The 144,179-nt window shown below is 39.1% G+C and overlaps 1 protein-coding gene and 2 long non-coding RNA genes across 3 annotated transcripts; 1 reads left to right on the top strand and 2 right to left on the bottom strand.

Moving 5' to 3' along the window:
• The first annotated feature begins 29,613 nt into the window (after positions 1–29,613).
• LOC146505728 (contactin-associated protein-like 4) lies at positions 29,614–120,179 on the top strand. Its single transcript, XM_085182479.1, has 24 exons — positions 29,614–30,301; positions 48,114–48,224; positions 59,510–59,703; positions 67,414–67,561; positions 69,058–69,261; positions 78,435–78,610; positions 78,730–78,855; positions 80,588–80,852; positions 81,705–81,854; positions 82,083–82,254; positions 88,681–88,787; positions 91,036–91,155; positions 91,339–91,539; positions 92,122–92,284; positions 92,561–92,688; positions 92,819–92,989; positions 97,967–98,185; positions 100,001–100,240; positions 102,393–102,632; positions 110,282–110,415; positions 110,655–110,742; positions 112,285–112,503; positions 114,296–114,367; positions 116,533–120,179. The coding sequence occupies exons 1-24, from the start codon at positions 30,067–30,069 to the stop codon at positions 116,727–116,729; spliced, it is 4,080 nt and encodes a 1,359-aa protein (XP_085038605.1). The 5' UTR covers positions 29,614–30,066; the 3' UTR covers positions 116,730–120,179.
• On the bottom strand, positions 46,914–51,309 carry LOC146505730 (uncharacterized). The gene is made up of 3 exons (XR_014877551.1): positions 50,801–51,309; positions 47,916–48,208; positions 46,914–47,823 (listed from the first exon to the last, which is right to left on the bottom strand). It is a non-coding gene; the product is annotated as an uncharacterized LOC146505730 (long non-coding RNA).
• LOC146505729 (uncharacterized) lies at positions 86,001–86,648 on the bottom strand. Its single transcript, XR_014877550.1, has 3 exons — positions 86,450–86,648; positions 86,174–86,379; positions 86,001–86,102 (listed from the first exon to the last, which is right to left on the bottom strand). It is a non-coding gene; the product is annotated as an uncharacterized LOC146505729 (long non-coding RNA).
• Positions 120,180–144,179: the final 24,000 nt, after the last annotated feature.

The raw sequence follows: 144,179 nt of genomic DNA, 5'->3' as shown, positions 1-144,179 counted from the left end.
TTTAGGGGTTTTTCGTCGCTGTAAAAAGAAGTTTTCTTCCCACGCACAACGGACACTAATGTTTTTGTCACTTTTTATGGAATCAAACTCAAAATAAGGTCAGTACTTCCACGCTTTAAACGCTGCACGCTCATACTCTCTCTGCACTCGATATATGATCCATTGTTGATCTGCACACAGCTGTTGTCACGAACGTCGCACTCGCTTACGTCACTGTCATGAGACATTCTCGCAAAAAAAAATCACGGTTTTAGTAACGCAGCGTTCCTACGGGAAAGTAACGGTAATCTAATTACCGTTTTTGCAATAGTAATCCCTTACAAGTAACGCGTTACTGCCCATCTCTGGTCTCAGCAAGGTTCACCATAAGTAAGTGACATATCCTCTTCATTGCAATGATTATTTCTTTTATTCCTTCTCTTTCTTTGAATTTCAAAGAGGTTACAATAAATTTAATTCTTTTCTGTAAGTCTAAACATGTGAAAGTTTACATACAATGTGACAGATTCACACATTTTGATTCCATGTGTGGGTGCTACGGCGAGCTTTCTGTAAGAGCTCACTAACCATCAGTTACTGGCTGACTTTTGACATTATAAAAAACAAAGAACACAATGAACAAAAGTGGAGAGAAGATTGAAAACCTTTTCTTTGAAAGTAAAGATTCCATGCTCCCTTCTACTAATCTGTGTTTAAATGAAGTGTCTGCCAACACAACAAGCCAAGCAATCACAGCCTCCAGAATCAGTCTGGGAAATCACTGTCAGTCAACAGCACCAATCACAGGCAGGCCAAGTTTAATCAGGCCAGAAAAATCTATTTGCTCCATGTAAGGCATGTTAACGGCTTCAAGGATAGGCAGCTCTGCTAACGTGAAAGTCTTTCAGCGTGGATTACTTTAGGAGTGATTAGTTGGTTCTGCTTTACCACACTGCTGCTGCCATGCAGAAATCACCCAGCTGCTGGTGGTGATTTAAATGCGGTTTGGGTGTTTCAGGTGAAACTCGTTTTATTTTCCCAAGCCAAGGGTGAAGCTATGATTTTGGAAAAAAGAAGGGGAAAAGATGAGGTTTTAGAAATATATTGTCTTTCATTTTCCCTTCACTTCCCTTTTCACTTCCTGCTTTTAATTCCCAGTTATTCTTGACAAAACCCACTGGATTAAATAGGGAAACTGTGTCTTCCATCAACAGCAACAAAAGCAGAAGAAGATTTCTGATGTGTCGACACAAAGGACAAGAAGCTTAAATGAAACTTATTAGGTATTTGTAATCAAAGGCTGCAAAAGACAAACATAAATGCTGTGACGTGTCACCTGCTGTTTTGTAGATTACTGTTCTGAAGCCCCAAGTTAAACATTGTCGTCATCATATTTTTTTTATGACCCGCAAGTCACAAGAGGACACTACACGCTCAAGTAGTAAACATAAATCATCAACACTAAAGCAAATACTGATTAATTCAAACAGGAAGTTTTTTTTTTGCAGAAAATGAACTAATTTTTAAATGCACTCAATGAGGATGTAGGGGATGAGGGATGCATATACAATCTGAGCTGACCTCTGCTGTCTCCAAAATCTATTTATGTGCAGTTCATGCTTGGCACTAATATATATATACATATATATATATATATATATATATATATATATATATATATATATATATATATATTTTTTTTTTTTTTTTTTTTGAGTTCCAATGTCAGCATTCAGATTTACTCCATGACTCTACCTTCACTTAGCTCAGGAGTGTCCAACTCCAGTCCTCAAGGTTACTGTCCTGCAGCTTTTAGACACATCCTTGTTCTGACACCTTAATCAAATGAATCGCTTGTTATCAGGCCTTTGCCAAACTTGACGGCATGCTGATTCAGCCTTGTTGGAGTAGGGATGCATCTAAAAGCTGCAGGACAGTTAGTCTTGAGGACTGGAGTTGGAAACCCCTGAGTTTGATTTTTCATGTGAGGTCTTTAGAAAAGAGGTTTTTTTGAATCAGAGAAGATACTATATACAATGCAAATCTTTTTAAATCACCACTTACTTTGCAGCTACTGAAAAAGTGAAATCTGTGCTGGCTTTACCCACACATGGTTGCATCCAGAATTCTGATCTTTCTGTCTTGAGGATCCAGACAGTAAGAGCTCATTAAGAATTGGGGAAAAAATTTAATTACCCTCATGGATGTCAAATGGTGACGCTTAACAAGTTCTGATGCTTGGTCAGGGCATTCTCAATCTGAGTGAACAAAATACAGTTTTTTCAAAGCTTCTGGTGTCTCACTTACACACCACAGACGTCCTGTGGTGGCTGTGCCTGAAAATCCACCTCATGGGATTAGTATAACAGGCCTGTCTTTCCCAACCCATCATTTATCAGTGCAAAGAATTTAAAGGCCATGTTATCAGCCAATCTTTTTCTTTACCTAAGTGCTTTAAAGCTTTAAAGCAAGCACCCTTTAATGCTTAAAACTAAAAAGCAGGAAAAAGCTAAATTTAAAAAGGCAGTAAAAAAAATAAATAAATAAACAGAAGCCCCCTTTTGTGTGTGCATCTTTGCAGGTGGTGTCTTGATGCACCTGCAAAGATGCACACACAATTCCACTGATGAAAAACGGGCAACATCAGACCAAACAGCACCACGTGGCACCGCGTAAACGGTAGATTAACAATCCCCCTGACCACTAGAAAGTCCAATATCACAAAATTGCTTTGAGAGAGAGGGAGACAAAGAGTTTTAAACATGCAACAAACGTCTCAGTCTGGATTCAGTCCTTGGACTTTGTAGTTATTTAGCCATCAACATGCCCTTAGATGTTCTGTTTTATTTAAAAACACTAGTTTTGGAAAATGTGCCTACTTATATCCAGTGTTGGGAAGGTTACTTTTAAAATGTATTCCATTACAGAATACAGAATACATGCCCCGAAATGTATTCTGTAACGTATTCCGTTACGTTACTCGATGAGAGTAACGTATTCTGAATACTTTGGATTACTTAATATATTATCATGCTGTTTACAACTACATGAATGTACTATTGCTGTGATTTATTACTGTTACTGAAGGTCCGCGGCTCCGAACCGTAGTAAAGGGACCTCTGGCTAATACGTCGGTTCGTGTCAGGCTCGTAGCTGAAAAATAGCTTTACTTTGTTGTCTCGGTCAACTTTGCTAGCGAGAGACAGAGAGAGGCGTTGAACGAGAGAGAGCGTAACCCTGTAACCATGGCAACCGTAACGCCGCCGCCTGGAACCAGTGTTGCCAACTTAGCGACTTTGTCGCTATATTTAGCGAGTTTTCAGACCCCCTTAGCGACTCTTTTTCTAAAAAGCGACTAGCGACAAATCTGGCGACTTTTTCTGGTATTATTGGAGACTTATTTATGACGACTTTTTGACGTGAAAACGCGTATCGCTCTCACTCTCAACAAGCAGCGGTGCTGCCGTGGGCGCCTCACCCGTGCCAAAGCGCTCACGGGTGGAGGATAGTCCTCCCCCAGCTGCTATCAGGGCAGGAGACGTTCACACCTGTGCGTCCAAACTGCAAATGAATCGCGCATGAGTTCTTCTTTTACTGTTAGGCTGTTTTGTGGATCACAAGGTTTAAAACTACTTATAAACACACACTCTCACACACAAAGTAACTCCACCAGAGCGCCAATTTCGGGTCACTTTTGCCAGTCCAGGTCTGGATAAAGGAGCAGGGTTGGAATTGTGACATTAAAAAACAATAATTGCTAAAATAAATTTAATTTGTAGTTCTAAATAAATTCTAACTGCATTTAGGACGTTTTTTACTCACTTTATGTCTCTTCCACAACGTTATTTCTCTCTCCAACAACGTAGGTTACAATTACATTAGCATGACAAATTATGCAAATTAGGTGATGACGTCATTTGGCGACTTTTAGCGACTTTTAGGACAGCCAATAGCGATTTTCCTTACTAAGGAGTTGGCAACACTGCCTGGAACAACAGAACGTAGCTGTCAAACAAAACCCAAACAGGCCTGACCCGCCACAATATGAAACAGGAAGTACCGCCGTGTAATCCATTTATTTTAACAAAGTAACTGTATTCTAAATACCTCCTTTTTAAACGGTAACTGTAACGGAATACAGTTACTCATATTTTGTATTTTAAATACGTAACGGCGGTACATGTCTTCCGTTACTCCCCAACACTACTTATATCAATAACATTCGCTGATGACCAACATTGCAAACTCACCTCATGGTCCTCGTGATTGACTCCTCTTGACTAAATTATTACAAAATATAGCTTCTTCCTAAGGATTTAAACGGGGAGACATAATCTGTTCTAGGTAGCTTCCCATTCGGAGGATTCGGGCCTGTTGTGGAAGACAGAGTTGTTGGTTCGTGGCTTTTTTGAATGTAAGCAGCTCAGAAAAAAAAAAGGGAAAAAAAATCATAATTACCCGTGAAAGGTTTTCAATGACCCAAAGCACAATAACCTTTTATGGAGTTACTGTTCAAGCCGAGGGCAAGATGATTAGATAAAACCTGGCACTTCTGCAAAACACAGGGTGCTATAATGGAGAGCCTGTTAAAACTACAATTAGGGAAATAAATGGCAGCTAATGAAGCCACAGTGGTACTCAAATACTGAGTAATATACACAGAATTTTAAAGGTTATCCAACAGGAAATTATGGACTTACCAGGGCAGAACAAAGTGCTCTATTAAATTATGTACATTAAACAGCAAATGCTTCTACCAACCAATTTTTTAACATCATTTTCTGTAACTCAGATGGACAGGACTATTTGAAAGCTGCTGTGCTCCTGTTTCAGTTAAGTAACGTGGATTACAGACTCTAAGATTTAGATTCTGCTAATTAACTTCACTTGCTATAAAAAGCCAGTTGTTTTCAGTTGAGTTTCAGTTCAGTTCAGATTATAAGTATGAAAATAAATCAAAGAATCTTATCAATTGGAGGTTAATATAAACATTTTCAGCAGAATCTCTCTCATTTAATGTTTTTTCTACATAAAAAGTCAGAGCTGGGGCAGAGGTGGCTGGCAACGTGGCTTGTAGCTCTGCATCAGCTGCAGGCGGGCTCAAGAAGCGTAAATAGCTCTAGATTACTCGGATGCATTGAGGGAAATCGGCAGAGTTATCACCTTACATGAGGTCATATTGGCCTGGTCTTCTGGGATTATGGCAGAGCTTGACTCTGTGGCCTGTCTTAGCTGAAGAGTTTGGAAAAAAGGGAAGTAAAATCCTTGTAGTGACATGTTGAAAGTTTACTTCTTACACCAGTGGTTGGTTCTAACACGAGCTGCATCTCAGATTTGTCAAGCACAGCAGTTTCTGCAAAACTTTGTGGTCAGTTTACTTTCATCAGAAAGATGTGACAGTCTGTCACCTTCTGTGTATAAAATGAAAATATCAACATATGCTGCCTTGTGTGGATAATTTGTTTTTAACTTAATTTGCTTTCGTAGAACTTTAATGCAAGTTTATATTTATAGTGATTCTTTGACAGCAAGCAATGCCAAAATGTGCTCATGCAGTAAACAGCAGGCAAAGCGCTGTCACATGTTGGTGTTTCTGTAAACAAACTCAGCACTGTTCCATCCAGGTCTCTCCGTATCCAGGTATCTCTATAACTTTATGCACCGTTACCTTAATTAAATAATGAGATGATCTAGAAGAAATCAGTGCTTGTGCCAAAGCATCATTTTAATGAGGTATGGTACTCTTTATTTTACATATACAGCAGGTTTCTTAATTCCCTCCTGAGACTCAGAGATGGTGGCCCACCAGTGGAGTCTGTCTAAATAAAGATGACGTGATTCTTTGATTATATTGGAGTTTAGAAGCTGGACATCCAGTTTTTGCTGATGTTGTTAAATAAGCAATATATACCAACTCACTGTCAAGTGGTGTTTTACTGGCGCAATTATTGCAAACAAATAGGACTGTGTCTGGGCATAAATATACTCTATGTCATTATTCCCACCTAAAAAACAGAAGAATGGGACTTTAAAAGCACACTCTTGTCTTCTTATATATTTTTTGGTGATCGTTAAAATGTCTGAGAGCAAAAATAATTTTGAGAAGGAAAGTTTTTGTTTTCTAGCTAATAGGATGAGGAGATTCTTTGGACTAGCAACAAAACTATTTTGCAGTGTTGAGTGTTTTTCAGGCTTCTTCTTTTCTACCATTTTCTGAGAAACATTATTTTTGTCATTTCTTAAGCCACCTAAAACTGAATTATTAGTTATTCAAGTGTTAAAAAAGGCCCCTACCTCAAGGGATGAACCAGTGTCTATATGTAATAGACAACCTAGCTGAAGAAAATACAAAATGGGAAAGAAAAAAAAAAAACAGCAAACACCTGACACACGAGGAACACCTGACAGATTCATGTGGTCCTTTAGGTGATCAACTACTGTCAGAAATGGTATCTGTGGGAGGGTGGCTGGCATGAAGGAGGGGAAACATTACACAAGCACTGGAAGTCAGTGGCAGTTGGTTTAATGGAGAGTTTTTGGTTTAAATCATCATTAATTCGTATGGGGGGAGGTCCAGAGAAAGGAACAACGATGAGATCGGCACACATCTGTAAAACATGGTCCATGCTCTGTCGAAATTGATGGAATTCTCTAAACAGAAAAGTGTGACATGCTAAATAATCTGAAAAGTTGTCTGATTCAGTTTTCAACATTTAAATTATCTAAACCAGCGGTCCCCAACCCCTGGGCCTCGGACCGGTACCGGGCCGCGAGAGTTGAGGCTCAGGTGTGAAATGTATGGTTTTCAGGGTTTTTATCGGTTTTCAGTCTTATTTTGTTATCGTTTTTATCATTAACTCTGTTTTCCTGGGTCTTTTCACGTGTGTTATGAATAAATCTTCTTTTTTTCGGTACCGGTACTAGTTTTATTTTGTTGTATTTATCCGCGACACCTTATAGGCCGGTCCGTGAAAATATTGTCGGGCATAAACCGGTCCGTGGTGCAAAAAAGGTTGGGGACCGTTGATCTAAACCAGAAAGCCAATTTAGTAAAAGCATACCTGAACTTAAGTAACAGTGTTCCACACAATGGACTGGCCTCCTCGTAGCCTGAGACTTAACATTAGTGAAGTAGTGTTGTGATATTGTAACAGAAAACAGACAAACTTGAAATGTCAAGTATCATTGAGAGCTATTCCTAAAGACTTCTTTGAGAAATTCTAAGAAAGCTTTCCTAAGAGAATTCAGACTGTTAAATAATAAAGGTGGTCATATCAAATATTGATTATCAAGCTCATTAGAATTGTACAAACTCTGCTTTTGCCTTACATACTGTATTTCCATACATCTTCAACAAATCTAACCTGAAAATCTGGGCAAGCAACGATTGTGAAACATGTGGCACTTTCAGATTTCAAAGATCAGGAAAAAAAAAAGCATAAGCACAGGGGATGTTTTATTTCTAACAACAAAGAGACAGCCAAAGGATGAGCTTTCCTCCCAAACAGATGGCTCCTCTTCGCACTGCCAACCACAGAGAAAAAAGACACAGATGAGGGCAAAGTGGAGAGAATGCCAAGCCAAAAATGTCCAGCATCTAGACTGACACTTGCAATGAGGATATTTGTGGTTTTATGGTTTGTTTGTTTTTTACTTTATGGAAGTAATTCCACATGTGTCATCCTCTTATTCTCTGAAATATCAACTCAGAACCTGGTTCCCAGCTGACATAGATGGTGTGATGGAAACATGTACCAGTGAACCCTTTTCTGTGCATATATAATCAAACAGAATATGAAATATTGAACATAATGAGGAAGCCAAGCCAGAACTGAAGCAAGTGCCTCTCTATTGGCAGTCCAGTTAGTTCAAGCAGGCAGAGTACAACACTACACAATGCAAATTCAGGAATTTTAATAACTAATCATCCTAAGCTGGAGAGTTTTCTCTTTTTCTTTTGTTATTGTGCAGCTGCCACCTCTACATTTCTGGCATGCAAACATTTGCATACAGAATATGTTCTTGTTTTTGCCAAATAGTTTATTCTGAATAACCCTTGCTATGAAGTGCTTTTAAAGTGGTTTATACTGACATGATACATACCATAATGTACAGCTGTAACTAATGTAATGATTAGCATTGCAATTCACTGAGAATAGGTGTAATTCATGTCATGTACGATTAGGGCCTTAATTTGTTTGGCTTCTTCACAGTACAACAGAGTATTTTAAGGGGATGGAGATGATATGAAGTGCAGACTTTCAGCTTTAATTCTATGAGTATTTCATTGTTGAAACCTTGGCACACCAAAAGCAGCCTCACTGTGTCCTTCTCTGTCCAAGTTCCATCCCTTTCCTGATATAATCTAGTTTGGATTGTGGTTTGGTTTGGAATTTTTGTGCCTTGTTTGGAAATCCATCCATCAATCCATCAGTCAGTTGATCCATGATCAGTCATCCCCTTCAAATCCACTGGTAAAAACTGACGCCAACATACCACCAACATGCCGCTTTTTCTGAATGCAACCCAGACTGGAATAAAGATCACCTCCTCTCCAGGATTCACAGCATTGAGGTGAGCTTGACTATATCTAGCCTCACGCACTAGTTCAGGCTCCATCCTCACCAGACAGGTGACGTTCCATCCCCTGGTAGTTTGGGAAGTAATGAAAAGGACGGGTGCATTTAAAGTATTGATTCCTCAAAGTTCCTGTGTAGACACCGGCAATTTGGTTACAAGAAGTAATTTACAATAAATATGCTTCTAAGTATTTTTCTTTTAAATTTGTCATCGGTTTCATACAATTTGAGCCAAATCAAAGAAAGTAATAAAAACAAAAAGAGGTCGAGAGCTCCCAGGGCCTAACTAAAACAAAAATGCAAAACAAAAGGCCTACCTAGCTGCTCGACAAAAGGTCAGTGAAAACATCCAAAAGTGGCATCAACCGCATAACCTAGTGTGTCTAACAGTTTAACGCCTGCAACCAGTGTATAGGGTACCCCAGCTTACCTGTCCAGCCTCCCACCACACAATAATACAAAGAAGGCTGTTCGCAAATGTTTGTCATAGCAGAAGCCAGCAGCCACCAGCTGGCCAAGGAGCTGCTCATTTGTAGTAATCCTCGGCGTGTGATTGGCCGACTGCCCCAGACCAGCCAATAGACACATGCCAATCAACTTCGAACTGGCCAATAGGTGGAGGCTTGACTCCTGAAAGATAAATAGAACACAAAAGCAAAGCCACACCTCTTGGCACGTAACAGATTGTTTAATAATAAAAGAAGAAATTGAACTAATGAAAAAACTTTTGAACCTCAAGTCATACATGATCAGTTGCAGGAAACAAATAAAATGAAGCACTGGCTGTCAGATTTACCTGGTGGAAATGAATCTATTAATGAATAACCGACGTTAACAAGCAAATCTCAAGAAGGTCAACATTAATTTTTCAAGAAGGAAAAAAAAGCTTAAGCTGGCATGATGATCCCAGTTGGGATTTCTGTATTTCAACATCTGAAGTTGGGGAGTAAGTTGGGAACGACTGACTTAACAAATGGGCCCATTTACAGTTAAACTGTAAACAATAATACATACACATTTATTTATCACAGGTGTTCAGAAGATTTCATTGTAATTCAAGGTGTAAATATGGGTTAGGAATCAGCCTGTTAATTAAGCTTTAAAGTTATTCAGTTATGTCACAATTTTAACATTTATAAAGTTAGATTTGAACTGTGCACAGAATATATATTGTTACACTTATATATGCACTGTTATCACCTCCAATGGTGAAAAACACACATTCCTCCTTTTACTGTTACACACACTAGCACACAGATAAGGTCAGATAGTACAGATACAGCCCCACAGTTGGTAATCGTGTGTTACTCTCACTGTGCAGAGCTGTTTATTCATCCAAGTTGACTCCCAGATAGTATCACTGATGCACCGTTGACACTGTCCTGATACAAGTGGAACCACGGCTGTTTTTTAATGAGACAAAATAACACACTCTTCTCCCTGCATCCTTTTAGCTCTGACACCAAAGTGACTGCGAGGCTCTTCGCAGATTTCCTACAAAGTTTCATACCGCCTGCTGCTTGAGGCGTGTGTCTGTGAGTTTGTTAAAAACAGAGAGATAAGCCGGCTAGCAGGAGGTACACTGAATGAAACAGTGAGACAGATGGAAAACAAAGAAGGCAGGACAACGACAGAGAGGGTAAACACAAGAAGATGCAGAGCATATGGAGAAGCAGGTGGAAAGAAATCCCGCTTAGCCATGCTCCTCAGTGGTATTTCACGCCTTCATCCTTCTTAATGCATCGATAGTTATCAAATCATTAATTAAACTTCATCAGATCTCCATGGCTCAGTGTGGAAAGGGAGGCAGAAGATATAAAAAACAATCAACCACCTGCTCCCCACGCATAGTTAGCATGGTTTCAGAAGTGGAATGTGATGCACAAAACATCTAGGCAATAGTGGTTCTCTCAATTTACTAATCATTGCATGTCTTTAGTTTTGGTGTTATCTTGTAATTTGGGTTAGTAAAGCAATCTGTGAATTAATTAATCATTAAAGTCCATAATAACCAAATCAGCAGTCACCACAAGTCACTGGTGGAACTTATCCAGGTTTTGTGGCTAGGATGTTCTTGGAGGACCATGACCTTCTCAAAGGCAAGTCATAATGTCAATATAATATCACAGCAAGACAAAGACACTTGCCTGTGCAAGTGTGGGGATGAATGGCAACAAACTATCATATCTGACAGCAGGTGTGGTCCCTGAAAACCTTTGGTAAGTACAAGTATCATCCATTTACAATCAAGCTTGGTATTTAAGCTCAAACGTCTCCACTACTCATTTGCAGTTTGTTGACCTCATCTAATTGTATTGTGTTGCTCAGGTTATAATATCTGCTGGTGCCAAGTAATCTATGAAACATCCATGCTCCTTTCTTCTCCTTTGCTCAGGATCCTCTTTGGAAAACCCATCCCATTATCAATGTGCCTGTTTGCTATTCCCACTCTTTTCTGCGTGCAGGAAATACGCTGCTTTACAAGGGCCAAACACAGTCACTGGTATCCAGCAAGGAGAAGGGAGATTGGTCGTTACTGTGGAATTCATCTACCTTCTCAGGAAACAGATCGTAGGTTGCAGAGTCTTTTTGCATAACTAAACATTTCAGCACTTATTGGCATTCCTGCTTGCTCGTAAACCTGAGAATACTTGTCTAAGTTTTGGTTACTGATTTACTTATATTAAAGTATTAAACTTTTTAGCATTTCCTGGGCCTAAATCAATATAAGTAACATTGCTAAATCATGTCTCTTAAAAAAATGTTTCCGGTGATGCTTCCGGTGATGTGTGCACTTTCCTAACCAAGCAGACAAAACAAGTAAAGTTATTTAATTTATGCTTTTATCACAGATATTTTGTGGCTCCTATAATGTAACTTACATCGTTTACATAGTTAAACACAATGCATTTTTATTTCAGCCCTGAATGATAAGGCTGAAGTCCCCTGAAACCGACAGACTTTTATGTCTATTTTACATTTGAAAACGCTTTCAGTATAGATCTAAAGGATGATGAAAGTTCTGCAATATACACTTGGGGAAAATCCAGTTATTTATTCAGCAGCAAGGACTCAAACCTTAAAGTCAACCAGATTCAGCTGGAGGCCAGTAGAGGACAGCCAGTGCAACGAAGGCGTTTGCTGATCAGGAAGTCTGGGCTTATTTGGAAAGCATATCCACTGATCTAGTGTCCTAGACTGTGAATGTCTTGCAGTTGTGCTGCTGCATCTGCCCTTGACCTTTACACTCCCTGAAGGGGGACAAATATACAGATAACTTCCCCACAGAAAGAAATCAAAGCACATTATTATGATTAAAACTACTTCATGCAGCTTTCTGCCTTGCACCATTGAAAGCGTGACTCCCATTACACTTGACCTCAGTGGCTCACATCCCCTCATGTCACTCAACATGATGAGCTGTCTGCCTTGAAACGGCATCAGACTGAAGCTAAAATGACAAGTGTCTAGAGGAGCTGAAGAAAGCAGGCAGCAAACATGGACTCTGTAATTTCTTGCTGATGGTAAGACTACATCTGAACACCTCATGCCTGCAGTGAATGTATGCTTGTATATCATGCATATATTTGTTGGTACCGTGTAATTTATGACATTTTATTACCTTTAAAGTAAAACAGATTCTGGTGGGACTGGAGCTGGTTCACAAGATTTAGGATCACATTATTTAACCTTCTATACAGGAACAGGATGAAATTTCAGATGTGGCTCATCAGCGTCCTCGTAGAAATTAGGTAAAGTTAGTCTGACAGTAGTTGTGATTCTGCAGTCCAACCACAGTTGGCTTCTTTGGGCAACAGTTCACTGAGCCGGTGTCTCAACTTCCATTTCATTCTGTTAACGGAGCAATGCAGAGGCTGTTCCAACTGCTGATTACTCTAAGATTATATATGCATGAGGCGGTGATGACAGGTAAACCTCTCAATCTCAGGTTTATCTGGACAAACAAGAGAACCCAAATCACCGGCAGACCCCACTGCAGGTTTGACAGAAAACTGTAATGTTTGTTTTTAAGATGTAATCACAGCTTTCGGATTGGCTTTGATTGTGCAGAGCAGTGAAAATGACACAGTTTCTGATTCCACAGTCATAAACAGAATACTAAATGGCAGCGTTGGAGCAGCTGCACTCCTAAAAGTGAAAAGGCTTTGAAGAACATTTAGAGGATTTTTTTTTCCCCGACTGCAACGGAGAGGAAATCGCAGAAGCTTTCTTCAGAGGTTTCACTCTGACTGTAATGACATGATTATATATGAGTTCGCATCCATTTAAGCTCTGCTCCTTTTGAAAAAATGCATTGATCAGTCATGTTGTGGTATGTAAGCTTGCATCACTGCTGATATATTTCAAAAGGAGTCTTCACTGCACACATTCTGCTTTATATGTTTTCTACCTTTTTACAAATATTTTCACAAGGTGAGCAAGTCTACGGAGAAAAAATGGGACAAAAACTTAAAGAAGTTCAGTCTATATTTAGCTTCCTGACAAAGTAGCTTCCACTGATAAACCCTTTGGTGTTGGAGCTTCTTTGATTGCTCTAGAAAGTGAAAATGTAGCCATCAGTTGCTTGTATATTATTCAAAATCTTTGTATGATTTACAAAGGCTCAGCAGTAATGCAAATAATTCATGACATGCACTGGACCTTCAAAGAATCTCAGATAAAGTACATTTTTTAGAGCATGCAAGACCTTCTCAAATGAAGAACAACAAAAGGGGAAAATCATTTTTAAAAACTGGGAAAAGATCCAAGCCTCCTTTTTCCATTTCCCTTATCACTCCGTGCACACAACAGAATGAAATGCAAGAAATGACAAATTTACAAAGGGACAGGAATGCATTAAACAGGCTGTTCACTGTGTGTCCCAAAGTGAATACAGTCCTTTCATCTGGCTGGGTTTTGTCACCACTTCTTGATAATCATTTAATGCACATGAAGGACCCAATTTCAGCTGTTTGCTGCAATTTAATACGTTAATGTCGCCCCTGTTTGGAAGCAATTTTCAGTCATTTGAGTTTGTCTCTTCCTACATCTTTCAAGTACATGTTGACTTTTTGCAGAGACTAAATTTACTAAAAATCCTGCTGCCTAAAACAACACCGGTGAACATCCAAGGGAAAGACATTGAGATAGTGGACTCTTATAAGTACCTGAGTGTTCACCTCAACAATAAACTGGACTGGACTACAAATACAGACGTCCTGTATGAGAAGGGCCAGAGTCGACTCCACCTGCTGAGGAGACTGAGGTCCTTCGGAGTCTGCAGGACTCTGTTAAGGACATTCTATGACACTGTGGTAGCATCTGCCCTTTTCTATGTAGTGGCCTGCTGGGGGAGTGGATGCACGGACAGGGACAGGAGCAGGATTGACAAACTGGTGCGGAGGTCTAGCTCCGTGCTGGGATGTCCCCTGGAGTCTGTGGAGGTGGTTGGTGAGGGGAGGATGTTAGTAAAGCTGACATCCATCATGAACAACCCACATCACCAACTGCATGAGTATGTGAGTGGGCTGAGCAGCTCCTTTAGTCAGAGACTGAAACACCCTCGCTGCAGGAAGGAGCGCTTTCGCAGATCATTCATCCCAACAGCAGTTAGACTCTATAACTCCTCAATCATGATGTCATAAGTCACTGGACACTGTGAACATCCACGGTCACCACCTCATGCATAATGGACCTTCCATGACCTTCCAAGCTATATAGTTTGTCTTCCATATTTCCAACTATATCCATAATCACATACTGTGTATGCTACCATTGTATATAGCGTATTATCTTACTTTTTTTCATTGATTGTACTTATTTGTATTTTTGTATTTCCTTCATATATCTGTACCTGAGCTGAGGTGATGCAAAAATTTCCCCATTGTGGGATCAATAAAGTCTTATCTTATCTTATCTTAAAACAAGTACAAGAATATCACAACACCAAAAACCCACAGTGGACTGTATTTGCACTGAATTACATAATTTCCTGTACATTTAACCATAATTCCAGAGGTGGGAATTAACGAAGCACAAATACTTTGTTACTGTACTTAGATACAGTTTTCAGGTATCTATACTTTACTTTGGTAGTTTTTTTTCTGAATACTTTTTATTTTTACTGCTTACATTTTTAAACAAATATTTGTACTTTTACATTTCAAAAAAGGTTATAGTTACTTTTGCTTTAACGCAATTGGGAGGAGTTATTATTTCGTCATTTCAAGCCTTCGAACATCAAACCGATTTGAGCCCAAACAGAAACAAATGAATGACACTCATGTTCGTTTATTAATCACCAGAAGATGTCGCTTAAAAAGAGATGATGTGTGTCAAAGTCAGGGGTTATAGTGGGATGGTGTTTTATGTTTTGTTTTTGCCTGTTTTATGCCACAACTCAGCATCTAGTTAGCTCTATAAAAGAAGAGCAAACATAAAGGGAGTGACTTTTTAAAAGTGTCAGGTAATTTAAAATGCAACATTTCTATCAGCTCAACAAAGAGTTTGTCTCACAGTGTGTTGCTAGCTAAAGATCCAACTGCTGTATTTCACAGGGAGAGAAAAGAAAGAGACCGAACTTCACTTAGAGATGGAGAAATTTAGAAAGACAGGACAGGAGACGAAGAAGAGATGTTATACTTAAAGGTAAGAACTGCTCAGTGGTGTTTAATAAGCTGGAAATTTAAAGTAATCATGTTTTTAAATCAGATATTGGGTTTGAACATGTGACATTGTGTTTTTTCATAGTGTGAAACATGCAAAACAAACTGAAGTAGACTAACTGTTAATACTCTGTTCTTTACTTTAAGTCCATCACAGTAGACTAAACTAATCTAATCTGTTTATCCTGCACTAACCTGCAGTGTGCGACTGGTGCACTGGTTTCATGGTCGGAGGTAGATTACATCAAGTGTAGCAGAGATTCATATGCATTTTAGCTGATGATGCTTATATTTATCCACTGAATTTCACCTTTATACCATCTAGAAAAAAGACAGCATAAACAGTGTACTGTCAGTGCAGAGGATGGAAATCAGCCAGGACAGCTCATGAAACATCTGCTGACATCTGGTTAAATTCAGTTACATCCACAAAGAGCAGCAGGTCAGCTGATCACAGCCTGTGCACTAAGAAAATCTACTCGAGCTCTCAATAGAAATTCTTGTGAGTTGTGATTCTTTTCCTCAAACTGAGCAATTACAACCAATTTTAGGGTTCCCCCATCGGCTGAATCCCACTCACTGCTGTTCAGAGGCAATGCACCCTCTACAGTGTAAGCAACAGAAAATAGATATTTTTTCTTTTTCTTCTTTTTCTTCAGATTCAAGCTGATTATAAGCAGAATAGAAAAAGTTAGAATAAAGTTTGTATTCTTATCTACTGATATTTTCTTATTATAATGTTTTAATGGCAAAAGGTTGTGTTAGGTTTGCACAAAGATAGAAACATCCTCCAAAGAGCTACCCTTTAGTTTGTTACTTTGAGTATATTTCAGAGACTGTACATTTTTACTTTTACTTGAGTAAAGAAGTTAAATCAGTACTTTTACTGGAGTATTTACAAACAGTAGTGCTTGTACTTCTACTTAAAGTATAAAATGTCTATACTTTCACCAAGTGTGCATAATTCCCACCAATCCTAACCGTCCCACCATGATATCCTTTATCTATTGTACCACCCTCTGTTACACCATGAGTAATAACTGGACAATACACACACATGAACACCAGTATAAACGGTGTATGTAGTCACAGTTATGTTCTGTAGATTTATTCATAAACCATATGTGTAAAATGCACAGGCACACATTGACTCATTAGTGCTTTGTGGACCATTAGAATGCTCCAAAGGGCACCATCAGCAGGTTTAATGACTCAAAGTAGTGAATGAGGCCTAAAAGACTGGCTCCAGCTGCTTGTGTTAGAAGACAGTATCAGTGTGGTAATACTCTTTATTCAGTTATAGAGATTGATTTTTCTTTAGATCAGTTGTTATAATGGGCAAAACTATAAATAGAGGCCAAAACTATAACAGGCTGTCAGTTTTTTTTATAATAGTAATAATTTCTTATGCTATAAAGTTGGGCATTTTAGCTTGGGAGACAGTGGTGATTGATTGGAACCAGCCTTTAGTGTTTGCCACTTTGTTGGCTTCATTTTTCAGATATGGAGGTGCCTTGTGATACACAGACCGAACCGTGCAGGGAATGCAAGTTTAACAAGTCTCTCTTACACGTAAGCCCAGTTTGTTCTTGATGTTGTCACTCTCATGGACCGTGGCCAAAAGTGCTGGTGCACACCAGGCTTTGGGATCATTTTGGCTTTCATGAACTGCAGATTGCGACAGCTTGATAGGCGATGTTCTGGAACAGACGTTCAAGAGCAAACTGGGGGAAAAAAACCCAACTTGATATCTTTTCTTCCTGTTTCTACTTCTACTTCTATACCACTGCTAAACTGCCTTTTTTCTGGTGTTGTCGGAGCCAATATGACCATAAATTTATCTTCACTCTTGAAACCCTGTCTATGTATAATATTGCTCTCTGGCAGACAGCTGGTCTCTATTTAACATTCCATGCTATCATTGCTCAGGTAACATATTTTCAATTAACAGTATCCTTCGCTCCTAATGCTGGCCTCAAACCTGAAGCTCACTGTTCAGATTAATTTAACCTATTACCGATCCACTTTACTCCACTATTAATTTGCTTCCCGTCACTTCAAGTTGCCGAATTTCATTGATGTTCAGTGATCTCTGTTTATCATGTAGCTTCTTGTCTCTTCCGTGTGCACATCTCTCATCTCTCATGTGCTCAGCAGTTCATTAGCGTTTCAGATTAATCCTTTTCAAAGAAAATTTAAAAAGCGCCCACCTCAAAATGCCTTTATTCCATTTTTATAATGGTAAAATAGTTTTAAAAACATTTAACATTGGAGGTCTTAGTCTTAACTAACCCTAACTCTAAGTTTTTTTGGGGGGAAAAGCATTTATTTAGAATAAATAAAAAATGCTTTTTTTTCTTGTTTGTGTGTTTCCAAGATTTGGTAGAACAATTCTAAAAATAATAAAATAAAATGATATGTTCTGATAGCAGACTTTGTCATAGTTGTGAAACATTGCCTATGCTAAGACTGTCAAGCAAAGTGCTAACTCCAGAGCTATTAACAAAACAATCCAAGCTGCAAAAACGAAACAACAATTCAGCGTAACTGATGACACAGCACTAAAAAGAGTTACAGTCTTACTTCAGCAAAAATGAAGTTTTTTGTTTATTTATTTAATTTTTTTTATTATTACCACTGCAAGTGTCTTTGCCCCCACAGACAAAAGGAAAAGTTTAGTTATCTGATTTATCGTCCTCTTCCTCCAAACAGACAGAGAGAGACAGAGGTAGAGGCAGGCGGCTAAAATTAATTTTAGCTCGGGTGAAAAATTGCCCACATGACGACCTTCAGTGCAACAGTGAGCAGAAACACAACAAAAAGACAATGCAAAGTACAAATTGTGTTAGGATGCCTGGGTCGTTGACCCAGGGTTTTTGAGTTTATTATATTATTTGTTCCTCCAGTCTAACAGCTACTACAGTCTAATAGCGATATATTTATAATTAGAGCTATTTTGTTACATTTAGTAACTTTTGAATGTGTTGTATTGCTTAATATAGTTTAGTTACTGTCCCTAATTTCTTGGAGCAATGGTGAGCACATAATTTCTTCAGGGATTGAATAGTATTCTGATTCTGAGCCTCCCTGAAATGACATATAGGGGCATTTTCACTAGTGAGAATCAATAAAATCTGTCTTATATATGAAGCAAGGGAGCAAGAAGCAGGACACACACACAGCTTTTGGCCACTAGAAAGGTCTTTGAGTCTTTTCCATAGCAGTTCGTTCTTCTCAGTATAAATGATAGACAGGCTGCTGTGAATACCTGACTTTTCTTTGCTCCTCTGGATACACACCACACGAACTCAACATTGTGCACTTTGTAAAGAGCATGGATACACTTGACCTATCAGGAAGGTTTAGCAAAGTCTCCTTTGGACGGTTCACAGCTCTCTAGGTCTGTTCTGTGTGCCATGCACAGGCTGCAAAGTCACCTGCTCTCCGAGTCATTCTGTCCCACCTTTCTTCCTGGAGCTGAACTAGAAACCAAACCTCTGTCTCTTACAACTGCTTTTTGCTTTTGTTTTCAGTCAAAGTACGACATTAAAAAATGTCAGAAAGCTTTATCCTCTGCATTTTCAAGGTTTCAGGTTTCACCCCGTCTAAAGGGGCTAGATTCATTTTCTGAAGTAGAATAGTCACCCCCAACCCACTTCCTGTGACACTAAACATGTAGGTAAACAAATATAAAGACAGAAGGTCTGGCGGTCACCACCTTGCATCATCCTGCCAGACCACAGAGTATGTTCAGTTTGAAAGTAGTGTGGAGCATTTGGTTTTGTTTCCATGAAGGTCATCACACGATTTCCCTCATCTAGTTTAATATTCCACACAACCAGATCCTTAACCTTCTGCTTTGGGTTTATATTGCAATTGATCAACGGCAATGAGTAGTTGACTGCAATTAAAACCAAACATCAGTGTCATCAAACGTTAACTATACTTATGAGAAGTGAGAACAGAAACAGTATCCAGATAATGCTTCCGTCTCGTTTCCTCTGTTTTCCCTTCTTAGTTCTGCATTTCTTCACCCTCCTATTGTCTCCTACATGCTTCATCCTGTCCTCCTCACATCTCTCTATAGCACATTACATGTCATCACTGTCTTAGACAAGTAATACCCCATTAGCCTGGTGAACCTGGAACCACTGATGCACAAAAAAGCTCCATTACCATCCTGTAATGCCGTTAGGCTCTCCATTAATTCGTCACCTCCATACACTGCTGGTTTACCACAATAAACTGCCAGCAGCAGGCAGTTCAATCAGCCAAGTGATTAAATGTGCACAGATTCAGTGACTGATATGGATTTGAGATGAAAATGTATTCATAACACTTCGTAAAGCTATGTAAATTTTAGAAGATGAAGCTGCAGAGTTACCTACTGAGATTATGTCATTTGTTGGCTGACAGGAAGAAGCTCAAGGTTCATATAATTAAAAGAAGAGCTACTTTAGGAAGCTGTGTATGCAATAAGACAGTTACATTTGGCTTACTGCTTAAGAATAACTTATGAGCAGCTTTCATTTAATGACATGACTGTAGCAAAATGCATGATTAATTACAAACTTTCACTGAGGAAAAGGAATATAAATCACAAATTAGTATCTCTCCTAGATTCATATTGTTATTTTCTATATGATTTGATCAATCATTCCTTTTTGGCAAATGATGTTGAAAACAACAGCTGAATGTAATTTAGAATGTATGAAAATATAAAGTAGGATGGACTAATAGGATCTTTGCAGGTAATATAAAAAAGTAAAATAAGAGAAACCGCAATAGGAATTCATGGTGCACTGCACAAACAATTGCAAATCAAGACATGTGGAAAGGCAATGAATTCAAAGTTTCATTCTTCAAATGACAAAAACATCCTATCCTAAATATGAGATCACTGAAGGTCCTTCTAAATTAAAAAATGTATTTTTATTCTCAAGTTTGAATGAAAAATTAAGGATTTCACTTGTCTTTAATGACACTGAAATAATGTAAACAGCAAAAATAAAACCCAGAACTTAACCATCCACAGTGTTGGGGAGTAACGGAATACATGTACCGCCGTTACGTATTTAAAATACAAAATATGAGTAACTGTATTCCGTTACAGTTACCGTTTAAAAAGGTGGTATTTAGAATACAGTTACTTTGTTGAAATAAATGGATTACACGGCGGTACTTCCCTGTTTCATATTGTCGCAGGTCAGGACTGTTTGGGTTTTGCTTGACAGCTACGTTCTGTTGTTCCAGGCGGCAGCGTTACGGTTGCCATGGTTACAGGGTGACGCTCTCTCTCTTTCTGTGTTTCCTGGGTGAGAGAGCGCTTTTTTGTTGTTGTTGTGCTAAGCTAATAAGCAGAATGCTACAGGTATAGCTCTAAAGAATGTAGCATCATGGGCGGTGTAGTCCGTGCTGCAGGGAGAATGGACTGCCATACACGTTATGTGTCTGTGAGCGAGGGAGGGAGAAAAAGGAAAAGTACGAGCTGTCATCGAGCAAAAGGAGCTGGAAGCATGTAAATATAATAATAACCACTGCAGCCAAGAAGAGCGCCTGACGAGCCCAGTTGTAAGTAAGCTATTAAGACTCCACTGTACACCGTGTTCGTGTTTTCGTCCAAAACAATAAGTTCTGTTGGAGCAGCCTTTCAACGCCTCTCTCTGTCTCTTGCAAGCAAAGTTGACCCAGACAACAAAGTAAAGCTATTTTTCGGCTACGAGCCCGACACAGAACCCACCGTATTAGTCAGAGGTCCCTTTACTACGGTTCGGAGCCGCGAACCTTCAGTAACAGTAAACAACATTCACGTAGTTGTAAACAGCATGATAATATATTAAGTAATCCAAAGTATTCAGAATATGTTACTCTCATTGAGTAACGTAACGGAATACGTTACAGAATACATTTTGGGGCATGTATTCTGTATTCTGTAATGGAATACATTTTAAAAGTAACCTTCCCAACACTGACCATCCAGTCATCCAAGTATAGAAATATTGTGTCGTCATATCTTGACTTGAAAAGTAATGTAGCTAACCCAAGTAATGGAGCTATTTCCTCAAGTAAAAATTAGGAGATTATCACTATGAGCACGACTGAACCTGAACAGAGAAACCCTGTTGAAATGGTTGGTTTTAGAAGAAAGAAATGAATAAACATATGTTACTTTACACTTCAGAGTTACTTGCAACTTGCAGAGTTACAAAAATAACAAAAAGGAAGCCATACTGTACTTTACCTCCTGTAAGCGTGAAAATCAGTTTACTCAGATTAACACAGCTCTTGTCAGCAGGAGATTGTCTGTGAGGAAATTGGTGTTGGCAGTGACAGACAAAAAGGACGTCAGAGACACAAATGAAGAGACGACAAAGAGCCGAGGTAGACGGAGAGAGAATTGTTAGCTTGGATGTGGATGGTGAGTGGGTAGGAAACCAGAGGTTATCGTTGTCCTTGGTCTCTTGATCACTGCATCATAAGCCAGGATTGAGAAATCTGCCGAGCCGTTTCAGAGAGATTTTTGTCGCCTACATAAATTTAATGGAGCACTCGCTGAGAAATGAAATGGCAGCCTCATATGTGGGATATTTACTCTATAGTGCTGCTGTGCCTAACGGTGGGGGAAGAAAGAATTCAACTTTATGAACAGATTATACACTAAACAAACCCACTATAAGGGTCAGAGGTCACCACAATGACAGATTCACTGACTGAATGCTCTTAACAGCAATGTAGGTCAGAGAGTGAGAAATCCTTAAACCAATTTTGCTGGTTATTGGTGAGATTTATCCACATCTCTTCCAGTATATTTTTGCCTTGCTGGAAACTTCCTTTTATAAACGATGAAGGCAAAGCTAAGGCTGATGTGCATTTTCTCCCCAGAGTTGCACATTGAACTGAGGTCTTTCCTATCATCAAACCCTCTGACTCAACTCCATATCATCTCAGCACCAGTTCTGGCTGCAAGATCCTCATCTCGCTGGATAATGACAGAGTAAATAAAGGGTGAATGTAGCCTCAGCAGGTACAGGCAGATCTTATTTGCAAGAAATGTGCTTGTTTTGAAGTGGTTTGCATACAAAAAAGCTGAATTGATTTAAATTCATGTTATAATAAGTGTTGCATGGTTTAGTACGTCCTCTCTGTCCCAAGCAAATTTACCCTCTGGCACTTATCCTGTTCTCTAGCTAGTAAAAGTCACACCCCCAAAGTGGTGTTTTCTTCCAGCCGAGTGGCTCCTGTCAGTCACTGCAGATGGGTAAGCATTGCTCCGAAATCGTTAAGGTTCTGAGGCATCTTGGCTCAAAGACTTGCAGCTAATATCACGCTTCAATAACCGGTCAATACCCAGCAGCTCCGTGAAAAAGCCCAGCCTGAGCCTAAAGGCCCCCAGAACACTATAGGACATGCTTTCATTCACCCCACTGCTCACTGAGGTCGGAGCCACCAAGAACAAATCAGCTGTCATATGTCTGGGAAGTGTAAGAGCAGTCACTCAATCAGCAAGACAGCGAGACATTAAATATGAAAGTCAGTTTTTCAGCTAAAGATCGCAGCTCGGGTGGTCGACTGCAGATTTTTGTTTGTTTGTTTGAGGTCACAAGCTTTAAAATCATTAATCAGTAGTGACTGGCTGATTCTGCTTTTAATCTTATCCAATTGAAAGTTAACATATTAACATAATAGGGACTTTTTTGCAAAAAGCCCAGCTTAGACATTTGTGCCAAATGAACACGCAGGGACACACTAGTGAGATTTATAGAAAAAAGTTGTGTGTGGCCTGAAGCATGCGAAGTAAAGATTATTTTAATGCTTTTGAACCTTCATTCACTAAGGACAGAAATCAGCAATTGTGGGAGACAATCAATCCATTTTCTTCTGCTTATCCAACTAAAGGACACAGGAGCCTATCCCAGCTGTTTTAGGACACACTCTGAACAGGTGCCCAGCCTGTCATGGGATTAACGCTGACAACCATGCAAAAGCACATACACACATGTGCACAGGGACAAACAAACACACACAAAGCCACTCTAAAATCATCAGTTGTCTTTGGATCGTGGGACGATTTGGACTGTGGGTAACAGAAACGCACCCCGTAAACCGAAACAAAGTGGTGGAAAAATATTGTTTCAAATCTCATAAAAACTTAAATGTGTCTAAAAATTTAATATAAAGTGAAGAAGGCAAAAAATGCTAACGGGAGGTGAAATGGTCTGCTTCCAGGTGTTTGCAGCAGTTTTTCTTCTGAATGTATTAAATCTCTGCAGAATCAGTGTGAGCATCTCTGAAGTAAGAGAGCTGCGCTGATTTATGCGTATGTCTCTGCAGAGACACAGCTTGGGTTTTATCCACAGCTGTCTAACATTGTGACAGGTGAGCTGTCAAACATGGAGGTTTCAAATAGCTTTTTGTTGTTACACAGTGACCGTCCTCAGGATGAGCCCCGGGTTTCATCACAGGCATTTTATCTTCTATCTGAATATTTTTTATCATGCCAAATTATTTGTTTGTTTTTTTTATTATCCAGTCTCACAGTGGGCTGTGTGCTTGTAGCAGTAATTACATTATTATGCATACTTTGACATTAAAGTGTACACCAAAATATGGCCATATGTAGACTAGTAACAAGGAGTGCACAATGCTGATTGGATAAATTTCTATAACATAGAGAGTGTCCAGAATTTTCATCAGCTTCACAGACAGATGTGCTGTTTATTTGGACTGATATGGAACTATCCTCTTTCTTATGCATGCTCCATTGTGGTCTCATAATCAGTTTTTGACTTGTGTTTGGTGCCGTGGCAGTCATTAAATTAATCTGCTGTCATGAGTGATTGCTGGGGCATTAATATATGGAAATTTAGAGTGGCTGATATTTTGGTAGGTTGAGCAGTGCAGTAGCTCTGTCATGCAAGTGAATGGGGGGAAGGGATTGCCTTGAAAAAGTCAGAGCCCGAGGCCCTGTTGTACTTTAATTTGCCCTTGTATTGCAACCTCTGTTTTCTCCACACTCTTAGGGTTGACTGAAAGCTAAGCTACCAAATCTTACATTATGCATGTACACAGTTTTCATGGATGACATTGATTTTTCAAAACAAGAAACACAAGCGCTGTATGAATCAGTCTCTTTCATCAATGTTTATTAAAATTATTCATGCATTAGCTGTTTTGAAGGTCAGCTGAAATACAAAGAAACCAAGCATTTCTCATGGCCAGTAATGAAAGTGGAAAAAGTGAAGTCAATAGTGGAAACAGCCACTTCTGTGAAATTAGCCATAGCAGGCAGTTGCATTCCATGTAGAGGAATTCTACCTAAAGCGCTCTTAGTCATATTATTTAAGAATTAGCTGCACATTCAATTGAAACAAATAATCAGCTAGGCAAACACTGCTGCTACCAAAGTGTAGATGCACTTTTCTGCAAGAAAGTGCTCCAGGCTGCCAAATAAACAATGCATGCCAGTGGTTTGCAGATACCCCTCATAAATAAGTCAGTTTCTGTGTTACAGGATAAATTTTCATTAATATTCAAGGTGACCAAAGACTGAACATTAACAACCAACACTATTCCCCTTTTTAAGGTGTTAACAAAGAAATCTGTGAATTTCTTTTTATTTCCAATGCAGTGAATGAAGAGAAAAAGAGCAACATCACCGGTTTAAATGCTTACCATTTCATGGATATCACTAGACCTTGACTAAAAGATCATGCTTTCATTTATGTTTAAATAACATTTTCTGCTCAGGTAAAAAATCTAACTCCAAGCAAATCCAAAAACCAGCTCTGCATTTGCTAAATACTTCAAAACTAGCAGCATTTTTCTCAGTGGAAGTTACACTTAACATCTCTTCCTAATATTTATGATAAACACTTATAATTGTAATTAGGAAAACAACCCATACATCTCTGTTACCCTGTAACCACTCATACCCACTTCATAATGAACCCCAAAAAAGCAAAAAGCAAAATAAAAACAGTGACAACCATTAAAAACTGTCCTTGGTCTTCATTACACGGGGTAAAATCAGCAGTAATTCCTGGATCAGATTGTTCTGCAGTGGTCATGGGTATTTATTGGCTCCAGCTTTTGTTGTCAGTGATGGAAATGTGGTGGACATACAATTTTTCCCCTTTTTTTATTTCATGTCCAAGTACTTAAACCAATAACGGTGCATATGAGAGAAATGTTAAGAAATGCCTGACAACAACATGATAATAGTGTCAATAACCCATACGATTGTACCATTAACAGGATACATTTGTAACCTCACAAAATTCATATTTAATTTAGACTGTGAGAAAAGTCTTAGATTTCCCTTTTCTGACATTTGGCAATTTAATAATAAATATAAAAAAACAGGATGAATTTTAGCTTTCCCCAAAGACAAAATCTTTACACAGACAGTGTAGTGAAGCAGAGTGCGAGTACATCAGTCATTGGTGGGCTTCATTTGGTATGCAACAATAAAAACGATTTCAATAAATGATCCCTGACACGTGGCTTCAGAGGGCCTCAAATACAGCTGCAAAGCAGAGGGACAAAGTCAAGGCGAAATAAGCACTAATGCACCAAAAACACAATGTCAAAGTAATCTCAGTTATTTTCACTTTGATACAATTCATAGGAATTCATTAGCTGTTTGAGTTGCCACCAGGCAGATTTGGAAATGGCATGGTTTGGATGAAAAATATTTTTCACATTATAACCCAGATGGTAGATCTGTTGATTCAAAAATGAAAAAATAATTCTGCATCCAGGATGAAACAGCAGGAAACAGAAACTAGCATAGATCTACTTAAAGGAACACTATTAATATGTGACTTAAGTAAATTGGGTTGGAAAAGGCTGTACTCAGTTGTACCACAAGAAATCGAATGGATGATACGTTTGTTGCATACTGTATTTGTTAGTTTTGATCAAAAAAGATTCTCAGCTCTCAATCTGAATAAAAAATATAAATTAATTAAGTGAATTTATTAACCAGATGTTTTAGTTGCTTCATAGGTGCAGCATATTTAGACAAACTGCTCTCAGTAAAGGGAACTAAATATTGGAATAGCATACGAATGGCAATGAAAGAAACTCCTACACATCCTTCTTCTAAGGCATATCGCAAACAATGCATGATGGCAAACCAGATCTGTGGTCACCTTTAGCTCATCTTTGTAAGATACTGAATTTGCTTTTGTTTTTGTTGTGTATCTTGGTTATTGTAAAGTTTCATTTGCCCAGGGACCACATATGCCTTTGTGCATGGCATTTGCCTGTTCTACCTGTGCCTGCATGGGTCCTCTCTGGGTTATCCAGCTTCCTTCCACAGTACAAAGGCCCTCAGATGTCTGCTGAGCCCAGGACCTTCTTGCTGTGAGATGATTGCATCACTGTGTAGCCTAAAAAAGATGAAAATCATCATATTTTTCAAAGATCCACTGAAATGATGGATGATCACTAGATTGTTTTTACATCAGTATTTACACAGTGAGTCTGCTGATGACACACAGAAATATTTGAAAATGCTGAGTAAATGTTATCCATGGAAATATTTACAGTCAGCTTGGTCATTACCCTACAGGGCACTGAGAGTCATCATGTCACTTTATAAAGTCTATGCAGAGTAGAAACTTTTTGGAAATGTCATGCTTTTTAGAAATGAAGCAATGATAAGCTTAATGCATGGTAATTATTGCTTGCACACCTCCGGGATACTGAGATAAGAAAGCGTGCTCTCCCACCCATCCCCCTGGAGATTGCAGTTAGGGTTCATCAGGACAGATTCCTCATGGCACATGAGCACTTTCCCTCCTCATGCAGTTGGACTTCTTAACATACCCTACACCCCACTCGCAACCCTACCATTGGTCAAGGACATAGCTGATGTGTTACAATAACACACTTATTTGCTCAGGCTGTAACATTTTACACACTGGTTTCATTAGAAACTCTGCAGATCATGCTTTCACTTGCATTTTGCACATCTCCCTGCCTGCTGTCAAAAACATGCATCCAGGCTTGAAAACGTCCTTAAATCGTATCCTTATCTGTCCCTTTGCAAGTTGTACCTCAATCAGATGTTTTTAGTGTTTTAATGTAAAATGTATAAATATTTGCCAGATGTTTTAGTCAGTAAGCTTCTGTCATAATAAAGGCTGGAGATTTAATCACTCTTCTTAGCAAAATTGGTAGAATTTATTTAAGATGGTTTGTTAGATTATAGATCATGATGCTACCATCACCATGCTTGACATGAAGGTTACCATTATTAACAGCAAGTTGTTAAGATTATGAAGCTTCACCCTTACTCCTGTGTCTTGTCTTCTTGTCAATCTTCTTCCCGTCTCACCATTAAACTTTTCTCCATACTTGGGAAGCTTAGTTTCCACCCTCTTAGTCCATCTACAACTTTCTTCATTGTGGACAGTGATGCTCGTGTTACAACAATTTCCAGTGCATGGCAGGCTTGAGACTTTGGATTATTCCTGATCAGCCTAACCAATTTCCTAACTTTCCTTATCCCTTAACTTATCCTCTCAGTTTTATCCCAACTTAAATCTCTTCTGTCTCTGTCTGTTCACCGAGTTTGCTGGACTTTCTCCGTTCTGATTGTATTGGTCAATCAGAACAAATGCTTTTGGGTTTTTTCTGGCAAAGAGAAACTATCAGTTTTACTTTATCATAATCACTAGTGTGACGTCAATAGGCCTTGGTCTTGTGAAGTTAAAAGATACTTTGGACTCTTCAGTACCATTTATTCAAATATTTTAATGAGTGTATGCATATATTTGAGGCTATATGTAGAGTTTTAAGCCTGTGTGGATTAGAGAAAATCCAAACTAAATTCAAACTTGTTAACCTAATTCTTTTCTTTAAAAGTCATTTTAAAGTCATTAAAGGTGCATGCTTTACAATCATTCTACCCTGAAAGAACAGAAATCATCAAAACCCCCAAATTACTATGACATTCATGTTCAAGATGGTTTTATGTAAACATCTGACCACATCTGGATATTCCATTTCTGTACCACTCTTTGCACGGCACCAAGCCAACGTCTCTTTGTGTAAAAGCTTGTCAATAAATGTAATTTGACTCTGAATGACCTTTTTGCTGACGTATAAATACTCAGAATACACAATGCATGTTGTTTGTGCACAATAGGATGAGAGTGGGTTTCAGCTTCTCACTTTCAGAAACGTTTAAAACTAAAATTACACTTCAATAAGATGCAGGCAGCTTCAGCCCGTATCTCTAGTTTCTCTGTCACAGTGCTTACTCATTCATATGCAGCTTGCCTCCCTGCTCCTGAAAAGCCTCTCTCACATTCCTGAGTGGCTGCATGGTAAGTCATCATGGCAGATAAAACAAGCACAGCGGCGTGATCCAGGAATAGTTATATTAACTGTGATAATGCCACAAAGACCGCCGTATTATCTACTTCTTCATTCAGAAGAAGTGAGATATTTACACAGTATTCACATCAACGTGTGAAAACCCAATTTAGACAGAGAAATTACTTCTCTCACCTCATTATGTGTTGGTTTCAAATGACAGATGACTGCGCAGCAATGTCGGACTTTTCAAGTGGACAATAAAGAGTATTTTTTAGACAGGTGGTGTTTTATCAGGCCTGTTTTTCTTGTCTTTTTGTTTGAGTACAAAGACTGGAGGTGGCGAGAAGGAAAAAAAACAATACCTGAGGCTTTCTGTCACAATCCAAGATCATTGTTTCGATTTGGCTTTTTTTTTTTATTAGTGTTTTAAAGGTGTTGCCATATTGCCATATACATTTTAGAAGCAATAAATATTTATATCTGTTTCTAATTGGTTGGAGTTTAGATGTTCCCATGCTTGGACTCAAATGTATCAAATGAATATAGAGATGAAGAAAATCTGAAGCCTAGATTTTGATTTCTAGCTTCCGTGAGCAGAGAATAAATTGTTCTGGATGTTGGAGGAGTTCGGACTAGTGTATATAAATACTTGCAAATTACAACTTCAGACCTAATTAAAAGGACTTATGTTTTCATGCTATGAAGCACTCATTGCCAGCGGGCATTTATGCTGTCAAACCAAAGCCAGTGTAGTGCTAAAATCTTTAGATGTGATTACAAGAGGGCGTAAACTCATTATAATTATAATTCTTCATTGATTAAAGCTGATTGACTAAAATACTTGGAAGATGGTGATTAGCTTGTATGTTCAAAGTGGTTATAGATTTGTGCATTGACCTTATTTTAACCAGTTTATGGTGCATATGTTGCATTTATTGCCATAAAAATATTTTCATGCATTTTTGGGACAGTTTCTGGATCTAGATCTTGCTCAGAGTAAAGATTAAAGTAACAGCGCTGAGAATCAGACCTTTAATTTGAAGTCATCCTTTAAATTCCTGTATCATCCCTCACTGTGCTGCTTTGCTGATTTGCAGCGACCGAGTAACTGTGCTGGGGATCCCGTCACTGACCACTGGACCTGAACTGTTGGATTACACGATGACAAACAGACCGTGAGCAGGAGCCCCGAGCCTAATGGGACCTAAGATGACACTTTTTCTCAAATGTTGCTGGAACACAATAGCCCAGCCTGCAGTGGGTTTTCCATAGTTTTTAACCAAAGGATTCGAGCACACTAGAATTTCTTTAAGTCCTCTTAATGACTAAAGTAGCTTGCTTTGGCGCTGTGACATAATGAAAGCTTTCTCACTCCTCTCTCTCTCTCTCTCTTTCGCTCTCTCTCTGTGACTGTGTGCCTCTCTCCCTCACTTACTTCTTTCCCCTCACTCTGCAGAGTGCAGCCAAACAGAGAGCAGCCTTGCTTGTGGTGCTATCTCTTTGGAGCCAGGCGGATGTTGGTAAGCACGTTGGACGCAGAAGCAAAAAAATTTATCAGGGATCTGGGGAGTGAGAGAGTCTGGAGGACTGAAGTAAAGAGGAGTGGAGAGGCAGACTGTCTCCCACCTTCCCCGTGCTTTTCTTCAGCATCGTTTCACTTCGTCATGGATCTCTGGAGTAAAACAGTCCTGGGAATTAATGCACATGTCGCCCTTATATTATTCAGCTTGTATGGGGCAGTGAAAGCTGGTGAGTAGAATGAGATGTCATGTAAAGTTGTTTTTTCAGTTTGCATTAATACAAGTAGCTCATTTGCCTTGGAGTCGGAGTTTTTGAGCTCTCGGATATTTTGCATTCTGTGTGTCATCCATGAAAACTAACTTTGCTGTTTCACATGCTTTTTACAAAAACAATATCTGGATTTGGGAAAATGCACTCAAATCTTTTCATTGAGTTTGTTTCGGTTAAAAGGAGGCACTGGGAACCAGTGCATGAAGCATGGGGGTGGGAAAAGCGAACAAGAAACAATTTCTTCTCCCAAACCTTATTAAGCAGCTGCCCTTGAGCAAGGCACCTGCTCCAGTGAAGCTGCATACTTTAGAAGCATGAACATTGTGAACCAGGGAAAAAAGATAAAATAAGTTGTTGTTTTTTACTTTAATAATTCTTCATTTATTTCCTCTTAGTAGCATGTAGATATCAAAATGCTCAGAGTGTGAGAAAAAAAGGCCTGTTTGTTTCTGAAAACTTAAACTTCAGACTAAATTCATTAAGTTTTACTATTTTCATCTTTTTCTCCCTGTTTGTGTTTTGCAAATTATTTTGCAGTAACACATTTCTTTTGATTTATTTCTCCCTTTTTTGTTTTAAATCACTTGCAACGTGTTTCTTCTGATTTGGAACTTTTGAAGCATAATTGCTGATGATTTAGCAAAGCATAAAAGATCAACTGTAGGCATGAATCAAAGTATCCTGCCCTCACAAAGTGAAATATATCCCAAAATGCTTGTGTCACATAATCCCACTACACCACTGGGATCCAGATCACACACTGTTTTGATGGAAATGTTAACAGAGGGATCACTTTACATCTGAGTTGTTTGCATGTGCCACACACTGGTGTATCAGTGACAAAGCTGCTAACACAGTGGAATGAAGTGGGCAAATTTCTCCTCTCCTAGAGGTGATGCCGTATTAAACTGTATTTTGAGTCAACATGCCTGAACAAATACGATTTATTAAGCTTTTCAGAAAGCACCGCAGGCTTCATTCGGTGGAGGCAGCGTTGGACAGGCAGATAAATGGTAGATATTACTACGTCAGGCTTATATTCCCCTTGACAGACAACAGCCGCTGGACACGGAGATGTGCTGATATTATGGGCTTTGAAAGAGTGAAAAAAAGAGATAAAGAGATTTCTCTGCCTTGGAGGAAATGGTTTGGGCTGAACAAAGTGCCTATCAGAAACTATAACTAAAACAAAAGAAAATGCAGCGGTCTCTCTCAAATCAATAAGGCGCACTTGTAACCCATTTCTGCACTCTCAGAAAGCAAACATACAGTACATCATCCACTTAATAATCTCCAGTGTCCAGACCTCTCTCCACATTTTATTTGACTTTGTGTTAGTGCTGAGCCAGTGCCATAGGCAAGGTCTGACTCAAGCTATTTGTCAGAGCGAACAAAGGAGGTAAAACCGTCACAAGAGGGCAGATGCTTCTGTTTCTGCATCTGGTCACAGTGACCCTGCCGTCCACCCGCTGCTTCTCCCGAAAGTACTGAAGCAGCAATGTTCTTTTGGGAGAAGCAGCAGGTGGATGGCCGGACAAGCATTTCTGTGGCATGACAATTCAGGCTTCAGACAGGTCTGTGATGGGCAGCCTGTTTGCCCTATGAAGACTTCTAACGAATGAAAAGGCTCAACATCAACAACAGCAGGTGTTCTGATTAGAGGGTGCCAGCAAAGATTTCAAGAGAATACATGAATTATCTCAGGTTATAATCAGCTCATTAACGTTGTAGGAAGTACTTTGATATTAGCCATATCCCATCTTATGAATTCCAAATGATACCAGTAAAAAAAAAAGTGGGTATTAAAGTGTACCCACATGGGAAGTGTTGTGTGAACTGGCGTGATGACCAAACACGGATGAAAATCAGTGACATTCTATGCCCAACTCTGAGGTAAGCGATTAAAGTAACTAAATTAAGAGCACAAGATACGAGTGATTGACACATGACAGAAGAGCATTAGAGGGTTACCTAGGCAACTGGAACCTGGAATGTGCGTTAGTAACCAATCGTCAGCTTCATAGTGATGTGAAAAAAATTGAATCGCTGCCTGTTTGGAAGCGACTTTGTGATGGTCTGCACACATGGAAGCTTTGCTTCAAGCAGTCATGTCCTACAGAATAATTTGAAAGATGCTAACAATGGACATACGTGCACTGGTAATTTAATGTATTTAGAATTAGCACAAGTGTCCAGTTTTAACATTCTTAGGGTTTTAGGGCTGTGTACACTGATGCACATTGATTGAGGAATAGTTTACAATTTAAAGTCATCCCTCTGGACCAAAGAACCACAAAGAACAACTTTTTTTCCCCTCCAGTGTGTTTCAATCAATTTGTGTTCACAATCTGTTTGTAATTTTCTCCTGATGAACTAAAACAGCTGCTCATTTGGTGCCCTTGACTGTTTGTACAGTTATTTTCTGCAGATCATAGAAAGCGCAGATGCAATTTAGTGGTGGGATTTGTCCAGGATCACCAAGCTCCCTAATGAAGTTGTGGCTGTAGGAACAGCAAAGTAAAGACAGCTGATAACGAAAGCTTTGAGGAAGAAGGAAAGATGAAGCTGATATAGCTGATATCTCACTAACACTGCACCTAACTGTTAACATCTTATCAGAATCATTCACAGCCCAGCGTGACTAGATATCCTGTTCCAAGTCTCCCCAGTCTCACCTGAAGAAAGACAACAGTGGTTGATTTTTGACTACAGATAAAACGACATGTTGTTTGGATGATAAAAGGCCACTCACCTAAACACATTTTCCGTGTCTCCACAGGCCATTGTACAATAAAAATGACTCTCTTCTCATTAATTATGAGGCATTCATTAAATTCACATCCAACTTTCAATAACCGTTTGTTTCTCATTTCAAACCAACAGTCAAAGTGGTTCTTTTTACTCACAAGTTACAAGTCTGCCATAACCAACGAGAGTGAATTTTTTAATAATGACAGCAAAAAACTTTAGAAAGCCAACCCATGATCCTTCCCTACAGTATATATAAGAAAAATTTTAAGCAAAACTTTCCCATTATATTGCTGCATAATGATGTGGTTATTACTATAGCTATGATCGTACCACGAGTATGCTATTTATTTATTTCTCTGTCATCCATAAAATTAAAAGCTTAGGTTCTTTTTCAACCACAGCCTTCCTCTGTAACACCGTGCTTCAAAGACACGTTTTTCCACTCCAAAATGGTCCCGCATAGGTTGTGTGAACCTGGCACATCCAGCTGAATGCACAGAATGCACTTATCTCCTCCAATTATCTACACAACGTTCCTCCAAATACACATGCTGACAAACACACACCGCTAATGACGAGACAAAGCACGCGTCCAGACTGCTGTGTCTGTTCACACAAGACTCTACACGTAAAAGAGGTGCGAGGGATGTTTTTCTCTCTCTCTCTCTTCTTCTACTTGTCTCTAAAGTCCAACGTGGGTTCATTATCTCTTCACTCAGCTAATTTTGGACTCTGTAAAATGTGTGTTTCACCCGGGGCCTAATGACAGATAATACCACTTCTCTTCTAACCTGTGTGTCTGTGCGTAGGAGCATGCATGCGCTGATGTGTGAAACGTGTGCATCCTCTGACAAGAGGATGTGTGAACATGATGAAAGCAGAGCAAAGGAATGCTAATAAGAGATGTGCCTGTGAATGCACACATGATGTCTAAAAAATGTTTACATAATGCATGAATCAACAGTCTTTTACACATACTAATAACCCAGAAGAGAGGTTTCCAAACTGAAACATATATACGGTACTTACGTGGCAGTAGGTGCTGCATCTCGTAAAAACAAAAAAGCACAAGGAAGTGTTGTCTTCTTTAAGTTCAGTTTCCTTTTGTAGTTGATGTCGTGCAGGCACTTGTGGAGATTCTGGGGAAAACACAATAGAACAAGAAAAGTTTCCAGTGACCTTAAATAGATCACCTTATTTTCAGACAGGGTAAAAACAAAAATCTGAGGATATTTCAGCCTAATAAACGTAAACATGATCAAAGGCACGGAGGCTAAAGCTTATAGAAGACTGACATTAATCTCAAGCACGGATATTTATGCCAGTAGAAGAAATTAGGAAAATATATGTACATAATTTAAAAAAACAAATGCAAAATGAACTTAAATTGCAGGAACTGAAACAGTCGTATTAACGTGAAACTGCTATGTGAACCTTCCATGAAGAGTAGAAGTATTTCAACCACCTTCTACTTTAACACAACAAATTAGCCGCCATACAGGTTACGAGGTTCCTGCAGCACTTGTGTCACAAATGACACATTTAATGACACAAATTTGCAAGAAACATCTTAAATCGAGGATTTAACATATTTCTTGTTTACTGTGAATCACTTGCTTTGTGTAATCCTTAGGGATGGGGGGTGGGGGGGATTGATACAGCATAGTATTGAGATATTTTTGCTTGGCAATATTGTATCGATACAGGAAAATCAAATATTGCTTTTCTAGTAAATAAATTAAAATAACCTGGGAATAATATGAACAAGAGGATTCATCTCATGGATCACCATCTAATCTGCAATCATTCTCAGAGTGAGCTCAGCCAATCAGGAAGCTCTGTGAAGGTATGCCATTTCCTTGTTACCTGGAAGCAGGAGGTGAAAGTTTACCATCAATTCTGGAGCTAAGCTACCGGTGCTAAAGCAGCTGGTCATGAATGAATAAACTTTTGAGTACTCTCTGCGGGGTTTTAAAAATGATGAAATCTTTATATCACTAGCTGAATCGCTTGTTCTTATTATCAGCATAGCAGCAATGTATTCATGTTTAATATACATTATTAGCTCACTGATACAGTCACTACCCGATTTACATAATTTATGGAGTTTCCTGATTTTCTAATGGCTAACTCGAAATTTTGAGTTATTTTCTCAAAATGTTGCCTTGTTTCAAGTTGCACTAATAGTTAGTGTATGAGGATTGACTCAGTTTTGGAGCCAGCCTCAAGTGGCCACAAGTGGAAGTACAGTTTGGTCAAGCCGACATTCTTTTTGTCACAAACAGACTGAAGATGCATTTTCTGACACAGCACATTTATGTGCTCATAACATAGTCTAATGTTCAAATATGTAAAACTGATGTTAACAGAAAACCTTCGAGCACTATAGAGTGTGTGTCTGTTTTTTAAACACATTTTGGAAAATAAAATCTATTCAGTACTCTCAAGATGATTAAATTTGGTTGAAAATTGCATGAGCTGGGTAAATTAGCACCTGCCACAAGCCAAATTCCAGTAAAATATTTAAGTGGTTAGTATATTCCATTCATAAAATGAAAATCAGAAGTAATTATTTTGTCACTGCATGTTACATTTTCACATTTTATGATGTTAATTTCCCACCCACAAAGAGATTTACACTAGACAAAGTGGGTAATTAATGAAATGCTGGATATGTGATTTTCCTTCAAGATTTGATTTGATTCCCGACTGTTCATTTCACATAGAATATCCTGATTAAATTTTTACTTTTCACTATTTTGATATAAACATAAACCTGCAAATTTCATTAGTGAGGAAAGTGTTGTGCATTTCTTTACGCCTTTGATGTGATGGTGATGAATGATTCATGAGACACTGGTTTGTGACAGCAGAGATGAGAAAAGTGAGAGGAAGCTAAGGAGAACCCCTTGTCATATTTCTTCTTTAGTGTCATTTAGGAAAATGTGTGTTCAGAGAAGGCGAGTCATGAATGTGAGTTGATGAAGTCAAGGCCACGTTACGGCGGCGGCACCCATCAGAGTAAACTTGGAGCTGTCAGTCAAGAATCAGGATTTATTAACCCAGAGACAAGTAGTTAAGTGATAAAACTGACAGTGCTGTGCGGTCCATCCATCTGAGTTTGTGACACACTGATATTTGCTCAAGGCCAATGCCCCTGAATCTCTGGCTCCCTAAACACACGCTCATTTATCACAGGGTCCTGTCATCACTGTAGATCATGTGTAGCTGGTCCAAGAATCTGTCAAACTCTGCTAAGATCATTGTGTTCGGTCACTGCATTGTTGTGGGTCCTAGTTTGTATAAGAAGAGAACTTGAATTTACTGGTTGAAGATTTAAACCTTGCTGTAAAGAATCACTTGAGCAAAGTGTGAGAATCCCAACATACTAGAAGAATAAAGTGATGTTAAACCTAACTCAGGGCCAGATGCATTCTTTTCAGATTTCTAAAACTCTCAAGGATCTCAAAAGTTTGATTAGCCAGATTTAAAATCCCATCATTAGCTATGAGCGGAGTGGCTCCATAGTGTCATGGTTGATACATTCAGCTTATAAGCAAATATTCTTGTGAGCACTCCCAGTGGGGGAGGGATGTGTGTCAGGAAGGCCATCTTGCATGAAATTTGCATGAAATCAAATATGCAGACTCATCATGTGACATTTAGAACAAGAAAAGAAATTTCAGTGCATTCTTATTTAATTTGGACGTAAAATCAATCTTTGCACAAAAGGTTATTAGCAGTGTTGGTCAAGTTACTTGAAAAAAGTAATCAGTAACTAATTACTGATTACTTCCCCAAAAAAGTAATCCCATTACTTTACTGATTACTTATTTTCAAAAGTAATTAATTACTTAGTTACTTAGTTACTTTTTAACAACACGATTTACAACCTGAATAGGTGATAAAGTGATAGATCTTTCAGCCCAATTCTACTTTTTCTGCATAATCCATCATACAAAATGTAATCAAATGGAAAAGTCTCCTTTTTTAAAACTTGTTTTATCAGTTTTAATCTTTTAACTTTATGCATCAAGCAAAAATTTAATTATATGCACCATTCTCTGACTGGAGGAAATTTGTTTAACATTTAAACCTATTTTCTGCACATTCCAGCACATGAAATAAAATATTTTTTGTGTTTACACTCAGTCTTTCAAATAGATGCAAGTAAAACACAGCAGAAAATAAATAAAGTCAAAGACTAGCGGTCCTGTTGCTCTATTTTCACCTGTAAAGCAGGAGTGCAGTAGGCGGAGGTTTACGCTGGTGCAGGTGTGCCGCAGCGGTCAGTTGAAGAATCCGCGAGTTTCTCTGTGAGTTTCCCATTACGTCGTAGCGCACTCTGTGCTTGCTCAGAAGTTTAGGGGGTTTTTTCGCTGTAAAAAGAAGTTTTCTTCCCACGCACAACAGACGCTAATGTTTTTGTTACTTTTTATGGAATCAAACTCAAAGTAAGGTCAGTACTTCCACACTTTAAACGCTGCACGCTCATACTCTCTCCCGCACTCGATATATGATCCATTGTTGATCTGCACACAGCTGTTGTCACCAACGTCGCACTCGCTTACGTCACTGTCATGAGACATTCTCGCAAAAAAATCACGGTTTTAGTAACGCAGTAACGCAGCGTTCCTACAGGAAAGTAACAGTAATCTAATTACCGTTTTTGCAATAGTAATCCCTTACTTTACTCGTTACGTGAGAAAAGTAATCGGATTACAATTACCTGGTTATTAGACATGGTAATGAAGACAGTAGAAAACAGAAAAGTTCTCATAAGAAGATTGGAAGATTGTTCGTGAGTAAAAATCCTTTCTCCAAGGACACTGGCTTTGTTTGTTGGACCTTGATAGTTTTGCAATGATTTTATATTATGAAGCCTCACTGAAAACATCGTTGAAGGGTAAATATGTAGGCCTCCACATTATATTTAAAAAACAAGCAAACAAAAAGAAGCCTCTCTTTTTGTTTTACCTTGCTCTTTGTTAAGCTTGTGGTTAGGATTAGGAAAAAAGAAATTGACACTGACACTGCCAAGTCACACAAAAACAAGATTTTTCACAGTTTTTGTAAAAATACTACCCTTGTACCAACGCAGCTGTGACATTCTGCTCCAAGTCTGAGCTCATGCACTGTATCTCTCTCATTAGCTGATAGACATGTTGTACCTACATGCATTTCTTCACAAAAATTTGAATGTGGAACTCCTCAGTTACATAAAAGCCTTTCTACAGTACTTCTGGGTCATAGTTTATTATTTATAATGTACTGTTATAATACTTCTACTTGTCTAATTAGTAAGCATGCAGTATTACTTCTGTGTTGTACGTATTTATTCTGCACGTACCGTACATTGTTTACCTGTCATTTATTACACCTGCCCTGACTGTAATGCATTAACTTTAGGTTGATTTAATGGATGTCGCTGACAGCTGAATGTCATCTCTAACATGCATATTTTACAAAGAACAGGGACAACGTAATGTATTCATAATTCAGAAATAATTTAGCTTGCCACATGTATGCTTTGTCATCCTCACATTCCTTTGGACTGCAAATCATCTTCTGCAACCTACCACACTCAGAGCTGCCACTGTAATTAGATTAGATGCAGCATCGTGGCAAATGTGAGAGCGGTTGAAATGCCAAGACATAATCTGATATTGAGCACCTCGGGATAAAGCTGAGTCAAAGCTAAAACTTTGAGATGTAAGAGACATATATATCTGACAAGCAATTTAACGATTCAGTAAATGAGGCTGAAGAAATAGCAGAGAAAGATGAGTGTGCACCATCAGAGTGCTGAAACTTTCAGTTCATTTTATGTTACTTCACTATATAATCAGTTTGAGAATAGCATCCCAGCAGCTGGCAAAGATTCAAAGACAAAAATCTACACCAAACAGCTGAGAAAACTCCTACTGTAACTACTGTGACCCCAAATTATGAATAGGCTAAAACTTATGCATTTTACATAATAATAATTAGCTGGTGACATAAATATTTCTCACTGATTAAAATCTAGCATCATCTCATTTGAATTGTTTTCATCCTTCCCTCTCATGCATACTAATCCCTCTTCCAGAAGCAAGCAGAGAATTGTTTGTAATAATCATAAAATCTGTCAGAGGCGCAGGCAGCCACGGTTATAAATGCATCTGTCTGAGATGAGATAATGAGTAGCAAACATTGTTTCATTTAGGAAAAATCATATAAGAATATGATCAGTAACCTAATTCAGTTCAAGTTTAATGTGTAGAAAATAAGATTTCGCAGCAACACTTAAATAATTACAAATACATGCAAAATTAATTTTTTCTTCATAAATAAAAGAAGATATAACAGTTATTGTTGCATTAATGTTGCATCCTGTCATGTTGTTGGCTTTTTGGTGTATTTGTTGGCTTCTGGTTTCCATGTTTACCTTTTCCTAGTTCTAGGGTCACTGCTTGTTACAGCCCATTTAATTTTAATGATATAGGTACACTAACCGGTCCCTTTGTCTGGTACCCCTGTTCAGCTGCTGGTGAACATCCAAACCGAGCATCAAGATGGTTGGAGAAATATGATTTAAGTGACTTTGAATGTGAAATTGTTGCTGATGCCAGACAGACTTGGTTTGAATATTACAGAAATTGCTAATGACGCTCCAGAAATGAAAAAATATCCAATGAGCAGCAGTTCTCTGAGCCAAAATGCCATGCTGATGCCAAAGATCAGAGCAGAATAGCCAGACTGACAAGCTGATAGGAGGCCAACAGCAACTCAAATAACCACTGTTACAAAGGTGTGCAGAAGATTATCTGTAAACGCACAACATGTCGAACCTTGAAGGGCTACAGCAGCCGCAGAAGAAAAGGAAACTAAGGCTATAATGTGCACAGGCTCACTAAATTTGTCAATATGATCCAAACTCTCAGAGTAATGTATCCAATACCTTGTTAAATCAATACCATGAAAAGATAAAGTAGTTCTGAAGGCAAAGTGGGGTCCAAACTGGTACTAGCAGTGATTGGTGAGTGTATATTCCAAAGATTTTCCTTGCGCTTGTTCCTGTTGTTGTTGTACTTCTTTTGTCTATCCACATGTTTACATTGTGTTCACATGCTCAAAAAATTAAGTGAACCTTCAGACATTGAATCTTATTGAATGGAATTTTAAAGTTTTAAATCTCTACTAACATATATTGTGCACTTTGTTAAGAAAACCAGGAAAAGGTCAGTGGAAACCAAAATAAGCATTAACCCTTTGAGGATTGGTTTAAAAAGGGGGATATACTTAATTTATCCCAAATTTAGGAAATTACTAATCAAGTTTTGAAGTATGTCCTCCCAACAGGAAGTCTTATATCCTCTCCTGCGTCAACAGACCTTACTAAAAATGTGTTTGTGTGTAACGATGAATCCCTGCCAACTATAAAAGTGCTGATCAATAGTATATGGACTAATCTACTTGTGCATTACTAGTTCAGGAACCAATACAACGAGACACAAGAAAGAAAGGCAGATGAACGCTGTAAAATAAAATCTTTTGTTGATAGTTCTATGAACTCCTCGGGGTAGAGGCAGTAGCATGAAGCCATAATGAAGTATGGAGTTAAATATGGAGGTTAATGCAGTTGGTGTAACTGTCATATAAGTTATGCACTCAATCTGTCTTTAACGCACAAATGTACAAAGATGAAATGGCTTCAGGTGTATAGCAACAGCTTAAGAGAAGTCCATGCTGTGCTGTCTTTGCACTGTTGTAAATTTAGTGTAAAATCCAGTTTTTGGAATTTGCCTCTTGGTTATTTTCTCAGATGGGAAATACTAAAAACTTGCAAAACAATAATAAAAATGTCATGCTGTGACAAGAAAAGGCTTCCCGTTCACGCATATATCATTAACTAGTAGCTCCCAGTTATTCCAACAAATGATAGACTTAATGTGATGAGCTGAATATTCAGTATTTCAAAAATGCAAAACAGGAACCATCAACAAGCTTTGCCAGCAATGCACTAATGAATTGTTTTTGTTCTTTTAGTATGTTCCTTTTGATTTCTATGCTGCACTACGTGAGTAGTTGGGAGTCCAATATTTCACCGGTAATTGAAGTCTGTGACGTTTTGCATTGTTTTGCCATATTCTGTAACCTTTCCAGCACTGAAGAACCAGGTTTCAGTTTTCTGTCACGGCAGATGGGATGAAAGTTAAACGTGTATGCAGAGGATTGCTCCTCTGGTACTCAAAGGATTACAGTCACCCGCACATCTCAAGTAAAGGTCTGTTTCTCACTTGAAAACATTTTCGTAATGTAGACAGCTCTCTTGATATGCTGCCAAAATCTTATTGAATCTAAATTTGGTTAGAAAATATGCTTCACCGAGCTGCTACTTTTTTATTTGCCCTTGGCCTAAATTATATGCGAATGTGACAAGGATTGTACCTAGGACATGCATGAGCGAACACAAGGTTTTGCAGCAGCATGAAAGACTTCTACCTGTCTTGTTCCCTAAATATTCCTGCAATGAGCACAAAGATACTTCGATATTGTTAGAATTCTGCACCATACACAGGGGTCGGGCCCTCCCACCAGGGGAGGAAGCCACAGTTTCTGCTCAGTGCAGGAGCCCAGTGGAGATTTAATGCGTAGCGCATTTCTAGAGAGGACATGAACTACATATTTCTTTTCCTTTTTCTTCTTTGAGTTCTCTCTGGTCTCTGTTTTATTTTATTTGCAACCAGGAATTTCCAGAATCTCATATTTGCATACTAAAGAAAAACATTGTCTCTGTGAACTTATTTTTATCTGTTACTCTTAAAGAATGAACTGCGAAAATTCCTCAGTGATTGTGGTTCATATTTTTTTTTAGAATTGAAGACGTGTCTAGGATGAGTGGTGAAACATCTTCCCTAACTCAAAGAACTCCGGTTGGCTTTATTGTACACGTCAACATGTACAAGTTATTATGTCCATATTGACATGACACATCCCACAGCTGCCACAGATTTGTCAGCGGCACAACTATAATGCAATTATCGCAATCCAGCATATTCTAAAATTGCTCTACTGGACTGAAATCTGGTGACAGTGAAAACCATTTCTGTACGGTGAACACTCTCATGCTCAAGAAGACAGTTTAAGAGAGATTAAATGTTTTCCTGCTGGAAGCAGCCATCAGAAGATGGGTATATGGTCATAAAGGGATGGACATGGTTAAGCAACAGTACTCATTAAAATGATACCCAACTGGTACTAAAGTATACCAAGAAAATATTCCCCCCACCGTTTTACCACTACGGTGATACATGGACCCATGTTGTTTACACTAAATTCTGTGTGTAGCCTCGGTTTCCCATCAGGCATGCAACCCAGTGTGGTCTTCTGCTGCTGTAGACCATCTGCTTCAGTGTTTGATGTGTTTTACATTCAAACATGCTTTTTTTCATACCTTGGATATAACAATCGATTTCATTTGATTCTCTGTTGGATTTCTGTCAGTTTGAAGCAGTCTGGGCTTTCTCCTCTCACACAACAAGTCATTTTCATCTAGAGTAAGGCCTCTGACGGGATTCTTTGTAAACTCAAGAGATGGTTGTGTAGGAAAATCACAGCAGTTTCTGAAATACTCAGAGCACATCTGTCACCAATAACCACGCCATATTCCAAGTCACAAAAACCACCTTTCTTTCCTATTCAGATGCTCGGTTTGAACTTCAGTAGGTGGTCTTGAACATGTCTACATGCCTACATGCTTTGAGCCATATGACTGGCTAAACTGAAATTTGTGTCAGCGAGCAGTGATTGTATTTCTGAAGGTGTTACACGATCAACAGCAACAGCAATGTAACACAGTCTAACGCAATATCCAGCCTCAAATATAACTCTACTTAATCAGCATTAAGACATTATGTGTCATTGTTAGGTATTTGAAAATAAATCTACTCATGTTGCCTCCTCAAAAAAAAAAAAAGAAGATGTAATACGCTTCCATTAACGTTTTGCAAGATATGACTTGCACTGGATACTGTGTTTGACAGTGAACTGAGCTACTGACTGGCAGTTTTTGAGTGGATAAGCATCTGTTTCAAACAATACCAGCATGCCAGAGGTGTTTATAACAAGGCAGGACTGGAAACATTTTTTTTTAGCATTCAGTCGCAGCTCAGGAGCTATTCAATAGGCAGGCTCCTGTGTCAAGCCAGAGATACATGCTGGAATGAAGGCAGGTAAGTCAGAGCAGAAGAGAGATCTCCCCGATGAAATGCCCCATTCTGCTACCTATATACTAGCAAAAACGTGACATTACGAAGCTTATTTTAAATTAAAAGACAACTGAAGATGCACATACTTAATTGGGTCTGTGTATGCGCACCATCATGAAAAAATGCAGTCCTGAGATCCCAACTGTAGTGGGAAGTACCACAACGATGGATTTAAGTACTTCAACAGGTGTTTAGAAGTCGGTCTCTCTCTCTTTGGACAGATTTGTCAATACAAGTAGTCCCTAGGTGCTCCCAAATAGAAATATAAACATCGTAATGGGCATTGCTGCCGGTGTGATGTCACTGCAAAATGGTCTCTGGTGCACATAATTCACAGTGATCCACTCCACTATTATCTGTATAATAATTTATCATCTAGTAAGTTTTTCAACATCTGCCCCTAAGCAATGCAAGACAGCCTGGCATTGCAAAATCCGAAATAAATAATGTGCCAAATGATTAAATGTTATCCCTAGAAATATTTTGCTTTTTCTTTGTATACGTTTGGTATCCTGTGATTAAAGAAAATGTAAAGGTGAGTGGACAGCTCTTTCTCTGGATGTCTGTATGTTACACCAAAACCTTAATAACTCCAATGGCAGTAAAAAAGCACAGGTGTTATTGTTTATGGTCATGCTACGGAACTCTTACCCTGCTAATGGAAACAACTTCCTGGTGTGTATTACTGAAACATAAACTATTGTATTTGCAATAAGTGCTTACAATTTTTGTTGGAGGATTTAGTTAAAAACCTATTTTTTGCCTTTTTACAGCTTTATTTGAAAGGGTACAGTGAAGAGTGACAGGAAAGCAGAGGGAATGACATGTGGCAAAGGGCCACAGCTCGGACTCGAACCCGCCTGCTCATCTCAGTGAGCTTAACTGGCACCTTCTTGTTGGAGGATTGAGGAATATTTGAGTTTGAGGCTCTAATATTTTTTGCTGGGCATTACTGGCTAGAAAATAAAGTCAGTTAGACATTAAGCACCACTGTATTGAGAGTCCAGTATCATTAAGGAGCTCCATACCAATAAATCTGACAGCTCTTGTTCATTTAGATGAAGCCACTCATGAATGCTTCTGCTATTTCACTGACAGAGTAAAGTTGACTCCATTTGGTGAGACAACACGATGGCAGGATGCATGAGAGAATGTGTGTAAAGTTCATTCTTTTGGATATATATTTATTTCATACATGCCATGGGCGTGCAGAGCACTGGGAGGGGTTCTCTTTTTATAGCACTCTCAAAGTCACAGGAGGTTTGAATACAAGAGCTGTCAGGGCTAATGATTCACAATATCACTATTTAGGTTGAGGGCTGTCAAGCTAGCACTCCATTACTAGCCCTAACACCCATTCCTCTGAGAGCCTACACTGTCTGCTTCTACATGGTCTTAAAAATATGGGCTGGAAACAAATAACCAAAAAAGCAACATGGAGCAAACAGAATGAGTACCAGAGAATTTAATTGTACTGTGTGGTCTCTGTTTTATGTCTTAACTCTTCCACGAGAAACTGAACTCCAGTTGAGTAAGCAGTAAGTGTTCAGAGCCAACTTAATTTATTATGCACAATTCTGTGATTGTGTATGCAGCTTCACAGCTAACAACACCAGCTACTGGACCTATAAAATGTTGTGATTGAGTGAGTGCAGACCTAATAGTTAAAGTTAGTTAAACTTAAGTTTTCTTAAGAGAAGCCCTTAAAAGGTATTAAAACCATTAGAATCCAATTTGGAAAAATTTCCACCTTTATCAATCCACAGGTTTAGCTTCATATACATGAGTGTGAAACAAGCAGAAGAAGGAGTTCTATTGGGCTTAGTTAAGTTGTGACACTCTGGAGGCAGCTGACAGGTACAAAAAGGACAGTTGGAGCGAGGTCCTTGCAGTATGTGAAGCAAAAACTTGGATGCAGGAGGAGTTTGGCTAGGCCATCGAGCAAGACTTTCAGCCAACATCAAGGCACTTCTAAGAAACAGTCAGGTAACTGCAGAATGGCAAGCAACCTCCTTTTCAACGTGTATACAGTGGGGACAGAGTGTTGCTGACCTTAACTGAGGTTATAGTCAGTTGTTGCAAAGAATACTTTAAAGAGTGTGAGAGGAATTGAGGAGATCCTCAAAGTGGAAGCAGAGCAGGGGACGATGGGGATGACTCGCTTATCAGGGTGGCCGAGGTCACTGAAGCAGTCAAAAAGTGACAAAGCTTTGCTTTGGGTTTCTTAAAGTTGACTGACACACCTCTGCAGCGTCAGATCGACGTTAGGGATAGTGCCTCTGTATTGACGCCGGACAGTGGTCACCCTTTTCAAGAAGTGGAACCAGGAAACGTGGTCCAGTTTCAGAAGCATCGCACTCCTCAGCGTATGGCTTTATCCTGTGCTTTCTGTTGCTAAATGTACATAGGTGAACTCAGTGAAGGTCTTTAATTTCAACACACAAAAAGCTGCATTTCAAATATATAATGAATGAATAACTGGACACTGAACAAAATAAATAAGAACAAGGTCTCGAAGTTCTCTTTAAATGGACACGAGAAATTTCAAATATATTTTAAATCAATAAAATGTTGACATTCAAGAATGCCTGAAATATCTTGTATTATAATGTTTCATAGGAGTTCGAACAATATATTCAAAGATACTGTTTATTATTATTGCAGTTTTGAATTAATATATCTTTATCACATATGTTTGCTGGAAATACAACCAACGCCTAGTCATCCTGCATCATCACATTCTGCCTATTTGTGAAATACCTGTCTCACTATGTCGAAGGTCACCTTTGCTTTTAGTCCTTGATGCACTTAATGCAGCAATATTTTTCCTGAGAAATTAAAACAGTTGTGTTTTAAGGCACAAAGTCTAGATTTGGAAGTTAGCAGGGTGTTGTGGTTAATGTCCTGTTTGGACGTTTGTGTTGCAAGTTTCTTTTTTTACTTAAAACTAGCTAAAACTACGTGGTCTGGTTTAACTTAAATAAATGTTTGAAGAAGATCAGGAAAGCATGACATATGAGCAGCTATATGTAACTAGTTGGAAGTCAGCTATCCATCTCACTACTGTCGCTACACACTGCCGCTAAAGGACACCTTGTATTCAAAATTAGCTTTGACAGCAACACAGAAATGGGAACCGACTACGTTATAACTTCTCTGCTTAAAGAATCAAATGATCTCTTACTCATGAAAACTTTATTTCTTATTTTTGCATAATTTTAGACACACAAAGCCACAAACAGTACACATTATACCTCTCTTTTATATTAACTTCCAACCTTGGCATTCTTGGAAATCTATATAGGTATTTTGTTTTGTGTAGGCAATGGCACAAACACCATGGTATACCTAAACATATATACGGTTTAAATCTTCAGTGTTTCACCGAAAGAAGATCTGTTTACACCTTAATTTTCAAGTCCAGACTCTAAGTGTCTTTTTCATATACATTGAAAGGGGATGAAAAATGCAGCTGTCAGCTTCACCTCTCTCAGTTGATAATTGAAAAGATAGACTAGATGGCACTTTCATTCAGGAAGGGGTGGGGTGAAAAACTAAAAATATATTGCAAAACATCAATTGTCATAGGAACAGGAACCGATCATTTATTGTTCAAAATCAGCCATCCAACTTCAAAAGATTCATTTTTATACACCTGACTGTAGACAATTGTGGATATCCATTCAAGTATCAAGGAGACATTAGTAGATTTTTATAATTATGCATTATCTTTAAGTTGCTCCCCTTTATCAGCTGCCAGAAACAGGTGCTTTTGTTTGGAGATGAAGTGCACAGATGTAGATCTTAAAAATTTTATGCAAATAATCGTTAAACTGTGTAAACACACAAATGCCTATTACGCTTTATCAAAAAGTTCAATTGTATTTAGCTTCTGGTCATTTTTATCCTTTGCATGCCAGTACTTTTGTTTATAATCCAGAGTAATTTTGTACTTGATTTTTAATGCTTTACTTTCTACATTGCAAAATTCTCTGTACCGTGTTGTTTAATCTCAATTAAAATGATCAAAGTGAAAGCAAAGTCAAACTTTCTGTGCAACTTCCCAGAACAGGCAGAAATCCAATATCAAAGCAGGAAGGCCAAGTCTGATTAAATCTTGACTAAACAAAGCTTAAGATGCTTCATTTATATAATCTCACCAAGAGATATCTCTCTCCAAGCTCTCGAAGATATTTGGCTCCCGGCCACAAAGATCATCTAGCAGAAGGAGGATTTAGCTGAAGTCCAATCCTCAAGTCACTTCAGCGGATTACTGAACATTTTAGTTTGTTAAATAACTGTTTATCAGACATGAATGCACACAAATCTGCATATTTCTTTTCATTATTGCTTATAACTGACAAAATGTTGCCTTGAACTTATGCTTGCAGTGGTTTTTTTTAAATGAACGTAAAAATGTAATTATGTATATTCATGTAATCATGGAGTCGCTGGTAAAGCTCAAAGATGCTGCCGAGTCTGTAAATTGAAAGAAAGGCTAAATGTATCGTACTACACTCAGCATCAATTTAATATAGTCAATAAGAATTAGACAGTATGAGTAGCCTCACCTGACATGACTGATCCACTCCACTGTTGGCCATTATGTTAAATGAATGTGTTTTGTCAGATGGCGAGAACACTACACAGCTTAAAGCCCAATAGTTATGAACATTAATCTCTATTGTGTTTAACATTTGCAACAATGACGAGGTGTATGCTCACCTATTGTTTTAAATTATGTGTTTTCTGTGTCCTGTGATTCTCAGAGGTGTGTCACAGTCCGCTAGTATCCAACCTGCCACCATCATCGTTCAGGAGCTCATCACAGTTATCCGGCAGCCATGGACCCGGCTTTGCCAAGCTGAACCGGAGAGAAGGTGAGTAACAGTAATTACTGCATTTGTCTTGGCTGAGATGTTTTTGATCAATAAATCAAACTCCATTAGCTTTCCACATGGATTTCCCTAAGTGTTGTACTTAGGGCAGAAGGTAGGCATTACTTTTCATATTAATACTTAATCAAACGAAAGTGTGAAACTGTGTGATATGAACGATTCTGCAGACTTTAGCAACTCCATCCACTGCTGTGTTTCGGCAACCCATGTACAACTGTCAATATGAAATTGGAGGGCGTAACTCTAAAAGGAGCTGTTGTTAAGAAGCTAGATAAACTAAAGTTTAGTTTTTTCTATATAGCACAGATTCACACACACTTATATTATGGTAAAAAGCCCCTTAACACCTACAATATTAGACAGTTAATGCCAATGATTTAACAGTCCTTTTTGCACAAGGACAGCATGATGCTTGGGAGCAAGATAGCTCTGAAAGAACCAAGGCTCAAGGAGCAGCAGTCATCTTCCTCCCACACACTGGAGGCTTAGGGGTAAAGAAAGGAAAGAAAAGCAATACCTCTGTACAGGACAGAGTAGACAAAAGGTAATGACATGCAGTTGTTGCAGAGATTGCATGCAGAGTTAAAAAAAAAAATTGAGTCATTGAGAGTCCCTCTGAAGTTTCAGTCTATCACAGCCTGACCCAGCCCTAACTATAAACTCAATCAAGAAGTTTTAAGCCTAATTTCCTGAACTCAAACTACTAATAGTTTTCACAGCAGAGTAGACCAATAGTTAAAAGTTCAGCCTCCCATTTTATTTTTGGAAACTCCTGCAAGTAAGCCTGCAGTTTGAGAATGAAGTGTTCTATTATAATGTACTATGACTAAATATTATGGGCTGATCATTCAAGAGTTTGAATCCCTTCTACTCACAAATTAAATCTGGCAGTGACATTTAGGAGAAATATGATCTCTCTCCCTCATCCCTGTTAGTGCTCTCAGTGTGGTTTTTAAAACTCAACTGAATAACTTCACTGGGAGCTTTGAGAATAAGCTAATAACAAGAAATTATTATGTATAGGCTAGAAGTTAGAAAAGCATGGACTAGAACAGGGGTGGGCAACTCCAGGCCTCAAGGGCCGGTGTCCCTGCAGGTTTTAGATGTGTCCTTGGACCAACACAGCTGATTTAAATGGCTAAATTAGCTCCTCAACGGTCGTGTCCAAATTCATGGGCTGCATCCTCCTGAGGCCGCATTTGTAGACCGATTACGTCACAGCGACGCGCCGAAGGCTGTCCAAATTCGTAGACTCCTCCGAATGCAGCCGACAAATGCGTCCTCCTTTTCCCTGATTTTGAAGGATGGGTCGGGTGTGTCCTTTTTGGCCCACCATATCCCAGAATTCATAGCGCGGCCCAGCCAAGCTCCAGTTTCCGGCAATGGCGGCCGCTACTAAGTTTTAAAATTACTCTTATTAAACTTTCTGGGCCACAAAATAAACTTTAAACATATTTTCAGGCGAGAATGTGGGTTAGCTCGTTGATAATTACTAATGAACACAAAAAACGGAGAAAGATTTCGGGGTCCATTTTCGATTTTCGTGCCGTGGCGCTGACAACCGGAAATACTCTGAATTAAGGGCGGGAGTAGATTGAGAAGGCTAGACCGTCCAATTCCATAGCCGTTTACTTCCGGCCTACCCGACCTCCTGAGGACCCGGCCCACGTAGACCGCGAAGGCCGGGTCCTCAGGAGGATGAAGCCCATGAATTTGGACACGACCAACATGTCCCAAAGTTCTCCAGAGGCCTGGTAACGAACTAATCATGTGATTCAGGTGTGTTGACCCAAGGTGAGATATAAAACCTGCAGGACACTGGCCCTCGAGGCCTGGAATTGCCCACCCCTGGCCTAGAATATAACCAATGTTGTAAGAGGTGGAAAAGGGACAAAAATTAAGAGGTTTCAAGGCAAAACTTAATAAAAAAGTTGGTTAGTTGGATTATAGAAGTCCATCACAAATCCAAAAAACAAATATAAACAGCAGAATCAAAAGTCACCCAGCACACATGAGGGACAACAACCAAGCAAGGAACACAAAAAAACTAACAGAGGTCAGAGGAAATATATGGCTATTTATACACTAAGTTAATTAAGACAGAGTGGAAACACCAGGGGAACAAGACACAGCTGAACCAAGTCTGAAAATGAGACATGGGGGTGTCCAAATTCATGGGCTGCATCCTCCTGAGGCCGCATTTGTAGGCCGAGTACGTCACAGCGACGCGACGAAGGCTGTCCAAATTCGTAGACTCGAATGCAGCCGACAAATGCGTCCTCATTTTCCCCGAATTTGAAGGATGGGTCGGTGTGTCCTTCGTGGCCCACCATATCCCAGAATTCATAGCGCTGCTCAGCCAATTCCATTTTTCAATAATGTCGGCCGCTACTGTCACGGGTTGCCGGCGCAAACCGTGTGTGAATTATTTAGGACCCAAGATGCGGCAGCTCTGGTGCAAGTGAGTTTATTTAGCAAAAGTAGATACAAACAGAGATGGCGAGGGTGAGCTTAAAACTAAGAAAGCCTAAACTGGGAACAACTAAGGAAAAACAAACCTGAAATCTTGAGACAAGAAACTGAGATGCAGGGAGATGACGAGAACATAGAGAAAAAACCACAAAGGACGACAGAGGGAGAAACGCAAACAAACCAGCAACTAACAGAAGCAGACACAAGGTTTAAATACACAGAAGGATAACGAGCGAATGAGACACAAAAGGAGGGCACAGCTGGGAGTAATCCGACCTGACGAGACAGGGGAAAAGTAAACTGTACACACTGAGATCATACACGGATCTTCAAAGTAAAACAGGAAACACATACACGTAATGACATAACCCACAACCTTAACACAGGGACACAGAACATAGGAACATGAACCATGAAACAGAAGAGTACAAACACCCAAGGTAACCAAAACCACAGAATAATAATAAACTAAAACATAAACACGGAGTCACAGACTCCGGATCATGACAGGTACTAAGTTTTAAAATTACTCTTATTACTCTTTCTGGGTCACAAAATAAACTTTTAACATATTTTCAGGCGAGAATGTAGCTGTGTAAACTTCAAATATGCTCAGTTTATCAAGATATCACATGTTTGCAAAACGTCTTCGGAGACGTCTGTTATCCACCAGCTCGATAGCTAGCCAGAAGCTCGAGGGTCACTGAAGCCGCCGAGAACGACAAACTAATTTATAAGTCACTTAGACAACCTAAAAATGTTATTGTTTGGCTTTTTTCAGTGTTTTATTTGTTCGTGAGTAAATTGGTTTGGTTGAGATTAAAGTTATTAGATTAGATTAGATTAAAAAAAAACTTTTTTAATCACCCGGGTGGTTTTCACACAGCTGAATAAACATCAAACAGAAAACCGATTAAACAGAAGTGAGAGATGGTCGAGAATTTACACCAGTGTCCTGTTATATTTTAGATAGGAAGGAGCAGACAGCTGAGTTTATTAAACTCCACCGAGACGGCGGTGACGCAAATCTGAAGGCTAGACCGTCCAATTTCACAGCCGTTTACTTCCGGCCTACCTGACCTTCTGAGGACCCGGCCCATGTAGATCGCGAAGGCCGGGTCCTCAGGAAGATGCAGCCCACGAATTTGGACACGACTATGGGCAAGTAAAAGTAAGGAGCAGAACACAAATGACTATCAAAATAAGACAGGAAGTAACATAAGATATAAACATGTAACATAGAGACAACCAATTGATAAGATACAAACATATATGAGCTTGGAATGAACTAAAGCACAAAGGCTTAAATATAACTGAACACTAACAGAAAATAAAATACAAAAGTAGTGAGAACTAAAAACTACAAATCCTAAAGACTAAACACAGAATGATGATGGACTTGATGCAAAATAAAAGGAATTCAAAAACCCAAGAATACTAAAGAAAACCTACAAAACAAAGAAAAACAATAAAATAAACTGGATATAAAACTATATGAGACAGAGTTACAGAGGTATAGGAAACTTCATATATAAGGAATTTAGTATAAATATATATTTGAAGAAGTATTTTTAAGTGACATTTTTCAATGCTCATATTTCAGTCTGTGCTTTCGCCGGTGCCTTCTAGTATAAAAGGAATCCTGGGCTTGCAAGACTTTTAAAATAGAAGGTGCGATCCTCCAAAATAGATTCATAGAGCGTTCTCCTACTGTGTCAAAGATATTATATATTTCTTAAAGCTAATAAAAATCAAATAATGGATTTGAATGCTTCTGAAACCTTTTCATATTTCTGTGACTCACCACTGAATCCTATGATGAAAAATAGAGTGGATGCAATAATTTATTTATTTATCTGCTTATTCAAATCAATAACTTTTCCAGCTTATTAAATACTGTTATTTGACCAGAATTGGGACATGGATGCAAAATGTAACCAGCTATGGGAATCCTTTCAACTCTGATCAAGTCATAACTTTTTAAAATGTATCCTCTTCACGCAGATGTATCGATTTTATTGTAGATAAACATTCTCGTTTTGTGCTTCTTTAATTCCACTGGTGGGTTGAGCGAATTTCCTGAACACGCCTCAGAGGTAGCTGTCTTTAAACCAGATGTATGCACTTCAGAACCCCAGGATCCTGACATCTCATTGGCACTTACCATTTTATTTTGTTGTTTTAGATTAAAATCTTTCATGACATCTACTTGTCATCTCAGGAAACAGGCTCAAAGTTAACAGGCAAGGTTGGTGATGTAGTTAAGACAAAGAGTGTTACAATAGTTTAACTATTCTATCCCTCCCTCTGCTATACTCACAAGTATTCACATATAAAATTTAGAAGTTTAACATTAATAAATTATTGCTGCATCATTGTCATTTTTTTCACTCTCCAGTGTTTTCCTTGAGCAGATGTAGGGGGAAGCTGTCCTTTGTTTCTGCTCTGATGGTGCAGCAGCGCGTCTGATGGTGCAGCAGCGCGTCTGATGGTGCAGCATGCAACATTAAAGACACATTTCAGCTGGATTCACATCAACTGACACCTTGTGATTTGACGAATCGGCAAAGAGAATATTTTGCAAACACATTAGAAGATAGAGGTCAACAACTGAATGTGTGGCTACGTGGTCACTGGGAAAAAAATTTGGTGCATCAGTCACCATCATTTGGCTGCTTTGCACTCAAACCAGAGACATAAATGAAAAAGGAAGTGTGATGTCTTTGTCTTTGACACAACTCGGGATGTGAATGATTTTCACCACCTAAAAGACAGCAGGAAGCGCAGCCTGCAGGTTGCTGTTTCCTCGGTGTGTTTGATGGCAAAAGCTGTGAGCAAACACACCCACTGTGTTTCTCCACTTCTGTCAACCTGTTCCGTTTGTTTACGGATCCGAGTTTGATCTGCATAACAGAAGATGTGTTGCTTCTGAAGGAAGATTAAGTACATCTGAACAACATCAGTTAGTTTTTCTTTTTCTTTTTTTCCACACGGCTAAAAAAATATCACCAAGGAGATGAAGATAGAATAAATTTGGAATAAAAACGAAACTGAAGCTAATGATGTGCGTCAGAATTTGTGCAAACAAGAAACTACCATTTCTAAATCTCATTTTGCCTGCACATGTGTACTGTGTAACTCTATGGTACTTAATATGGCTCCACATATTTGTTTTGGCAGATTTTTACACTGGATATCCTTCGTGATGCAACCCGCAAGTTAGCGAACTTTCACTTGTTAGGGAAATACGTTACCCACCATAGGGCCTTACTCATATTGATTGGTATATACACATGCACAGCAAGATACAGCTGATTTGCATGCAAGGTGTACAATATGTTTTAAACATGAGACAGTATGGAGCCTCTGAGCTGAGAGGTTTAACTGTTTGCTAAAACAGAATCTCGCAGGCTCTACTGTTTAGTATCAGTGAGGATTTAAGTTACTGCTAATAATAAGAAATGCTTCATTTTGCTTCATTCATTCATTCTCTTGCACTAACAGCTGGGATCATTAAGGTTGCAAAGTCTTATTAGTTTTCTGTTTTAGCTTTTATGTGGGTAAGAATCTAAAGCTGAATTACTATGGATTCCTTAACAGATTGCATTTTGTTTTGAAAGTATTAACACAAAAACTAGAAAGAATCCAAAATTTCCCCATGTTAACAGATTAATTAACCAGAGCTGCTTTTATTTTAAAGTCCCAACTGTTCTCCAAAGAAATCAGTGAATAAATCAGCAGCTTCTGTTCATTTACGTCTCCTCCAGCTGCTGCTAACACTCCTCATACTCTATAGTTATTCTCCAAGGAGCCACCTTATTCAGAGTTAATTTACCAGCACATTTAGCAGACTCGTATGAAACAACACAGATGTTTAAGAGAAATGGATTGCTAATTTTGCTTCAAATTACTGCGCATCAGTCTTGTTGCACTGTTAACCCCAGCATTAGCCTGTGAGCAACCATGATTAGGTATGCAAATGTTGCCTAAACCTCTAACTGGCTTTCTTCATATCCTAAATGAGTTATTGTTTCCTTATTTTATTGTATTTTTTTTATTATTATTTTTTTGCAAATTTAATTTAAATATTTGGGAACAAATTATTGGGAAAATAAAATGGAGATACCATGTGTTTGTTATTTCTATGATTTCTAAAAAATAAATAAATAAAAATGAGCTGAAGGAAACAAACTGTTTAAACATTAACTGATTTCCCACCAAAATCAAATCAGAAAAACATTTTAGAAACGTATTCAGCCATGTAATTCTTTGTGAACTGCAGGCTAATCAGGAGTACTTAAATTAGATGAGAGTAAATGCAGGGGTGCACTGAAAACAGATCTCATCCAAGAAGAAGAAAAGTCTATCATACTGTAGCTTCCCATGTCATCATATACTGTGAAATCTCAGAAGTAATGAAATAATGATTACTATTGTTTTTACTGTAATGGTAACAATAGTCATAAGAATGCTAATCTTGTCATATCACCTACCTTCATGATATCATTTTTTTTCTCCAGTGTCCAGCATGGACACCAGCAAACGCTGCAACCAGTGAAACTGTCACAAATATTAAACCAAACTTTCACAGTCCCGGGTTCTTGTTTACTTTTTTATTAAGTTTTGGTTCGTGTTTAGATTTTACTGTTTGTTTTTATATTTGTCAAAATTCTTATTGTTTCATTCTCCCCTTTATCATTTCCCAAGTAGCATATCCTCTATTCCTGCCTTTGTTCCTCCCATTAGAGATGGGATCAGAGGAGGCGAGGAAAAGATGCAAAGGGAGAGGAGTCAAAGCAAACAAAATGTAACAAAATGAGACCTGTTTGACTTGGATCAAATATTTTAAAGTGATGTCAATTAATTATGATGTTTGATGCGATCGGATCATAAATAATTTTTTTCATCGCCCAACTACATCTCTACTTTATGACATATAATAGTATTAATGATATTTTTTACATTTATGACTACTTTTAATTCATTTCACAACATGTGATAAGATATTATACCTTCTTTTGAATATACACGGAAACAATGAAGGACTGTCAAAGTCAAAAAGAGCACTCGTGGTTTGTTTACAGCGCTCCAGTCTTTGGGTTTGTCTGTCCTGACTTAATTTTTTCCACCTGCCCCATGTACGTCCCCATGTATGTCCTCCATGTATGTCCTCCATGTGTGCATGCATTCTCTTTGTCAGATCATGTTGGACTTTAGTAGAGCCAAAAACTCAACAATTCACTTTTCTTTTTAAAACCTGCTTATGTGTCCTGTGTTTGGGTCCTCTCTCTCTCACTCAATACATTAATTCTGATTGGTTCAACCTGAAAGCTTCAATTGCTACACACAGAAATTGCTGCAACATTCAAGTACAGACAAGATAACTTGCCATTTTTTGGATAGGTTTGGTGAGCTGCGGTATACAAGATTTGGACAGATGAGCACATCTTGGAAAAAAAAAAATCAATCAAGCAGCTGATCAGACAGCCCAATTTTTTTCTTTTTTTTCCATTTCTATTAACTTATGATCGATCAAATGTCCACAAAGAACAGTACTTTTTAATCTTTAATTAGATCTGTCTAGTTTTCTCAGCCTGACATAATTTATGCAGTGAGACTGACATGCTTGATGTCTTTTGTCCGTTCCTTGCTTTTCCCCATTTCAATCTTTTCCCTTTTTTCCTCACATAGCAGAAATAATGGGAAAACAGACTTTTGTTAGCTACATGCGGCTAATTGTGAAGCTGTCACTATTGAGGCGATATGGCCACGGCATTGAACACATCTGAACTACCAGATGAGGGTATTCAATCATCTGTCTCTTTGGACAAACATACAGGGTCCAACTTTGAGGTCAGCTTCAAAATCCTAATGTGCAATTGCACTGTAATTAAGTAGAAAAGCTGGAAATCAAAATGATAATATCTCTTTTGGAGGGAAATTGATTCCTCGAACTATCAGACTCTGGTTCCAAAAGGGTTGGCTGTGTGAAAGTAATATCACTGGCTATGCAAAAACATTTAACTTTTTCTACATTAAATTGGATTTGGGAGGCCTTTAATGTTCTCGGAGAAAGTTCTGGAACTTCCTACTCCTTGAGAAGATACAAAGGATTAAGTGAGCAGAGCAGAAGTGATTTTTCTTTAATTTTTGCTCAAAGTCTCAAACTCAAACTTTTAATTCTACTGATACCAAGTGACTCAGCGGGCTTTAATCACAGACTCAAAAGTTTTTCACAAAAAAGCAGACATTGCATTCATATATTTCTATTATCATTGTCTTTCATTATAAAAAGAATTGTGCTGGGAAGATAATGATACTGATGATATTTGGTGACATCTGTATGCATTCTCCTAAATCCACATTTAAACCTTTCAATTCTGTGTATCACAGTACATTACAACTGATCACAGGTGATTCTTCGTCAGCCATGAAAAATGTGATAACCATGTATGTCCGATGTTTATTTAGGAGGCTCTATACTGCAAAGACTGCCTGCTTACCCCTGCTTTCTGACTCAATTTAAACACAGCACTTACAATATCAGATCACATAACACTTTAACATTAGCTGTACCACTTATTCAAACCGAGCTTGGAAAAACTGGATTTAAATACTTTGCTGCCTATAAATAGAATGAGCTACAAAAAAAACCCAAAACAAAACACAACAAAAAAACAGAGAACTATGGCGTAGCATTCTCTAATCTCTCTAACAACAACAACAAAAACAACAACAACAATAACAATAACGAACAAAAGATTTGTCAGTCAAAAACACACAAATAATTGAGCACAAGCTGCTTTAACATCAGAATGAATTATAGCTGTTTTTGGTATAATCAAACTGTCTTTATAAGGACCATTTCCTTTAACCTTCACAAAGTTGTTTAGTGTGTTGAATAATATTTTTTATGCTTTGATTATAATTTCAGCTTGGCCTGGGATATAAAAAGTGACTGATGCTGCACAATTGACTGAGAGAGTTACAGAACCCCTGACGTCCAAAAAGACATTTTAAAAAAATATATTATGTGTCCAAATTGTTAAGATAGTTATGAGAACAAATCATCTTATTCAAACTGGGGTTGCTGATTCATCAAATAGGAAGTTGCTAAATATTGTTTTTTTCTTACTAACAAAATATGTTTGAACACTTGTGTACTGTTTATATCCATAGTTACATTAGATATTGTTTTGTTTTTTACCTTGATGACAGATTTGACTTTTTTATATTATTTTATTTATATATTATTTAATTGCTTTACCCATTATCCTTAGTGTACAAGGACAGTTTTTGGCTACAGAAGACATTAGTGCAAAATATATAAATAGACATCTGTGAACAGATCCTCTCATAGGTTGTCCTATTTGTCCACATATGGTCTAAAGATCAGTCATTACTGGGCAGACTAAAACAGCTGTCTATAAAGGACATGATCATTACATGGTTTTACTGCTGTTCTGACATTTCGTTTCTACTAAGCTTTCAGTGGAAACAACTGTTATTCACAGTGACAGTCACATCTATTAGTGCGGCAGATATATATAACAAGGTGTCTGCGAACATGGGAAACAACTCTAGTGTTGTTGTCTCTTGTGTCTAATTGTGTTAGGTTTTAAATATCTCTGTGTTTATCTAGCGTTCTGTTAAAGACTCTAGATTACCTTTATTCTGAATAGTGCAATACAAATAAGTTTGACTTGACTTGCCTATGATTATACTTACACTATATGGTCAAAAGTACTGGGCCAGGACTTAGTCCTTAAATTATCCTGTAGTCAAAACCTCCATGATATATTAGAGATAAAGTGTTAATGACTAATTTGCAAACAAATTAAAAGAAAAATAGGAAAAAGAGTTATGAACTCTATAAGAAAGGCAGTTAAGTTATGAGCCTAAACAGTCAGATCTCCTAATGAGGGAGAAGCAGGATTAACAAAAGCATTTGTTTATAGTTTGTATACAGAAAACCTTTTTTTTTGGTAACATCTATTGTTATTATCTAATTTCAGTTGAACGTGACCCAGTACTGCAAACATAAAAATCACCTTTTGGTATTTTAATTATTCGCCTGTCAAGCTGTTTGTTTTTGTTTTTGCTTGTTTGTCAAGGAAAATGTGCAAACATGTCTTTTGTTTTTCCAAAGGAAACATAATGAGGTAGAGGCCAAATAGAAAAATGCTGGTGCAGTGCCTTATAGCTTTCTTTAACATTTCTGACAGGGAGAAATCATCCTGGGAGGAAGAATTCTTTGATTTTATCTTGTCTTCACCGTATTATGAGCCCATGAGCTGGCCGCGTAATTATTGTGTACTTGAATTGAAATGTCTTCGTTGCAGCTTTTATTATGCACAGAAAATATTTTAAGCCAGAGATTAAACTCTTTACTCCAAATTAAACACTAAAGAAAGAAGCTGATAAAGCATTTGCTTTTAAGGTGCTTGTACTACAAAAAAAAGTTTATTTGGTGAAAGTAGTTTAGGAAGAACTTGCTCAAATTTGCCTGAATGCTTTTTTGTTCTTCTTAATTATGAAATTGTATTTAAAGCATTCAGCAGATATTTTTGTATAGCTTAGTGCTTCTTGATACTATTTAATTGATTGTATTCCCCTTTGGTGTTCTTTTAGTCTTAACTTTCTTGAGAAAAGTTTAAAGGTATTGTACTGTCGAGGTTTAACCTTTTTTTTAAGCTCCAAAAATATATAATGAGATAGAGAAGTCAACTCTCAATTCCTCTGGTTATTAAGGGTGTTTTTCTTTCCCTCCCCTCTCTCTTTTTCCCTCTGCCCAGGAGCTGGAGGTTGGTCTCCTCTGAGTTCAGACAGATATCAGTGGTTGGAAGTCGACCTGGGTGGGCGGACACGAATCACTGCTGTTGCAACACAAGGCCGCTATGGCAGCTCTGACTGGCAGACAGCCTACCTGCTGATGTTCAGCGACACAGGGCACAACTGGAAACAGTATCGACAGGAAGACAGTATAGGGGTGAGTTTGTTGTAATAGCTCAGAGTCATCAGAGTTGGAGGAAAGTGAGACTGAAGCGTGACTAAAGAAAACAGAATTTTCTGAAAAATCAAGGAAAGGTGGAAATGTATTAAGGTTTCCATCATCTACAATTATGTGAACATTTCGAGCTGTGGAAATAGAGAAAAAATCCAAGTCTTCAGGTGTTTGCTATTAATTTACTGCAGAGGGAGAGCATCAAGAGAGATTTAAAATGTGGAAGTCAAACCTCTAGTGTTAAAAAAAGGAAAAAAACAATAAAAAATCAGGATGGTGTTTCATTTATTTAGTGTATTGGTTAAGTCAGGTTTTTTCTAATGCTAATCAGGAGACGTTGTTTCATCCATCCACTGATTATATGACGTGAGAACAGCAGGCTAAGCAGGTCATTCCAGACATCCTGCTTTCTAGGAATGCTTTCCAGTTCCTCCTGAGGGATCCCAAGGTGTTCCTCAGCCAGATATATAATCTCTAGAGCAGGTTCTGGGTCTACCTCAGGGTCTGATGGAGCCCTAGGTAAATATCCACAGAAAGACCCTCAAACTACTATAGTGTTCATGACCATTATGTTGTTATTATTTACTGGTTATGAAGTGTTAATACTGTAACTATGAGCTTTCTGATCTTTCGCCCTGCTAGCTATACTAACAAGTTGACTGCTAGTGTCACAACTCTAACTCCACATGTTCAACTCAGCAGTGAATCCGAATGCAGGACGCAGTGCGCAGGATCTATTGATTAATATTTGATTATTATTGGCTCCACTCACCACAGTCTTACTTTTTTTCCCTCTTCTTCTTTTTCTGTCAGTCACAGAAGGATAAGTCCTCTTTGTTGTCATTACATTTGCTTAAACAGAATCATGTACACAACTTCGACGGCAGTGAGTGTAGTCAGATGGAGCCCCTTGAGGGAGGTGTTAGGATGCCAGAGTTTTGAGTTTATTATGTTACTTATCATTTCTAGTCTTTGGTTTCTTTGTTGGAGTTCTGTCTTATGGTTTATGTCTCTGTGTTCTCTAGTTGCTGTCTCTCTGTGTCCAGTCAGAGTCTGTGTCTATAGTTCAGTCTGTGTTATGTTTCCTGTCTTACTTTGAAAATCCGTGTCTCATGTAAATGTGTCTGGTTTTGCTTCCTTTGTCTCGTTAGGCCTGATTTGCCCCAGCTGTGTTTCCCTGCTGTTACCCATTCCCTGATTGCTCCCTCTGTGTATTTAAGCCCTGTGTTTCAGTTTGTCCGTGTTGCGATCTACCCTTATCTAGCTGTGTGTTTTGTCTGCCCGTGTAAGTTATTTGGAGTCTTACTTTTGTTCTGTTTGAGTTCAGCATTAAAGCTGTTTGAGTTTACGTTTGTCTCTGGAGTCTGCACTTTGGGTCCTTTTCCTGCCTGCACACAGCCGTCACATAACAGAAGGTCAAGTTTCTTGTACACGGCCACTGTTGTAGTTTAAAGTTTGTCAGCCCTTGGGGGTCTCCCCACTGACCTGGGGCCCTAACAGTTTCTAGTTTTAACTAGTGGCAAATGGCACCTCCGCGCACATAAGATAAGATAAGATAACTCTTTATTGTCATTGCACAGTCATACATAGTACAATGAAATTGGAAAACTGTCCTACGTCGGCACTACATATAACACAACACGACACGATATGACACATCACAACGCAACACAAACAACACAACACAGTATAATAACTTAGTAATAAAAAAGAAGAATAAGTGTATTTTTATTGCACACTGTTATTATTGCACATTAATTATTATTGCACCTTGTTATAAATATAAATATTATTATTGTTATTGTTCTTTTAAACATTGTTACCTCCCCCCTAAAAAAAGTCCAGGGAGGTAGCCAATCAGGTCAGCTATTTGCATTGATCAGGGCTATTGCTCTGTTGTAAAAGCTGTCCTTAAGTCTATTTGTCCGGGACCTCAGCAGCCTGAACCTCCTGCCGGACGGCAGCAGCTTAAACACCCGGTGTCCTGGGTGTGTACCGTCCCGTAGGATGCTGCGGGCCCTCTTGAGACAGCGAGTGCTGTACAGGTCCTTCAGGGAGGGAAGAGGATGTCCAATGATTTTTTGGGCCATATTGATGACCCTCTGGAGTGCCTTTCTGTGTGCTGTGGTGCAGCTGGAGAACCACACACCGATGCAATACGTCAGCACACTTTCAATGGAGCAGCGGTAGAAGACGGTCAGCAGCTCCTTCTTCAGGTCCATTTTTCTGAGGATTCTCAGAAAGTGGAGACGCTGTTGGGCCTTCTTTAAGACCGCAGAGGTGTTAGAGCTCCATTGGAGGTCTGTGTCTATGTGCACTCCCAGAAACTTGAAACTGGAGACCCTTTCCACGCACTCCCCATTGATGCTGACAGGCTGCAGCTCAGACTTCTTCCTTCTGAAGTCAACTACCAGTTCTTTTGTCTTGGTGGTATTGAGGTCCAGGTTGTTATCTACACACTAATCTGACAGCCTCTGAACTTCAGCTCTGTACGCCGTCTCATCTCCCCCAGAGATGAGCCCCACCACGGTGGTATCATCTGCAAACTTGATGACTGTGTTGTCTGGGTGGGAACTAACACAGTCATGTGTGTACAGAGTGTACAGTAGGGGACTCAGTACACAGCCTTGTGGAGAGCCGGTGTTGAGGCTGAGGGCTGAGGAAAGATGAGGCCCCACTCTAACTCTCTGTACACGGTCTGAGAGGAAGTCTCTGATCCAGCGGCAGGTGGTAGAAGGAAGTCCGATTTCCAGCAGTTTAACTATTAGTTTGTCCGGGAGTATCGTGTTGAAAGCAGAGCTAAAGTCAACAAAGAGCAGCCTGGCGTAACGGCCCTGCACTTCCAGGTGAGAGATGGTGGTGTGGAGCATTGTAGCAATGGCATCTTCAGTTGATCTGTTAGCTCTGTATGCAAACTGGAGCGGGTCGAGTGTGGGTGGCAGCCAGGACATGATGTGACGTCGGACCAGTTTCTCAAAGCACTTCATTATAACAGGTGTTAGAGCAACTGGTCGGTAGTCGTTGAGGCTGCTAATGTTAGTACACTTTGGCAGTGGGACAATTGTGGCTGACTTTAGGCACGGCGGGATGCAGGACTGGGACAGTGAAGAGTTGAAGATCTTAGTGAAGACCCCAGCCAGCTGGTCTGCACACTCTTTTAGGACCCTTGCGGTTACCCCATCTGGTCCAGCGGCCTTCCTGGGGTTCACTGCCCTCAGTGTGCACCTCACCTCATATTCCTGCACTATGAGGCTTGGGCTGCTGCTGCTGTCCGATGTTTTTGCTGCTGCTGCCTCTGGTCCCTTCACCTCAAAGCGTGCGAAGAAGTGGTTCAGCTCCTCCGCAAGCTCCGCGTTACCCTCAGTCAACGTGGTATTGCAAGGTTTGTAGTTGGTTAAGTGCTGAACTCCCTGCCATACCTGTCGTGAGTTGTTGGTGCTGAAGTGGTCTTCGATCCTTCTCTTGTACGCTGCCTTGGCCTCTCTGATGCCTCTTTTCAACTCAGATCTGGCTGCACTGTACTGCATACCATCACCGGATCTAAAAGCGGCGTCACGTTGCTTCAGCAGGACCTGGACCTCTTTAGTCATCCAGGGTTTCTGGTTGGAATACACCCGGAGACGTTTGTCCACAGTGACACTGTTGACACAGAAATTAATATATGAGAGCACTGATGTTGTGTGCTCTTCAAGGTCCTGATGTTCGAACACGCTCCAGTCCGTGTTTTCAAAACAGTCCTGCAGCTGATGTGATGCACCTTCTGGCCAGGTTTTCACAGTTTTTGTGACTGGGGGGGGCTCTTCTCCTAATGGGAGTGTATGCAGGGATCAGCAGCATGGACATGTGGTCTGACAAACCTAGATGTGGTAGAGGGGTTGCTCTGTAGCCTTTTTGGATGTTGCTGTAGGCTTTATCCAGTGTGTTTTTCCCCCTCGTTGCACATGTAATATGCTGAATATGAGACACCCTAATTAAATGCCTGAACCATCTCAGCTGGCTTCTTTTGACCTCTGACTTATCTGCACTGGAGATGTTGCCCTGAAGCGGGACAAAAATAGCATCAATTTGCTGCCCTGTGGGTTAACCACACGCCAAGGCAGGCACTAAGGTCAGGTGCAATGTGAGTGGGGTGCAGTGGCAGGGGCCTGGGGAGACTGACCCGCTGAATTGCAGACTGATTTTGGGGGATTTCGATGTGAAGGGAGTTACTGTTGAAAGTATAAAACATAAATTATTCATTTTATTGTAAAATAGGCTTTTTAATTTTGTATTATTTAAATATGTGTATTTAGTAAGGTGCCAAGCTTGCATTGCCTCTTCTGACCTGACCAAATTTAGGGGAACCAATTCTAAAAAATCCCCTGCAGTGTTAATTTAGGTGACGCTGCTTTCTCGTCATTGGTGGCAAAGATCTAATGTTGTTTTATCTGCTAATATAACATCAGTCTTCAATACTAATTGGTAGATTTAAAGGTTGGGTGGCATTTAAAAGTTTTATATATATATATATATATAAATTTTTCCCTTGAGAATGTTCCATGTTATTTTGTAGAATTGATAAACCAATTTTTCCAGTTGTGGCAAGGACAGAAAAAAATACAAAGATTTTTATATTTCCAGTTTTTCTTTTAAAGGTTTAAAAAAAATACTGAAATTAAAAAAGGAGTCTAGAACCACGTGGAAAGAAACAGTACAATGTCATGGCAGTGAAACTGAAGGAGCTAAATGAAATTCAGCTATTGTTACTTTCTTTCTTAAACCTCTGTGTTTTTTCTCCTCGGTGTTCTGATGTCTTCTTTGGTGGAAGCAAGACTGAAAATATTATGTTATTATAACAGCATTAATAATTTAGAAACTGTTAAAAATATATGACCGAGAGTGTGTTCTTAGGTGATGTGGGGCTTCCATCCAAATGCATTGTCTTGACTAAAATGCTGGATCTGAAACAGAAATCTGTAGAAAGTAAGCAGCAAAAATATAAAATATCAGAAGTCAGTAAAGCAGATAGCTTTTCAGTCAACTAAATAAAAGGATCACCTTTCCAGGAGTCTGCATTTCATTACTAGTGATCATTTTGCTTGGCCAGAAGCTGAATATTAACAACTACCTTCCAGTTTATTCAAATGTACAAAATCCAAAATAATTAGCATCGCATTTTCTGATCACTTTCTAAGATCTAACAACTTATTGCTTAAACCACACCTAGCGGGTAATGAATCCCAGTCAGGCTGATGCTGTGGCAAATAGCTTTATTTTAAAGATTAGGAGAGTTAAGACTTTCACAGCAAGAGTAAAACTAATGTCAGCTTAATACTCCTTCTGAGGAAGAACAAAAAAGACTTCTCACAGCTTAAGAGCTTGTTGATTTCACACACAGCATAAGTCGGTATAAATCATTGGCATGTCTCAGAAGTCCTTCCAAAGCTCTGCATATTAGTCAGCCTAGTTTATCACGGCTCTCAGGGTACAGAGTCGACTGCTGAGCAGCTTCATCAGTCACAATTCCTCCAGGACCTCTTTTTCCTTTAAGCTTAGAGGACAGAGTTTGTGAGGCTGAGTGAAGCGCTCATTCTCTAATTTTCGCTCTCATCGTCTCCCCTTTCATGCTTCACATCAGCTGTTATGGTATAAAAGAGCAGATTGTGTTGGGGATATATATACTGTTCTAATTAAGAAATACAAATTCTTTAATTGTCAATAGGGGTAAATTTACTAGATTTGCATAACACATTTTCATTTCCTTCTGATGCTGCATGAATAGATTCTGAAATAAAGGCTGTAGTGGAGCAGATTTGTCCTGGTCTATGTTATGGCTCCTGGATGTTCATTGACTTTGTAGGTTTAGTAGTGGTTAAAGTGTTCTGAAGCAGCCTTCTGGCACCTTCAGTTCACAAGCAATTAAACCGTATACACAGAATAATACATATCATGAGTTAATTGGTTAGTTTTTTGTGTGCTGCAGATTGACAGCATGGAGATTTCTTGCCCAGTAATAAGAAAATAATTACATCCCACAGCCCACTTACACCTTCAACACATCCCTTCTGTTTTCTTTTCCCTTGAATTTGTTCATAGTCAAAATGTAAATAAAGTCTTGGCCACAATTTAAATGAAAAAACGTTTCTTTTTTAAGAGGCCGGTCATTTCAAATGCAATTATTCAAGCAGCTCACATATCATCATATGTAAACGTGCATGCATTTAGCATTTCTGTGCAGTTTGTCACAAAATGTGTCCTCTATCAAATTCACATTTGTCCTACATATTTGACACTTTGAGTGTCATCATAATGTTTAAAAAAATGGAAACTTAAACTATGCATATATTGTCTTGTTCATTTTAAACTACTGTTTGTAAAGCAAGTGTTATCTAAACGTGTGTTGCTGAATTATGTTTGGTGCACAGAGGCTGTGGCATTCATGGTCAAATGTTAGGATGTAGATCAAGGGTATTAGATATGAGTCTATATTTAAGGTGATGATGCTCGTTAGAGTCAAATTCTGCCTTTTATACCAACTTTATAGTGTCAAGGAGTAAAAACTCCTTTGGTTTCATTGAATTCAGTTGGCTGGACCTAAAAAAACAGTGAATATGAGCTGATCACAACCAGCTGAAAAACCTACTGCAGCTCACAAAACAAGTTATTATGAAAGAAGTATTTGCTCCCTTTGGATCATCATACATATGTTAATGTAAGATAAAGATAACCTGAGTAATAATTTACTATTATTATTATCTAACCAAACCTACCTGGCACTTCAAACAAGGTCAAGAAGTCCAATGCAGTGATTTGAATTAGCGGCTAACCTCATGCTCCACACCCTCCTGTCAGAGCCTCGAGCTAGTGGGGACTGAATGGTTTGTTTAAGGGCTTTCCAGCTGGGCAGATGTCCTCCATGTGAAGGACGTTGCTCACTGAGCCATCCTTTATTTCCTCGCAGAGCTACAATTCTGCTGTTTAGGTTGAGTTTACAGTATTTGCATATTAATTAAAAATAATGATCTGAATAGGTACACAAAGTAACCTTTCAAGTGAAACATTTTAATTGAAAAGCACCAAGAGAGGAAATATTAAGAAAAAGCATAAGCGCTTGTATTTTAGGAAAAACAGACTAGGTTCTGCAATTTATAATGGAAGTCATTTACTTATTAAAAGTCTTTTACTTATGTCCCTGTTGGGTTCTGGGAGGGAGAAGAAAAGAAAAACAGTCAGCTAAAGGTTTAAAACGTACATAGAAGAATTTTAATGCATCACGTTAAGTCCAAGTTGAAGCTGAAAAGCTAAAACAAAATGCAGACAGGCAGAAGTTAATAAATGTTATTCTCCACGGACCACATGTTTACCAAAGCATTTAACGCACATAAAACTACAACTACTGCTTCACAAATCTAATTTTCTACCTGATTGAGAAACCGTTCACCAGAAACGTGGCCCTATCTCAACAATATTCCCTCCATTAGGAGAAAAATCAAACACATCACTTCTCACAGATACCTTGGGGATACTAGTTCAGCTTCAATGGAGAGATGAAATGTTCATTTTCTGTAAGAATCCTACTACAATAAATGTCCACAGGAGGAAATTTTAGTTATCTTTGTAGTGTCTCACAACCAAAAGATGAGTCGACTGATGCATGAATGCAAAGCCACAAAACCAGCTAACTGTGATTTTATGTGTTTGTTTGTTTTCTTTAAGGCATTTGCAGGTAACAGTAATGCAGACAGTGTGGTTCAGCATAAGCTACAGCACCAAGTGATCGCTCGCTACGTCCGCCTGATTCCTCTCAACTGGAATCCAAATGGTCGGATTGGACTCAGACTGGAAACCTATGGATGTCCTTACAGTCAGTTTTTGTTTTTCAGTACTTGTTTCTCTACACTTACAGACATTAACTGAAAGCATGACAGTAGATTAGACACTTAATTTTGTTTTTTCGTCTTGAAAAAATTATATAACACTTTGTATTTACTGTATATTCCCATTTGTGTGACTTTGAAGCATATTTTGGGGGTAAAATACCAAAATGTGTTTTTTTTCAGTGTCTCTTTTCATTTTTTATTTTTTTTTGTTATGCTTAGCATCTAATAGAGACAGGTTTGCATCGTCTAGCCTTGTGAAAGGGTTGGACATCAATGCATTTGCCAACCAATTCTTAGAATTAAACAATAAATTTCATTGCTTTTACCTTTGGAACCTTACCAAAAATTTCTTTCCTCAAAAGGCGTAAATAAAACAATGTGTACATAAAACAGGGTATGTAAATGTACCTTGGGGGTTGGTGAAGAGGCGGCAGATCAATGCTGATTACAGTAGAAATGAGCCACAGGTGAAACAGACAGTAGGAGCTCACCAAACACCTGCTGAGAGGAAGTGTGGATGGAGAGGGTTAGCGCGGAGCTATGGCCATGCCTGGTTCAGCACGGTGTGAAAATATAACCTTGCAGCTTTAATGGTGTTAATGCTAATGGGTTTAATTAGACTTTGACATGTTGCTGGCAGCGCACAAACGTTTTGTGACTTTTCCGCACTATGTACCTCACAACTCTGTAACTCTGTAACTGTATGTGATCTCCCACTTTGTAAATAAAAAAACGAAAGTCTTTCAGATTTCAAGCCCCAAAGATTTACCCCACATAAGGGCATCTTATATGAGTTAATTTTATTTACTTATTAAAATCTTATATGATTAAGGAATTTAAATTTTTCACTTGATTTTTTTGCCTGCACTAACTTGAGGGTACACACTTTGGTAGAAAAGAAGATTTATGTAAAGCATATAATATACCAGCCCTAGCAGAAAAACTTTTGAACAATTTCAAGGCATTTTTTTTCTGGTGCTTTCAGCCTTTCTGTCACTTGTAGAAGTTCACATGCACTGGATCCAATAACTGATGTGTCTGAGTTGGCGTTTCTAATTTGACGCTTCAATAGAGACACTGTAGGCTAGAGATTTGTGTTCTTAAGCAACACTTTCACCATTAGTGTATAATTTTCTTCAGAGTGACACGAAAGCTGCACAGTGGTCATTAATCTGCTTTCTATAGTCAGACATCATTTGAATATTAGCTTCTCTTCTTCTTTTATTGATGCTTAAATATTAATTTGCCTTTGGGAAGCGTTTACTGTAATATTTTATATGTATATGAACACTGCAGGTAGAAGATGAAGAATCCAGAATGTATGTTTTGCACCAGAAAATTGCAAAATGTGCAGCATATCAGATGGGATTTCTGGAAAGCAGGGTTGCATAATTAAATATTTAATGAGTGTAATGAATTATAACAATAACAAGCATCTGAAACCAGGGTAATGATTTTGTGTGTGTGTGTCTTTTTAAAGATTCTGACGTGTTGAGTTTCAATGGCCAAAGCAGCCTCACCTACAGGTTGACTCCCAGGCCGAGGCAGATGTCCAGTGAGAGCATCAGCCTGAAGTTTAAAACCCTGAAGAACTCTGGGATACTGCTTCACGCAGAGGGACAGAACGGGCACAGCCTCACCTTGGAGTTAGAAAAAGGAAAACTTGAATTGCTCATCAGAAAAGGTACAACTCTTAGTTTTTATTCATGCAGTGTGGAAACTGCCTGTGCTGCTGTTTTTATTGAACAAACTAAAAGAACTAACAAACATTTTGTTGGTGAATTACTAGTAGCTATAAAATGAAAGTTGTGTTAACATTGCAGCATTTTCTGGTGGATGTATTTCTTGAAGGTTGCTTGGTCATCATTGTTATTAGACAGGGGGGGTTGTGTATATGCATAATCTTACACCTGTTAACTCTTAGATGCAAAGAGCAAAGACTTCCCAATAATAATAATAATATAAAAACATAAAAACAAATTTCACCATAAGGGAAACCTCACTTTCAAGGTCAGGGCTTATCATTCAAGGTCTAGAATTTTGGCCCACTTAACTTTACAGCACTCCTTGAAGGTTGTGGATTTTCATTTATGCATAGCTCTCTTAAGTTCTCACCACAGCATTTCAGTTGGATTGATGTCTGACTTTGACTAGACCATTGCAACACCTTGATTCATTTTCTGGGAGATCCCTTTCTTCTGCAGAAGTGAGTGGGCCTTAACGCCCACTCACTTCCTGGGCCAATTGATCTTAGTAAATCACATGATAGGGTAGTTGATAGGCTAGGCTAGTTTTCACAGTGAGTTCACCCAAAACTAGGGATGGGTATCGTTTAGGTTTTATCCGACACCGGTGCCAAACCGGTACTTTTGAAACGGTGCTCGAACCGGTGCTTAAAGAATGGAAAACACAAACTTTGTCCAAAAACCTCTCATGTTCAGCTGTTTTCCACTTTTTCTTTGGTCATTTTAGCCTTTTTGGCCAGGGTGAAGGGAGTATGTGCCATCAAACAAGAAGACAGCTGCATGTAACTACGGCGGTGTTTCCTAGTTCACCTTACATGCATTAATGTAATAACGTGGTTAGCCTACTCAACGTAAATTACACACGAACAACATTAAGCCACTCACCCAGAGAAGAACGGCTACTGCTACCATCATCATCCGTCATCATTTCTGCTCCACACTGGCAGGGCTAGGGGCCAGGACTCTCCTCTTCGGGTTCTTGGGGGATGTTGCTAACTCCGGGTCCGATAACAGGCAACCCACAAGCAGTAGATGTGCTGCTAAGTTTGAGGTCTTGCAGCAAGCTATCAAATACGGCGCATTTCTCGGCTTTTAAAAAAACGCTATGTGTTGCCGGGTGTTTCATCAGATTTGAGGTGTTACCTCCTTTGACAGTATCAGCTTAAAGCACTTGTTGCAGGCTGCTGAGTTTGCATCTTTTGCTGTGAAGTACAGCCAGGCTTTTGACCGCTTCGCCTTGAGCATTTTTAATCTGTAGCTCTGCTCTAAAAGAACGTACGTACCTGGGCCCGCCTACTATCCTTGGAAAGGTAAAATGATTGTCTTGAATCCAAAGTGTATCACAGCTCAGGGGGAAAAAAAGCACCGAAATAAAGCACTGAAATGTGCGCTGCTTTTCAGTCTGGTTACTACAGTTTATGTCAGAACACCGGATACCGGTACCCATCCCTACCCGAGACCTTGGCTGATTGTGACCCACACCCGTTTTCACACCTTGGCTCATGTGATTAGGTAGAGGATCAACAAGGGGTCCATGACCCATTCTGTTATAGATTTGCTAATGTGCTTGTTCTATTGTCCTGTTTCATTACCCAGTATCATTCAAGCTTTGTCTGGCAAATAAGAGATGGAATCATGTTTGAGTCTAGAGTACTTTGATACTCAGAAGAGTTCATGGTCGACTCAATGACGGAAAGAAGCCCAGTTGGTATAAGGTGCTGATATGCTGTGTTTGGTTTTCACCAAACCATACTTGTTCAGTCTTTTTCTAATTGCAGTGTTATGATAACTTTAGAGTCTGAGATGTAGTTTGTCTTGCAGTTTATCTGAAGCATTGCATTTTCTGACTTTGAGGTGAATTTGCTAGGACATCCACTCCTGGGAAGATTTTGGCTTTGTGTAGTAACACACACCTGAATGCCAAAACCTCAGCTTTTATGGAGGAGATCACATTTGATGATGATCACTTAGGTGGACTAGATTAGTAGCACCTGGCTGCTACCTACCCTCCTGATTCCTCTGGAAGCAATAAGGTTGTTTTTTCCATTATTGCACAAAGTCATGAGAAAACTTTCTTTTTCACAATATTTTATTCCATCACACTGCTATTTCAAAGAAGTTTGCTATGTTAGATAATATTAAAAGAACTGTAAAATATATATATATATATATATATATATATATATATATATATATATATATATATATATATATATAGTTTTTAAAGAAAAAATCAAGTAAGAACCAGCTGCCACAAGATAACCTTTCAATGGTTTATTTTATTGGTTTTTCATTTGGTTGGCAAACTTGCCAGCTTTATTAATGTTATCCCAGAGATTTTATGGAGGAGAAGAACACATTTATCTATGGTTTATGCTTCTTCAGTTCATCACTACAGGATATGCTGAATTTACATTTACCACGTGTAGTACAGTAATATTTCATAAAAGATCTTCCTCCAAGTAATTCTCTGGTTTTAATTAAACGTCTAACCTTTATACTTCCGCTGCGCTTCGTTTAATTTATTTCACTAAACAGGATATTCATTTTGCTTTGATGTGGATAAAATGAAAATATCCTAGATCCTATCTGGGTTCAGTATGTCATCATAGGGACTTATTATTATTATTGTCACTCCGCAATCTCGGTTATGCCTCAATTAAAAACAAAAATCCACTCTGTCCATATTTGATTGGTTAGCTGACTTTTTGGGCATGTTTTCCCTCTGGTATTTTACTTTTTGTCATTCCACTCCCTATTTCATTGGCTGCTGTGGTTGGGTTTATCTCTGCTCCTCTGCCCTCTGCACTCAGTCTCTTCTTCTGCCTTAACAGTTCTGCATTAGTAATTTATCACCATCCTTTGAATATGTCATTCCAGTTCTCTGCTTGCCTTTCTTTTTATGTTTTGTTTTGAAATTGAGTCATTTACCTTCCATTAACTGTGGGACTGTGCTTATTTGTCCTATTCTCTCTCATTATTTTCCCACCTACTTGCCCCCTTCTTCCTATATATGTGCAACCTGAAAGTATTGCTTTCAGGTTGCAACTAACAACTTAAAAATATACATTTCTGTGAAATTCGTAGAAAAGTTCCAAAACATAGTGTGTGCAGAGGCAACACATTCTTCCACTTGAATTACACTGGTTTCAAAGTTATGCTGACCCATGAGACCTGACTGAAATGTCTAATTTGCAACTGTAGTTCCTGATTGTACTGCAGCGAAAACAAATTCCTCAGCTTGAACATTATCAACACAGATTGCTTAAATTTGTTGAAGGTTTTTAAAGAACTGTGTGAAAATAGATTTATGTTTTTTCACTTTTTGGACATGCAAGCTTGAATGAGTTCATTCCAAAATATTTTTGGCCATGACAAAAATGTCAGTGTTGGAATAGCGACAGTAAGGTTAATTGTGTAACACGATCTTTTCCCTTTTTTCCTTTTAGCTGCTACACAGATATGAGACTTTGTCGTGAGTTTCTGGTGGAAGTTGTTGTCTGAAGCAGCTCTCTGTGATTTGTGTTTGAATTTTGGCCTAAAGCAAATTTAATTGCTGAATGTGTTTTTCTTTAAAGAGCATATGAATAAACATCAGTTCATCCAGAATCCATCCTTGATCTGTGGGTTTGTTCCAAGATGCTGAAAAGAATAAAGGCATGCAGCCCACTGAGATAATCACTATGAAAACATTCAAAAATCAGGTTGAAGTTGACTGAGATGACAGAGCTTTTTGAACGCTGACCTCTTGATCATGAAAGCCTTTGAAAAGCAGTTTTTTTACACCAGCCAAAGATCAACCTTGGATCAAACCTTGAGTTAATGTAAAAAAACTGACAGGAGATTCTTCAAAACACTTCACAGGTAAAAAGAAAGGACAGTGTAGCTTAACTTTCACACATGGCTGAAACATGCATTTTTGGATGTCCCTCTTTTTCTGCACACATTCACAGAACTGCATGGAGAGAACTGGTCGTGCTATGTCTGATAAGTTTTGTTGGCTCAGTGAATCACTCTGTGATAATTCAGCCCTTTGTCATTCTGTGCACTTCTTTAAAAGTTTAACTTTCCAAATTACAGCAAAGGTAATAACTGACTGATTTGCACCTGTACCAGCATTAGATTGAGAGTTTTATTTGCCCACGTTCACAACGCAGCCTTCAGCAGTATTTAACAGACGATGCTTAGCTCTCGAGCCCAGTTTGAATAAATACGCTGGCTCATTAAAATTCATGTGTTCTTTCCAGAAGCAACCCATTTCATGGTTACTATACATTCATCAAATTCTTGGATTATAGTTCTCAGGGTCAAACCTAAGCTTGTAATTAAGCTGAGTTCTCTTTTATTTTGGCTTTTGATTATTTAGTGAAAGCAAATCTGCCAGCAGACATTGTTCACTGATCTTTTGCCCTCTGGTCAAGTCTTTTTGTTAGGTGAAGAATAAAGACAGTGCTGCTTCAAAAATGTAGCACTTTTCTCTTGTAAAATAAAGAAGCTGCCTACCAGGTATAAGATATAAATATATACATATATATCATGGAAATATTGGAGGTTTTCTACATGTAAAAATAATCCCTTAGGAGACAGGTATAAAATATAAATGCCTTTTTTTGCAGAAATATGTAATATCAAGAAAATGACAGATGAGCAGACAACATCCCCAGATAGCTCCTACAAATGCACTGTAGATATTTGCAGTAATAACAAGGAAAGCTGTACTTAAGGCCCTTTTTTCAGGCACCACAGGAGAGGGGGAAAAACTCCAAAAGGGACTCCTTCAGGCTCCCCCAAAATAGTGAGGTTCCACTAAACAGAGGGGTCATGTCCCAAGGCCAGTAACTGTACACAACAGTATGCGTTTAGAGTTGTTGATAAAGTGTGTCTCTTTTACGCACGCTCATTTGCACAAACAGAGTGCAGTTCATTTACTGTCCATGTAGGCACACATGACAAATCAAAATGACAAACTGAGGAGTCTTAGGCGGCACATCAGAATGCCGAACATGTCAAAAGTGACTGGTCGTATTTTACTCCCAACAGGCAGCTGGGAATCGCCTGCATTATTATGAGCACTCGGAGCTTTTTATAGCACATGATGAATTATTACAGGTGTAAAATATTTAAATATTTCCTGTCATTTAGTGGCTGTTCTTCTCGACCCTGCTGTCGGATGCAGGTGATGACTCATTCTGCCAGCTCAGCTGTCACAGTGAATGGTGGGCTGCATGTCATGTTCAATACCGTCTTACAATATTGACTTACCTTGTTATTCTGCTCTGCCTGTATTGACTGATGCGAAGGCGTTGCAGGCTTACTCAGTCTTACGGGGTTGTAAATAAGCTGCTTAGCTTTCATCCAAGAAGCAACATGCTCATGTCAGAAGGAGCCGACTGTGTTTAATTTTACAGCCCACAGCTGAATCATTTCAGTGACACAGAGGCTATGTTTGACTCACAACTGTAAACTGATTAGCTGTAAGCCCTGTGAGACTTGGATGGTCTTGAGTTTGGAGCAGGCCCAAATGTTTTTGGATTTGCCAAAGGAGCCAATTCTTTAACAATGTAACAACTTGGGTACATGTCCACTTGCTTTACTTTTTGATGCATCTCAGAAACAATCCAGCAGTAGAGTAGTTGTACTGTAAATTCTTCATATCGTCTTGATTTGCTATGTTTCTTGCTTCCATTTTGTTTTTAACTGTAATTCCTTCTTTTTTGTTTACTTTTTTTGCTTGCTTGAGAAACTTTTGCTCCCGGAGCAAGCAGCTTGTGTTGTGAGCCACATTTAGAGGTTGTTCATTATGCTTGTGTTGACTGATTGTGCACACCGTCTCAATCATTTACTCTAAATAGAATAAAATGAAAATACTGAAGCAATTATATCAGTCTGTCATCTATCAGTGCCTTCTAACAAAATTAGATTTAGAGCTGCAGCGAAGTGCTGAAATGCCGAAGTAGACAGCAGATTATGAGGCGGTATTGCCCTGGGTAGCTGTCTGAAATGATTTAAAACAAGGACCTATGTGAAAATTAAAACAGCTTTGAGGAACTTTTCAAAGTAAAAATAACATTGGAAAAAAAATCTTTTTTATTCTGAGGGCATACTCTAAATTAAGATGATGTCATACTGGGAAATTTCCAAAAGTCCATCAGATACTTATACAACAAATATTCCAGAGAAGGATCTTCTGGACAGGAAAAAGCTTTTACGGTGGGATAAAAAATTCAAGAGTTTCACATTGTTTTGCTTATCTTCATGGCCTGTTTTCGAATAATTTAAAGATGTCATGTGAACTTTTCTGGTAAATAAAAATTATGTATACATTCAACAAATGTGCCGAATGCATTTCCTTCCTCATAAAACATTTCTAAAGTTGACTTCTTGCACAATTTGAACTTGTATTGAATTGTTTACCTCCATGTTCTTTTTTTCCCCAAACCATCTGCCTCTCTCTTGCTTTCGGTGCCATATTGATGTAATAATTATAATAAATGTATTTGTCTCTTTGGCACCTGTTGCCAGCTGTTTAACACTGGAATATTGTGAAACCATTGGTATAAAGGTGTATTGCATCACTGGTATGTGTGTGCATGAGAGAAGAATAATGTGGACTCAGCTGGCACGAGAGATGGTGTTTTTTTTAATTAATATTTCCAGTCATCTGTTGTCAGGTTTTGGTGAGCACGCGTGGATTGTAGCCTCAGTTTTATGTTCTAAACTAGAGTGGCATCCAGTGTGGTCTTTTTCTGCTGAAGCCAATCTGCTCCAAGGATTTATGTGTTGTGTGTTCAGAGATGCTCTTCTGCATTCCCTGGTTTTAGAATAATCCTTTAATTGTCCCACAAGGGGAAATTTGGATGTAACAGCAGCAAGAAAGACACATATACACCCAAGCAGTACACAAGACACAGAACGGAAACATACACAATTTTACATATTTACATCAAGGAGAATGGTTACCAAAAACAGAGTACTGTACCGTTATTAAATCAAATAAAATTAAATACAGATAAGAGGCAAACCCTGGTTATAGTGTGAACCGGTTGATAAAATAGTGCAAGTTACAGCGCTGATGTAAACATCTTTGTTTTCTGGGAGCAGTTTTGATTGTACAGTCTGACAGCTGCAGGGAGGAAGGACCTGTGGAAACTCTCCTTCATGCATCGAGGATGCAGCAGTCTGTCACTGAAGGAGCTCTGCAGTTCAGCAACATTTACATGCACGGGGTGGGAGACTGACCATCAGAGATGTTATTTTGGCCAGAGTCCTTCTGTCTCCCACCACCTGCACTGGGTCCAGGGTGCATCCCAGAACAGAGCTGGCCTTCCTGATGAGTTTATCCAACCTCTTCCTCTCAGCTGCCGATAAACTGCTGCTCCAACATGCAACACTGTAAAAATGACAGATGCCACCACAGAGTCATAGAATATCTTTAAAAGTGCTCCCTGGACTCCAAATGACCTCAGCCTCCTCAGCAGGTAGAGTCTGCTCTGACCCTTCCTGTAATGAGCATCAGTGTTGTGGCTCCAGTCTACCTTATTATTCAGGTGAACACCCAGGTGTTAGAGTCCACTATCTCAGTGTCCACTCCCTGGATGTTCACCGGTGTCAGTGTGGTGGGTCTGCGTCTCCGGAAATCCACCACCAGCTCCTTGGTTTTCCCGGCATTGATCAGCAGGTGGTTCTGCTGCCACCAGTCCTCAAAGTCCAGAGTCCACTGTCTGTACTCTGAGTCATCCTCACCTGTGATGAGGCCGACGATGGCAGAGTCGTCAGAGAACTTCTGTAGGTGGCAGCGTGGGGAGTTGATGGAGAAGTCTGCAGTGTAGAGGGTGAAGAGGAATGCTGTCCCTCTGATGTTGTCCTGTTTTGGTTATTTGAGCTGCCTTCCTATGAGTTCGAAGCGGTTTAGCCATTGTCCTGTGACCTCTGGCATCAACAAGGCATTTGTTGTTGATTCTTTGTAAACCCTAGAGATGGTTCTGCAGACAAATCCCAGTAGATCAGCAGTTTCTGAAATACTCAAACCAGCCTGCGTGGGATAGTGTGACAATACCACATTCAAACTCACCTAAATCATCTTCCCCACTGTGATGCTCATTGTGAGCTTGACCAGGTTGTTTTCTACATGATTACATGCATAGAGTTACTGCCATGTGATTTGGTATGTGAGTGAATATTTTACCCAAAACATAGAAGTTATTAGTATAGTAAAAAAACAAAACAGTTGTCAGTAGACTACACCTTTGCTCAGTTTCCCTGTTTCTCTTCATCCTTGTGCGGCGCAGACATCAGTCTGCTGATCAGTGATGACTACTCCCATCTCTTTCTCAGGTCCCTCCCTCTTTTGTGCCAACTATCTGTTTGACAGATCAATTATGATTGATGACAGAACACAGTGAACTTGGCCCCAGTCTGTCTCCTTTTCTCATTCACTCATTCGTTCTTTCCCCACACAGACAAAGTAGTCTCCTTTCAAACAATATCTAATTCATATTTAATGACAGAATGCATTTAGCTCCCCCATCACTCAGTGAAAGTGCTTCACTCTGCTGACACTTTGGGGAGTAGAAAGAATCAGAAGCATTTCACTGGTCATTTTTGTTATACCCATCTACCTCTCTTTCTCTTTTTCTCTACCCCGTTTAGTGTTAATTACTGAATGTTTCGCCATCTGCGTTTTCTGGTTCCTTCTGAAATGTAGACCTAGCCTTGGTTTTGTTTCCAAGATATAAACCCCGGCAGAAAACTGTGACACCGTGGCACCACTTCAGAGACCTAGAAAACAGCGGGGAGTTCAAGATGATGAGAAATTTGAAACTTCATTTCCAGAGAGGAGGAGGAGGAGGAGAAGCGATAGCTCCTGCTGTGCAGTTAGAAATAAATATGTCAGAGTCAAATTCTTTCACTGCAGAAATCATTTGGAGGAAAACTGAAATAAAATAAACAGTTTCTACATGGAAAAGATCCTGACAGCCTGCAGAAAGAAAAGTCAGTGATGTAATACTTATCGCCATCGGTAAAGAAAAATGTTTTAAGATTCGAGCGTTCTCTCTTTTAACCACTGTTACTACATGATCGTGTCATTCTTCGTCTTCCTCCCACGCGCCAGGAAAAAGTTTGTCTCCTGACAGCCGGTATCTTGTGACTCTGGGCAGCCTGCTAGACGACCAGCACTGGCATCACGTTGCAGTGGAGCATCACAGCAATCACCTCAAGCTCACAGTGGACAAAAGCACAGAGTGGGTGCACATCTCACCAACATTTGCACATTGGGACCATGATCAGGTATGTATTTGAGGATAGGATGATAACTCATGAAAAGACAGATGGCAGAAAGAAACAAATCTCGCAGCTGCAGACATTTTATTGTATCTGCTTGTTTGTGCACTCTGTCTCCTGTACAGATGATACTGGGAGCACAGCAGGGCTTCAGCTATACTTCATTTCATGGCTGTCTGGAAAACCCAGTTTACAATGGCCTGCACCTGGTAGACCTCGCTAAACAAAAAGACCAGCGGGTTACAGTGAAGGTAAACTTGCTCATAGTGTGCTGCTGAAAAAGCTATTTTGTGTATCTTTCACAATGTGTAGACAGGAGTCAAAGTAGAACTACCTAGTTATAAGTAAAAGTACTTGATTTAAACAATAAACAGATAAATAATTCTTAAAGGGGCAGATGTAAAAATAATGTCACAATATTCATGTATTTAAATGCATGTAAAAATGTGATTAGGAATTAATTTAGTTTTAAAAAGTTCAATATAGTTCAATGTATCTCTCTGCATATTAAATATTTTCTGTCAGGCCTCTATTATAATAAAAATGGCACCTCAGACCAACATCTAGTCCAGGGGTGTCGAACTCCAGGTAAGTTCTGTCCTCTTGATGTCTGCCTGGAGGTCTCTGTCCAGGTGTTTCTTGACTGTCCTTTCTTTCTCTTTCCTTCATTGCATGTTAGAGCTTCTCTGGTGATGCTTGGTGATGGTTTTATGATGACCTCACCTGACCAGCTGCTTTTGACTCTCACACCGTGAGATTAAAACTTCCAGATGTTGATACACTGATAGCTTTTGAGTCTCTCTCCTTCTGTGAGGGGAGTATCATCTTCCAACTTGCCAGTCCTGTTTGGCTGGATGGCATCCACCTCCTAGACTCATTACTAGCAGAGTGATCTTACATTTATGTCTATGCTTTATACATATTGACAGCATGGGCACATAGTGTATCTCATTTTTCTTGTCCTGTTTTTTAGAGGAAAGTTTGACTTTCTTCTTTTTTCTCATTAATTCTGGAGGCCCTTCTGCTATCTACACAAATCTCTAACTATTCATAATGTGGAATATTTGTTTATAACGAGCATGGATGCTGAAACTGACTACAAACACACTTTGTAGAGACAATTTTAATGGATGTTGAAATGATGAAGTCGGGTAAAAAACAAATATTTTAGTAAAAACGGTGAAAAACTACAAATGCAACACATAAGAGAACACACTGGCATTTATATAGTGCCGTTCAAGTCTTTAGTGACCACTCAAAGTACTTATACCTGCAGGTCACAAAGTGCCTCATCACATATATTTATGCAGCACTTTACTTGTTTTATTTACCTTGCGTCCACATCTGCAGTCAATTTAAATTCACCAATTAATCTTGTTTGCTTGTGTGTGTGTGTGTTTGTGCACATGAAAGTGTATGCGTGGCTTTTAGATCTCGTCCAGCTGCAGCAATATGTACAAGAAAACTGACCATCTTTAGCTTTCACCTCTTCAGTCTGCATTGCTCTATATTGCTTCGACTACCCCACAAAGAGCTTTTAGATTTGATCAAGTGTCAGTGTGCTCTGTGCTGAACTGAAAATAGAAACCCAGTATTCCCATTGGAGGACACGGAATGGAACGTGTCACTGTTGCTGCCCCAGCGGTGGATTTACTGCAATTACCACTTCTCGAAACTATAAGCCTGCTTCTCACTCTCTCGCTATCTGTTTTTGCCTCTCCAAACTTCTGCTCCCTGGTGTGACCTTAGAAATCGTTTGGCTGACATTGGTGTTCACTAAGATCTGCCTGTGCTTATATTAAGCCTGACTATAATCATCACGGTAATGCTCCTATGCTTTTTAAAGGAGAATTGCTGATGACATCTTTGTGTGTTTGGGTAGCACCAGACAGCCTTGGAACTAATTTATATTCAGACATGATTATTTTCTATACTCATTTCATATCTTTTCCTATCTCCTCTTCTCTTCTCCATCTGTCTCAGGGCAATGTGACCTTTTCATGTTCTGAACCCGTTTTTGTTGCCATGACGTTCACCGGCCCCCAGAGTTTCCTTCGGTTACCAAGGATAGATCAATCCTCACTGGGTATCTCAGTGAGGCTTCAGTTTCGGACATGGAACAAGGCCGGGCTGCTCCTGACCTTTGAACTCCCAAATCGAGAAGGCAGAGTCTGGCTTTACCTGAGCAAAGCCAGAACACATTTACAGATCCACAAGTCTGGCAGGGCACCCCTGGAGCTCAACGCAGGTCAGTCTGCCCGCCTCCATCCTGCCTCCACTTACTAACTGGACTAATTTAAAGCCGTGATGTAAAAAAGGAGCTTAATGTTCTGTTTTGAGCCCAAAACACTGGAAGGCAGCAAGCTGATATCATCCAAACATCCAAATTTACTGATCAAGATACAAAATCCTGACCAGCTTCAGAAAGACATTTTTGTAGTTAAAACTGACTCCCGAACATCAGATGTCCAAACTAAACCATAATTAGTCTGTAATCACCTGGCTCATGTCTGTCCAGCCCAATTTTACTTTTTAAGTGTGTGTGTGTGTGTGTGTGTGTGTGTGTGTGTGTGGGGGGGGGTGTATGTATCCATGATTGTTTATGTTAATGAGAGTGTGGGGAGTGAGTTGGAGGGCGGGGTGGGGTGGGCTGCTTTTAATCATGTAAAGCACTTTGTGCTACATTGCTGTATGAAAAGTGCTTTATAAATAAAGATTGATTGATTGATTGATAGTATGAAGTCTGTTTGATGGCTGAGTGTTCAAATGTGAGAATAACACAGGTATTTTTTAGGTATTCTTCTTTTTGTATGCTTGCATGATTTTTCCAAGTGTCACCATTTCCTAATAGAAACTACTTCCAGCAGTGAGAATAGAACTGAATGAAATTATGTCCTGTTATAGGCTGTGTGGCATTTGAGAAAGTGCAAAATTATTCTTCTAGCATTGTTGGGAGTTCTTATGTTAAAATAGTTGTAATATCATGCACTTAGAGATTCCTGAGCAAGAACAATCTTCTATTTTTTCCATTTTCATCTAATTAGAATTGAAACGTGATATCAAAATAAAAACACTTAGACATATATGTGTGGCTCTTCAGGTTCAGCTCTGAATGATGGTCAGTGGCACTCTGTGGACTTGATATCAGGAGGAGGACGTCTGACCATCACAGTGGATGGTGATGAAGGAGCCAGTGCTCACGCGAGCCCCTCGTTTTTAATTACCACAGGAGGTCATATATTCTTTGGTGGTAAGCGAGAAATGAACGATAAAACACATGCATCATCATTCATCTTTGTCTATATAATCGAATCTTGCATCGCAATGCATTCAGTTTAGTTTTATTTATATAGCGCCAAATCACAACAACAGCTTTATATTGCAAGTTAGAGACCCTACAATAATGGTGGTATGGTAGAATGATGGCTTGATTTCTCCTGTGTTTCATTTACTGATTGATGTTTTCTCTTCTGTCCAGGTTGTCCTGCTGAAGAAAATAGCCAGGAGTGTTTGAACCCCTTCAAAGCTTTCCATGGATGCATGCGTCTACTGACTGTGGACAACCGGCCATTGGACCTGATCAAGGTGCAGCAGAGGCTGATCGGAAACTACAGTCACCTGCAAATCGATATGTGCGGCATTATTGACAGGTAAGACCTAAAGGGGCCGTTTGCGACACTGATTTACGTAAATGTCGTGTATTGGGTATTGCTTATGTCCGTCTCTCCATTTGTCCAGGAAAAGAAACGCATTATTCTATGTAATGCGTTTGTTGTATTAACGAGGATTGTCAGAAAAGAGGATTCACTGGCGTTAAAATGTTTGATTTTGTTTTCACGCTTGCTTTGTAAACCTTCTTAATCTCCCTCTGAAGCCTTTTTGTGAAATGGGGTCGCATGTGGATTATTAGGCAACAGTGAATCTGATACAAACGCAATATGCGTCAGTGTTTCCCGAAATGTGTTCTGGCTAAGAAAACGTCATAATTTTTTCATGTAGCTTGTCTCTGTTTCAACTGGTATGAGGAAAATAAACCTGGAGGCGTTCACACACACACACACCGAAGCAATTAGTGTTCAGCAGCGTGCTGATTAAACTTTTTTTCAAGTTTCCTGATTGCTGCCTCTTCATTCCTGCTCTTCCAGTGGTTATCTGCGTGGCTGTGCTCTGCATCTGGTGCTGTGCTTTGTATTGACAGTATAACATTTTATAAGGACACCAGCACCATGTATGCATACATGCTGGGGACTAAAACACTGTAGCTGAAAAATCCTTTTTTACCGTCTGACAGAATCGATATTTCTGGGATTTCCATATCATAAAATAGTCGAGCAACTGCAGCCACTAATATGTCTATTTTCTCTTTCCATACTGCCGAAAATGTCAAGTTAAGCTCCACTGTGTGAGTTTAACGTTGTGCTGTGTGCGAGCAATAACACATTGCTCTCAGAACATGACATTAGACCTTTTTCCAAATCATTAGAGCCCACTGGTGAATGGCACACATATTACCCACAGAGCAGCTTTTGTTTCAATAAAATGTCAACTTGAAAAATTGATTTACACTTCTCCAACCCCTCACCTCCAACCCACAGCACGCTTTTGTTGAAATAAGTGGTGCTTGATTGATCATATGCATACCAAATGTATCAGTGGACTCTCAGGCTTGATTGAAAAATGTATAAAAAAAGAATGATAAATGCAAATATTTAAAGTGGTGGAGGAAATACGGAGTGCTGCAACTGGCTTCATGCCAACTTACTTTGAGAAGAAAAGAAGCAAAGAAATTGGGTGTTAAAAAAAACTAACTTTACCATCTGACAGAGCTGCTGAGTAAGTCTTTTTCTAACAGCAAATTTCCCCCTGACTAAAAGATTAAAAATACATGCTGCTCTCCCTCCCCTTCTTTTTCACTCTCCGCAGTCACAATTTGCTGACCTCATTTCCCCTTCCAAATATATTTACGTACTCATTCACCGCTCTATTCATCCAACCTTCGTTCCCTTTGTTGCTCATTCCTCTTTTTCAGCACACCCCAAACTTTATTTCCCCTTTCCTTTCTCTCCGTGTTCTTCTTTTCCTCTCGCTGTTTCTGCTGTTCCGCTTCTTTTCCTCCAGCCATCCGCTTTGCTGTTTTCCATGTTTTACACAGGAAGACTGAGGAGGAAAAAGTTAACAGCAGCACAGTTTCCTCAGACTTGTTCTATGGTGTGTAATTTTGACACGAATTGCTGTGAAAATGCAGGTACTTTTGTCCAGTGATGTATTATTCTCACACATACAACTGTGTGCTGTAAATCTGCAAGTTTCCTTTCAATTTTATAATTCTATATTTTCCACTTAGGTCAGGCTTGACTCTCATGCTTGAAGCTGCCTATGCCTCATCCAAGTAAAATCACAATGCATTAGGTGCAATTACTTTATTTAACACACACTCACATTAAAAGGCGTGAAATATTTTAGCAACTTGAGGTGGCATTTGCTCGGCATACTGATGGTTCTGTTTGCATCCATAAATAGGAGGTTTTGTGATGGCTGTGCTGAATTTAAACATCACTTCTTGTGGATGATTAATCTGGTTTTGCAGTATTTAATATGTGAGGTCCATACAGCACAAGCAGGGCCTGTGGTGATTTATTCTGTATGAGGGTGTCTTACTCGCCCTCTGGCCTTAAGTGCCACCCTCCTGCGCAGCTGATTTTACTCAGCAATTAGGCCACAGTATTAAAGACCGGGGGGGCGCTCCAGCCCTGAGAGCCTTTGTAGCGTTTGCTTGTGAGCTGTGTTTGGCACCGCTTCATCCCACTCAGTGGAGAGTAGGGTGCTTGAGTCATTTTGTCTTTGACTTACTGTTTTGTTTGGCAACAAACTTACAGTTTTATTGTCTTCTTGTCACGGTCCTGAGTCTGACGACTCAGTGCTCTGTGTTTCTTTATAATATTCTGTGTTCTTGTTTATTCTGTTATGTCTTTGGGTTCGGTTTGCCATTCGTTAGGGTTTTGTTACTTATGGTACGGTGCGTACTATAAGTACGAGAAGTGCGGAAGTGAGAGGCTTGTGAAATGGGACGGTATATGCTTCGTTGCGCTGTTCAGGTTGCCTAGCAACCATGATACTAACCGCGAGACACGTTACATACAGCTTTGTGTGACAGAAATGAAGGAGAAAATTGTTTTGTTGGTTATTCATTTTTGTTCTGACATCACTTTGAGTAGTTGAGTATCTGAGGCTGAGACCACAGGACTGTAAAACATGATTGTTGGGCTTCATTTCTTTACTGAACAGTCATTTAAGATTAGCTAGTAAATAATAATTAGTTAATGTTGGTCACGAGACTAAAATCATCTCACTATGGTAATGTAAATATAATATGGCCAATATTATAGTATTGTCAGATTATTATGATATATACATATATCACTGACTTTCAGCTTGTTGTGTTTGTGGATATATGACTGACTTTAATTATCCATAAAATCATCAGATTCTCTGTAAGATTAAGGTCGACTATATGTATATTTAGAAGTAGAGGTTTAAAACCAAGTTAACGCTGAAAGTACGAACATCACTAATGTCACATAACTTTGCTGACATGTGACCAACAGCAATGTTTTAATGTTCTTCGTTATTAAACATTCGCACATGAATAAGTGACGTCATATTCAGTACTTACCTTTGACAGTTTGGCCGCTCCCTTCTGCCGTATTTTGCGGCAAAATTATCCACACCCACCGCCGCGCTATGAATTGTGGGATATATGGGACCACGAAGCGTGCACCGGACCACGCTTGATATTTGGGGAAATCGACGGCGCATTTGGAGTATGCATTTGAAGTACACTTCGAATTGGGACAGCCGTCGTTGCGTGGCGGTGACGTAATCACACTTAAAATGCGTACTTCAAGCGTGCGGACCCTGAATTGGGACACAGCGTGTGTCTGCTTGTGAGTCTGTCTGTTCAGTTCAGTGTCTTGTCTGGTTCTCTGTGTCTGTTAGTTTCCTGTTTTATTCTGAAGGTCCTTGTCTTATGTGAGTGTGTTCATTTTACGTTTCCCCTGCCTCGCCAGTTGTGATTTCACCGAGGTGTGCTTCCCTCCTGTGTGTGTTTAAGCCCTGTGTGTTCTCCTGCCTGTTGCTGGTTCGTCTGTGTTATTTGGTGTTTTCTTGTCTGTGAATCTCCCTGCAAGTCGCTTTCTCTCGTGTTCAGGTTTGTTGTTTAGGTTTTATTTTTCCCAGTGTAGATTGTCTAAGTTCGGTTTTTCGCCACACCCTCCTTTTGTTTGTGTCACGGGGCCGAGTGGCCTGTACTGAACAGGACTCAGGTGCAGAAACCCAGAGATGAGACAGCAGATGATGTGACAATTTATTAGGTGTAGTGCAAAAAACGTAGCAAAGACAGAAAACAATAAGACGTGGAGTTTGACGAGGCATGGCCTGGGAAACGTGGCCAGGGCGAGGGAACGGGATGCAGAGTGGAGCTGAGCAGGGAACAGTCACACTGAAGAGAGAAGACAGCGGAGTTAGGGAGGCAGCTCTGAAGTGGCAAGTTGTAAGGGTAGCAATTCTTACTTGCAGTAGGGGACATGGAGTGTTGAGAGGGGGGTAAGAGAATCCAGGGAGGGCTGAGTGGCGTAGAAAGGCTGACCTGAGATCCGGGGCTTCAGATGGAGTGTGATGGCAGGAGGGCAGGCAGGTGAGGCACAGAGGGATTTTCAAAATGATTGCTTGGTATCCTGAGTCTGGAGGTGGAGCGTGAGCCAAGGTGAAAACAGCAACTGCAGCACAAGAGTCTGGTTAACAAGATAAATCACAGCAAGAACTTGAAGTATAAGGCCTGTTACCAACATGTGTTGATGACGAACTGGCAGTGAATGAACATCAATGTGTGGCTTAAATCCCTCTGGCTTGATTGCCTGCAATAGGCTCCAGGTGTGCAGGAGCTGGAGGAGTTGGCCCTGCCCAGGGGCGGATCCCAGGTAGGTTCAGGAGCCTTATGGAAATTCCAGCCACCCACTGCAGACCATGACAGTTTGTTATATAAAGCCCTCTCACTTCACTGCATATCCGCATCTTGGGTCCTTTGTTAAATTCACACGGCTTGCCCCAGAAACCCGTGACACTTCTCCTCTATTTTGATGGAACTTATTTAGTTTAAATACCCCCTGGACTTTTTAAGGAAACATAACAGTGTTTAAGAACAAGGTTTAGCCAGCAGTGGGCTTTCATAGACTCTTAGTGAATAATCATTTGCCTCCAGTGTGGTTATTTTTAAAAAGGTAATATTTATGTAAAGAAAATTGTCGCAGAAGCTGAGATATTGGCATAGGCGTGTTATGTGTATCATACACACACCTGCACATACAAATAGCAAACCCAACCTTCTAATTTAGTGCTCTATTTCTGTACAACTGGCACCAGTCTGCTTTGCTGTCTAATGTTTCAACCCCTCCACCTGTCACTGGGTTTTGTAATATATTTTTTGTTTTAGATTTTTATATAAGTCGGGTTTTTTGTGTTTCTATGTGTGTATAGTTTTGTTTTTTCCACTGTTTTTTCCACAGGAGAGATCATTCCATCCTAAATGTCAAAATGAGGCGCCATCCAACCATTTATTAAAAATATCAACTTAATAGGCAAAGTGGCACACATCATGTAAATATTAATAATAAATTTGCTTTCCATGTGCATGACCTGCTGGTATGTTTTGAATTTTTAAACAACAGGCTGTCAAACTCACAGCTGGTGGAGCTGCTGTAATAAAATCTGCTTCTTGTCCAGATGTTCCCCTGCATGAAGAACTATATGAGCTCTCTAAATCAAGTTTGTGTGCTAATTGATCAAAGTGTGTTTAAAGTTCACTATAGTTCAGTTGTCTTTACTAATGCCTTGGAAATGATGATGAATTCATTTTCACTTTGACTCAGCTGTGGTAAGTGACCAAAGTGAATTTAACTTTGGTCACAAAACTCCAAACCAAAGAGGAGTAATTGAGTTGGGCTACTTTCCAGCAGGAAAGCCTATATGTTATCTTTAAAGTTACAACTTTTGTAATAGCATTGTTTTTATGTTGTGGTAAAAACTTTAAAATAACAGAGTAGCGGTAAGATACTCATTTTGTAGTCCATCTTACGAACAGATATTAACATTCTTAATGCAAGCCCATTAGACTTTGTTTTGAGTGAGTGGGGCTGTTACTCAAAATAAGTAATTTATTACACATTACTGGAGATAAATTTCAGGAGCGGGTCCACCCCTCCTAACCTTCCGGTTCTCACCTGTGTATGTTCCCCCAGTTCACCAAGCTGTTCATTCTTGTTTACTGGCCCCACCTTCCCTCTCCTCAATTCTTTAACTTCACTTCTATTTAGTACATGGGGATCTGCCAGGCCCGGGAGCCATCGCCAGTCCCAAACTGCAGCTCAATTCTTGTCCAAGCCATTCACCTTTACTTACTGAAGCACTGTCAAACCTAAAATGAGGACGTGGACCCAGCTAGTGAAGTTTATTATAAATAGATTTATGAAATCCTTCATCCATCCATCCATTCGCTTCTGCTTCTCCTTTTCAGGGTCGCAGGGGGTGCTGGAGCCTATTCCAGCTGTTATAGGGCGAGAGGTGGGGTACACCCTGTACAGGTCGCCTGTCTGTCGCAGGGCTAACACACAGGGACAGACAACCATTCGCACTCACATTCACTACCGCATTCACACCTATGGGCAATTTAGATTTTTCAATCAACCTATCCCCACAAACTTGCATGTCTTTGGACTGTGGGAGGGAGCCGGAGTACCCATCTTTTGTCTTCAGTTGCCTTTATTGTCTTTGAGACTAAGCAAACCAGAACTGATGCATTCTCTCCCTTTCTCCACCAAACTGGGCATCAAGAGCTACTTGCACTGTTCTCTCATGACGATGGGGTATTTTAAAGCAATTGCCTCACCGAATAACTGATGCATTAAGCTGAAGACCAATAACACAGAATGATTTGTGTCATAAAGCAGTTCATTAAGTACTTCCCCTGCAACAATGTTACATAGATATGGAGACGTGTGCTTTCTTTCCTGTCTCTCTCTCAGATGTTCCCCCAGCCACTGTGAACATGGAGGCAGCTGCAGTCAGTCATGGAGCACCTTCCACTGTAACTGCTCTGGGACCGGGTACAGCGGAGCCACTTGTCACAGCTGTAAGGTCATGATGGTCTTTTGAGTGGTGTTGTTCAAAGGTCACAGATCTGTATTTCAACTCAATGTTTGTGAGTTTCTGTTAATTAGACCAGCGGTCTCCAACTCCCAGGCCTCGGACCGGTACCAGACCGTGAGTCGTTTGGTACAAGGCCGCGAGAGTTGAGGCTCAGGTGTGAAATGTATGGTTTTCAGGGTTTTTATCGGTTTTTTAGCGTTGTTATCGTTTTTATCATTAACTCGGTTTTCCTGGGTCTTTTCACGTGTGTTATGAATAAATCGTCTTTTTTTCGGGACCGGTACTAGTTTTATTTTGTTGTATTTATCCACAGCACCTTAAAGTCCGGTCCGTGAAAATATTGTCGGGTATAAACCGGTCCGTGGCGCAAAAAAGGTTGGGGACCGCTGAATTAGACAGCCTGCTGCTTTAACTTCATTTCCCTTCAGACATTTTTGTGGCAGAAGGTCAAGCAGAGATCTAACTTCTTTCCAGCAGTCATGATTGTAAGCACTCATGGGATAACTCTTAGCACAAAAACAGAGTGATTTAGAGGTCACACAAGAAATAATGAAAGAAATGATACACAACTCTATTGGAAAATACATCCTTTATAAGCACTTTAGTTTAAACCATGAGGCAGTTTCTAGGACGAGCATGTAACATGTGCTTCTTTTTAGCAAAATAATGAATTTCCTTTGCAAAAGCGTTGCTATTTTTTTTCTTCTTTTCGGGGCTTTGTAAAGTGCTTCTTTTTGACCATCTAACAAAACTGAAAATGACTGGATATTTTACAGGACAAGCATGGCTCTGCAGTCTTTGTTCAGCAGTGGCAACAGCAGCCTCTGTAAACCATAAGTGGTAATTACAAGATTCTAGTGCATTAAATTAAATGGTAAATGGACTGGTGCTTGTATAGAGCTTTATGTAGCACTCTTGTAACTGGGCACTCAAATTGCTCTTTACACCCATTCACTACATTCACCCATTCACAGTGTGCTTTATTCCATGCTTTCAAGTGGTTTCAAGCACACACAAGAGCACAAGATGTGATATCCACATCTATTCATCTGTTGCTGAATAATTTTTGTTAATCAAGGTGCACCAACCTGTGGACATAATTTTGGTTTAGAGAATATATCTTCAGCTTTTATTGAGGTTTCCATTTTTTCATTAATTTGACCAGTATAAACAATACAATTATAATTCATATGAATATAATAATTACAATTATTAGGCAATAATTCATTTTTTGTTGCTTTGCACTAATATAAGAGTTAAAAAAAAGACCAGCAAAATTAAATCAGATATATAGCATAAACTTTATTCACTAAACCTTGAAGCTATATAGACAGATACACTTGCAACCATTAGGTGCACCTTTTTTGTTCCTGGTTGGACTTGAAAAAATATTCTCTAGTCTGATGATTCTCAATCTTCTATTGTCCAGTCTTGGTGAGCTGTGAATTGTAGTCTCAGTTTCCTGTTCTTCCTCAGTGGCACCCAGTGTGGTCTCCTGCTGCTGTAGCCCATCTGCGTCAAGATGTGACATGCACCTCTGAATGCCTTAACTCTACCGATAACTTCCTATCAGCTCAAAGCAGCCTGGCCTTTCTTCTCTGACCTCTGGAATCACCAAGTCATTTTCACCCAACTACTACTCACTGGATGTTTTCTCATTTTCAGACCATTCTTTTTAAACCCTAGAGAAGGTTGTGTGGGAAAATCATCAGTTTCTGAAATACTCAGATCAGCCCTCTATCGCCAACAATCATGTCATGTTCAAAGTCAGTCACATTTATTCTCAGTTATAATGTTTTCCATAAATTAAAAAATACTAGTGCATTAAATTAAATAGTAAGTGGGCTGGTGATCTATATAGTATATAGTTAACTTTATGAGATTGTTTTGACCATGTCTACATGCTTACATGCATTGAGTTGGAACCATATGATGAAGTAATTTAACATATTCATTAACCAGCAGTTGCACAGGTGCACCTATTAAAGTGATGAGTGTATTAAATGGTAACAATAATATACTCACTAAAATGTAGCTAAACAGATAATCCAGTGGAGAAGAGTTGGTCCCTCTGCATCTACATTGTAAAAAAAATCTTAAGTTACTTGAAATATGTTGAACAAGACCAGATGCTGAAAAACGAAATGAGCAACCACTGTGCAGTTGCATAGACAGAAAAACAAACTTAAACGTCTGCAGTGATGATGAATAGGATGTCTCTCTCTCCTCAGCAATATACGAGCAGTCCTGCGAGGCTTACAAACACAAAGGCAACATTTCGGGGTATTATTACATTGATGTGGACAGCAGCGGACCCATCAAGCCACAGCTGTTATACTGCAACATGACAGGTAGCTGATACACACATCAAAACACACACCCGTCAACATGCCTGGCGCACAATCTCTTCCTCTCTCTCTTTCATCCTGCCTTATTCTCTGTCTTTCAGCCCTGCATAGATACAACATACAAATACAGATACAGGTGAAAATTAAAAATACATACTTTCCCTTATTCTTCTTTCATTGCACCAGAGGACAACACATGGATGGTGATCCACCACAACAACACAGACCTAACGAGAGTCCAGCCATCACCAGAAGTGAATACACATATAGTGCATTTTGAATATGCATCTGATGAGGAGCAACTAGCAGCAATCATAAGCCTATCAGAGCACTGCGAACAGGAAATTGCTTATCATTGCAGGAAGTCACGCCTACTTACCTCACCAGGTAAAGACCTTGGATGATCTTTAACGCCAAATTTATGTATTGTTGTGATGCAGTTTAAACAGGCAGTTGAAGTCATTTTGGACCAAGCATGGGTACATTGCATCATAACAGGTTTCCGTTTTTAATAATAATTAATTGTTTTTTATAATTTGAGATATGATCAACAGAATGTCTGTTTTACCTTTGGCAGCCAGCAGTAATAAAATAGTAGGACCTTTTGACTTAAGGCAGCACAGGTCACTGTGGTTAGCACTGTTGCTGCACCGCAAGAAGGTCCTGAGTTCAATTCCACCATCAGGCCAGGGTGTAACCTGCCTCTCGCCCTATGACAGCTGGAATAGGCTCCAGCGCAACCCTAAAAAAGGATAAGTGGAAGCAAATGGATGGATGGACCTTCTGATTGAATTTACTACCATATAGTTTTTAAGTGGTATAAAATCATTCAGTATAGCCATGTCTCTTTCTTTTTGTGTTTCTTTTTTTATTGATTACAATAGTCTACAAAAATGTGTCCCATTATAGAAACATAGCTACCATCTGGGGATCGGTCACTTGATATAAGTGAATGTCTGTTTGTTTCAGAGGGCTCTCCACTCAGCTGGTGGGTAGGAGGCCCAGGTGTGGGACAAATGCACACTCACTGGGGCGGAGCTCCACCAGGGAGCCAGCAATGTGCCTGCAGTCTGCAGAATAACTGTGTGGACTCCAGATATCACTGCAACTGTGATGCTGACAGCAATGAATGGTACTGTATATCATAATACTCATATCAAAACAATTATAGTGTGTTGTGTTCTACTATAAAAATAGCTCATAGCCTCACTGCATTTATAAGTTACCAAATTTGCTGCCAGTGCAGCAGATTTTTGCAAGTAGGTGTGGCAGCTGCAAGAGCATAAATCAACATATTGTCGTATTATCCTTTACAGTGAATGATATTTTATGCGAAAGGTAAATATGTCTTTCCCTCCTCTAGTTTGGAGTTTGTTTTTAATAAAAAATTCTGCTCCTTATTTTTTAGGACTAATGACTCAGGCCTGTTGACCCATAAGGAGATGCTCCCGGTTAGATCTCTGGTGCTGGGTGATATCCAGAGGCCTGGCTCCGAAAGCACCTACAAGGTGGGACCTCTCCGTTGTCATGGAGACAGTAAGTCAAAATCAGAGTCAGTTTGTCACTTTGTACGTGTTTTTAAAATGATGCAGGTGTGTCATGTCAGAGTTGTAAACTCATTCCTGAACCCTGCTTCATGTTTTAAATGCTTTCATGCATTTTGCAGAAAATGTTTGGAACGCTGCATTTTTTGACAAGGAGACATCATACCTCCACTTTCCTACATTACACGGAGAGCTGAGTGCCGACATCTCCTTCCTGTTTAAAACCACTTCGTCATCTGGTGTCTTCCTGGAAAACCTGGGCATCAAAGACTTCATTCGGATTGAACTCAACTGTGAGTAAAACCTCTCTGGTGAGATGTCTAATCTAGACTTCACTTAGATGCGAGTACAAACTGAGCAGGAAGGAGAGTCCTCCGAGTTAAAGTTTCATGCGGTTTTAACTCAGCCGGAGGTGATGGTGTCCATCAACCCTTCAAAAGAAATGCTTCACTGCAGCACTGGCATTTATTTCTCCTCCTCTGGGAAATCACAGAATTGTTGTTTTTGATGTTGTTGTTGCAGCCAGCTGCATTGCTTTTATAACCACCAGAGCGTGTAGCTCTCTATCACTCTACTTAAAACACTTCATAGCAGTGCTGACCTGAACTACCATGTAAAAGAAACATTTGACCCACCTGCAGTCATTTATATCTGCTGGTGGAAGTCCACACACACATCCCTGCAGAGCAGACATTATTACCAGGGGTGCATATAAATGGTCTTTAGGTGCGCATGCGCTGTCAAAATAAAAAACGCGCACCAGATAAGAAGTTGCAACGCACGTTTGCGTACATAAGATTTTCTGGAGGGATTTTCACGGCATATTTTGCACCACATCTCTGTTCATCATTTGTTTGAAGGCAGCTCCTGCAACCACTTTTCCGAGAATACGCGCTTCTCTCGCGGTTCGGACTCCTTCTGAAATTTCTTCGGAGGTGGAGGAACACCAAAGTAATTGCTTAAAGGAGCCTGCTTCTTCGACTTTTTTAAAATTTCTAAACAAATGTCTGTCTTGCTCCAGAAAAAAAATCTTATGTACGTAAACGCGCGTTGCAACTTCTTATCTGGTGCGCGTTTTTTATTTTGACAGTGCATGCGCACCTGCGGACCACTTATGCGTACCCCTGAATATGACAACAGACTAGTCTAGCATAGTATTAAAAAAGAGATGCCGGCATGGTCTGTGTGTCAGTTTATGTGAACTTGCACTGAGATCATGTGATGTGCAGCTGTAGATCAGGAGGCAGTGCAGCCTGTCCAGTAATCAGAAAGAGTGTGGTTTGATCATGGGTCTCATGCTCGAAGTATCCCCGAGCAAACTACTGAACCCCCAGCGTATCTGTCAATGGAAAATTGTACTTAGTAGTCAGTATAATCTTTTAATGATATAAGTTTGTATATGGTAGAATACTGCATGTAACCATTTGTGTTTAGAAGTATATAGTTGGTGGCATATTGAAAGGGTGTCTCATCCTAGGAAGTCTGTAACATTCCAGGGTGTTCTGGCTTTCACCCCCACATCCTAGGAGCATGGGAAAGGTCGTACCTTGTTTTATTGTTTTACGGTAGGATTAACGTAGTTATATCTGTTTTAGTCTAAGTGCCTTTTGTTTAGATGATCTGTTGGACTTTCCAGACCAGCAGTTTAGGGAAGTCATTTATGGGGTCACACTCTGACACACACACACACACCTCCACATTTCAATGTATGGAACAAATGCTCACTGAATTGTATAAATAAAAGACGAGGGCAGTCCTCAGTGCCAGTCTCTGAGACTCACTCTTGAGTGTGAGTTCTGAGAGCTGCCCTTGCTAGCAAGTAAATCTGTGTGTTTCTCTTCTCTGACTCTCTACTGAAGAAGTGTTTTAGAATATATCTCTTAACAGTATCGATTGTGTGTGTAGTGTTATTGATAAAGTATACAGAATAAAGTGGTGTATGCAATGTATGCTTGAATTGCCTTGTACAGTAAAAAGTGCTTTGAGTGGTGAGTAAGATACAATGGAGCTGTATAAATGCAAGTCTATATAAGTCTATTTACTATTGTAGTTCAAACACTGACGTGTGTGCTATTGTTGCTTTCCTCTTTGTTCCTCTCTTGATGAGGTGCTTCACTTCATGTGATTGCAAAAGAAAACTAATCTACCGCTGTAGGTGGTTTTACCTTAACCCTCTCAGGCTCAAATTAAACTTTTTGTTGCTAATGCACAACCAAGTCCTGCAGTGGTACTTCTGAGTAAAAAAAACGCATAAAATATGTATGTGGGGTAATCAGGTTGTTGCAAATCTGCAACGCCTGCCTTGAGAGGGTTAAAAAGAAGAACATGTAAGTATATATGTTAAAGGCTAGCTATCAGATCTGACACTTGATTCGGTGCTTTATCAGTATTTGTGCTGTAAAGCTACAACTGTTGCACTGTAAGCAAGACAGTATCTGCAGTGTGGAGGTACTGTTACTTTCTTTCCTTTTTTATATTCTCTTATTTTATTCGTTTCATTTTTTTTCCAGACTAAGCAGCTAGTTCAACATGCCACATATTTCAGTTAGGATAATTAGAGCTTGAGTAATAAAAATGATAAAGGCAACAAAGCAAAAAAGGAGAGCCGGTCCTGCTGAAGATAGAAAACAGGAAGAGGGAGAGCTAGCATTGAACTGAGATGTGGAATGCTGCTCTCTGAACATCCAGAAAAGGGATTAGAGACTAACGGACTAATAGCAGGTGGATGAGGAGGTTATCTGGCCAGGGGAATGATGACAGAATTAAGAACAAACTGAGTTTGGTAGCATGGGAACTCAGAAGTGAGGAAAAGAAGAGAAAAGAATAAGGATCTTTTCAAATATCCTCTTTCCTACTTTCCTACCTGCCTGACGTTCCTTAAAAGCAAACCCTGAAGAGATAAAAAATATATACAGCATATATATTTTTGACATAATTTCTACTTCTGTGAACACCATGAATTCCTTGTACAAGACTGATTCTTTTACTACTTAAGTGATATATTTCTTCATATTACTTAGGTAGTAAAAGAACTTCCCCAGGTTGAGGCTCGTCCTGAGTTCCTAAAGGCTCTGGATGTTATAGGGCTGTCTTGGTTGATGCAGCTCTTCAATGCTGCATCGAGATCAGTTGCGGTACCTCTGGATTGGCAGACCAGGATGGTGGAGACCGAACGGTGTGTTCCAACTATATGGGAATCACAGGCTCAACCTCCCCAGGAAAGTCTGTGGCAGGTTGCTGGAAAAGAGAGTCCATCTGTTTATCGAACATCAGATTCAGGAGTTGTCATCCAAGGTTGCAGAACACTGGACCAGCTCTTTACTCTCTCAGGGAAATTTGAGGGTGCATGGGACGTACTTCTGGAGTATGGGGTGTCTGCCACATTCTTTGCAAGAGCTTGGTCCACATAACTAGCAATAAGTCAGACTCATTCTGGTGGGTGTGGACTCCACCAGGGCTGTCCTGGGTGCTGGCCTCTCCCTTAGAGATAGGGTGAGGAGTTCAGTCATCCTGGAGGGGCTCAGAGTAGCCGCTCCACATTGAAAGGAGCCAGTTGAGGTGGTTCGGGCATCTGACAAGGATGCCTCCTGGGCGCCTCCCGGGTGAGGCATTTCCCACCTGGAGGAGGCCCCGAGGCAGACCCAGGACACGCTGGAGAGATTATATCTCTTGGCTGGCCTGGAAACACCTTGGTGTTTCCCCAGACAAGCTGGAGGAGGTGGTCAGGGAGAGTGAGGTCTGGGCTTCTCCATTTAGGCTGCTGCCCCTGTGAAGCAGAAGAAGATGGATGGACATTGACTCTACATCAATAACTAGCTTGTTTCTGTGAAAACAAACTAGTGCTTTATCTTCGTAGCTGGTTGTCACAACTACAGTACTTCATTTTTATCTCCCAAAGTTGTCAGCGGTTTTATGTGACATGCTGACGAGCTGCTTGGTGTCAGGTTGTGTTTGCATCACTTAGGTGATACATTACTTCAGCCTGAAAGTGTTTTTTCTCATCAGAGTTCCAGTGGTGCTCGTGTGTCAGCTGCCTCTGTTCCTCATCTTTCTTCCACAGATGATGTACTGTAGTTCTTACAGAGAATGAGGACTTCAGAGTGAGCATGCTGACAAGTAAAAGGGGAAAGCAAGAAAGAGTTTAGCAAGATAAAAGATCATTTGTGGTTCCACTATAAAACAACACAAAGTTGCTGGTGTTCAAAACAAAGGAACATGCTGTACTGGTAATAATTCCTGGCATGCAAACAACTTGATGTGATCCGATTTGCCTATGAAAATGTTGCTCTGTGTCCTTTCTTTCTATTTGCTGGGGGAAAATAAATAAATATGACAGACAGATGACAAATTAAAGGACATTGCAGTGAGTGGATGCAGTGGGTCTGTGTAGCTGTGGATAGTGTTTTACTTGCATGGCTTGTGTCTACCTGTCTCTTCAGTTTGAAAGGTTATTGTAAATCAATACAAAATGGCTTGATCACCTTTAACCTATTTGAGTCAGAGACACCGCCTGCCACCAGGCAAGGCAGGAAACTGCAGTGGGCTGCCAAATGTTAAGCTTTAGCAGTGGCAATGCTCAAAATTTGCAGTGACAGTGGGAGAGACCCGACTTGACCTGGCCCCGCCTGACTCAACTCATTCTGCTTACCGACTGAATGCAATCTTTGAGCCTGAGGGACATACTGTAATAAACAGCATTTGCACAAATCATGTCCCCCAACCAATATTTACAATGTTTTTAGATGGTGTCAAAATAGTTATAACATAACTATGATGAATGCTGGTTGTAGAGGCCTCCTGTGAATTGCTGCCTGGCGCCTCAACCGACTCTAGAATTACCACTGAACAAAGCGGTCTCCTCCAAGGTGGAAATGCTCCCATCCATATGATGTTAGAAAATGATTTGAATCATATGCTATGGTCTTTGCAGTCATCAGAACTCAAGCCACCTGAAAGTCTATTTGAGTTTCTGCAGAGAATCAATACCAAGATGCAGTGAAGCTCTTCTTTTGGCAAGGTAATAGCTCAATACATTAATAGGATAATATTTTTTCCTTTACACTTGTTACCCACCATTAATTAGTTAGAGGTTAGACAAACAAAAGCTCACTCAGTTAAATCATGCAAATAATGAGCACATCTTTGTGTGTGAGCTGCCCTGTGTGCAGGGCAACAAGTACCAAACCAGCTGCAGGAAGGTACAGGAGACACAAAAGGTGCTTCTTACATGTTCTAAAATAAGTCTTATTTTTCTTTCCTCTCTGATGCAGCCTCCAATGAGGTCCTCTTCTCCTTTGACGTGGGTAATGGGCCATTGGAGGTTTCGGTGAAAGCTGGATCACCGCTGAATGACAACAGGTGGCATCGTATTCAAGCCGAGCGAAACGTTAAAGAGGCATCGCTTCGCCTCGACGAGCTTCCTGCTGTCACGCAGGAGGCGCCGGCTGATGGGCACATCCACCTGCAGCTGAACAGCCAGTTATTTATAGGTGTGCAATCAAGTCAAAGCTGCTTTTTTTGAGGTCCCAACAAAAACAATACGACATTTGGTTTTTACTCATGTAATTATTATTAGAGATTAGGATTTCTTTCATTTCAGCCCAGGCTTGTTGTTGAAGCTGTCAGATTTCTCCTTTTATTGCTTAAACCTTTTCAAATAGTCTGTTTTCTGCTTGCTCTTTGTTTCGTTGTGCTTTGCTTTCACTGCGTCCCTTATTTTTACACACAAAACCGCTCTGTGCTCATAGGGTACATTTTCATTGACCCCCTGGGAGGTTGGTGGATTTGCATTCTCGTCACAGAATATATAATCTTCCACGACTCCACACTTCCCTCATAGTGCACAAAGAACATATTGCATTGTCTGCTTATTGATCCGCATTGATGCTGACAGGTTTAAACAAGTCCACAGTAAGGCAGTTCTTGTTTCTAAACCTTACTTCGATATAAGCTTAATAGACTTAAGAGAAAATCCCCACAAAGTGATAGAAATTCCCTGGGGATGTGTAGAAAAAAGTCACATTTTTGTGGTCAGTGTCCTTGCAGTAACCTTGGTAGAGTGTTTGAACTCAGTCCATTAGTTAAGGTAGTCATTTCCTGACAGGTCCTGATGAAACTCTTGGCCCTGATACGAACCTCATCAACTCTGCAGCCATGGGAAACTGTTTATCTCATCATAACAGTCTTGAGATTGCCAGTTTGGCAGTCTGAGACAATTATAATGTTGCAGAGCGTGAACTCTGAGGACAGCTGGAGGTTGTGATGCGAAAACTCAGAAAACAATAACTTTTTGAGTTTAAATTCTGACCTGGAAGGAAAAAAAAATATTTTCCTGTCACTGTCAGCCAACCAGACAGGACAAGCAGACTGTCAGAGCGACTGGCAGGTCGCTAACTTTCTAGATAACAACAATCATCTTGGTGCTGGGTGAGCAGAGCCACAGCCGGTGAAATGTCAATTTTTGGAATTTTTCACCTGCCAGTTTGGGTTTCACTGTGCTTCATTTTAAAAATTCAGTATGAAACCGATGACAGGCCTTTTTTTTTTTCTTGGAGGTGCAGAGTATGTTCTGCCATTAATAATAGAATCAGATCAGACAGTTTTGCTTAAGAATTTGATAACACAGATTGTTTGTCATTCATGCGTGTCTGTACAGTATGAATGCATAAAAAGTATATAGGTAGTGTTTCAGATTAAGATAAATTACATCTAAAAAGATAAAGCACTGCAAATATGTCTCCTAAGTTGAATTGTCCTGCAGCACTTTTATTTCACTGTGAATGATGAATATAGAAAAATAAACTGGTTAAAATAGAGTTACATTCATGACTTTGTTAGTTCCAATTATCAAAATGTTGCATCTCTTTTTCGCCTATTCATCAGGTAAATCCTAGACAACCTAAGACCAGGTGGCTAAAAATGTTCCCACAGACTGCTACAGTTAGAAAAGGTGTTTTCTTTTTAAAATTAGCAATAGATACATCAGCTTTCAAGAAGGGAACCTTTCCGCATGTGCAAGAACAATATTTGCTAGATTAGTTTTAAGGCAACTGTTTCTCAAACGCGAGGATTTGTGATTTATGCCACTGTGTTTTAAATATATTTTGGGTCTTGGACAAACCTGCAATTTTTAACTTGTTCTCCAGGCAACTGTTAAATGTTTAAACATCACTGGGATTATATTATTTCACGTTGTATCTATTTTGGTGGTTTGCACAGAAACATAAGTAGAATAAAATAGACAACAGAGAAAATTCATTACAGTGTATGCTTTTTTTTTTTCTGTGTGTCTCCTGTGTGTTCAGGAGGCACAGCTTCAAGGCAGAAGGGCTTTCGAGGTTGCATCCGCTCTCTGCAGTTGAATGGCGTCACTCTGGACCTGGAGGAGAGAGCAAAGATCACCCCTGGGGTTCAGGCAGGATGCCCAGGTCATTGTAGCAGCTACGGCTCGCTGTGCCAAAATCAGGGCCGTTGTGTGGAGAGACCCACCAGCTTCTCCTGCGACTGCAGCTCATCCGCTTACGCTGGACCTTTTTGCAACAAAGGTACAGAGACGTGGTCTTCAAGCTCAAAGATGCACAATGTCAAATTGAAAATTACATTAAAAATCACTTAAAAGCTTAAATTTGGGGTTTAATAATATGTAGCCTTGGGTCACTTTAACTCTTGTTCTTCTATCAAAAGTCACATAATCCAAATTAACACAGGAACCTGAAGTATGAGTGTATCTTTTGAAATTTTTAAAAACCCAGTCAGTATCCCTTGAGCAACTGTAGTTGCTGACCTCCAACACAACCACCTTCATATGCGCTACAGTGCAGCACCTGGATGGCCTATAAATAAAACACATATACAGCAATGTCATATATAAGTGAGGTCACACCCAGCTGTGCTGGGGCACACTCCGCATACTCTACTGTAGATACTCAAGGATTAGCTGAGAGGTTTGGTTTGTACATGTAGATGTACGGCGACCAGTGCTGGAGACCAAAGTACAACCAAAAGTATTGCTATGATGTGCAACAAACGTGTGCTGTTTTTGCCTTTGAAATAGTAGTTTTAAAGATAAAGATTAAAAGATGCATCATAGACAAGTTGCACTTATCGACACTACTGTAATTGATTGTGACATGTTGGCCTTTCTGTTTGTATTTATGAATTAGACAGGAATTATTTGCTAACCTTTAGCAATCCGTTTGAGAGTGATTGCAATCAGTCCAAGCTGGACAGCAATAGGAGACAGGTTGCCTCCCAATCAAAAGGCAAAAAAAGTGGTCACCCAGAGGCTGTGTCACATGCCCAACTTTGGATTAACTATTTGCAACTACTTGTAATCAGTTGGCGAATGTGAAAAAACTCAAGTAAAACTTATTTATAAAACACAAACAAGGTCATAAAGTGCCTAAAATCAAGAGAAAATATAAATTAATAAAACAAATGATTGAACAACACTGTTAGAACATAAAAGATACAAGCTTATCAGCTACCTTTTCTATCACCTAAAAGCTACGTTTTTCCTAGTCTTTAGCAGGTTGCTGTCCTCTTTTTGGTGTAGTGTGACTGACACATAGTGTACTATCACTTGTGTCTTCATTCTGAAAGGCAAAACTAAGTTTTAAAATCTACTCAAATCCTTTTTAAACTATGATGGAAAAGGATCAGTACCGCTGCTGACCAACACTGCTGCATGCAGGTGTATTTGATGTGGCATCTGCCATCAAATCGAAGCCAAAATGCTTCGCATTCATTCTGGCTCGGTCCCGGCACTGAGAGCGCAAAAGCTTGCAACCTTAATGGCAGGAGTAAAGCCAGCCCAGGCAGGAGGAAAAGATAAGAGCCAAAGAGGAGACGTATTGATGTGGTGAGAGAGGAAGATCAGTTATGTTGACTTCTTAAAGAAGCCAAAAGAAGAAGAGGGTTTTAAAATGGAAACCAGAAGCTTTGCGCAGATTTTCAACTGAACCTTTCAGACAAATGTTTCATTTTCCGAAAACTGTCAGTAAAGAAGCCCCTGCTGGGCATCCTGATGGAGAGATTCTGTCATAACACTAGTGCGTACCCATACTTCTTTTTATTTAAGTTATCAGAGAAATATTGAGTCATCACTTCGGCACAGTAACACAGCTTTATCTATATTCAGTTATTAACAATCCCAGCTGCGTTGCTTGTTGGAACTCTGCATTTTTATCTACAGTGGAAATCATAACTCTGACATCCGACTCTGTTATAATTAGAGAGCCAGATTTGTTGTTTTTTTCACCTGTCAGCTGGTTTCCTGTGGCTGCCTTTTCACCAGCTCACTAATTAGGTGTTGTCAATGAAACAGAGGCACATTTAAATAAATGAATCATTGATATTGTCTCTTGTGAGATTAGTTGTCAGTATGAAGACATATTATTTATAGCCATGTAAATCATACTATACAGTATCTGCAGAATGATGTGGTTCAGTGAAATGACACGACTGGGATAAAATGTTTCCGGCGCTTATTTATCAGGTATAATGTGTATGAAACGGTAAAGAAAAGCTTGATGTGAGGAAGAAGAACTCCTAGCTAAAATCTAAAAGCTCAAGTAAAATCTTTCACATCTTATAAATTAATCATCTACATATTAAAATATAATGCCCGCCACAACTACTGCATAACTGCTGTAACTTCTATGTTTGTAATTCAATTTATCGACTTACTCCCTACAGAGGTTTCAGCCAGCTTCAAGTCAGAAACATCAGTCACTTATGCCTTTAAGGAGCAGATGGTGAACGAGCTGAACAGGAGCAGCAGCGGCAGCAGCTCCTTCCCCTCCTCCATCTACTCTGACATAACCCTAAAAGCAGAAAATGTGTCCCTGAGCTTCAGGACCAGCCAGAGTCCTGCTCTGCTCCTGTACGTCAGCTCCTACCACAGAGAGTACTTTGCTGTGCTGCTCAGCAAGCCAGGTGAGCACTGAGATCCTCTCTGTATTTTTAATAAGGAAAGTGTTCTTGCATCAAATACTTTGACTTGGCCTTTATAAAATAACCATGACCTTTTGTTGCTTATATTTATAAGTTGTAACAGTGGTGTTGTAGCATAAGGCAAAAATTGTAGCATCAGTTTCCTGTTTTTAGCTCGCAGGAGTGCTGTTATTTGTGTTACTGTTGCCTTACTATCAGCTCGATCAGTCTGTCTATTCTCCTCTGACATCAACCAGATGTTTTCAGTATTTACTCTTTTTTTTTAGACCGTCTCTGTAAATCCTAGAGATGATTGTATGGGGAAAATCCCAGTAAATCACCTGCTTCTAAACCAGTAAGCTTCAGAACCAGCCCGGACAGTCTCATTCAAAGTCATTTAAATCTCTTTCTTTCCCTGTTTTAATGCTCAGTTTCATCAAAATGTAGACATGGTCATGGTCAATGGGCCTCCATGTTGCTACCACTTGATTGGCTGATTGCGTATTTGCCTAAGTGAGCAGTTGAACAGGTGTACCTAAAAGAAGTGAGGAGTGTTATGAATGAAAAGTTTTTTCAGTCTTATCAAAATAACAGGTTTAAATGGATTTCTGAAGCTATTTATTGGTGTTTCTGTAATAGGCATGTGATAGTGAATGACATCAAAATCAAGAATTCAGGCAATGAAGGCCTCATCCATAACTTCAGCTCTTCTCTGTTTGTCATCCTTCTTTTTTTTAATACAACAAGTCTTCCTGCCCTCACCTTCTTTTTCCTATCATCAAGTTCTCCTCTTCTCTATTCCTGTTCACTTCTGTGTTTAATCAACTCGCTGTGAGTTCAGCCAAAAAAGAGACAAGAGGGGCCCATCTGAGTTGGAAAGGACAAAGAAGGCTGATAGACCTATTGAAAGTGGGATACCACCTAAATTAGCTGTAAATAGACTGCGAATCGGCTGCTTTAATAACCCAGGAGGAAGCTGATGACCAGGAGGTCACACAGTTGCCATGGTGATCAGGTAGTCAACATGACACGACAATAAACTGAAGCACCCCATTAAAACTCTTGGACAAGCCTTTTCTGGTGAAAAGACTCTGTGCCAAGACTGCAAGCAGCTTGGTTGATGTGTCGCTGCTGCTGCTGTGCTGTTACTGCACCTGTGTAACATTTTTATCTTTGCTGTAGTTTTAAACAGGAACATTATATTTCATCGCATGTCTAAATAAAGGATACGTCTGCTGAAATTCAGCACTTTTGTGATCGTCAATAAAAAAGATGATCAAGCCAATGATTAACCCATCTACCACCATGTTTTGGTGGGGCACTCAGGCTCAGAAGGTAAAGTTGGTCCCTGTCTCCTCTTGTCTGCATGTTGAAATGTTCTAGAAAAAAGTAAGATACAAAGGTTTGTAAAATGGCATTTTAGTGTGAAAGTGCTTTAAATGGTCAGTAAGGCTAAAAAGTACTACATGAACACCAGTCTATGCACCATTACAATTTACACCAATCAATATTTTCGGGTCTTGTTCTCTGCTGTCGTAAAGAGAGCAGGAACACTCTTCCTTACTCCCCATGCTGCTGCCATCCTTGTGCATAGTCTTATTACGTCCCGTATTGATTACTGTAATCCCCTCCTATTTGGTCTCCCTAAAAGGTCCCTTCATAAACTCCAACGTCTTCAAAATTCTGCGGCTCAGGTCATAACTTGCACTCCGTCAAGAGCTCATATTACCCCAGTTCTTCAGCAGCTTCACTGGTTGCCCGTAGAAGCCAGGATAAATTTTAAAATCTTACTTCTTACATACAAGTGTATCCATAAATCTGCTCCTTCCTATTTGTGTGACCTGCTCCATATCACCACTGTTTCCCGCCTTCTCAGATCATCATCTGCTATTCATCTTACCGTTCCATCCTCACGCCTTATTACTATGGGAACAGAGCTTTCAGTCACTCTGCTCCTCGGCTCTGGAACTCTCTTCCTCCTGCACTAAGATATATTGACTCCCTTTCCGTATTTAAGACACAGCTCAAAACACATCTGTTTAAACTGGCTTATTTGCTTTAATGCTGATTTTATCTGTTGTCAAGCTCTGTTTTGTAATTTTAAGTTATTTTATGTATTTTATGACTACTGTTCCTTTTATTAATTTTGTTTTTTGTAAGGTGACCTTGGGTTTCTGAAAGGCGCCCTCAAATAAAATGCATTATTATTATTATTATTATTATTATTATTAAAAAATATGCTCAATAGCCTCATAGCTGTTAAAGTAGTGGGTAACAGTGAGCAAGCAGTATGGACACGTGAGACTGGATTTGAGAATTAAAATGAGTTTGAACACAATGTGGTTTGGGTCCATTTCAAAGGGCTTATGTGAGTACACCAGATTGAAAAGATTAAAAGTGCTGCTTTCAAGAGTTGGATTAAACTATCCTTGGATCTGTTCTTTGACAGAAAATGTCATCAGCTTCATACTTTTGGCAGTTTTAGCCCACACACATTGAGATGATTCTGGGACCGTAAACATGGTTTGCACTGTATTTGAATTTTAGTGGAAAAGTCAGCTCGTGAAATTTATCTTACTAATATTCAGTGTTCTGTTATGAAGCTAATGTTGTCTTGTAGGCTAACAGCTGTGAGTGAACACAGGTTTTGAAAATCCTGCAGGCTTTTCTGTCACTGATGCTGAAGAATTTAGAGCTTAAAGCATTCAGGAGCTACAATAGTGAAAATTATATTGAATACAGCTTGAATGCGGTGGTATCATTACATAATTTACCATAATTATACTTTTTTCTTGTTTTAAAAAGGTTAGAAGGCAGGGGCTTGTCTTCGGTAGCTGACTGAAATTCCATTTATAAGCCGAGTTTCCACTTTTACGCTTATAATTCGTGAAACCAGTTGTTAAATCAGTGAGGCTCCACCTTCACTTTCAACCATTTAATATCAGACTGCTGAAATGACAGAATTTATACCTCTTATTTCATCTTGTTTATCTAATAACTCCACCGCTGAGCACATGTGGTTAATAAGTACATAAGAGGCAACAGGTGCACTGACACTTGTGATTCATTCGTGGGATATTTTAGCTACCTGAAAGCTGTAAAAGTGAAAGAGTGATTTGACTGTCTGTAAACAGACTTATTCTAGTTTAGACCCATCTAGTAAAAGCATGGAAATGCCTTTTCCCACACTTGAACTGGTATTTCTACAGGAAAATGTGTTTTAGACAGCATTTTATAGGCTTCTTTTAGGGAGTCTCTTCATCCATTCGTGGATGATGACAAGAGCGGAAATTAGCCTCGGGCACATACAGATAATATATTTCTAATAGACTGAACAAAAACAATGTGCATGCAAATTTCTCTTTTTTTCCCACAGAGTTTTAGTTGTGAATCTCTAGAGTTTTATACTTCTGGCACCTGCTGTTGTTAGTGATGGCTGAACCTTTCAACTTCAGTATTTTCTAACTTTTTACCACCTAAAGCTTAAAGCTTGCTGACAAACTCTCTCTGTGGAGTAATTTCAGTCCGTCAGCTCGGCAATCACCTCCCCTGACTTGTTAATCATGGTCATTACGGTGTGAACACACTTTATAACTGCCATTGGCTCACTGCTGTTTCTTCACCTTTAATAAGCACGGTTCAAAAGCCAAACGGGTGTTAAACGTATTAAATTGTTTAAAAACATTATTAGCAGAGCTGAAAATATGAATAATGCATGATTTGAAACTTGGAACAGGTTTCTTTCTCGCCCCCATTTTTTTTTCTGCTGCTCTCACTCTGTCTCTCCTGTCATTGTTCTCATAACCAAATCATTATTAAAGATATGCCAATATGAATAGTAAGAGTAAACTAAAACTAATGTGTTTAAATTCGCAGTGGATGATGGAACATTTGCTTTTGAGAAAGGCCTGATCAGCAACACATCTTCCTACAACCAATGGTGATCAGTCATTATTCATTTAAAAAAGGTGTGAGGAAAATCTAAGTAATTCATGCTGTAGAGAGCCTGGCTTTTCCAAATACTGAATTATTTCGGGATATTTTTTGGATCATTGTTTAGTTGCTAATACCCTTGAAGAGCTAGATCTTTTGAATTAATATATTCTTTAATATATTCATGATTACATAATGAGGCATGTTTATGGAGAAAATTTGATTGGGTCTATTTTTAATATAAATAGGAAGATGGCTTTTAAAATGCTACAAACGTAAAAGGTTTATGTTTGGAATTAAGTCATGAAGGTTTGAAATTAGGAATTGTGCACTCACTGGCTGCTTAGTTACATTATGTTTTGTCTATAGAACTCTCTTAATTCTTCGTGACACCTTTATACTCAATTCTCATGCTAGGTTTGAACTTCAGCAGCAGAACTTCTAAAGCCCCCCTTATTTTAAGCACAGGCTGGAGGATCCAGAACAAGGACCTATGGAGCATTTAAAAAGGTTTAATGGAGTGAATAACACCAATATAGAGAGCTGTCAAAATGTCAAAAGAGGAAGCACATCAAGTAAAAGTGATGAAAATGACAACAGAGAGTGGACAAGGAGGGAAGTGGAAAAACCTTACTCAAATGTAATCAGAATACTTTATTAATCCCTAGATAAATTTTGTGGGTTACAGTTGCTACAGTACAGTAGCATTAACAATAACAAATCAGACTATTTATTTTTATTTTATTTATTTATTTTTAGAAAGAGGGGCAATACATATTAGTGAACATTTTAACAAATGTAAATGTGCCAGATTATAGCCTTGGGCTAATTTCCATCTGCAGACCCTCTGGCAGGTTGGTGTTAAACACAAGTTAGTAAAACCATACAGAGACACTATTTACAGGTCATGTGACAAGGACAAAAACACTGATCGCATTATACTAGAACAAACAATGACAAGGAGAGTGGACACAGAGGACAGTATAGATAACAATAACGGAAACACATCAATTATATTGCACAAACCCCAGTATTGTACGTGCCCTGACTGTCGTGATATTGCGTTCACCCATTGCACTAACAGTTGTTTCCCTTTTTGTAATACACTAACTCTTTTTCCCGTCCAATATAAAGCATGATTATTAAACATGATTACATGTTTGTGTGTCCCTCAGCCGCCCTTTTAAGTGACTCTTAAAGATGGGTAGACTTGTACTTTCCCTCACTGACAGTGGAAGACTATTCCAGAAGCCCACTCCCTGATATGACAGAGCATTCTGTGAAAAGGTGGTCCGCCTGAATGTCAATTCACAATCACCTCTAACAGTGGCTCGAGTCAGTCGAGACCTGGCAACACTGCTAAACTTTTGTTTAATAAAATCACTCATTGGTGGAGGCGCCAGACCATGTATAACTATATTATATTAGACAGGCAGATTTAAATAATTTGAAATTAGTAAAATTTAAAAACTTGTATTTTTCTAAAATTTGACAATGGTGATATGAAAAAGGTTTTTTATCTAATATTTTCACTGCTCTTTTGTAGCATACTTCGATTGGCCCAATAGCAGCAGAGCTCGTATAGGACCAACTTGTAATACAATATTCAATATGAGCCAGTATCATGGAATGCAGGAATTTAATCGCTGCTGTGTCTGTTAATGATGTGCGGATATGTCTAAAGTTCTGTATATTAACATTTACAATTTTCACTACTTTTTTAATGTGTTTTTTAAAGGATAATTTAGAGTAGTAGCACTCCCAAATACTTAAATTCCTCAACATTAATTAATTCTTGTGTACCCAAGCAGACTTTTACTGCAGCCACGGTTGTTTTAGGTTTACTAAAAAACATTGATACGGTCTTTTTAAAATTAAGGCACAGGCATGAGTCATTCAGCCATTTTTGTAAATCATGTAATGCCAGTGAAAGCTGATGGGCTGCATCATCAGCAGTTTTGGCTTGCGTAAAAATTACCGTATCATCAGCATACATAATCGTGTCCACATTTTTGCACACATTAGGCAAGTCATTTACATAAAGTGAAAATAACAGGGGGCCTAGAATTGAACCCTGGGGGACACCTTGCGTACAGTAAAGATAGGGTGACTTGCTATTCTTTATTTGCACGCATTGTTTTCTATCTGATGGATAAGACTGTATCCATTTAATAGTGTGATTACTAAAGTTAAATGTCGACAGTCTAGACAAGAGCTTAAGATGATTCACAGTGTCAAACGCACGCTTGAAATCAAGAAAAACAGCCGCAACATAACTGCTCTTGTCTAAGTAAGATTTCACTCTCTCAACAAAAACACAGACAGCCGTTTCAGTTGAATGAAGAGTGCGAAATCCGAATTGCATTTGTTTTTGCATTTGCATTTATCGATACAATATGTTAATATATGAGGAATAGCACAATATATACAACAAATACAAGTCACCAAGTAATAAATATTCAGGGTTGACAGATGTGATTATAAATAAATATCAATAAATTGACAGCAACATTACAGAGTAAGAAAGAGTATGTGCAAAAAGGATGTAACCATTGCTTAATAGCACACTGATAGCAAAATCAAGGGGAGAGTAAGTGACACGACCGCATTATATATGCAACAGGTTGATGAGTGGATGAGATCAGGCAGAAACAACATAAACAGTTTTGAGACATGACGAAAACTATTTACTGGATGTAGACACATTTACACCTCAAGTTATTAGACACTGCAATTGAGACTTTTCTAAGGAAGAAGTGCAATTTTCATTAACACATAAGTGGAGGAAAGGAAATGTGAGTTTCCAGAAAGATGGTTCGAATAACGTTCAAAGCAAAAAAGCAACAGAGGATCATATAAACAATCCTACAATGAAAGCACACTATTATATAAATGAAGTTACTAATAACATTCACAGTAAAGTTGAAAAGGTAAACTGTGCATATTGACAGAGGTGTGTGAGTTTGAAAACAGAAAATGTAAATCTTGGCTGTTTTTGTTTCATATTAACCTCGTAAGACTGGAACTCTTTCATGGCACGCATTTTTAATTTCTCTTTGCAATTTGGGCTGATTGGGACCTGATGAATGTGAAAACAAAGAATTGCCTGATTTTTATTTTTTACCTGATTTTTGTTTCTGACAAAAATGATCCACATATGAGGACATTCATTTAAAATTTCAAAAGAACAGTGGCAGTATAATGTCCTCGTAAGTGGATATCAGGCCCTTGTGGGGCAAAATTTGTTTTTTGGGTCTAGACAACCCAAAATGTGATGTCTACATATGTTGGCGCCAGGTCCTAGGAGGTTAAGCAATATGTTTTTATTTCCTCTTCACCTTATAAAGTTCAGCATGCTCTTGAAAATGAGCATCACATAGTCTAGAATGAGATCCACACCAGCCACCTACACAAAAATCAACTGGTATGAAGGAATTCCAATACTTAATTTGGTGTTTTAATATGTAACACGAGGCTTACAATGAATGGACAATGGACAGAGATGGCAAAGGGGAAGGATGCATGGCGGCAATGAAAGCTTTATTTTTTGAATATAATCGGAGAAAAATGTATTTTATGTAAGGTGGTTTTATACAATATTTTCTTCAACTACAGGAGCTTTTGAAACTCTACATTTAAACAGGTATTCAATGTTATTCAGTCCTGTCTTTTGTGCCACACAGAAATATAGCAGTTTACTGTGCTGTTGTTAACCACAGATAAGCTAGAGGTGAGGTACAGACTGGACAGCAGCAAAGATGCAGAGATACTGAGGAGCAAAGTGAAGAACCTCGCCGACCGACAGCTGCACGTTATTACCATCAGTCGACTGGCAGACGTTGTCTCTATGCAGGTGACACACACGTGCAAACAAAAAGCACTCAACCCGTCTTCTTAGCCAATAGTAAACAATAAGTCAGCCTCTGTCAGCAGAAAAAGCAACAGACAGGAGGTTTATCAGAGAAAACCTCTCTGAAAATCAGTATTTACATTATATCATTTGTTGTATATACCAAAGTACTTACTAACTATTCAAGTGTTGGCGTTTATTTGAAAGCCCGTTTTGAAGGAAAACCTTTTATTTTCTGTCAGATTGACCAGAATCCCAAAGAGGACTTCAACCTGACATCTGGTGTAGAATTCAATGGCATAAGGTCGCTGGTTCTTGGCAGAGTGCACGGTAAGTGAGACAGCAAGGCCTTTCAGGCTGAAGAGCACTCAGACAGAATTATTTCTTCTGTTATATCAGACAATAAGGCTTTCAAAACTTTCCTCACTGGTTCCCTCACTGGAGGCGGTGTTGTCTAGACTCTATAGGGTGTATACGACATAAGGTTTGCTTTCAGTTTTACTGCACAAAATGACAAGAACAAAACTCCTTCCAGGCCAGAAACAACTATTCCCTGCTGTTAACATAACACCAGCTTTACTACAACTTTACAACTTCATTAAGTGCTAACCATAGACAGTATACAAAATGAAAGCTGCTGTGACATCACCCACCGGTTCCTGAAAGACTGAGACGAATGTTTCTGCCATTGCAATCTTGGTTGCATTCAGTTTTCTGTTTTTGAGACTTATATATATTATATTATATATAATATAATATATTTATATAAGTTCTGAAAAAACTAAATCAATTGCTTAATATTTTTTAAAGGATTTTTTTTTTTTTTTTAAAAATGCCAGATGTAGCAAAATACATTGCAAGTTAAATTATTTTTATACAAATTCAATTCAATTCAATTTTATTTATATAGCGCCAAATCACAACAAAAGTCGCCTCAAGGCGCTTCATAGATACAGAGAAAAACCCAACAATCATATGACCCCCTATGAGCAAGCACTTTGGCGACAGTGGGAAGAAAAAACTCCCTTTTAACAGGAAGAAACCTCCGGCAATTCATCAGATGGCTTAAAAAAACTTCTGTTTTATAAACATTTGAATTTTCTGGCAACTATTTAATCATTCAGGCTTTAAAGGGTTAAAGCTGTGTGTCCCGACTGCAGCCAAGCAGCTAAAGCTTGACTTTCAACAAGTAACAAAATCAGTGACCTCAAATGCACTAAGATTCGTTTCAGGGTCACGTCACAGGCAAAAAGTACAGAGGAGACAAGGAGCCAAAGAACAGAAAAGCTTCATATGTGTCTTTTGGGACTTTTTTTGTTTTGTTTTGTTGTCGCTGTTTTGTTGGATCCTCCAGTAACCTTGTTTTTTTTCCCAGCCATTTGTCAGCATTATTTGTACGTTTTTTTGTTTTTATATAAAACATTTGATCATTTGTAACAACTAAATGTACAACATTAGCATCTTTAATAGAAGGTTCACTGATGCCAGTTTTCACCTCATAGCGAAACTGCATCAGTAACCTCATCATTGTCATCTTCTCCTAGCAATTATGAGTGCATTGCAGTGGAGTTAATAGACCTCAGACTATTTGGAAGAGAGAAAACCAGACACTGATTATTTGATCAATATTCTAAATCAGTCGCTGCACCTACCACTTTGAAGCAATATTCTTTCAGCTTGTTTTCTTATCATCTGCCGGCAGCACTTTAATTTAATTTGTTATGCCCAAAGTATTATTTTTCCTTTTTGTTCTTTAGCAGAGTTACAGTAGCACTGCTAAAGCAAAATCAATTTTAAAAAAAGTGAAGTAATCACAATCTTTGCTGTACATTTTATAAAACATCAGTCTGTGTGCTTGTCTTTTCTCTATAGATTCTGAAGGGTTGGATCCGGACTTGGCTCAGATTGCTTCTTTGGGTTTCACTGGCTGTCTATCTGCTGTCCTCTTTAACTCCATCAGCCCTCTGAAAGCTGCTCTGCTCCACCCAAAAACTAGTCCAGTTACCGTAACTGGTCCGCTGATCCAGTCCATTTGTGGCTTTACTTCAGCCAACCTCTCTCATGCAACAGAAACCACACACCATCTATCAGGTAAGAGGGTTATTTCCTTGCTTTCTTTATTGGTATTGGAGATTGAAGGAGATTGAAGTGGTGGCAATGATGGTCAAACCCCAGTGTCTCCAACACAGTTTTGTTCTGTCTGTTGTCTGCATGGGGTCATCTGTTTTGAGAGTTGACTGGATTTTCTCTGCTGTTCCTGTATCTGACTTCCTGCTCCCCTTATCTGATTTGTTCAGCTTGAAATGGCTTACATAAAAAAATAGAGCTGGTGCTATTTACGTGACGCAGAGTGATTTGCTTTGAAATCACTGGCTGATTTCTTTTCTTTTCAGATGCTTTTTATTTTTGTTTCTTCAGACACCTCAGTTTAGGCATCTAATTCAGGCCTCTTCACACTAACTCTGCATGTTGCAAAGTGTCAGTTAGCTTGTGCATGTGCATGTGGCATCAGGAGATCCTTTAAAAGCATCCATATGGGACGAGTTAAGAATGACACCGCTGCTACTGCCACAGCACAAATGCCAAAGGACACCCGAGACAGCAGGTGTTTTGCCAAATGAGAATGAAAATTAAAAAGGACTGGTGTCTCATAGGCAGAAAAAGTATGACTTACTTTAACTTTAGACCATATATGTGTTTAAAACTATTAATACGTTTTGAAAATATAATATTGTGTCTCTACCAAGGACATCTGAATTTCTAAAGCTGCACATCCTATTTAATGAGCCGTTGCTTCCTCAGTTGTGTTATATGCAGATCTGGAATCACGCATAACGACTAGGTGAAGACAATCTCGACATTTCATGGAGCAATTTCTGCTAGATGATGGTTTTTCTGCATTATTCCTGCGACTAGGACAGTGTCAAACATCATTTTTTTTATGTCAGCCTCTACAGATGTTCTTTTTACAATTGCAAATGCATGTGTCAGGGAAAGGAATTAATTGTAATGACATTATCCTGGTGGTTTGCATAATTAGAACATCATCCAAATAGCTTTGAATATCATCATAAATGCAATGTCTGGTCTCCCCCTGCAGATTTTCAAATAAACACTGCTACAAAAAAAAGAAAAGAAAGATGCTAAACTGCTTACCACTCAGACTTATCATGTCTCAGGTTTCTGCACAGCGGAGCAACAACAGTCATAAAGGTCATGTGCTATTCTTGTAAAAGTCAGTCTAAACGTATTACAGGAAATAAAGGCATATATTAAAACACAGAGTTGTAGTTAGGGGAAAACGCTTGGACATGTCTCATCTGTGAAAGGTGCAGCATCCTCCACACAGGTCAGATAGTGAGTAGCAAACACATCCTCCAATATTTATAATGTTCCTTTACCACACAGCCACGGGATTATGTTTCCCATCAGACTCAAATAATTAATATTACTGAAATTCATATCCTAGGCACTTCTCTGTGGGTGATATCTCTCCAACTTCATGATGTGGATGACTCTAATGCTGTTGTGCACTGCAGTAATGGCTAGAAAATGAGGCAATTAATTTGAACCAGGGGTGAGAGTTTGCGTTGTCATATCCTTCCCCTGTGGTCACTCATCTAATCCGCTCTGAAGTCCCACCGTAGATGATTCCCGTTTCCCCCTCTCTGCATTCTCTTTTGAGCATGTCGCAATATCTATTTTTCGCCTCACTAATGGCCATCCTTTGCTTCTTTATTTTTCTTTTTCTCTTATCTATTCTCTGTACTTTATTTCATCATCTTCTTTCTGTTCCCCTGTGATGCTGTGCTGTAAATTCCCTCTCTTCTCTTTCATATTTTCATCCTCCCTGCACCTTTTCTTCTATGTCTCTGTTCTGCAGGCCAGTCTGGATCAGTGGGAACAGGTCAGCCTTTAGTGAATGCCATCAGGAGTGACTCAGCTCTCATCGGAGGTACTGTGGCAGCAACCTGTTTCAATGTGGCTCTGCCATTATCATCAATCATGAGACAGAAACTGTGTACAAAGCCAACGGGGATAATGTGATGTCAAGTCAGTTAATAGACAGCTTCAAACTTGTTCTCCTATCACATCTTTTTTCCTTTATTGGAATTCATTTATACCTTTCTTTTGACACACCTCAGTGCAGAGGAACTGGCAGTGAAATGATGATTAAAACTGAACTGCGTGTTGTGCAAATGAAAGCCCACAGCTGCCTCTCAAACAGCTTGACTGTGTCTGAATACACAAAGGAAAACATGGCTAATTAGAATACAGATTACGTTCGACTCCAAGTACAATTCCTGTCAGTTTTTGTTATTGCTAACATCAGTGTAGATACCTTCTAATAGCTCAAATTGCCCAGGGAGCCTGGAGTAAATGTGGACCCTACAGTACTAATGATGGAGCAAAGCAATTTTGCGTCCTGTGTCTGTTGGGCCACTGACCACTCGCCTTCAGATAGGAGTTTTACTTCATAATGTTTTGTTTCCAGTTTGGGTCTCCGGTGATAATTTATTCCAATTGAAAATAAGACAAAAGCACTCAAGTGTAACCAGTTTAGTTTCCTGAATCTGCTTTCATTTTAGAACAGCAATGAATAGTTTGAGCCTTTTTCAGGAGTTTCCAGAGGTTGTGTGTGTCCTGCATTATGATTTGCATAAAGTAGTCCAGATGGTGGGCATCATAAGTACCATAAGTCTATAACTGGTTTTATTTCAATCTGTAAAGGATTAAGAGAGTTGCAGTTATTTTTACAAGAAGAAATGTAAAGATGTATGCAAACTTGAAGAAACTTTTAATTTCATTTGACAATTAACAGGTGTTAACAATTCATGATGCATAAAACGTTTTTTCTTTTGATCACATATAGTTCTGACATATTTTAAACTGTTGCGGGTATATTTTCAGCGACGTATTATAAAACAATATCTCACCTCCATGTTACACATATCGCTAGGTGTTTCATTATAGGCTGCTGCTCCTTTTTCTCCCAACTCTCTTTCCTTTATTGACAGCTTGTGTACACCATACTTGTGGTTCTGATAAATCACGTAAAGCAAACAAAAGAAAATTATGACATCCTTAGAACAGGCTGATATGTGCTGTGGCTTTCTGTGGAAGTCTTGTGAAAGACAAAAAAATGTACCAATAAGGCCAATTGAAATTTCCTGAAATGTTCAAAATCCACAAACTGCTGGCTTGAGAATTTCACAAGTTTTTCATTAGACATGAAGAAAAAGCAGAAACATAGACTCAAACAGATTGTCTCTACGAACACTGACTTTTAGGAAAAATGCTAGTGTGATACCAAGAAATTATGAACAAGAGTTTTCATTTTTATCAAAGGCAAAAATTTTCAAAATGAATGAATGAATTTCAAAATGACATTTTTAAAACTGTTCCATTAACACTGTTCAGGTGTGTTAATGGAACTGTTCACTGTTCACTTTTTATTTTTATGAGTCAAATCAGAACTTTTTGCTTTTTGATAGTTGCATACCCTGTATTTGCTTTTTTAAGTAAGGCTGCCATTGTCGTATACAGTTTGCATGGAAGAAGTCGACTTGTTTGCAACCACTAAATTTCAAAAAGTCCAACACAAACAAAGACAGTGAATGTCTAACCCTAACTGCTGAAATCAACATGTTTCAAAACGTGCAACTTTGAAGGTGAATGGTCTCCATTTTTGGTCGTGTCTCACTCTTCACAATTTCACCACCGCTTAGAGAGCAGTTGGGAAGTGTTGGCATCTTCAGTATCAACTGTTGGCGACCACAGCAATCTGCTACCAACTACAGCAACTGCAAAGAGGTTTTCAGTGCTGCACTGTCTCTTTGTAGGTAATTTCACTTGGCAACAAGAAGGTCAAGAAATTTCTAATTTTTCCCTAGCGATGAGTGTTTGCCATGAAGTCTCCAACAATTCTCTAGGTCTACAGAACTGGAGCCTAAGCTAAGGGATGTTCCTATTGGCTGCTTTAAGGCACTTTAGTATCAGCTTTTCAGACTGAGAAGTTACATCCACTGTTTATGTGAAGTCTATGGTTGATGTCCTTAACATATACTTATATTGCCTCTGCCATACTGTTATAACTTTGTCCATTTATTTGCTTTGCAGGTGTGATAGCCGTGGTGATCTTTGTGACCGTGTCTGCATTAGCCATAATGGCCCGATTCCTCTACAGGAGGAAATGCACATGTCAGCGCCAGGAAGTAAAAACAGTGAAACCCGAAGACAATCCAGAGTTGCCATTCAGAAGTCGGATCACTTCACAGAACGGTCCCACTGAGAACCAGAAGGAATATTTTATTTAAGTAACGGTTCAACTTGCTTCTGGCCTGGCAGTGTTGGAGCTGAGGGGACAGACAGAGATAGAGATGCCTTGTCAAGCCTCAGTGCTTTACACAACAAACTGAGCCTGACTACTGGCTCAACAAGACAGTAAGACACAGACAGAACCAGAAACTCATGTTCTTTCATTTTGTTTGCTTTGTTTTTGCTTCTATGGTAGTGTTTTTAAACAGACTCTAAAAATGGTCATTTGTCAATATCATCGGTGGAAAAACTGTACATAGAAAATGATGTAAATGTTACAATTCTGACTTTATATCAACCCCTCTTGTGATTATAGAAAGAACAGGACAAGAACAGGAATGATGTTGATAATGAATGTCTGCTGTTTTGTCAGTGAGCTCAGTTCATTTATTTTAATGTTATATTTCATGGTGGGAAAGAAAAGTGTATCTGTTCACAATGAACATGTTTGTGTTCTCTTTTCTTTAACATTATCTGTTATTTATGCTTCTTTCATTGTTACACAAAGCAAAGTATGGCTTGTATTTATTTTCTGAAATCTGTTATCTGAACAAAGGTGGAAAAACCACAGATTGGTAGAAGTTGAGGTACTGATTTAACTTCTTTACTCAAGTAAGTAAAAACCAAAAGGCTTTAGTTATGTAAGGACATTGCTGACTATTTTGGTTCAACGATAGCGGACTAATGTCTTCATTTTCTCTCACGATGTCACTTTTCTCTAGCGCAGGCATGTCTTTGCTTTCCACTCATATTCCCTGCATATATGTTTTTCGTCTTTCATCTCTATCACATCTTTTTATATCACGCATGATAAACACCAGTAATGGATACACCACACTTCATTACTTCCCGCCTCCGGTTCCTATGAATGCATTCCACTTTTTGTCCAAATATCATTTTTTTCCTTTTATTTGAAAGTCAGTTAAGTATGAACATGTTTTTTTATGTATCAACTGGTGCAAACCAAAGGACTATATGAAATATGTATAACATAAATATTATATTTTGAGCCAAGTACCTCCAACCCACTTCCTGGCCAAATAAAAACCCCAAATTTGCTCCTATAAGTTTCACCTTCATTGAAAACAACTTGTTTAGGTTTATAAAGGTTTGGGTTAACAACACAAGAAATACATTGTCCTATGTAAAATATTTTGTCAACCCATCACTCCACCCCAATCTCCTCTTTGTGGAAGGTTAGTGAGATTAGAAAAACCTCATCTAAATTCTTCAGTTTCTCTCATTGTGTTCATTGCTCTTAGCCGGGAATGGTGTGAAAATTAAACGTAGTGAACCGCATACACAGTATATGGTCATGTTTTTGCTGAGAACATTGTAAGTTGTCTTTTTCTATGGTGTATTTTAAGCAAGGACTGGATTTCAGTTTTATTGTATTTTCTCTTTTCATCCCAGATGTCATTAGATTTTATTAGCTGATTCAGCAGCATCTTCGTGTGCAAGTTAAAAATGACCCCTACGAAACCTGACCTTTGAACTGAGGAGAAGTCGTGGAAGTGTGTTTCAATGATGGCACCAAATGCTTGAAGACGATGCAGGGCATGCTGGGAAAACCGACATAGCTTTATCATTCCACTACATGTAGAAGCATGCAGACGGGCCTGGAGGATGTGGATGTAATGAGGAACAGAAGACCAAATAATAATGTCGATTAAATGCAAAACCACTGACTAAAGAGGACACTGAATCGGTTTATATAGTGTGAACTCTTTAGTGAATGTCGTGTTGAGTTGTTTTGAAGAGTACTTTTCAAGGTGGTGTTGATAGGTTTGGTTCTCTTCTAGTAGTGTTTCACTTCTGAACTATAGCAGCACAATCCTTTTTAATCGTACTGAAGGTTTACTGTGGTGTTAGTGAGTTAGAGTGACCTGATGTTAGAGTTTAATTTGTACAGCTATTTTAGTAACAAACACAGTTTTTTGTTCGGTGAATTGAAAATAAATGATCTTTTTTCTGAAGTGGCTTTATCTTTTCTTTCACCTGAATTATAACCCTGCATTTTTATTGCATTATTAACCTTTTTGTTCTGTTACTGAAGCTTTAATTCTTCCGTCACTGACTCTATTAACATGAGCACAGTCTCTGCGAAATGGTACAGAGTAGAGTTGAATCGATGAACATGAGCTTTAGAGCTTGATCAATGAGCGGCTTTTAGTACTTGCAAGACGCTCCATCAATTGAGATTTAGACAGCTAATGTCTGAATCAATTATTTCTCTGTTAAATTAAGTCGAAACAGCAAATTTAATTACCATACATTTACATCTCTGAATGGTAGGCTCTATAAAAGTTAGGTGGGACTTTTTCTTCGCCATGTGACATTTCTAATGGATATGAATATGCATCCGTCTGCAGAGAGGAGATAACTTCACCGTTTGCTGCTTTGTGATGCGTTCAGGTGCAGAAGATGTCAGGCTAATTTATGTCGATGTGCACCTAGCCTCTCTCCGAGCTATAACAATAACACGTGAACACAAAGCTTTGACATGACTGTGCTTCCCACGACTGCTGTCCACCTACTTTGTATGCACTCACACACATACACACACATGCCGTGACAATTCAGGTGACAGCAGCTGGGTGGTTGTCAGCAGGTATTATTTACACGGAGAGACACATCGGTGCCTCTAATAACACCTCATTAGGGAGAACAAGAAAAGGACTTGTTGTAACGACACATGCTGCGGCACTCGGAGGGAAACAAATCAGATCACGAGTCAAGATTATTGTCAGTTTTTTGAGGTAAAGCAAGTTTTCAGCAATGTGTGAATGCGTGACAAGGCTGATGTTATTCTGATTGCTAAAATTAGATTTGATGATTACCTAATGAGATACTGACACCAAAACTGTGAGTTTGGTTTGGTTTGAGAAATTGCTATCGTTTTTGTAAGCCAGCGAAGCAGATGGAATCTGATTTTCTAAGAAGGCGAGGGAAGAAAAACAGAATCGACTATTATTGCATGGTGATGGGAAGACTGTCTAAAAGCTTTTTTTAAGCTTTAATTTACAGTTTTTTACAGCCGCTAGGACACATTTCTCAATACTTAGGTCACTTTTGCAAAACTCTTCACACAATTCTCCTAACTGACCTTCAGCTTGGCAAAGCAGTTCATTTCACATTCAAAATGCACTACAACTACCAAAACACTTTATTCAGGTCTCAAATAAACTCATTCTTCCAGAACACTAGCAAAGGTTGACAACCGACAAACACACTTTGTCACCCACAAAACAATGACCTAAAAAACACTAACAACATGTAGCATTACACAGTGTTTTCTTGTGTAAAACAAGGACACATCTCTGTTTATAATTTCAATATATGTTACTGGAATGAATCAGACATCATGCAGAATTCGTTAATATTTGTTTATGTATTTTTATTTTTTTGCACTAAGTAATCCCAAAATACAAGAATTTGTATACACACCATCCACTGATACACATACAATAGTAATGCTAATCTACTCGGTCTTCTCCATTTGACCACAGGTTCTCATCCACATCACATCTTATGTCATCTAGGGCAATACACCTAGGAAAGAATCTTTTTTAGATTTTTAGATTTAAAATATGTTTCAATAAAATATTGCTGTTGAATTTTGCTGTCTTATTCAGTTTTGCATTATGTTATTGTTTTGACCATAAGTTTAACAGTTTTGAAAACAGTATGTAAGTACATGCAAAATGTCCTGTACGTACAAAGATTTTTGGCAGTTGTTGTGTCTGAGTGAGAAAATAATTCATGAAATTTGAGAGATGTAGTCATTGAATGCATTTTGTGCCAAAACAATTATAACTGATCCTCAGTTTAGCCCACATAGACTTCTGTTGTGCTCACTGTGTGAGGAGTTTTGCAAAAGTGACCTAAGTATTGAGAAATGTGTCCTAGCGTCTGTAAAAAACTGTAATAGGAACAATGTAGTTTAACACTGGTCCAAAGCAGAGCATTGAACTGATGTACTGCACAGAGTTTATAAGTATTGCTTTTTTCCAACTGTGGTCCCCTATTGGGCTTTTGTATACATAGTACACAGATAGAGACCATTGTGATACCAATCATCTCTGATTGGGGTTTTAGGTTTTGTCAAGTCAGCAGTAATCTCCTCAGACACGCTTGGGAAGTACTTAAACTGTAAAAAACATTACAGTATATATACAGTCTGGATTATAGACAGCCATGTGTAATTTGTAAATCTCGTGGGAGTTTACCAATATAAACTCACTTACTTGTGTAAAAATTCACATCATCATAAATACCATCATCACTGACTTTGTGTTTCTGCGTGCATTGTAAACATGAGGGAGAAAAGGGTGTCCACAATGTGCATGCAGGTTTTTGATACTGTAAGAATCTGCTGTTGACAGACTCGAGATCCTGCTGTGACTCGTGTCAGCTGGTGAGCGCTGTTAAAGAAACCTCGCTGACAGCATGCAGACCTCCTGTGCTTGCACACCAACAGTGATGTCATTGGGGTCAGCAGCACGCAGGCCACAGGCGGGACTGCTCAGGCGAGACGGATTTTGTGTGATGATTTTGTGGCTGAGGAAGTCAACGGGGACACAATGAGACAGGGACCACGAGAATCATAGGAACAGCTGTTTCTTCTTTTTCTTTTTTTTAAACCTCCACCAAACTAGTGACCACAGCAGGGTTATTATTCTGTCCTCCCTTCTTTTAACTTCTACTTTTCTGAATTGTGTGATTGCAGCACCCGTGGGACAAATCCCATTGATGTCCATTCTTCATATAAGATACTGACAGAAACATCGCCACAATGCTCAATGCCCGCCTGGGGCGATCGTGGCTCAAGAGTTGGGAGTTCGTCTTGTATTCGGAAGGTTGCTGGTTCGAGCCCCGGCTCCGACAGTCTTGGTCGTTGTGTCCTTGGGCGAGACACTTCACCAGTTGCCTACTGGTGGTGGTCAGAGGGCCCGGTGGCGCCAGTGTCCGGCAGCCTCGCCTCTGTCAGTGCGCCCCAGGGCAGCTGTGGATACACTGTAGCTTGCCATCACCAGTGTGTGAATGGGTGGATGATTGTGTATAGTGTAAAGCGCTTTGGGGTCCTTAGGACCAAGTAAAGCGCTATACAAATACAGACCATTTACAATGTGGCCACTTAAAAGTGGATGTAAAATTAGCGCATGCAAAATTATTTCGTGGTTACAACCTGCAGATCAAAACAGCATCATAACTACCTGCCATTTAGTATTTTTGCATTTGGATCACTTGCGTGCTACAAGCTTATCATTAATCTTTTTTTTTTTTTGCACAACCCACTGTCATTGTTGGTTTTGCACAACCACCATCATTGTTGCACTTTCTATTGCACTGGTATGTCTGCACTGTCTTGTGTGTGTATCGATCTGTTCTGACTGGTGTTGTGTACTGTAACAGTGCACATGTTTGAAATGACAATACAGCCACTTGACTTGACTTGATCTCTTATCATCTTTGGGGCAGAGCATGACGGGTTGTCAGCTAACTGGATGGTAAATGGCTCTTCCAGGCCATATATACTATAATTTGTGTTTAGTGTTGAATAAAATTGAATTAAATTGTTTGGATTGGAAAATGTAGCGTATAGATGTGTGTATAATCCGTATTACAACTGTTTCTTTGTTTTTTAAACACAATTACACTGAGCCTGAAGTATTCAAGGAGCTGCAGTTTGTAGGACCTCAACAACTGGCAGTTCAGTTGAATTTGTGGGGACTGACTCACTTTTGAAGCTTGCCTCAAGTGGCTACTATGTAACTACTGGAATAAGTGTAACCACTTTAGTAGCAGTCCCACGCGTGATTCACCATGTTCAGTATTAAATTGAAGAGCTTGTATTTTGGATGTTTTGCTGATGTAGATGGTGTTTGTTGTCTGTCTCATTTGGCTCTGTAACATTTTTTTCCTCAGTCAATGACTTGTTTTTATTGAGAGTTAATTTAAATGGCCTTTCTGAAAGTCTAACAGCCTTTTATGGTTTATAGAAATGGCCTCAAACTGCAAAGAGTCTTTGGGGAATATCTATGAGATTATTTTATTCGAACATCAGATGCTTAGCTAAACTGAGATAAAACTGAGCTAGGCAGCAATGAAGAATGAATATGCCCAGGGGATGTCACTAATCTGTAACTCCCAAATAACAGCTCTAAAGGACAACTTTTAATCAAAGTGTCTGAAGATGTGACTGACTCTCTTTGTGAGTGAAAAGCATAAGAAATGTTTTTTTCTTTTAAACAAAGTGGATTTAGCCACAAAAAATATTACTTAGAAACAGCTGGTTTCACAGGATTTCTTGTTAAGTGTGACTTGTAAAATTATATATATATATATATATATATATATATATATATATATACACACACATACATATATATAGTAGATTAGGGTGCACTTACTTACTCACTCAAGTTTGTGAGGAAGTGGAGTCCAATGTTTTGTGCAACACGCCCTTTTGTGTGAACCTGAAAAAGAAACTCTGGGTTAAAGAAAGTTGATGACTACCAATGTGATACCACTTAACCATACTATAACCAGAGATTCAGCCAGTTAGCACAAAACTCGGTTTTCTTCATTATGGATGAGATCATTTGTCATTTCATGGACATATTAACAACATCATTGTGAACAAAAACAAAACTATTGGTCCTCATCACTGGCTCTGTCCAAATGGTGTAAAATTTTTTGGAGGAGAACTCAAACTACAGCAATCACACATCTTTGCTGGCTTGGGTTCCTGAAATCTTAAATGAATGCATAAAACTTATCTGTGCTTAAACAGATCCATTTGCAAATGCATTATTCATATTCCCAAGGTAACCCCAAACATTTATGAAATAGCTCAGTTTTTGATTGCTTACTTCATAAAAGCCCCCTTGCTTCTGAGTGGATGAATAGATTGGCCTTTTGCAGAGCTGTTGTGCAAGACAGGTCAGGACTAATTAACATTTCTAAAGATCCTGCTCACCTTTGTTTAAAGATGTTTTAAAATACATTTGCAGAGTTAAATTTTCACAAGCTTCTCCTTGTTTTCTGTTTTTACACAGTACAAACTTAAAGTAAACTCTGATTTGAAGATGTAGCTTCACAACAGCATGTTCAAAGCTCATCCACTTCCACATCACCTGTGGTAGCAACATAGTGAAACTTGGCAAGCAGCTGTAATCAGGTCCGAGTATTTGATCAGCAGCTCTTCAATAAAGAAGACTTTATTGAACAGACTGAATTCTGAAAGCAGTAAAAGCTCAGTTTGAGTTTATACTTTAAAAATGCGGTGCAGTCAGTTCGGAGGTGGTAGACTCAACTTTTGACAAGGAGAATGGAGTTCAGATCTCATCTGACATCAGTATTAAGTTTTGCATTCAGTTCCTATTTAAGATTTCCAAAAGTACTTTGTGTGGTTAGCAAAAGATCTGGTCTGAGTTCAAATACACTCTTTTTACAGAATATAAAACATTCAGAGGCTTTTGTCCCACAGTGAAATGAAAAGCTGATGCACACAAAGATCTATATTCTAGGCGCTGCCATGTGTCTGTGCCTTTTAAAAGTCAGCGCACTGTTGGTCTGTTTGCCCACCCTAAGTGACTTTCTAACTCTGTCGAGTTTAGGACTTTTTCACATCATGTTATGCTTAATTTATGTTACTGAAGTTGTGTCTATTTTCATAGATATTACTCTACACAATGCTTACTACTTTTCATTTCTTTTAATAATTTAATTATTCACTTCACTTTAAATAACACAACCCACTACGTCAAAGCACTTGAAAGTGGGAAGGAAAACCTCCTTTTAACAGACAGAAACCTCAAGCAGAACCAGGCTCAGAGCGGGGTGAAGGGAAAGATGGAAAGAGTACAGACCAAGAGAGACAGGACAAAAGACACAATATACAAGAGATCCCAAGTTTAATAATTACTTATGATTAAATATAGTAGTGAAGCACAAACACACAGGAAGTCAAAAAGAACTGTGTGATGTTTAGGAGCATTTTTTGGATGAACTTGTAATGTTACTAATTATCATTTTATCACTGCCTTCCACAAAAGTAGTCAAGGCACCTCTGCACACGCTTGATTCACTCATTACAGAACCGTCTCACATGACTTTTTGTAACACCGACTAATTGTGTTTTGTGCATCAAGCGTGCGTCTACATATCACATTTTCAGTCACGCAAATATTCAATAAACACCGATAGGAGGTTCAGAGTGACGGTATGCTCGCGAGGGGACGTTCCAGCTCCACCACGGTCACCCACACGCAGTGATTTTCACTCTGCATATAATCGTCTTTGCAGCAGCATCTGTGTTCAAGTTACACCTCTCCATACATATTTATAACCACTCGAGAGACAGCCGGGTTATGTGCTAAGTTTCCTCTCCTCTGCAGTGTAATTATTCAGTCTCGGTGGCTATAATACATCAGTAATGCTGTTTATGGCTCAAGGTCAGGGCCGAATGTCCACAGAGATGAGGCGGTGATGGATTACTGCTTTTCAGAGTCTTGAACTCTGTGGAACAGTGACAGATTTCAGCGAATCAAAAAAGACATTTTTCTCTGAGTCATTTTATTGACGCGTTAGACCTCTCAAAGTAAAACAACCTAAAAGTTTTCCTGTGTGTGCCCTCATTTGTCTTTTACTCAATCGGCTCCATCTAGATAATCAACAATCTGAGCTCACTGTTTTATTTTACATGTCCACCTGAAAGCAAAAAACGCTAAGCTTTGGCAAACACAGTCTGTGCAACCTGTTCTGTTTTAAACACCACAAAGCACAAAGATAATGTGGATAAATGTGTAAAAGGTATATTGTTCGTGGTGCAGGGTGCATTGTGGTGGTGATTGGTGTTTGTGTTGGTTTTAGCATGTGTCTCTTTGCAGATTTGAGCATGATGAACACAGTCAGATTCAGCATGGCGCACTGTTCATGCATTAAAAAAAAGTTCTCTTTGGTTTCACTGAGCTTCTAGTGCTCGTTCTTTTCTTCTTTTTAATTAGTTCTTTATTCTTGAGTCTTTGGTTTTTCATTTGACTTGATGATCAGTCTAGTGATAAAATTGAGTTTTGTAATCTTGTTTTGGTTTATGTTTTTTTTTTTCTCTAAAAAGAAGAGGAAAGAAGACAATGGATGGATGGATGGATGGATGTTTTACTTCCCTCAGTGTTCCTGTCTGTCTTGTCTCTTTGTTTTCATGTTCTAATGCGAGTCTTCTTGTTTCCATACTCCAAGCAGGTGTCTTTTCCATTGCTTCTTGTTTTACTTTGAAGATCAGCCTTCTATGTCTGTCATATGTCTATTATGTGTGCACCTACATGTGTTTATCTTTTTCATCTATTAATATTATTACTATTAATAATAATGTTTTCTTGTTTTTCAATGAGTGCCATGTGGATTGACACTTTTTATTCTGTTGTGCTGGTTACAATGACAATAAAGTTATTCTATTCTATTCTGGTCTATTCTATCTTATATCCTAATTTACCTCCTGTTGTTGTAATCCATGATTCCCTAATTGTTCCCCGTCTGTTAACTGTGTGCACCTGTGCCTAATCGGCTGTCTCCACTTTCCTAATCAGCCCTCTGTGTATATATAGTCCTGTGTTACCCTCACTCTCTGTCAGTGTCTCTTGTGCACAGCTGGTGTCTCACTGCTTGCTGCCCTCTGACATTCTATGACTTTTAGACTTTTGTTACTTTCACATTTTGGTTTTTCCTGCATGATAGATAGCTCAATTTCACTGCAATCTGCAGTGTCCGGCGTTTGGTTCCCTACTCCTGCACTTTATCTGACTAAACCTGTTGGAATTATTTGAAATTATGTGATTATATGATTTTTAAATCACTCTCTCAGAATAGTTTACTCTAATCTGACTAATGTAATCACTGTTTAAATAAAAGTAATTGGCCTAATGTGTCATTTATACTATAATTGTGACTGCAGTGTTTGCCCGAGTTCAGTTTTGTTTCTTTGACCTCTTTTATGAGCTCAACATTTATTACTTTTGTAAATATAACTTTGGGGGGTTAAATAAATGAAAACCCTGTTTTTCTAATAATTCCTGGGACTCCTCCTGTTTTTCAACTCGCTCCATCACATGTGGTCACATTATAAATAGCTGGGATGCTGCTGTTCCCTCACTTTGAGCAGTTTTGCATTGTTGCTGTTTGATGCTACTTGTGCTTTTGTAGAAATAACCCGATTCTTACTTTCTTGGAAGGCTTCCAAGAAACAGGTGACTTTGTCCTGGAAACTGTTTCAGTTGGGATGAGTTGGATTTGATCTGTAACTTCAGCTTGTCACAAGCTTGGATTTATTTCAGTGGTTATCATTTTTGAATGTCAACATTGCTTTTAACATCACAGGACATTTGAGCTGTTGGGCAGGTAGCCTTACAGCAGATACATATTTACATCATACACATACATCTTTGTGTGTTATATGAAAGGCTTTTATATATTAATTTTGGTTTATTTTAGAGCAGTTGGTGTATGGTTAACAACTTCATAGTACTAATAGTTTATTTGCTTTAAACAGGACATTAGTTTATTTTTGGTTTTATTTTGAATTGTTTTTTTATTGTTAATTTCTTAGACTACTGGAAAGAGGCCCTTCTTATAGCTGCTGATCACCACTCTGCTGCTGTCATAGAAAGAATGTATTTGATGGTTTTTCTTATGTTTTGGATATACAAAGAACACATTTCTCAATCCACACTAGCAAAGTGTACCTAATAGTAAAGTGTCTAGTGAGAGTATACAGTTGTGATGGCGTTATAGTCAACACAAGTTGTATAACAGCTCGGTAACTTTTCATTGATTATGTGTATGGGCTACAGGTTTGTGTTAAAAAATCTCCAACTGTTAAATTGTGTTGTGGCTCTATTTTTTTCCCTCTTTTTATAATATATATTTTTTTTTAAATTTAATCGTTACTTTCCAAAGTTTTTAAAAGCACAAATCAGGACTCCACAGGACTAACCTGAGAGCCACACAGATAACACAAACATGCAGATCAGAGGTAGAAAGTTGCCAGGTTTCCACAGAGGGTGCTTTTTATTGTGGGTTAGTCATAAAAATGATGCAGTAAAGTTAGACTTAGTAAATTCTGCTGCCTCAGAAACAGTTTTTATGAAATTATTTGAAATGGAAACTCATTTTCTTTGCATGCTGTTCCATACACAAGCGTACCAACACAGAAAATGGCATTTAATAACATAATTTTATTCTCGTTTTGATATCTGCACATATTAAGCATTAACATCTATTCTCAGTACGCAGTTAACACTTCCAAAGTTAAAATTTTCACGTGCTTCACAGATTACACCAATATCCCAGTTGATGGAAAAAATCAGGCTCTATCATCATCATTGTTAAACCAAATATTACATTTTCTACCCTGAAAAGAAAATGCAACATCTTCATTTTTGGTCAGAAATGAGTTTTGGACTGATGAACGATAATAACAATAATCTTGCTTGCTCAGTCAACATATTACATTTTCACATTCTCTACTTTTGGGTCAAAGAACAAAAACAAGTTGTTTTCAGCTCCACACTGAACCGTTGTTACGTCTTGTGTGGAGGTTATATTTTGTAAGCACGATGTCACAAATGTGAACATTTTAATTAAATTTTGTTGTAACGTTTAACTGTGGATCAGGAAAGAAGTGATGTTGGTGTGTTTGTGCGTGAGTGCACACAGGTGCAATAAATATTCATGATTTCTGCTAAACTTGTTACTGAAATAAAATTGGATAGTGTGTGTGTGTGTGTGTGTATTCTGATTCAGAATTATCCAACACATTTCTACCAGTTTGTTTGCTTTTTTTAAGCACTGGAATACAAAACACCATTTCTTGTTGTTTGTTTGAATTAAGAAGCTTTCTAGGTTACTGTATATGTATATATCCTGTGTTGGGTGCCTTAAGGAGCTTTGCTGGTATTAAACTTTATTTTATTTTTAAAGCCATGCCATCTGCATCTTTCTGTGTTTTGTGTAAATGCTATGCTAAGCTATTTTAAGCAAACATTTTTATTCCCAGCATGGCAGACACTGCCATTCATCAAAGTCACTGAAATGTCATACAACTACAACTTTCACCCTTAGTATCTATGCCATGGCTATATGCAGCCCATTCTTTTGTGAAAGTCACTGGCTTTAAACTAGGAAATTTTTAGTGTCAAAACCTGGTCAAACAGAAGTAAAAAATCACGTGGAAAATAAGAGAAATGCACAGAAAAGTCAGATGCCTAACATAACAGTTTCAGCAAGAATAAGGAAGAAATAAGAGGCAAACACATCTTCACCATATGCAACACTTCCAACCTTCTGATGCAGACTTTATTTCTTTAAAATGCCGCTATTATACCTCAGGAAACCTAGACTCTGGTCTGCACTGTATCACGAGGGCACCAAAGGAGACTTTTATAACAAGGAGACACAGCATTACTTTGGTCCATGGACAGCTGCAGACACAAAGACAAGCAGATGTTCTTTGTGTAGTACACTTTTTGTGTTCCCAGAAAGAGGCACACCAGGGTCACTGCCATAAATGTTTTTAGGGGTTAAAACACATGACTTGCCATGTCTAAAGATTTTGCATTAATAAAAGCTCCATGTGTAAGAAGTCTTTTAACTAAATATGGTCTGTATTTAGTTAAAATACGGACCTGTAAATATCAATAAAAGCATTTCTGAAACAACACAGGTGAAGACTGGAGGTGGTGCAAAGAAACACGACTTACAGCTGACCGACTGAATGGATTTCAAGTCTTTTTCACCCTGCGCAGCTTTTCAGCTGCCTCTTTCAGCTCAGCACAACACATGCAGCACCTCCCGTCAGGTCTCGGCATCCCATTGAAATAGGGAACGCGTGTTCAGGTGATGGAGAACAGCTGTGTGGGTCAGCCTCCCCTGACACCACACACTGAACCCACTATCTCATCCCTCCCCTGCAGCTGAGCCGCAAACCACACCCCACCACAACTACATGCTGTTGGGTAGATAATTCTATTTTAAAAAAGCACAAACATGATTTTGAGGTCCAGTTCAGTTGAGTTAGTGGAGGTGAGGTGATCGGCTCCAGCTACACACACAATAATCAAAGCAGTAAAAAAAATCATCCACTCTACAGAGGTTATGAGAAGAATCCACATACACTAACGCAAAGTTAGCCTAGTTCATACGAGGTTTGGAGCTACAGTTTTTGGCACATGCTTCTTCATTCTTCATCGCTCAGAAGTTGCCACTTGTCGGAGACAGAGCCTCTCTATGTAGACCCTGGAAATCAGGCCAGGCTCTTATAGCTCAAACATGGTATCCGACTTATCAGCGATTTCTTCCAAAGAAAGTAAAATATTGAATTATGTGTGTAGTTGATCTCTTGCAACTACACACATGGTTTCTGTTAAGGCTTAGCACAAGAACTCAGGGTAAGGTTACCAGTCTTTATTACAAAAGCCCTCCAACAGATATTCTAAGAATATGCACAGACAGGAGGTGGAGTCCAAAGAGGAGTTTTCAGTGAAAGTGAATAATGTTGGCCATTATCCCATCAATACTTCTATGGTTTTCATATGTACTTAATAACTGCACAACCTCTGCCCCTAGAGAGGCAAATTGCATTAAATAAGCAGGAGAAACATAATCCTTGCCTACCTGCATTCAGTTTTATTCTAGTTTTAAAAACTTCATATTCTGCTGCACAGAATGTTCAGTATGAATAGTCTGTGGTATTGTTTTTTACTGTGTGTAGGTGGGCAGAGTACTGAATCACTGCAGTGATGTTAAAGAATGAGCAGCTGTTCAGTCATCGGTATTTGAAGTGTTGAGGTGTCTCTAAAACTTACTCAGTATTCAGTCTGTTGCTGCTCCCTGTGGACCGATGACTGAGAGCTTCCTACTTTGTCAAATCCTCCGACACTGTCAGCATACCACAGTGCAGTCCCAGAGGCTCATGGGTAATCTTCAATCCATTGACTCTGTGTAAACACAAGTGTCATGATCTGACTTTTGATTTGTGGGCCTCACCAGCAAACACTTCAAACTTTGTTCCCGTCTTGTTTCTGCGACAGCTTGACTTCTTCCTAATCTGCTTCGGTATTCTTTTTATTAAATATTTGAATCAAACACAGCCTGGCTGTTCGTAAAGTAATCACGGGGCATACTGATAAAGAAAATGATAACATAGTTAAGGCTTCTGCTTTAGCTTTAACTATCAAATACTCCTTGGTGTATGTTTGAAAGGTGAAAGGTGAGTTGTATGAGTCATTTCATTTATGATGGCATAATTTATTTTCAGTAGGTGTAAATATAGAGATGTACCTCCAAAGCAGAGGGTTTACAAAAATAAAGTGTATCCCTAAGATTAAAAAAAGAGAGAGATGAACTAATAAATGGTAGAATTTAGTGACCAAAGCTGAAGGACGAGACTTCTTGGGTTGTCTCTTGGTCCAAATAATCACACACTTGCCCATATTAAAGAGAAAATCCAGGCAAACACTATCCACTCCTCAGTTTAGTAACTTAGACTGGCTGAGATGAAGCCTAGCAAGCAGCTAGTGGTTATAGCCACCTGTCAGTAAAATAGTTTTGCCCTGGTGGTACGAACCATAAGCTTTAAAATTCAATCAGAAGAGTTCTAAAAAATAGCATGCAGATATTATGAAGGAAGATATTAATTATAGATACTAAAACTGTTTGGAGAAACTGCAGCTTTTTGCACGACTGAATTTTTGTCATTTTTCAACCTGATATATGGCTTAATCTCTTCAGGTTTCAACCGTAAAAAAAAGAGAAATCAAAAATTAAGTCATCAACAACTCCAAACGTGAAGCCAGCTTGGATCACAGACATTTTGAGAAACATGTAGTTTTTAAACAATCCTATCACCAGGCCAGAGCAAATTCTAAAACATGATTCTGTCTGATGAAACTCTCTAAACGTTGTAAATAACAGTCTTCTACAAATGAAACCCTGATTTTACTGAACCTGTTCTGAAAGTTCAGCTCTGACAATGGAAATGAAGCACAACCATCCTGTATCTGTTTTAATTACAGTAGCACCAGGTGGCCTCCACTCTAAATGTGCCAGCCCCCTAACCATGGCAGCAGAATGAGGTTTAATAATAGATGTACACTTTCACTGCTGTAGGAAACTCCAGTGAGAAAAAGGTTAACAAATACAAAGAATTAGTCATATTACAACGAGGTCACATTTATAACATCCAAACCAGGCTGAATCAGCTGAATCAGAGGTTTCAGAAAAGTTTGGTTAGGACTGACCCACAAACCCATGCCACAGGCCAATTCAGGAATTCACACAACAAACCATGCACATACAAAGAAGCTTGCACATATCCATCGGAAATACTTTACTTGGATGTCTGTCTTTTTTTTTTGGGGGGGGGGGGGGGGGGGGGGGTCACCTCTTTCTAAAAGGGAGGAAACAATTTACTAAGAAACTCAGTCAGATTCTAAATAATGTCCTGTAAATTCCTCAGTCCAGCTGGGGAAAGCACTGTACACTTAATGGTATTCCAGTGAAAACTAGGGATGCAACAATACCAATTTTTTCAAACCGATACGATACCGATACTTGGATCTGAGTACTTGCCGATACAGAGTACAAAAACCGATACTTCTACCACACACACACACACACACAAATACAATGAATTGGAAGACAGGTTTTATTTTATTCTCTGCCGATAAAAAATAAAATCTTAATAAAAATGACCACAAAAAAATTTCAAGTGAAAAATAAGCACTTCTGTTAAATTATTGCAGAGTGTCCACATTGTAATTTAACAAAATATCACTGAACTATTGGCACTGTCTCGAGCTTTCAGAATAATAAATAAACACTTCTGTTTGGAATAAAATAAATACAAATTAGGTTTGAGAATAAAATAAACTTTTAAATTATTGCAGAGTGTCCATATTGTTAACAAACAAACAAAAGAACGAAAGTATTTGGCATTGACGAACAAACTCCTCATCAGTTCACTGTGCCGTTAAACCAAGGACTGACATCGCGCACACACTGCTTGTCTTTACCTCTTCAGAAAGTTTTGGCACCATTATATTCCTGATATTGGGAATTTCATATCGCAGCTGGAGTATGCTGAGAAGACGGTGCAATCCTATGTTTTCCACGACCGGTGTTGTGCCAAAGTAGGTATCCCCGACAGAATTTGTTTCCCCTGTGCTGGGAGCACGCAAGAAGTACTGATGTTTTCATTTTGTGAAAAATTAGTATCGTTACATTACCATTCAGTTTGAGGGTTACAACAGAAAATTATATATTTATTGCTCACTGGTGTCAGGTGGGATTATTTTAATAAACCATTAACATTTTGGCTGATAACTATTTTTATATTTTTATTCTCCTGTAACTTTACTATATAAAGAGCTAAATCCTCCAAAGTTTCAGGAGTAATGCGTCATAATAAGAAGTGTTTGTGAACGAAAAATCAGCAATGTGGGATACTGTTTGTGTGTGATTTACACAGGGGGAACAAATTGTGGCAGGATCAGCCTGATATTATTTGTATCCCACTATAACTTCGTTGTATAAAGAGCTAACATCTCAAAAATGTCAGGAGTAGTTAGTCATTATGAGAAGTGTTTGTAAACTAAAAATCAACAATGTGGGATCCTGTTTGTCCTTGATTTGGACAGTCCAGCGTGTGCTCCCGACGCAGGGGAAACAAATTCTGTTGGGGATACCTAGTTTGGCACGACACCGGCATTGGCTGGTCATCCAGAGTAATAAAATGAGTCAGAGCCTCTGTTATTTAAACTGCCCGTGGATTTTCTCTTGACATTTTTCATCGCTTTTCCAAAACCTGAGTTAAAGTTGGCTGTTCCGGTCCACACTGCTGACATTTTGTTTAGCCTAGCTACAGCAGCCTCCAGTTTCTCTTTTTTATCTGGAGTCGCCAGTCTCACTCACCTAACCCTGTGCCTGTTTAGCGCGGGATGTCCCCCTAGTGGCCAATCTAAAAAACTACAACAGAAATGACAAGCCACCCTCTGATTAATGAAATAAGTTGGTATCGGTTCATGGTATCGGTTAACTTTTACTAGTATGAGTACACAGACATTTTACAGTATCGGCCCCGATACCCAATACCAGTATCAGTATCGGTGCATCCCTAGTGAAAACACCAATCTTAAAGATGTTCCAAAATTAGAAGATCTTTAATTGATTGGTATGTTATGCAAAGTTGTTTTCACTTGGTGAAAGTGATTTTATTTTTTTAAATAGGCCATTGTATAGGCCATATTTTAATATGCAGAAAGAGGGTGAGAGGACAGGAGGCATAAGAACAAGAGAGGCAGCAAAACAGAGTGAGCAGAAATCACAGAGGAATGTAAAGAAAGCTGTGACCAGGAAGCCTTAGGCTGTGGAGTTATGCTTGCTCTGGACATCCTGCATAGAGGAGAGGCCAGATTCAGCAGTAACACTCGACATGCAGCACGAGACAGAGAGTCAACTCAGCTGCGAAAAGCAAAACTGAGTCTTTCTGTTACTGTTGTGGAAATGGGGGTTTTTTTTACACATTTTTTTACAGCTTTTATATGCTTAAGAGCATTTAAGTATTTCTATATATTGTATATTTTCTTGTAATTTGTTTCCTGAACTATTACACGTGTCTGTTTTTCTTTGTCACTATGCTTTTTGGCTGGTCTCCACCAGTTTCCCCTGTTCAATAGTCTCTGAGCGCTCCTGCTCTTGATCTAAAAGAGAGGTTGGAGCACAGAAATGAGAACAAACAGGAGCATTTATAGACATATGAGAAGGAGGGGAATGCATGAGGCATGGTCCTGCAGCTGAACTTCAGCTAAATTTATTTCCAGCAAAAAAGCACAAAGCTATTGTGTTGTTTCTGGGATGACGTGACAACTTAAAAGCAGAAAATGTGCAAAAATCATTTGCACAAATTATATTTTTAAATTCCAAAATAATAAATTTTGAAGAAAACAGTGAACATCCTCCTAGCTGTGCTCATGAGCTGATGTACAGACTTGACAATCCTGTCAATCCTGAGTGACAATCCACTCAGACTGTTGTTAAAATGTGAATCTCTTCAATAGCAATGTGTGGTTGACTAAATCGCGTGCATGATATCAAGCTTTGGTGAAAAGAAGCATATTGAAAGCACTTCAAAACATGATGGCCACACATTTGTTCTTTTAGCTGTATTTCCCAGATAATAAAACCTTCAGAAAATCAGGAGGCTTTCCATTTTCTTGAGCACGTCTACACCAGCTGCAGGAATACGGATCGTGTCGCTTTGCTGTCTGGACTGCAAATGAGTCTGAGCAGCCCAACATGAACCCGTCAAATAATTTAGGACCAAGAACCATCCATACAGAACACAGCAATTAGAATCAAATTAAAGCAAATGTGAGTAGAAATGAGCATGGTTATTTCTTTGAGTCAATGGCAATTAAATTGACAACACTAAATTGGAGCTTAAAACAAACCCTGAGGAATAAATGCTAGAGGCATCATGGCTGCTATGTTTGATAATTTTTACAAAAGTTCTAGTGAAAGCCAATTAGTTGTTTTAGCATGCAGGGAGTACAGACTCCCAACAAGATGGGCTCAGAAGCATCTAAAGGCTGCTGTTAGCAGTGCTGCAAAGTCTGTGTGACTCACGTCCAACTCGCAGAATTGATCAAGAAGCTAATTTGATTAGCAAATTTGGCAGCTGAGGTCATCCATCAGACGCGGGCACTGTTTCAGCTGGCTGCAGTGTCTTCACATCTTTTCTCCTTTTGGCATTCCTCCTCTTCCTCTGAGAGAACAGCGATCAAACACATAATGAATCCCTGATGATCCACACATGCTCGCCGTGCGCACACACACAGACACACAGGCACATGTGCGCACAGACTTTGGATGAGCTCCTAAGTCTCTGTAGCTGTTGTCACTTTGTTTTCACCTTACCACTCACTATAGTGTGTGGTTGTGTGTAGGTGTGTGTGTGGTGAAACATATAACAGATATTTGTTTTTAATGATTAAAAAATGAACAATCTCAGTTTGAATTTCATTTATATAGGGCTAAATCACAACAATAGTCACCTCAAGGCACTTAATACTGTAAGGTAAAGACCTTTCACTAGTACAGAGAAAACAGATAACACCACAACAATCATATGACCCCTATGAGCAAGCACTTAGCAACAGTGGGCAGGAAGTACTCCCTTTTAACCCCCAGCAGAGCTAGGCTCAGGGTGGGGAAGCCATTGCCGAGACAGGGTGGGTGTAAGGTGAGTTGGACAGGACAAAAGAAAAAAACTATAGAAGCTAACTGATTATGCCAGTTAGCCTACATGTCTTTAGAGCAGGGGTGTCGGACTCCAGGCCCCGAGGGCCGGTGTCCTGCAGGTTTTAGATATCACCCTGGGTCAACACACCTGAATTAAATGATTAGCTCATTACCAGGCCTCTGCAGAACTTCAAGACATGTTGAGGAGGTCATTTAGCCATTTAAATCAGCTGTGTTGGATCAAGGACACATCTAAACCCTGCAGGACACCGGCCCTTGAGGCCTGGAGTTTGACACATGTGCTTTAGAGCATTGGAGGAAATCAGTGAGTTCAAACCCAGGATCTTCCTGCAGTTTACATGATCGTTTTTGTCCAGATTTATAATAAATATTAGTGTCACCAAATCATGCCACAGGCTCCATTCTGATCCTGAGATGTGACATTGAATAATGGCCAGAAAAGTGTTTTACAGAATGATTTTTCCTGAGTGAAGTGAAGTGGACTGGCATTTATGTAGCACTTTTCTAGTTTTGCTGATCACTCATGATACTTAACACTGCAACGCGCATTTGGCTTTTTCATACATATTCATTCAGCATTTTCTTAAATTTAAGTGCTTTATTCAACTTAAATTAGGAGCTCTGGCACATTTTGAATAGCCTTTTAATGCATCATGCTTTTCTTTGACTTGGGAGGAATCTGGTGGAACATGCAAACCTTAAAGACCCCGAGCAAACCAGGAGCCTTAAACCAAGAATCGCTGTGATTCAGCTGTAGAACGAGTGCACCATGCATAGAATTGATCCTTGACCAAAAAAATGCTCTTGCTTAAGCATTGTGACATTTTTATTGTTTTTGTTTGTATTTAAATTCAGAAGAAAGTGACCTAACTGAGGTCACAGAGACCTTAACCATTGACTCTAACTTCCAAAATCATTTAAAAAAGCTCACATTGTGCAAAAAACATGGAAGGCATGGCTGTTGTTCATGGATATTATTGTCATCAATTGTTTTATTTTATTTGTTTGATGCTGTGTTTTCCCCCCCAACTTTTCCCATTGTGTAATGCACATGAACAACATTACTAAGAGACACTCTGTGTAATAGTGTCATGCCCTTTGGAAGTCATTAGAAATAGATCAACAGTGTTTGGAAGACAAAGAAATTGCCTAAAGCTGATTTTTCTCAGGAAACATTCTGTGTGCAACACTCACTAATCGACAACAGATGCCAAAATAAGAATACTGGGCTACAACTGCACATTTATTTACAAAATATGCACTGGACGCATAATATCACAAAGGTCTGATAGTTAATCCCATAAGTCAGGGAGTAACAAGAGTTTGTTTGTTGTTTAAAATTGCTGCCTTTCTCCACTGTAGCCTTGCTGCTGTTCTCTGCACTATAATCACTTCTTAACCTTCTCTGTGGTGTTGATTCTTGGAAACTTTTTGCTGGATCCTGACAGCATGTTGGCATGTTGATACACCTCTCCTGTTTTGAGAGGAGGAGAGTGGATTTCTTTCTAGTTTTTCTTGGTTTTGTTTTGTTTTGTTTTAGTGCCAGAACACAAAGAACGAACCCCAGTTGTATCACAATGTGCGAATAAAGCAGCACCCTTCGTCTTCCTCCTGCTGTTGTTCATTAGGTTGGTCCTGACATAGTGTTTTAAGTGTTTTTTGTTTTTTGTTTGTTCTTTTCATCAGTTTGGAAACTTTTCCTTTAAATGTTTTTATATCCCGCTGCCATTTGGTTTTACTACGTCTCTTCCTAAATAGGAGTTTCATCAGTGATATCTAAACAACCTCTGCATGTTCCATGGGAATTTCTAAGCCTGGACTTATTCCAGTGTTGAATACTCAAGTGTCAATTTAAAATCTTTAATCTCAGGTTTATTTGGGCCAAGTCAACAAACATGCTAACATTTCAGCCTTGTGCTCCTCATAGGACATCAGAGAAAATGAAGGTCAAGAAGATGGCTTACGTGACAGTCTCTGTGACAGTAACATTTATAGATTTCACTGTTTACTGGAGAAGTTAGACAGGCTGGGAATCTGTTTGACTTCATGATTGTGTTTGTCTGTTGCATTTTCCCTCTGTGAATTGTGTTTTTTTTCATGCTGTAAATTTTTTGTTTGAGTCCTGCTCTGTGACAGTGTCACAGTTTCTCGTAGACCAGGACAAATCATTGAGTCAGAGGCAAGACAAGGTGGTAACTTAGAAAACAAAGCATGTGTTTACAAGCAGGTCACTTGTATAATGTATGCATGGACTATTTAATGAATAACTGAAATGGTCAAAGTCTGGGAGCCAGTGTCAGTCGGTGCTTGTGTGGCCCAGATCACTGGGCACAGGTGTAGCTCACTGCAGAATAAAGCAAAAAAACAAAACAGCAACAACTAGTCCCCAGGCGGATGCAGACTGATGGTTGTGGGTCTCTGGCTCTTTCTGTGAGATTATCGTGAATTCATGTGCTTTTATTAAGCATATTCTTTACAAAACTGAGACTGGTCTACTTTGTCATGATCAGAGATGGGCAGTAACGTTACTGTAATCCGATTACTTTTTTCAAGTAATGAGTAAAGTAAGGGATTACTATTGCAAAAACGGTAATTAGATTACCGTTACTTTCCCGTAGGAACGCTGCGTTACTGCGTTACTAAAACCGTGATTTTTTTTGTGAGAATGTCTCATGACAGTGACGTAAGCAAGTGCAACGTTCATGAAAACAGCTGTGTGCAGATCAACAATGGATAATATATGGAGTGCAGGAGAGAGTATGAGCGTGCAGCGTTTAAAGCGTGGAAGTACTGACCTTTAAGTTTGATTCCATAAAAAGTGACAAAAACATTAGTGTCCGTTGTGCGTGGGAAGAAAACTTCTTTTTACAGCAAAAAAACCCCCCCTAAACTTCCAAGCAAACACCGAGTGCGCTACGACGTAATGGGAAACTCACAGAGAAACTTGCGGATACTTCCAATGACCGCTGCGGCACACCTGCACCAGGGTAAACCTCCGCCTACCCAACTCCTGCTTTACAGGTGAAAATAGAGCAACAGGACCGCTAGTCTTTGACTTTATTTATTTTCTGCTGTGTTTTACTTGCATCTATTTGAAAGACTGAGTGTAAACACAAAAAATATTTTATGTGCTGGAATGTGCAGAAAATAGGTTTAAATGTTAAACTAATTTCTTCCAGTCAGAGAATGTTGCATATAATTAAATTTTTGCTTGATGCATAAAGTTAAAAGATTAAAACTAATAAAACAAGTTTTAAAAAGAGACTTTTCCATTTGATTACATTTTGTATGATGGATTATGCAGAAAAAGTAGAATTGGCCTGAAAGATCTATCGCTTTATCACCTATTCAGGTTGTAAATCGTGTTTTTAAAAAGTAACTAAGTAATTAATTACTTTTGAAAAAAGTAATCAGTAAAGTAACGGGATTACTTTTTGGGGGAAGTAATCAGTAATTAGTTACTGATTACTTTTTTCAAGTAACTTGACCAACACTGGTCATGATGTTTTGCTTAAGTGCTATCTTTTTACCTTTTGGTATTCAACACAAAACTGCAAGATTTTGGTTTAGATTCACAAAGAGGTTTGCTCATTTGACTTTGTTATTTAAAGAAGAATGTATTTGTTTACATAACTGCGCTACTTTGGTATGTTTGCTATGCTGTATATCAATTTCATATGGCATGTATTTTATTTTTCAGCATTTTGCTCCAACGGTTTATATCAATCAAAATAAACTAAACATAGACAGACGTGAAAGAGACATTTGTTAAAGAAATGTGTTAAACTCATTGCTTGAGTTGTTTCTCTTTGACCGATTCTGATTCTGCAGTTGTTGCCTTTGCTTTGTGCAGTGGAAGCTGTGGCATCTTGTTCATCCTGTGATTCAGCTGGGAGTTGTTCCTCCTGTGGGGATATTAGTAAGTGAAAGACTGATTGCTGATTGCAGTAATGCGGTCATAGAAAGTCTCTAAAATAACAGAGGGTTTCCTTTCTCTGAAGCTTATCTAGAAGGCAAACGCAGCACTTTTTACAGCTTCTGTAGCTGTTTACTCAGGTTAATGTGAGGTTGTGCTTCACAACTAACATACACATAAATATTCAAAGAACCATGTTGTGTGAACACAAACAAATTCCTACACATACTGATAACATTTTTTTCATTAGTCTTTTTTTGAAACTGAATATTCAAAATACTTGGATTTACCTTCACAATTTTTCCGTCCTGTTTCTTTTTCTTTCCTCATTATCTCGTCACCATCTGCAGTATATCTACACAGGCCTCTTTAACTATTAATCTAACCCATTCGGTCAGTGCTCCATGTGTTTTTCTTTGTGCTACTCATTATTCTCTTTGTGGCTTAGATCTGGCTCGTGTGCCAGCCTGCCACTCATCGGCTGCCTGGCAGCTATCTCATCGCCTCACCAGCCCACTCACCTCTACCAATCCAGTCTCTCTCCATGCTCTGTCACCAGCCAGCCTCAAGCTTCAGTACTTCCAAGCCTCGCTTTTTACAATAAAACATTTAAAACGGACTCCTGGTCTATTAGAGTCCATTTGATGCCTGTTAACATTTTGCCTGTTATTTTATGTATAACCTTTGATTTGTACTGGGCCTTGTTCAAAAGTCAGAGTGAGAGATCAAAGACAGATTAAGAAAAACCTAAACCTAAATCCTCTTTTCTAAGAAATTCTGATGGTTTCCTTTTGAGCAGGAGGGTCACTGCAGAAAAACACAAAGTATCTTATGCTGAAAAATTATTATGCTGATGCGAGAGGCTCCTCCACAATCATGATGACCTTCGAGAGGTCACTGAATGTTTTGACGAGTATAAATGATGTGAAAATGGCTGTCATCATCCTTCTTGAACTCAGAGTTGAGTTTTGGACTTTTACATTTCAGTTTATTTAAACTCTTTAACTCTTTACAGGTTAAAATTTCATGTACATCCATTAATATTTTAAATCTTACTTTTTAATTTTAGTTTTTGGCTATATTAGAGTTTATTTGATCCTGCAGCTGTTGCCCCATTTTAACCCCATGTGTCAAGTTCTCCTGTTACTCATTTTCACTCTTGCATTTGCATTTAGGTTTATTTCCTGCCATTGTCTTTATTTTTTTTACCTGTGTCTGGTTTCCCCAGCTGTGTCTTTTGACCCTGTTATCTTGGCATTTGTGTGAACCGTTTTCCTACCATTAAAAAGTGCATTTTGCCTTTATTTTTCCGTGTTTTGGACTCATTTGGACTTTCATTTTGTTCCTTATTTTCTAAATACCTTGACAATGGCATTCAGTGTCACCAGATCTCTCGGCAGATCTCATTAAATAACCTGCTGGTTATTTTGGGCACTAAGGTGATAAATGATCTTCTCAAAAATATTACACTTTCAGCTGCATAACCTGAGAATTTGGACGACCAAGACATTTCTTTCATGGTTAAGGTTATGTGATAATTATGCTTGTGCTGAGTGTGCATAAATGGCAAGGCAAATGTATTTCAGTTACAATGAAGACAAATAACGCTGACATTTGGCAAATAAACAAACTTTACGAGCAAGTCTCACCAAAGTCTAAAAGAATGACATTATACCCGCAGGCTAATGAGCACTGACTCTTCTGTGTGCATCTGACGCATAAATGAATCATAAACTTTACCGAATATGTTTCTGACAGCTGTGAAAGTCATGTTGGCGTTCCCTTTTTTTCAGGATTTCTTAAGAAAGGAAGCTGTGATGAGACGGACGGGACAGACAGTAAAGGTCCGTCTTTGTCTACCTTGACAGCTCTCATCTCCCTCTTTCTCTGTCACCCTTTGTCTGCCACTTTTTCTCTGTACTCTTGAATCTCTTTCTTGTTGTTTCACTGCAGAGATTGATGATTCAGCCTCTTGGTTCACTTTCATTTATCTTTCCTTTGTTCTACAGCTGAGATCAAGCTGCAATCCTCCGTTTGTTCTGTCCTGTCTGTGTGTGCATTCTTTAGAATACTTTTTCCTTCAGATTTCCTTCTTTCAAGAAAATTCAAGTTGTAATTGCACATATGATTCAGCCCATTTTCTTCTGCTTTTCACCTTAAGACATTGGTGCAGTGGTTATTACTGATGCTTCATTTTATTGGACTTGCCAGGTCAGCTTGGGCAATTATGTGTACAATTCTCCCCGTGCTTGCATGGATTCTCTCCAGGTACTCCCCTTCCTCCCATAGTTAATGTTGATTCTAAACTGTCCATAGATGGGATATTTGCAATGTATCACACTGCCAACCTGTAAAAACGTGCAGACTCCTACTTGCCCCAGGACAGCTAAAATATACTCATGTACCAACATATATCCAGTCTACTCAAATTAATGTTCCTGAGACCTTTTAGGCATTGTTGTTTTTTTTCATCTGTATTCCAGTAATATACTCAAATATCCTCATTTTTATGCCTAGTGGCCTTCATTTGGAGTAATTTCAAAGGGATATGGACAATGACTTTCTAGTTCTATAAATGGAACGTCGCTTCTGTTTATGAAAGCTTAAGCAGTGCCAAAGTGCTTTAATCCTGCTGGGTGAGTTGTGAAAGACCTGGGGATTAACCGATTCTACATTCATACAGTAGTGACTTGTCAGACAAATCCACCCCTCCCTGGTGACAAACAAAATGACAAACCTAAAAATTTTAAACTGGATTCCATCCATCAGTCAGTGAAATGAAGCTGGCTGGAGGCATGAAAGTACCATCAAAGATATTTAATAATTTATCAATTATGTCCATACAAAAGGCACAAGGTAGCAGTCGAAAAACACACCCCATCAACAGGGAGAACAGGGAATTTTCAGGAGAGCTAAACAGAAACAAGATAAACCACAGAAATAAGCCAAAATACAAGGAAAACCCAAGAACCTAAGCTCAACAAAACCATGAACCAACCGCACATTGGGTTGTTGGATTCAGGCTTCTCGCCTAAACTAGCTCAGGTAAACTAGACTACTCGGAAAACAAAGGCAAAAATACTGCCGGTAACTCCCAACTCATCCTATACTCAATAAACAAAGATTTAAAAGCAACAGAGAGATAAAGTCAGTGGTGATGGAGGCAAGGGAGGAGAAGAGAGGGACCAAGAAGCCAGCTGGCGATCTTAATGCTCTGCAGTCTATGGGTTTGTATTCATACGGCGAGCTTTCGTCAATCAATCAGCACTGAGAATATATCAGAGACGTGAGAGAGAGGTTAGGGTGGTCATACAAACACAACAAGATGATGATTGGATCAGTGCATTGAGGTTGCATTTAATAGCATAAATAGAATTAAACTCCTGCCACTGTGATAAGGTGAACAGCTGAAGTTAGTTGTGTTATAGTGTTGATCAATGGAAGTGTCTTTCTGACCTGTGAAATCACTGTATTTGATATATCCTTGTGGCTCCATGGTTCAGTGGTTAACACATTCACCAAGCTATTGTACTCCTAGTGCTGGTCCCAGACCTCAATAAGTGGGAAGGCTGTGTCAGAAGGAGTGTGGGCCAAATAAAACATGCAGATCCAAGGGAGCAACCAAAACAGCTTTCGTCACGTCTGATGACTATTACAGGCAGTATATGTTATCTCTGGCCCACATATTTATTCTGCAGGATCCATTTGCTATATACAAATTTGACCTTTGGCCTCTCTCAAGCTATCACCATTATTACAAACTATAACTATGAACCTTTCCCTACCGTAGAGATGCCGAAATGACAAATGTGTGGATGTCCAAGCTGACATGTAATATATACAGATACTCCGAATAACCTCCAGGGCTCCTTATCTGTAAGCACTGGCCATCTGCCTCATCCTGAAGCCTCTCGGTCTGTCAGTCAAATACAAAGTGATGCAAAATGGGAAAAATCCAAATATTAATGCAGATGATCAAAAAATCCTTTCTCTCTTCTTAGGCTTTTGTGACTGAAATCACTCCACAAAGTGCTGTGATAGATTGGCCTTAATTACCAGCTTAGTGTTTAAGTAAGAGTTGTGTGGAACTCATGATTAGATGCTCTAGCCACAGACATTAAAAGGAAATGTTTCCTTTTGTTAGCATTTGCAGTAGCCAATCTTGTTCTGTCAGCCCAATACAAAAAACACACAATGATTATTCATAAGGAAAACA

This window comes from Neolamprologus multifasciatus, chromosome 13, assembly GCF_963576455.1.
Source record: "Neolamprologus multifasciatus chromosome 13, fNeoMul1.2, whole genome shotgun sequence".
NCBI classification, from domain to species: domain Eukaryota; kingdom Metazoa; phylum Chordata; class Actinopteri; order Cichliformes; family Cichlidae; genus Neolamprologus; species Neolamprologus multifasciatus.
The sequence above is the reverse complement of the archived record's forward strand: the minus strand, read 5'-3'. Positions and strand labels throughout refer to the sequence as shown.

Coding starts and splice junctions, on each gene's coding strand:
- LOC146505728 (XM_085182479.1), top strand. CDS start 30,067: ATGTTGGTAAGCACGTTGGACGCAGAAGCAAAAAAATTTATCAGGGAT. Junction 88,788..91,035: donor CGGAGCCACTTGTCACAGCT/GTAAGGTCATGA, acceptor CTCTCTCCTCAG/CAATATACGAGCAGTCCTGC. Junction 92,689..92,818: donor TCTCCGTTGTCATGGAGACA/GTAAGTCAAAAT, acceptor TGCATTTTGCAG/AAAATGTTTGGAACGCTGCA.